Genomic DNA, 144179 nt, shown 5'->3' on the forward strand with positions numbered 1-144179 from the left:
CTCACTCCTCACTCACACCCCACCCATGCTGTCACTCATCTCCTTTCCGCCCCAGCGCGAGCCAGCCTATGGAAAACTGCCTGGGAATCTGACCAAAAGCACAGGCAGTTAAAGCGTCTGAGCCGATGAAACTCAGCTAACAGCACTTTTGAAAGAAACCCGTGTTATGTGACACCTTACTGCTGCAATTAAGACTGATCATGCACATCCAACACAAGACAAATGATGGTGAAAATTGACTACAGCATCTCCAAGGAAATTAGCTAAACGTTAAGTAGTCATAACACTTGAAAAGACAATTATGACATCTAGCCTTTACGCACAAATCACTGTTATCAAAAAAGTTTTTTTGCACAAATTTAAACAAATGAACTGACAATTAACTGACAGCAGGGTGTTTTCCTGTCTAATTTATCACAGTATGTGAAGGTTAAGATGGATGGCAGCAATTTTCTTTGGCACAAAGGGGGGGTCGGTGAAAGGATGTTCATATTCTTTACAAAACGTTCAGTTAGTTTTGTGTCTATTTGTTTTCAATAGGGTTTGCAATTATAAAATAGCAAGACAAAAAACAAAACAAAACAAAACAAAACAAAACAGCTTTCAGTTTGCAAAATGAGACTGTTCCAGACTAAATGTGACCCTGGACCACATAGCAAAAATACATTGTATGGGTCAAAATTGTAGTTTTTTCTTTTATGCCAAAAAAAAAAAAAAAAAAAAAAGTATTTTCCATTAAATATTTTGTAAATTTCCTACCATAAATATATCAAAACTTAATTTTTGATTAGTAATATGCATTGCTAAGAACTTCATTTGGACAACTTTAAAGGTGATTTTCTCAATATTTTGTTTATGCACCATCAGATTCCAGAGTTGTATCTTGGCCAAATATTTTCCTGTCCTATCAAACTATAAATCAGTGGAAAGCTTATTATTTAGCATGTAGAAATCTCAATTAAAAAAAAAAAAAAAAAAAAAAAAAAAAACTAACCCTTATGACTGGTTTTGAGGTCCAGAGACACAAATAATGGTTTGTGGTTGATATTTCCCAGAAAAGAACGAAAATGTTTTCAGGCTGATCAAAAAAATATTTTGTCATTGGATAATAGTGACCTGTGTATGTATTTTGAATGAAAGGTTGTGGTCAGTTCATTAATGGGAGATTTTCTGACTACTATTTCATTATGATTTGTATGGTAATAAAATTGAAAGAGGCAGAAATTGGCAAGCAAAACGTTATTATTGTTTTTTTTGTTGTTGTTGTTTTTTTTTTAATATTTAAAATTTTTATTATTTGTGACCCTGGACCACAAAACCACAAAATTTTGAATAATCTGAATAAATAAGCTTTCCATTGATCTATGGTTTGTTAGGACAATATCTGGCCGAGATATAACTATTTAAAAAATCTGGAATCTGAGGGTGCAAAAAAATCAAAATATTGAGAAAATCACTTTTAAAATTGTCCAAATTAAGTTCTAAACAATGAATATTCCTAATCAAAAATTAAGTTTTGATATATTTACGGTAGCAAATTTATGAAATATCTTACTTAATATCCTAATGATTTTTGGCATAAAAGAAAAATTGATAATTTTGGCAAATACAATGTATTTTTGGCTATAAATATACCCCTGCTACTTAAAACTGGTTTTGTGGTCCAAGGTCGCTTTTAGTAATGCAACATATACACTAATGATGACAAGTTTCGTGTCAATAAGATTGTCTTTCTTCTTCTTTCTTTTTTTTGAAAGAAAGAAATTAATACTTTTATTGAACAAAGACACATTAGATTGATCAAAAGTGTCAGTGAAGACATTTATAATGTTACAAAAGATTTCAAATAAATGCTTTTGGTTACATTTACAAAATTATATTTGAAAATATATTAAAATAGAAAACAGTTATTTTAAATTGTACAAATATTTTAAAACATTACTGCTTTTACGACGTAATCGCTCAAAAGTGTTTCAACCACGGAAAGACGTCATTATGTCAGCCTGTAAACAATGTCACGTGACGTCACGTTTACCTCAGAAAAAAACATATTTCGTCGGTTGATCATAAACTCGTTAAGCAGATACAAAAATGAACTCAAGAAAGGAGCATTTCACTCAATGTATGTACCATATAACATATTCATTATCATTTTTAATATTCTTCAATATTTAATTTATGTTTGAATAAATCCGTTAAGTTTTTATGACAGCCACCATTTAAACGAAAACTGGAGTACAAATATAATCTCGTCATTTAAAGTTAGCATTATAAGCTAATATTATAAATGTCTGTGTACAAATCAGCTAATTATATTAATGTAGTACAAACTGATGCTTATTTTACAGCTTTTTTTTTCCTTTACAGATTTTTTTCCTTTGAGAAAATTTGTAATGTACTGTACCTGATATGATCTAAAATAATCAATACTTAATGGTAATCAAACCGAAGCTGTGAGGCATAATTGAATCGAGTTGTGAAATTTGTGTCAAACCCCTGCCTCATCAAATACCATTATTTTTCATAACCAGCTCTTGGCTAATCAATATGAATACTTAAATCTGAATTCAGTCTGTTTTTATGATGACATCCCTTTAATATAGACTTCAGATCAAAAGTATATTTAACTGCATTTCTATTTCTTTTCATTTGTGAATTAATAAACTGCATTAATGTACTAATTGACTGAGTATTTTACGTTAATGGCACCTTTACACTTTCACTTATGCTATAATAGCAGATGTTTATATTTATTTCCCTTAATAACAACAACAATCATCCTCTATGTGCTAAACTCATGTGTCAGTTTAGCAGTAAATGTACACACCTTTCTGCACCCTATTCGTGGAACATGCCGGGCAGAGTTCAAAACACAGAAGAGATGAAGATTCACAAATTCCACTTATGACATGTTAAAAGCAGAGCACAGAGCATGAAACCGAACACAGGAAGAAGCTCCTTTCATCAGGCGGACTTCGCCGCGCTCGCTGAGAGGCTGTCAGTCCTCCAGCCGCCAGTGCGGGCATGTCCACCGATCGGCCTCTACAAAACACAGATAACCCGCTTCCTCAGACCCCAGTGTAACCAGACACCTGCACACTCACAGCCTGCCCTCATGCACTCCTCAGACAGGGATCTTTGGTGTGTGTGATTGAACAATTACCGCCACGGTTAATTTAGCCACGGCTGAGAGTGGCGTTCACCGGCATGCTGGCGCGCAGTTCTCCCTTCTCGATGAAGTCAGTGACACTGGACAAGAATAACTTGCACTTTCATGGCAAATAGACTTCCGTCACAGCATTCGCAGCGTAGCTCAGATCTGTTAGGGATAAAACGTGAAGAAAAGGGGGGCCGAAAAGCTCATGCTCACTCATTTGCAATCATGCAAAGGAAAAAGATCACAGCCTTTCCGAGTTATTTTACAAACAATACCAATCTTAAAGTGTTACAAAAAGAGAGAGGGAAGTGCAACAAAACTAAAAACAAGTTTAAGAGCATTTCTACAACTCATTGTTTTATTATTCTAAGCAGTAGACAAAAAGAATTATGACAGGCTTTACTCCCAGCAGACACAAGAATCACTGGAAACATAAAATGCTTTTCATTATTTGAGGAATAACGTCTAGAAATTGAAACGTTGAATGCTGTATCTGAGTACAGATCTGAACAGGATCAGCAGTGCATGACACTGAGTCAAAGCAAATCTCTGCGCACTAACATGTTTCAAATGGACGTCTATGTCGTTGCCTCCATGCGCAAGACTTTCATGGATTCTGCGATCATGGAGCTGGTGTCAATCTGACCGTAGATGCCTACTAAAAACGCCTTGTGGAGGAGAATATCAGCATGTTCTGTGAAAAACAAAATGAGATAATTCCTTAAAATAAAACATAAAAATGAAATCTGAAAAAGTTAAGCACCGGTAACCCAATCTGTTGCATGCAGTCCATTACCATAACAAAAACACACACCTGACTCTGGACCACAAAGTCCCGGACCAGTCGTAAGTAGCACGAGTGTATTTGCAGTATTAGCTAACAATACATTGTATGGGTCCAAATTATAGATTTTTCTTTTAGGCCAAAAATCATCAGGATATTAAGTAAAGATCATGTTCATTGTAGATCTTTTGTGAATTTCCTACTGTAAATATATCAAAACTTAATTTTTGATTAGTAATATGCATTGCTAAGAATTTCATTTGGACAACTGTAAAGGCAATTTTCTCCATAGTTGTATCTCGGCCAAATATTGTTCTATCCTAAAAAACAATACATCAATGGAAAGCTTTTTTATTCAGGTTTTAGACAATGTATAAATCTCAATTTAAAAGAAAATGGACCCTTACGGTTTTGTGGTCCAGATTCACAATAAAAACTTTTCTAAATGCCTCTTAGATTTCCAGAATTTCCATTTCCCATTGAGGGATGAGTCAACATTATGTTGAGGTAATCAACAGCATTTGACAGATACTGTCAAATTAGCTTAAAGGGATAGTAGTTCACCCAAAAATGAAATTTACCCTCATGATTTACTCACCTTCAAGCCATCCTAGGTGTTTATGAATTTGTTCTCTTTCAGATGAATACAATCAAGAGTTTATTAAAAAATGTCCTGGCTCTTCCAAGCTTTATAATGGCAATGAATGGGTGTTGAGATTTTGAAGCAAAATAAAATGCATCCAACCATCATAAAAAGTACTCCAAACAGCTACAGGGGGTTAATAAAGGCCTTCTGAATCAAATCAAAGCATTTGTGTAAGAAAAATACTAATATTTAATAGAGATGCACCGACTGCAATTTTCTTGGCCAATTCAGATTTCAGTTTTTTTTTTTTTTTTTTTGTAAGTGTGACCTGCCAATACAGATTTTTGCAGATTCAGATTTTCGTTCTATATACAAACCAAAATCTATACTTTTTGTCAATGCAAAAATAATTATTTACATCATAAAAAAAAACTGTAAAACATTAAGTACAATTACAATTGTTGACATTAAGTACAATTATTACAATTCCCCCAATCTGAACTAAGTTACAGATGTTCTCTCACTTAAACAACTCTCAAAATAAAGTACTCTGTGACTGGAAAAAGGTAGAAATAGCAATTAACTGAAAAGGAGTTGCTGTATCCACCTTATTTTTCCTGTAAGAGTGGGTGTGGCCATTTGTAAATTGAATGTTTTCCAGCTATTTTTAACTGTACAAAACAGCTGGTTTTGCTGCTTGATACTGCAAACTGATGCATCTTATCATATTATTTTAAAGGAGAAGTCCACTTCCAGAACAACAACTTACAGATAATGTACTCACCTCCTTGTCATCCAAGATGTTGGATGAAATTGTGTTTTTTGAAGAGAACATTTCAGGATGTATCTCCATGTATTGGACTGACATGGTGCGCCAAGTTTGAACTTCCAATATGCAGTTTAAATACGGTTTCAAACAATCCCAAATGTAGTTGTAAACGATCCCAGCTGAGGCAGAAGGGTCTTATTTAGCAAAATGATCGGTTATTTTCATTAAGAAAAAAAAACAATTCAAATACTTTTTAATCTCAAAAACTCATTTTGTCTTACTCTCCCTGAACTCTGTGTATTCTGACTCAAGACAGTTATGGTATGGCAAAAAACTCAGATCGTATTTTCTCCTTCAACTTCTAAAATTGTTTAAAAATCATCCTACATCACTGCAGGAGTACTGACACAGTCTTTGCAAAGTGAACATGCAAAGAAGATCAAACACAAAAGGTAAAACAGTGATATAGGACAATTTTGAAGTTGAGGGAGAACATGAGATGGGAGTTTTTCGACATACCCTAACTGTCGGAAAAAAAGGGGGCACCATATCAGTCCATTATATGGAGAAAAATCCTCAAATGTTTTCCTGAAAAAACAATTTCTTTATGACTGAATAAAGAAAGACATGAATATATTGGATGACAAGGGGGTGAGTACATTATCTGTAAACTGTTGTTCTGGAAGTGGACTTCTCGTTGTAATGTATAATGTATTATCTTAATTATGAACACAATCGTTTGTAGTGCAAACAATTTTACCGTTTATTGCACTTCGTTATTTCGTTATTATCCTCGTTATCGCCGTAAGTGTGACGTCAAAACGGACCAGCTCGTAATCGGCAGACTGTCTGTCTGGGCCGAAAATCGTCTAATTTCAGTCCCTGGCCGGTCGATCGGTGCTCTAACATTTAAAACTTTTAGACATAATCTCTATCTTGCACTAACTGTCGCACGCGTAATCACGAGAGACTGATGTTACAGTGAATGACGGAGGACACAGGCAGTGTAGTGTAAGATATAAGCCACGAAGAGACTGGTTTTCCTTTGCTGTAAACAAAACAGAAGGCCTTTATTAACCCCCTGTAGCCATGTGGAGCACCATTTATGATGGATGGATGCACTTTTTTGGACTCTCAAACACCCTTTCACTGCCATTATAAAGCTTGGAAGAGCCAGGAGATTTTTTAACACAACTCCGACTGTATTTGTCTGAAAGGAGAAAGTTTTGAACACCTAGGATGTCTTGAGGGTGAGTAAATCATGGAGTAATTTGAATTTTTTTGGGTAAACTATCCCTTTAATGATGTGTTGAAATCCATTTAACAAAGGCAAAAAAAAAAAAAAAACAATTTATACAACAGCAAAGCAAGCAAAAAACAATTATCACGGTTTTTATAATAAACTCATGATCTGTTTGTATACCTTGACAGAGCAGCACATATTCCGGCAAGTTTCTCAACGCAGTCTGCACGACATCAAAGTTCCCGCTGCCCAGACAGTACATGAACGTTGGCAGGAATTCAGCAGCCATACTAGAGTTAGTAAAGATAAAGGTGAGTGTATTTGTACATGACATTTCGAATTAATATACACTACATATTTGCCTGCAGGCACCTCACCTGGGGATGTTCTGGATGCACCGCAGGGCCAGACTGAACGCCATGTTACGGCACACTTCTTCAGGGGAACTCATCAACCTTTGAAGATCATTCTGATAATACATGACAGGTTGGTTGTACTTGTTAAATCTTGCTAATTTCTGTCTATTGTGCAATCTTGCATGCATTGTGCAATGTACTTACAACAAAATACTGAATGATTTCTGGATTTCTTTTGGATTTCTCATCCACTTCAGTCAAACCCTCAAACACATCTAGAACAAAACAAAACAAAACAAAAAAAAAAGGCAAACATACATCATCACAACATAAAAAAGTAACTCTATTGTATAGTGTTCTTGTTACACATACTGCAGTAATTACAGTAAATTACATAGAATTACATACAACTAACCCTAAACCAAACAATCCCAACCCTACAGTAATTTGTGTCAAAACCCAGCCCTATAAAATACCATTATTTTTCAGAACCAATTCTTGGCCAACTGATATGAATAATACAATCTGAATTCATAGCCTGTTATAATGACATCCCTTTAATTAGAAGCCAATTAAGAATTCAGATCTGTTGTATCAGAAGTATTTATTTTAAAGCACTGCATTTTAAACTAAACATACCCAACCCTACAGTAAGTACATGTTGTTACTTAATATTAGTCAGTACTTACATATATAATTACACTATAACAAGCACACCTTAAAGTGTAACCAAAAAGGAATAGAAAAGCATTAATAAGCATAGTAACAATAATAACAATAATAATAATAATTAAATTACAGTGAAACTATAATATAATAAAGCGATGAATACACTGCTTAATAATAAATAAAACTGATTAAATAAGAATACAAATATTTAATTTATAGTTAATAATTCAGATTTTATTGATTTTATAATAAATCCTAAAAAATTAAATAATAATAACAATAACAAGAAGAAGAAGAAGAAGAGCATATAATGCTAAAGTTATAATTGTAATAATAATAAAAAACAATTATTATAATAAATGTAATTGAATACATGGAATTTTAAATTAATTACAGAACTTTCTTTCCAACCTTATTTATATTTTATGCAATAATACACATTGATGTAGTAGTAGTAATAATAATAATAATAATAATAAAAATTAAAATAATAGTAAAACTATAATAAATGTATAAAAATATTAATACACTGTTTAATACACAATCTGTTTAACTGAAAACTTGTATTGTTAAAGGCACTATATAAATGCAGGTGAATTGACTTGACTAATAATACATAAAACTGAATAAATATGATCACAAATATTTAATTTATAATTAATTAATAAATTAATAATTCAGTTTTTATTGATTTTATTATAAATCCTAAAAAAAAAACATAAATAATATTAATAATAATAATGCTCAAGTTATAATAATAATAATAAAAATAATGTTAATTTTTAATGTAATTAAAGACATGGAATTTAAAATTACTTATTAAATTATATTTTTATTCTTATTTATATGTTTAATTTATATTTTATGTAACCACGCATACTGATGTAATAATAATAATAATTATTATTATTAGTAGTAGTAGTAGTAGTAGTAGTAGTAGAATAACAGTAAAACTATAATGAAATGTATAAAAATATTAATATACTGTCTAATATTACTGAATAAATATGATTTAAAAAATGTAATTCATAATTAATCAATATTCTGATTTTATTGATTTTATAATGAACATTGACAGTAATAATAATAACAATATAATAAATAATAATAATAATAAATAACCATTTTAAAACTACACAAAAATCTCTGGAAAAATTAGTACACTGTTTAATAATACACAAAACTGAATAAATTTTTACAAATAACAAATATTTCATTTTAATAATTAATAATTCAGACTGTATTGATTTTATAATAAATATTGACAATAATAATAACAATAACAATCATAATGAATTTGAATGCCTATAATTTATAATCTCCTACACCTCTCCTTTCTGTTAATTACTGCTTCCTTTTTTAATGTCATTTTGAAAAAAAAAAAAAAAAAAAAAAAAAGTTATTCGGCTTCCAACTATCAGCTTGCTTTTAATTCTAATGTAATCCACATTTTAATTGAATTTATTCTACGCCTTCCAATCTAAGAATTCTTCAAAAAATATGAATAACATGCAGGATTTATTATGGGCCAACAGAACATAAAGGAAACAGTCTGACAACAGTTTTATTTATCTCACCCTCAATTGCTTCTCCTTTGGAGATCTTCTTCAGGCATTTAGTCATGTCAGCCGCAGTCAGCGGCATGGAGGCTGAGATGTTGACCAGAGGGAGGGAGCCGGAGGACGAATCCTCAGCTGAAACACAAAGAGTGAGAGACAGGCTCTGGTGACGATCATCTCACTTGTAACTCCCATGTCTCTTGTGATGTGAGGTGTTGAATCCCCTACCGTCTCTGTCCTCAGCAGCGCTCTCAGAGGAACCAGACTTCACAGGCAGAGTCAGTCCAGCGAGCAAAGACTTGAGCTGCACCAAGTCCGGATTCTCAGTAGAGAGTCCCCTGAGAGAGAGAAAACACAGTGAAACTTTTTACTCAAAAAGAAATATTTTCTAAAAGAAAATAAACGTAGCACCGAGGGCATTTGATAATGCAGAAATGAGCGATGCAAGCCAAAAAAAGTCTTACTGTAGCACATCCGAGTGTTTTTGAAGGAAAGGCACAGCAGATGCTGCATCATGAGTTATGTACTTTTGGATGAACTGCACAAATTTGTTTATGATGGGCATACGGGATGATCTCTTGAAGTTCTGCAAGAACATTACATTAAAATGCTGAAAAAAACAAACAAAAAAACGTTCCAACCATTACAGTTTCATTATAACAAACACAAATATTAATTTAGCAACTGTGAGAGGACTGTAATTTTCATAATCAAAAATGACTGTAACTACGTACTAAACCCTGTGTTAAAAAATGTGAGCTAGAGGAAGTCTTTATACCTGCAGGACTTTGATGAAAGACAGAAGACAGTCCTGCAGTGCCCTCTGGTGGTCAGAGTTGAAAACCAGTGGCTGCAGCAGCTCCAGGACAACCAGAACATCGCTGAAGAAGGTCAGATGGTTCTGCTGCCTGATCTCCTGCAGGTTCAGATGGATGCGACCGTGCAACAGCGCAGCGATCATCGGCAAGTGTCTGAAAAACACAAACGGCTCTATTATGCATTCAGCACATATACTCTCAGACAACATGAAAGTTAAATGAGCCCTATTTACTTTAATAAATGTCATAATGGCATAATTCTGAAAAAAAAAAAGTCACATAATTACACGATGTGCTGATTAATCGCTAAATAAATTAGACTGTGAAAGATTATTTAGAGCTAATTTTGTGTTAAATGATAAAGTATCAAGTAGAAGTTGCAAACTGTAGCTTTAGAAAGAAATATTTTGTTTGCCTCAATATTAAATGTATTACACATAAACATTTCGGTTGCAAAAGAAGATAATTTGAGAAACATCTAAGTATTTTTTGTTTGTATAATGAAAGTCATTGGTAACCAAAACAGCTTTGTTACCAACAGTCTTTAAAATACTTTCTTTTATGTTCCACAAGAAAGAGCCATGAAACCACAGAATACATTTTTTGAGATGTGAACAGATATGTACAGACTGCATTTCAGTAAAAACAATAATAATCTTAATTGCTATCAAAAAATGCAAGATGTGACGTAGAGCTGGCCCTCGGCATGTTATAGATAAGCTGCAGGGGCGGGAGAGGGACGGTTCTGCGTCATTCTTTTCAGAGCGCTTTTCTGCATTTATTCTTGAGAAAGAGCTTGTTCAACCCAATCACTGCGCTGTAGCATGCATAAGAAATATCTGCTGTATTATGCATAAGATAGTACCGCTTCTTCTCTCAGTGTCATTCAGAGACATGCCTCGACGTAAGTGCTCTTATTGTTTGCGTTTACCTACGACGCGACCAGAGCTGAAGCTTGGGTACAAGCGGCTGGTTTTGCGATTTACATGTCCTGTGGACGTACAGATATGGTCTTGGACCACGCAATATAGACATGATTTGCAGATCGGACAGGATAAGTTTTTGTTTTTTAACATAACGACCAAGCAGCCAGCAGCAGACAGTGAGCTGCTCATAGTCCATGTTTGATCAATTTTGCCTTCTCAAATCACCACGACTTGCCTAAAATTAAATCTATAGATATAAAACAGTTCAAGCATATAACAATGCCAGTTTAAATGTTAAACCCAGCTAAATGTGCGCTATTAGGCGCATATCCAATAGTTTGTTCAGAGAGTGGAGGCTAAAGAACGCTTTGCAGGACATGGAGGCGCCACCGCGCCAGCGCGATCACTTGCATTTTTTTCTCACTGGAAAAAATTAATAATTAAATAAAACAAATCGAAAACAAAACTCTTACATTATGTAGCTAATTCGTAAAGATACATTTCTCTGTAAAGGCACCTCCAATGAGGAGATGATGAGTCACGATTGTCCGACACATCCATGGTAATTACATTTGCCGGTGCTTTGTGGCAAGCTTTAGCCTATTGTACACTTGAACTGCTGCTGCTGCTGGTGGGACACTAAACACTGTCCGAGCTGCTCTTGACAGTCTCGGTAGCCTGGTCTCGTGTTGTTCCCACCAGCGCTGCAATTTTTTTTATAACCGTAATTGATGCATATCTAAAATATAAAAATAAGGAGAAGCCTAAAACACCTGTAGCAAAAAGTAAAAAAGTCGGGCTGAAATGCAGGGCTCTATTTGCAACTGCATTACCGGTGTGTTAATTAGCTGTCTTTATGTACTTGATGACACTCCCCTTTTTATGCAAACCCTTCCTTCTTTCTACACATTATCCACACACTTTATCCCAGTAGACCACACCCCTTTTTGAAAAGAAAGAAAAAAAAAAAAACCCTTTTCAGACCAGAGGTATTAAAAAACACTGCTGAAGCAGGGTTTAAATTTTTTTGGGGGTGAACTATCCCTTTAATGTTTTTATTTTTAATTAATTTTTTTTTTTTTTTTTTATGAAATGATGCTCTAAATAAGAAACTAAATCTGCCAGCAGGTGGCGGTAAATGTCTTTATGAGTCATTCACTTATTCCATTCAATTCATTCAAATGGCTGATTCATTCAATTCATAAATGGCTCTCTTTATAAATGGGCCTTTGAATCATTGATTGACATGATTTGTTTAAAACACTGACTCATTCAGAAACTAAACACCGCTGTGTTGCTTGGAAAAATTTTAGGGCATAACTGCATTTTTGGAGTTGTTGCCCTGAATCATATTTGTCAACAGTCAACTATATGAAATATAAAATGACGTATAGGTCTGGGGGTGGGGCCAGTGCATTAACTGTGTTAAAATATTTCAATTGCGTTATTTTACTAATTAAGTAAGCTATCGTGTTAAACTGACATCCCTAATTTTTTTTTTAAATTGATCATTATATTATTACTTAATTCTGGAAAAAAATAATCTGGAAAAAAGTGTATTTATTTATTTTTTATTATTAAAATTATTTAATGCACATTGAATATAATTCTTAATATATTTAATGCACCCTACTTCAGCCATTTCAGATGCAGCTTTTGAAAACAATGTTATGGCAACACTGTAGCCTTAAATGTTTAGTGTAATAAATTCTATTTTAAGCCAAGATATTTATTTCTAAAGCTAATTTTTGTAATGTCAACCTTATGTTAATTATTATCTATATTTTAATTATTAGCTTTTTATTAAATCACAAAACACCTGGGGTTCCCTCATATACCCCCAGGTGTTTGTCAACCTCATTTTGGAAAACCCTGGACTGAAAAATGTGTTACTGATCACCCAGCCAAATTTGGGGAAAAAAAAAGGCCAGTAAATCAAATGTTCTCAAAATCTTAAAAAAATAAATACATTTAAAAAAAGCAGTATTCTGTGTTCTCAAAAGCAGGGGGCGTGCCCGCTGTCTGTGCTGAAACCACGCCCACTTGTGGCAAAACTGCCATCTCTCTCAACTGTCAAATACAATTACATTTAAATAAGAAGACAGAGCTGTTTTGTAAATTATCGCAAGCAATATTCACAATCTCTGTAACTTGTTTTCAGCAATACATTTCTAATGTGCATACACATACTTTAAACTGAATGGAAAATGCTTGTGATGTTAACCTTAGTAGAAGCACAGGATGTGATACGGCCAGTTTCCTACAGGCCAGACTGGCATCAGACGCGCGGTTCTCAGCTGATTTGGTGTCTCCTGTGTCGCCCAGCAGAGTGATGAGACGATGCACGAGGACATCCAGCTAAACGTGCACATATACACACGGACAATAAACAAGAGTATTAATCTTTCAGGTGCTGTTAACAGGAAGCGCATAGCCTGACATGTCATAAACTGCAGTGGTTACCTTGCAGGTGCTGCCATCTGCTGCCCCCTCTCCACTCAGGGTGGCCTCTGGTAGGCGGATGTGTTGGATGACCTCTGGGAAGTGCAGGTAGATCTGCAGCAGCAGTGTCTGACACCTCTTACTCATTATACTGGAAACAATACACATATGAACACAATAAATAAGAACTACTTAAACAGGCCAAAAAAAACAAAAAAAAACACAACAGCTCTGACTAAGTTGTATTGCAGATGGTTACAGGAGAGGCTGCATGAGTAATATGACAAGTACAACGAAAAGTACTTGACGCATGACCATGAACATTTTTTCCATCATCAAGAGGTTAAAATGTGTAAGATCTTGTGACTGGTTACTATTTCTTTTCTGTTTTTCAACATTTTTAGCCCTATTTTCCCCTCACTAATTTACTTTAAATGGTTCTGTGCTGTGACAAATTTATTTTTTAAAAATCAATTAATATGAAGATATAAAAAAAAAAAAATATATATATATATATAGCTATAAAAAATCTGAATAAACAATATATTACAACAATATTATTAACGTTTGACTTTGAAAATATTATTACATTTCTTAGTCTGAGAAAAGCATCTTGTAGCAGGAATCTTTCTCAATACTAGAATGATGTAATAATCTTATTGTCAGTATTTTTAATATTGTACATTAATAATAATAATAATAATAATAATAATAATAACAACAACAACAATTTCTAGCTCAACATATTAAATAAATAAGATGTATAATAATAATTAAAAAATATTAAATACTTTTTATTTGGTAATTTTAACAATTATTATTATTTATTTAAAAATAGCAATACTCTTTTTACTTTTTTAGCAATTCTTTTTTCTCATGTAATATATGTTAGAAAATATAAAAATCTAATAATCTCTTTATGCATATTTTAAAAAACATTGTCACTACCAAAACAGTCACAACCAAAAAATTTGGTGAAGTTTTTTGGGGTGTTATTCCATAAAATTGTCACTACCAAAACAGTCACTACCGAAATATTTGGTGGTGTTTTTTTGGGTGTTATCCCATAAAATTGTCACTACCAAAACAGTCATGACTGAAACATTTGGTGAAGTTTTGGTAGTGACATCTTTGTTTTTTTGGGTGTTATCCCATAAACTCTCAGTAGTGACAAATAATAAACAATAATTAGGGAAATAAACAAAATTTTAGTTTTAGTATATTGAATTATCAACTAAGTTGTTTTGATAGTGTTTGGTTCAATGTATATTCAAACTAATGAATCCTTAAGTTTGAAATCAGCATGATCAACTTTTTGCCTTTTACAAAGAAAAACTGGATTCAAAGTACAACAAATCTCATATATCAGACTTGAAATATTGTTAAAATTGTAACTGTTATTGATTTACTTCTGACTAAAACAGAAAAAAATGTATTTACAAGAAAGATGTAAGCAAAATCTTCCTAGATAAATACCACCCTTCTCATTAAATGATAAATTACTGTGTGTGGGTAGTGACAAATTCGTAGAGAGAACAAATATTCCAAAACTTTCTGAAAATACAATATGAGAATTAACTGCACAGTTACTAGAAATGTGTACCTTGGATATTATACAATTTGCGTACATACAGATTTTTTGGAAAAGCATTTTTTAAGACGTTTCCAACTAGCATGGAGCGGATCATACGCATGAATCAGATATACAGGATGCTGTATTTTACAGCGATATGGATGACACTAGGAGGAGAAACGGTTAGACAAATGGCACTAACGAGTAGAAGAGATAACACCGGTAAAATCCACCCACATAAATCACTACCTTTACACATTTCTACACATCCTCAGCATCATTATAATCACTGTTTTGCTTTAGTAACAGTTTCATATTGAATCTAAATGGGTAATCAATTAGACTGTGGCTGTCATAAATTGTCAAATGCCACTTTACCATCTGTACTGTTCTAGTTATGAAAATGTGTACATGCAAAAGTGCCAAAAACAGCAAGGACAACAGTGTCAGGCAGAGGTCAGGGTTTGGACCATGTTGCAAACACTCACCGCCATTACAAACAAAAGCACTGAACTTCCTCCTTGAAGGCCCCCTTAAAGAGGCTGATAAATGTATGTGATACCACGCCATTCCTTTGCTTACAGCAAAAACGCTCTACATCAGGCACAATAGCGGGAGGAGCTGTAATTAGTTCTTGTGGTGTGAAATGAGAAGCGGCTGAAGTCGTTCAGCGCTGTGATCTTGGAGAGAGCTCAGCGTAGTATAATGAATGCACGAGGATTAAGGCTCCGGCTCTTCCTTTGGCTTCTGTTGTGAGTCGCAGCTCAGACTGGGGCTGTCAGAGAGATCAGACCGGGGCTCTTTGTGGTGGCAGCCCCCCTTTCTTTCATGAATTTGCCTTTGGTTATTAAACCCCCTTAATGAGGGGGAAAAAACTTTGGACAAGGTCGGACAAAAAAATTACTCCCAGAAATACGATATTTCTAAGTCGAGCTAAGCTGTCTTATGGTCGAGAATGGGCGCGGGTAATGCTGGCATGTAAAGTGCGTGTTTGGTGGGATAAACGGTCGTGTGTTTGTTTGGCATTCTCTCCGTATCTGTTGCTTGTGAGCACAACAGCGGATTAGCAAGCATAAACCACAATTAAGCAACAAACTTGTCGGTAAGAAGGCCTTCGCTTGATTGGACAAGCAGACAAGACTGTGTTCTTCTGTTGGTAATATAGCCTGTTATTGATACTGGCTGGCTTTTGTAGTTAGACCATATTAATCTCTCTCTTTTTAATCTTCATAGTGTTTCTGAGTAGTTGACAAAATACTTTTTGAAAAGTGGTTTTACACAGCATATTCTTTAATAATTATTATTATTCTTTAAATGCGTAAAAATATGTAATATTCATTATTCTTTAAATTGCTCAAAATATGTAGGCATAATATTCATATTATTTTGTATTATGCTTAAAGCAATTACGACTTAATGCTTTCTGGATGGTTGACATAATTTTGGAAAGTTGTCTTTTCTGTGACATGCTATTTATTCTTGTTTCCAAACTAAAGTAGTTTAAAAAAAATGCTGAGGTAAATAATAATAATTATTATTAATATACAATATTAAAAATTTCCATAAAGAGATCATTGCATCATGATATTTTATAACATATATTACATGAGAAAAAAAGTATTGCTAAAAAGTCAAGAGTATTGCTTTTTTTAAAATAACTCTAATTATTGTTAAAATTACAAAAAAAAATCAAATATTTATAATTCTTATGTCTTATGTTAAAAATAATCATTATTATTAATATACATTTTTTAAAATATGCATAAAAAGATTATTACATTGTTATATTTTATAACATATTACGTGAGAAAAAACACTGATAAAAAAGTAAAAAGAGTATTGCTATTTTTTAATAAATAATTATAAGAATTATTAAAATCACCAAAAAGTATAATTCTTATGTATTTTTTGTTTAATATGATGGTAAATAATAATAATTTTATTAACATACAGTATAAACAAAATCATACATATATTATTAGGTCATATTTTATTACATTTAGCATATTATGCGAGGAAAAAAAAAGTACTGATAAAAAAGTAAAAAGAGTATAGCTCTTAGTATATTAGTGTATGTGTAAAAAAGTTTATATACATATATATGCATATAAATTTTTTTTTTTACTTTACTTTTTTCTAAATGCAAATTTTGTCATTGTTTTGGAGCACACTAGCTTATAGATAAACTAAAGACTAACATATTCATACTTAAAAAAACAAAAAACGTCCATTTTGTCATCATGGGGACTTATTGGCGACAAATTATATGATTTCGATTTTTTTTTTGTCATGTACAGAGTCAAATTTTTTTTACCTGTCTCCCCATTTCTTAACACAGCTGATGAGGTATTCTGAGACTTTCTTGACATTGTCCAGGTCTGAGTGGAGACAGCTATGCAGGAGGGGCAAGCGTGACTGGAGAAGAGAGCAGGAGACTTGGTCCAAAGCGCTTTTGGAGGTGCCTGAGTCACGGCAGCTCAGCTCTGACTCAGAGAGGATGAGGTCCACAAGACTTATGAGTTCCTCAGAAGACAGTTTCAACACAAACTGCTCCGTGCGCTTCTGCAGAGACACACAAAACCACATCTTATACACTCATGGCAAAATACACGATTTGTAGCTTAAAGTGTTAGACCTTTGTACAACTACATATAGTGCTTTGGTCTGGTTAACAATATAACTAGTTATAAAGGGAGCTATTCCCTATATAAAATTACAATATTCTTACACCAGTCAATTTAGCTTGAAATGACTATTGCCTACTTTTTAGTTGGTCCTTAAAGGGGTCATCGGATGCTAAATTCACTTTTTCATGTTGTTTGAACATTAATGTGTGTTGGCAGTGTATGTACAAATCTACCCTACAATGACAAAAATCCATGCAGTGGTTTTTAATTCATCTGTAAAAATAATATCCCCTTTTTCAAATCAAGCCATTCTCAGATGCCTGTCGGTGTGCCATCACACCGACAGAGGCCGCTCCCACGATAGTTGATTGACATGAGCTCTTACGTTAGACCAGCTGTCACAGTCCAGTAACTTTCCATGTTTTGATGCCAGAGCAGGGATGTAAGTTAGACAAGAATATCACAGATTGAGCGATTGAGGTGTTGTGTTGCTGGATGTAATAATGAACATAGTGGTCGTCATTTACTCCCGACATCTGAGCCGCTGAAGATGCAGTGGATTACGTTTGTTTGTGAAGGGAATGCGCCTCCCGATCTACATAAATGCGTCTATGTTCGTGCAAATCATTCATGATCCAGCTTCACTTAGAGCACAAGTGAGTATAAGCGTTTTTTATGAATCTTTGCGATTGGCCTTTCCTTATAACGTGGTAGTTAGAAAGTTTAGCGGCTAAATGTGGCTAATGTAAACAAGACCGTCTTTCAGAGGCGGGGTGAGCTGAGCTCATTTGCGTTTAAAGGAACAACCCCTTAGAATGAGATGATTTTTTGCAGAGCTGATTTTGACAAGGTAAAAAGGGTGTTGTTTTACAAAACCATTGAGAATTTTTAATCAAAGTATATTAGAGACTTTTCATTAACACCCTAAAGAATCATATCAACGTGTGGAAAATGGGCATCCGATGACCCCTTTAAAATAAACCTGTTTGTGCTACTGTACGTTTAAAGGAGAAGTTCACTTCCAGAACAACAATTTACAGATAATGTACTCACCCCCTTGTCATCCAAGACGTTCGTGTCTTTCTTTATTCAGTCGTAAAGAAATTGTGTTTTTTGAGGAAAACATTTCAGGATTTTTCTCCATATAATGGACTGATATGGTGCCCCGAGTTTGAACTTCCAAAATGCAGTTTAAATGGGGCTTCAGATGACCCCAAATGTGGTTGTAAACGATCCCAGCCAGGAAGAAGGGTCTTATCAAGTGAAACGATTGCATATCAGTCTATTATACGGAGAAAAATCTTGAAATGTTTCCTCAAAAAACAACTTCTTTACGACTGAAGAAAGAAAGAAAGACATGAACATCTTGGATGAGAATGGGGTGAGTACATAATCTGTAAATTGTTGTTCTGGAAGTGGACTTCTCCTTTAAGACACCTTTTGACCAATTAATGTCAATGACTTTTTCCATGACGCAAGTTGTTATGATTATTGCTTAAAACTGCATTTGCAAGAGCATCGTTTAGCCAATAACAAATTTTAAAGATAAACATAACCAGGAAAAATTATTTTCAAGACTGTGGGAACCTAGACCCTGTTATGACTGGATAAACTGTTTGCATGTGAAACAAGAAAATACAATCTCGGATTTCACCAAAAAACATCCTAATGCTGTTCTGAAGATGAACGAAGGTCTTGCGGGTTTGGAACGACATGAGGGTGAGTAATCAATGACAGAATTTTAATTTTTTGGGGAATGATCCCTTTAAATTGAATTACATAACCAGGATGACTGGCTAAACTATTTGCATGTGAAACAAGAAAATACAATCTAGCCAATATGCTAAATAGGTGTTGTTATGTAAATGCATTAAAAATTTGTGATGTGATATGAACTGTGACCAGACCTGAGGTGTTTTCTGATCTCGCCCTTGCCATATGCGGGGAATGTGACTGCAGGCCCACAGGAAGTCTAGAGCTGAGGTTGGGTCCAGTCTAGGGATTAGATGAAACACAGTTACACACACTGGAGAGGTGAGAACAAAAACAGGGGAATGTGTTTAATAAAGAGCGGAGCCAGTGACCTCTGATCTCTGTGTTTGTTGAGCAGGGAGCTGATGCACTGATGCAAGGTGCTCCAGTTGGACTGGTGCGTGAGGAGGGCCAACAGGTATGGCCTGTAGGAGGGGGCCACACTCACACCACTTTTAGCCTGGGACAAACAATGAGACAGACAACCACTGATGTTATATGGACTATTTTATCAATGTCTACTACCTTTCTGGGCCTTGAACATGTTAGTGTCTATGCAGGGTCAGAAAGCTGTCAGATTTCATCAAAAATATCTTAAATTGTGTTCTGAAGATGAAAGTTCTTAGAGATTTGGAACGACATGAGGGTGAAAATTAATGACAGAATTTTCATTTTTGGATGAACTATTCCTTTAAATGCAGCAACAACTCACTGATTCAGTTTTGATTTTTTTCTTTAGTCCCAAAAGTATTTCTCCCATTTTCACAACATTTGGTTTGAAACTAAATATCTTAATATTGGAAAAAGGAACAAGAGTAATATTTATGTACTTAGGAGTGAATGAATAAACCACTTGTGCCATAAACCAATAACATTATTAATGCAATTGAATTAGCCTGTATGTCATGTTTAAGAAAAACAAACATAAACAGTCCAAAAAGGGGAATATTAATCATATGCTTCATATTTTCTGGTTTCTTTTATGTGCTATGGCACCAGAAAACCCAGAGCCACACCCTCACGATCACTTGATCATGATCAGAAAATCTATTTTACCTTGTTTTGAGCAAAAAGCAGCTTCTGTTGAAGATCTGAGCAAACAGAGGTCACCTCAGGGTCAAGCAACTCCAGCCAGTCAACCAACAGACCTGAACACGAGCCAGGCTTCTTTGACTCACTGCTGCCAAGAAGTACACACACACCCAACATCAACACAGAAAATACATGGGGTTTCCAGCAAATAAATAACACACTAATTAAATCAGCGATTTCCAACAAATAAATAACATACTAATTAAATCAGTGATTTCCAACTAGTAGCACATACACCACTGTTCAAACATTTGGGGTTGGTAAGAATTTTTTGAAAGATGTCTGTTATGCTCACCAAGGCTGCATTAATTTAATCAAATTCAGTAAAAACAGCAATATTGGGAAATGTTAATACAAGTTTTCTATTTGAATATATTTTTTGATTTAGTACACTCCTGTGACGGCAAAGCTGAATTTTCAGCATCATTATTTCAGCGTTCAGTGTCACATGATCTGCAGATGTGCATTCTGATGTGCTGATTTGCGGCTCAAGAAATATTATTATTATAAACATTAAAAACAGTACTTCTTAATATATTTGTGTAAACCATGACGCATTTTTTGGAGATTCTTTGATGAATGGAAAGTTTAAAAAGCACACTGTTTATTTAAAGAATTAGTTTACTACCAGAATAAAATTTCCACTTACGTCATCCAAGATGTTCATGTCTTACTTCAATCGAAAAGAAATTAAGGTTTTTAAGGAAAACATTCCAGGCTTTTTATCCATATAGTGGACTTCAATGGGAGTCAACGGGCTGAAGGTCCAAATTGGCGTTTCAACGCAGCTTCAAAGGGCTCTACAAAATCCCAGCCAAGGAATAAGGGTCTTATCTAGCGAAACAATTGGCCAGTTTCTAAACAAATTAAAATGTAATTGAATTGATTCATGAAACCAGTAAAGATTCACACCACTACTTTTAAGATGGCAGTATTGACATACAGAGATTCCAACTATAAACAAAAAGCAAAGAAACTGCAATTTTGTTTAAAATGTAAGGTTGTAAAGATGTATTTGCACAGCAGAAGAATTAATAAGGGAAAAAATGTAGATCAAGAATCGTTTTAGGATCGGATCGTGAAGTGCCTGAAGATTCCCACACCTAGTACACAGACCAAGAACTAACCACGTGTGACCTTTCCAACATGATTACGTAATGCGTGACGTTGAGCGAGTGCAAGATGAGCATTTGTGGATAAAAAGTGTAGAAAATGTAATTTTTTTTAAGAAAATGACTAATTGTTGTTTCACTAGATAACACCCTTATTCCTCGGCTGGAATCATGTAGATCCCTTTGAAGTTGCACTGAAACGCAGTTTGGACCTTCAACCCGTCGATCCCCATTAAATTCCACTAAGTGGAGAAAAACCCTGGAATGTAATCCTCGAAATACTTATTATTTTTAAATTATCAGGATGTTTTTATTCTGGAAGTGAACTAATAATTTAAGCCAAAATCCTTTGTAACATTCTAAATGTCTTTTCTGTCACTGTTGATGAATTTAATGCATTCTTGCTGAATTAAAGTATTAATTCCTTATTAATTTGCCAGACCTAACAGTTGTGCATGTGTGTGTGTGTGTGTGTAAAAACCAAAAATATTTTTCATAGAGTCAGACTATGTATGATGTGCATGCAATCTGTGGTAACTTTGACCATCGACAAGTATCAAACAAGTGCAAACCAATTTTACAGTGTGTTCCTTCCCCACCTAGAAACAGTATCACCAGCACACAAAAGTAAGGAAATGTGTGATGAGGCAGCGAGTGACTCATTGTGCACTTACATTTTGGAATCCACCTCTATTTTCACCCCTCGCTCCTCTGTTTCCTGAAGCAGCAGGGATATCACCATAGCAACTGGGCCTGCTGTGTTTCCTGGGGTTCCGTTCTCTGTACCAATGGTCATAAGCAGGGCCAACAGCTCCTCTAGATACGGAGACTTCACCTCCATGAGGCCCTGCAACACTAAGGCACACAAGGTTTTTGTTTTACACTGACTTCACTCCTGTGAATCACACACAGGTCCAAAAAGTGAAAAACACACCATCGCAGCCAATACCGCATCGCAAAAATGAGAACTACCACACGCTTTGCTTCTGAGTAATCCTGTCTCCTAGGCCTGCAGCCCCACCACACTAACTTTCATAAAAATGTAAGTCAACCCATGCCGTCGGAGCCGTCGCTGGACGTAAACAAGACCTGCAGTGGATGTGTGTCCCTGTGTGTATGTGTGAGGTTGTTTTTTTGTTTTGGTGAGGTTTAGAGCGGAATGTTAAAATCATAAAGAGAAACACATTAAGGACAGCGGCGGTGATGCTGGTGCATGAGTCAAACGCTGCCCTCCGGAGAGACTGACTAATGCTGGCAACCACTCCAACACCAACACACAGACCTTAACTGCCTCTGGAGAGCTGACTTACACTTCCCTCCTCGCCTGTTAGCCTTACGTTTGCCACAAACATCTCACCAGTTCAAAAATATTTTTCCAAGGCATACATTGTTGTAAGAGTACACCCCACGTGGTTCCTAGAGGAGCTATAATTAAAGTTAATAACATCACACATAAATAAGTGCTATGTACTGTTGGCCACACAAAACATTCATAGGGTTACGTCATACTATTTTATTTAAATTTAGTACAGTTTTTCTAAGCCACAAACAGTCTTGATTTAGTTTCTTATAACCAGTTACCATACACCCCCTCTCTAAACCATAGCCTATTTCACACATCTTGTGTAAGCAATGTAACGGGACAGCTGTTTTACAACTTATAATAACAGTTGACAAACACCGTGTGACTGCTTAAGGGACCGTGTATATTTTAGGTGCAGAGTTGCAGGTGCTACACATTGCCAGCAACAGCACAATAGTTTGTTGATCTCTCCCACATTTAGTCTTACTGTTAGTTAGGGCTGGGCGATTTTTCCAAATCAATTGACAATATGCCAATGATAACAGTAAAGAAACAAGAACGATCCAACCGCATGTCAGCGCACATGATTAACCGTTCACGTGTGACACGCTCATATCGCCAGGCGCCATTCGCACAGAATGCGCTTTTGTGTTGACAAAGATGTGACGCGGGCAGTGGAATAGGAAAAACATGCAAGATGTGAGTGAACTTGAGCGGCACGTTTTTATAATGCCGTTTCATGCATGAGACCCTGCAAGAGACGTGAGCACAACAGAAAAAACAATGCAAAAGCAGCACAATCGAATAAAAAAAACCTGTGAGGAACTACTACTGTATGTCTGATATTTCATGTTTGCGTCATGGTGACAGGCTGAAAGCTGCTGTTCATTGTTTTTACAGAACATTTATAGTTAATAATAGTCCACTGGTGTTATACCTACAGTCATTTTGAATTTGAAACTTGACTTTTGACATTTTTTTAAAAGCATTTAATATGTATAAGACAAGTTTGTACAAGATGTAGTTGTAGTTTATGCATCTTTTATATATATATATACGTGTGTGTGTGTGTGTGTGTATGTATGTATATTTGTTTTTACAAGCTTTAAGTAAACTCCGAATGGGCTGAGGCTGAGGATTCTGTCATTCTGTCATTAATTGTTCACCCTTATGTTGTTTCAAACTCATAAGACCTTAGTTCATCTTCCGAATACAAATAAAGATTATTTTGATGAAATCCAAAAGCTTTCTGACCCTGTCACATGTCGAAGACTGGCACAAAAGAGAAGAAATTGATGAATAAAGTCGTCATTTTTTTGTTTTTTTTGCACACAAAAAGCATTCTTGTATCTTCATAAAGTTAAGGTTGAATCACTGATGTCAGTTTTACTGCCTTTCTGGGTCTTGAATGTGTCAGTTGTGATGCTGTCTATTGCAGACATCATCAGTTGCATTGCGGTCTATGCAGGGTCAGAAAGCTCTTGGATTTCATAAAAAATATCTGTGTTCTGAAGACGAACGAAGGTCTTACAGATTTGGAACGACATGAGGGTGAGCAATTAATGAAAGAATTTTCATTTTTAGGTGAACTATCCCTTTAAGAACACAGAATATGCATCTTTGACATGTAAATGTGGGCATGTGTCAAATGCTTGTGTTCATGCCTTAATGTAAAGTTTGAAAAATGCTCTTTTTTAGGGAGAAAGCTTTCAAAATTTATAGTATGTTTTCAAAATACAATGTACTCTTGTTTTAAAAGATCTAGGACAATTTGATTCCTCATGACTCTGTGCTACTTTAAATACCTTTTCGTATGAGTTCAGGTTCAGCGTTGCATTTTTCCCCAGCTCTCAGAGAGGCAATAATCCCCCTCACTGCCACTTCGGAGTCCCGTCTGTATGCCAGAGCTTCAGCCAAGTGCAGAAATCCAGTACGAACTGATGACACAGGACACAGTCAATACACCTGCAGAGCATGCTGGGACTAAAACTGCTCTACTGACTGCTGATTCAGCTAGTTCTGTTCTGTCAGTTTAAATATGTCCTTGCAAATGTCACCTGCATGGCTATGGATTAGGAGCCACTCACCATCTGTGATGCGATGTTTGTGAGAGTACTGAGCTGCCAGAGATTTCAGGAGGCTGTGGAGTGGTCCTGTCTCTACCGCTGAGTTTTCCAACCACGTCAACATCTGCACAACGGCATTGAAGAACAGTGACGAGAAGCCAACATCCTGAGACACCGACCGCTAGAGGAGAAAATTAGAGAGAATTAGACTGAGTGAGCAAGCATCAATGATGATAGTGAGTATGTAGGTATGAGTCGGTTATGTGCCTGGTAAAGATGGAGTTGGCGCAGTAGAGGGCAGGAGATCGTATGGCTGTGGTGCATTGCCATGACCAGGGCTCCAGCGTGGGCGGAGTTTAGAAGGGCTGCTAAGGCTTGTAGGAGTCGCCCGGCGGCACCACCCTGCTGGACGTGACCCTGTCGTGCCCGCAGCACCTCCTGGGCCAGGGTCTGCTGCAGAGCTAATGACAATGGCCGAACCGGGGGTGGAGGCCAGCGAGGATCCACTTTTAGAGGGAAGAGCTACATGGAGAATAAAGAATACAGCAAAAACAAAATCATATTACGTTATTACAGAAACCATTAGCTTGGCAGGCGACAGCTCTAATAAAGCAGAATAAGCATATCAAAGTGAGATCCTGCACCTGTAGTAGAATCCCAGCGAGATCATCCTCTGGGCCGATCACTGGCACCTGACTCACTGCTCTCATCTTCACAGAGCCATGGGGCGTTTCAACGGTAACCTTAGCCCTGCTCACCTCTGAGCTGTCTGAAAACACCAGATCAGCAAAAGACTCATTAGTACAGAATTTAATCACCCTGTGCAACTCAAATTAGCAGTAAAACAGCACCATTAGTCAGTGCTGACAGAACCCCTGGTGTAAGGTATTAGATGCTGACCTCTCCGTGAAGGAAGTGAAGCACTAAGTAAACTGTGAAACGTGTGTCCACCTGTGGCTCCTCTCTCATGCTGGACCTCCACTAGATGAGCCATGTAGTCTAACATGTAGAAACATACATGACGTTAGAGTTACTTTACACACATTTAATCATGGGAGAACAGAGTATAGCAAATGAAAGACAATCACTTTTGTCCATGATGTTCTGCTCCAGTGTTTGAGGATCATGGGACACTGCCTGGTCCAGATACTGCAGAAGTTTGCTCATGCTGGAGACGGGGATCCCGAAGGACTGGACGAACAACAGCAGCTGCTGGGGCTCCAGATCCTGTAGGGCTGCAAATGACAAAAAAGCATTAGCTCATCAACTACAGTACACTACAGTTATAAGTTTGAAGTCACTAAGATTTGTAATTATTTTTTAGGAGATTAACTGCATAGCGCTGAAATAGCGCCTATTGTAATTGTTAGAATGGCCAAGGACCAGCATTCTCCACCTTAAAAGGGATCGAGCAGACCAAACTGTAAGTCGTAGAGACTTGAAACTTTGGGGGATGGTAGTACTCATACTGCCAACAACGTCAACAAGGCTCACCCCAATCGGCCTGACAGTGGCGCTACAGCAATCAAAAGTAGGAAATCGTTCATAACTCCTAAAGCATTAGTGGCAGACTCATGTGCCTTATATCAAAGGAATCCTTGGCTCACGTTAGACAAAACATTCTGGATTCCATGACCTGAAAAAATTTTGGGGTATTTTGGAATTTTTGGAAAACTTTCTTTTGCAAACTAGTCCTAGACAAAATTCTCTGGAAAGTGAATATCATAGACAAGTTTAATAGAGGCCAATCGGAACAAAGCTCGTAGGCATGTTTGACTCCTAAGTCTGTAAGAAATTTGAAAGAAATTGGCCACTAGGTGGCAATAAGTTTTACGCCTCTGCAATCATGCGGTGTTTCACCACAGGAACATCCACACAAGGCTCATATTATTTGACTCAAGTCTCTATGACCACTACTGTCAATCAAATCGCTCATTACATATTCTCAATCATGTTAAAAACCTACTTTTGCAAACTAGTCCTAGGTTTTTTTGCTCAACTTCAATATAAGCACTGCAGCACGATTCTCTGGGCTCTCTAGTCTAGATCGATAATTATCAAACTAATGCCTTTGGGTAGCTATAACGGGGTTGTTTAGAAAAGGGGTGTGTCCAAACGTACCCAAAAGCCTATAAATCCTAAATGAAAACTCAAACTTCATTAAGCCAGATGAGTGTATGCAACAGGTGATTCTAAACAAGCTTCAAAGTTTAATGGCGACCATAGGTGGCACTATAACAGTAATAAACATTAAAAATCAACAAATTGCCTGGATTTGCCTTTTTTTTTTTTTTTTTTTTTTACCCAGAATGCGCTTTTGTGTTGACAAAGATGTGACAAGGGCAGTGGAATATGAAAAACATGCAAGATGATGAGAATGAACTACTTTTAACTTGAATGATGCGTGGAATGCTATTTCATCCATGAGACGCTGCAAGAGATGCGAGTGCAACAGTCAAACGTGTCAATGTTTCCATAGAAGCATTGGTGACAGGCTAAAAGCTGATGTTCATTGTTTTTACAGAACATTTATAGTTAAGAACAGTCTACTGGTGTTATTCCTTTAGTCATTTTGTATTTGAAATACCTTGACTTTTGACATTTTTTAAAAATCATTTAATATGTATAAGACAAGTCTGTACAAGATGTATTTGTAGTTCATGCATCTTTTCTGAAAATGTATTTAACAAGTGATTTGTTTAGAATTTACACCATGTTGACAACTTAATGTGTGGGTGCACTTGGAATAGAATTTTGTTTAACTGGAGGCTTAATAAAGAAAAATTTACTTGAATCATGTTGTTTAAAAAAAAAAAAAAAAAAAATCAAGATTTAAATATTTTTTGCCATTTTGCCCAGCCCTAATTTCAAATTTCAAGAGCTTTTATGTTTTTTAAAGACTTGGTGAGCATAAGATGCTTCTCACAGACAGTAAACTTTAAAATGGTAGCGTATATTTCTCCAAAATCTGGTACTGAAAATGTCAGTCAGTGCCAATAAATGTGAAATTTCAAAAATTCAAACCCCAGTCAATTTCTAAACACAAGTTATTAATACCTGCATCGACCAGTCTGGAGACTTCAGATCGGATCATTCTTAATTTCAGCCAATCGGGCAACAGAAGAGCTTCCTCAGACGTGTCAACCAGGAATGCAGTGGGAAGGGGCTTTTTATCAGGAAACCAGATATCCAGCAGTGTGTAGAACTCACTTTCCCCTAAAAAAGTAACAAACACAGTAGCTGTTACTACAGGCAAGTGCACAATTAACCACCTCAGACTGCAACAGAGATGATCCTCACCTTTAGGAGGTCCCAGTGTGAGCAGGATGACCATAGCATGGACCACCAGAATGTGCATGGTGGCTGTTTCTCCAGTGGTCCACCGCAGGAACACTTGATCCTGAGACTCCGACTGTAAGATTTAAAATTTGGTCTTTATTCATGTGCACAAGTGGTAATTACAAAATTTAGTTTTTTAATTCCAATTTAGGTGTGTGCTCCTTAGTACCCAGCTATAGAGATCCTCTCCCTCCTTTGTCTTCCTCATACGACGGATATAGGCGGAGAAGATAGTGATAAGAGCGGAAAGAACAGCATCAGACTCAGGCCTGCAAGAGTGCTTGGAAAAGAGGCAGTTCATTATAGTGGAGCGTTCCACTATCAGACGAGCCACATCCTGAGAAAACAGGAAACACAAAAAGAAAAACATTAGTCTAGAGCTTATTTTAGACAAATATAAAGCTATAGATTTTGACTAACCAAGGCCAGGTCATTGTGGTGCGACTGCTCCTCTACTGGGGCATGCTGGGAAAGGTAAATCAGGTATGCGCTGATAGTCTGAGGATCAGTTTCCACATGAATGGCCTGAAATACAAAACACAAACACACTAAGCTAAGCAAGTTACAGATATTAACAATCTTGTACTTGTGTAGGTGGACTGACCTGCTGCAATGCGCTGGACGTCAAGCCTCTCACGCTATCAAACAGAGGTAGTTTAGGGAGGTCCTGAAGGAGCCATTGATAGCCTGGCAGTAACTCGGCATCTCTGGAGTCCTCCTCCATGAGATGATCCCTCTCCTCTCCATCTTTTAATGCTCCCTCGGTCAGCACCAGAGACAAACCCTAGTACATACATCACAACGACCATCTTATTAAACTGCCTAAATGAATCAAGCACTGGTGGATGGTTAATTAACTCCGCACCTTCATGGCCAGTACTCTCGAGGCCACCTGAGAAGAACTGAGACGCCGCAGGAAGTAGTCCAAGACCTCACATGTGGTCTGTTCATCAGCTTTAGGACCCAGAAGTAGGTCCTGGAGCCGCCCAAGAAGCTGCCTCTGTTTCTGCTGTCTCTGACAGAGAAAGACGAAGAGGAAAAAAAAAAAAAAAATGTAAAAAAAAAATTTAAAAAATACAGTAATATTGTGTGCTATTATTACATTAATAAACTCAGTTTAATTTTTTAAAATTTATTTAAATGTCATTTTTAAATTTGTTTTAAAATGCAATTTATCTCTGCAATGTTAAAGCTGAATTTTCAGCATCATTGCTCCAGTCTTCAGTGCCACATATCATTCAGAAATCATTCTAATATGTTGATTTGCTGCTTAAAAAACATAAAAAGTAAGTTTGTAATATATTATGTTTATAATATTATAAATGTCTTAGGGCTGCAAAACGATTAGTCACGATTAATCGATTCAAAATAAAAGTTTCTGCTTACATGCTATGTGTGTGTACTGTGTATTTTTATTATGTATATATAAATACACACACATAAATGTATATAATAAGGAAAAATTTTAGACTTACATGTAAAATATTTATATATAATAGAAATTATGTTTAAAGTGTTTACATACAAATTCATACAATGAACAAATATTTTTGGGAAAAAAAAAATTAAATATTATAAAAAAAAATAAAAAATTAATGCATCCTTGACGCAACAAATCTTACTGACCCCAAACTTTTGAACAGTGGTGTACCTTTAATTTATTTATTATTTATCTTTATTCTCGATTATTTTTTAGGGCTGTCAAACGATTAATCGTGATTAATCTAATCCGAAATAAAACTCAGTGTTTACATAATATGTGTGCGTGTACTGTATATATTTATGTATATATAAATATACCCACATACATGTATATATAAAAATATATATATATTCATTTTATTTATTTGTATATAATCTGCACTTTGGACCACCTGGACAAATCAATGTGTAATTTGCTACAGTAATTATTGGAATTATTGGTTTTGGATTCCTTGATTAACATTACAAGATGACTTCAGGAAGTAAAAAAACAACACCAGCAATGTGCAGTCAATTCTGAGCCTTACCTGTCTTTTCTTCGCTCTCTGCTCTTTACTTTCTCCTTCCTCCTCATCATCAACAGAGGAGGCGTCATCAGCAGCATCATGGAGGAGGAATTCACACAGGCACTGAACGGGCAGCACATCCAAGGACCCTTCACTGGACTGGACAAGATCAGCCAACCACGGCATAGATTGAGAAGAGGCCTGGATGGGGAAAAAATTTGACATTTAGAAAATCCCTTAAACATGGCTCTTTAAAGAACAGCTCTGCAAATTTAAAAAAAAGGGTGTGTACTTGTCTCTGGATAATGTTGAGTAGGAAGTCAGGGTTGCGGCTGCGGCAGAGCAGATGGCCCAGTCGTAAAGACTGGTTCAGGCTCTTTACTTGATCCAGGACATGAGGCGGTGGCCTACGAGGAGGTCCCCTGAGCATAGAATAAAAGACTGTGTCATTGGTTCTTAGTCAATTTGCTTTGCTTCCATATTGCAAGTCACTATGTGTGTACTATGTAAATGCTGGATTATCAGTACAGTTACAAACAATCAAAGTCATACTTTGGATCTAGGCTGGTGAGCTGGGACAGCAGGAGGCTGTTGTTCTCTGTTATTGTCTGTTTGGTGGAGGCGGCTGCCAGGTGGCTCTCAAAAGCCAAGATCTCCTGCCTCTCCTTCTGAGAGATCTGCAGCTCTCGGTTGATCATCTCAGTTTTGGTCTCCTCGTCGGCCACAGTGCATGGAGGGTAGGAGTAGTTACTGCAAAGAGAGCAAAAGAAAGTGTCAGGTGCTGAAATATCCATAAAACCATATTTTGAAACAGTACGCAGAACACTTACTTTGTCATAACCATCTCCATAAGCATTTTCAGAGTGGGGTAACCATCCCAAGCTGCCAAACCTGAAACCATCAATAACAGCGATATAATAGCGTTCTAATGAGATGTTATTATGAAATGCAAGTATTGCGTCATATCTGGCCTCACCGATTTTCTGTGGGTTGAACGCTGCCACCACAAGCAGCAGCAGCCAGGCCTTCCAGTAAAGAGTTGATATGGCCAGATTTGGAGGTTGATAGCTAGAACAGAACATTTAATAAATCATTTCACCTCTCTTGAGGAATAAACAGCCCACAAATAGACCACCGGATGCCAGGAATGGACAGACCACAATGTAGCTTAAACTTTCAATGCAAATAGTCCATGACACCCAGTAATTATTTGGTAATATAAAGCTTATGAATCACTGCATTATAAGAAAGAAGTAAAAAGCAGCAGGGAATAAACTCTGTGAAATGTAAAGGCCATACCCTGTAGGCAACTGGATGTTCTCTGGGTGATGGTAAGTGCAAAGGTTCAGCACTGCATCAATGAGCTGGATCCTTTCAACTCGCAACACTTCCAAGTCTGCAGTTGAAGACAAACATCACCAAACAACAAGTTTTAGAAACAGACCACTTCTAAAAAGGTAGTTTTTAATTATTAAAGGGTAAGTTTACCCCAAAATGAAAATTCTGTCATTCTCCATAGACAGCAATGCAACTACCACATTCATGGCCCAGAAACGTAGCAAGGGCATTGACAGTCAAATCAGTGGTTCGACTGTAATATTATGAAGCTACGAAAATACTTTTTGTGCGCAAAGAAAACAAAAATAACGACTTCAACGATTCAACAATTTCTTCTACCCCACCCAGAAACTCTCGAATTTCATCAAAAATATCTTAAAGGAGAACTTTGGTGGGGCACCAATGAAGTCCATTATATGGAGAAAAATCCTGAAATGTTTTCCTCAAAAAAACAATTTCTTTACGACTGAAGACAGAAAGAAATGAACATCTTGGATGACAAGGGGGTGAGAAAATTATTTGTAAATTGTTGTTGTGGAAGTGGAGTTCTCCTTTAATTTGTGTTCTGAAAACAAATAAAGGTCTTACGGGTTTGGAACGACATGAGGATGAGTAATGACAGAATTTTCATTTTTGGCTAAACTATCTCTTTAAAATATGTAGGTCCTGTATAAATAGACCAATTATAGGTTTGTAAACTTTCATGCATCATGGTTGCAGAAAACCCTGCAGAGATAGCCTTTAGTTACATTTAAAAAGATTACAGATTATACTGATTAGACGTCATTTTCAAAATGTTCTCCGCATATTACAAGAGCTTGTCACCCAGCGATAAGCACTGTTATTCAAAGAAATTGACTTTAGCTAGTGGGATAGTCTTACAGATCCGAAACAGGGATGATGTTTTTGTGGTCGGAGCCTATCTGGTGACAGAAAATGACGGTTTTCAAGTGGCAGTCCATGGAGCCATTGAATAAAAGTATTAAAAAAAGGTAAATTTGATTTTATATTTTAAAATTCTGACTTTACTCTTGCAATTCCGAGATTATATCTCACAATTCTAATAGAGAAAAACAACTCGTCAGTCTCTCTTTTTTATATCCCACACTTCTGGCTTTTTCCCCTCAGAATTGACAAACTCACTATTTTTGAGTTAAATCGAGTTATAAAGTCTGAATTAGCAGATATAAACCAGAATTGTGAGATAAAATAAATAAATGTTAATAGTAATAAGTTTAAATAATATTTCATGCTGTAACTGTAGGGCTTATACAATATGTTCCCTATGTCCACTATATAATATGTCCCTTTCAATATGTGAACAGCATACGTGAATATTATGTAGACCTATTGTTTAAATCAAATGTATGCTCTAAAAGTAGAGTAATCATATCAGTTTTAATCCATGGTATGTACATTTAAATGTCTGCGTTTAGCTTCAAATGGTGTCTTTGATGACAGTGTTCTGTTGTATTCCGATTTTGACAACAAAAGGCACAAAATTAGTTTTTTTTCTCTTATTCTATGGATTTTACCCATTTGCCTCTACTTGTTACCAGTGTTTTTCCTGCATGTGCGCACAGCTTCAAGTAACGTAACTGTGACCTCTACTCCAAATTGGCCTATACCCCTTTAACCGGGAATGCTGTCTTACCATCAGACTGAACTCCTGCTGCTCTCTTCACCAGGTGATCAGCCAGCTCCATGGCATCAGCTGGGCCCAGGGGCAGATCACGAGAGAGACCGATCACCAAGATGCGCATCAGCGTGTCCTCCAGCAGGGGAACCTCAGAGCACAGCCGGAGAAAGAAACTAACAAACAAGAGAGAAGCTTTAGCATCTATTAAATGCATGTACTAACAACCATTCATATTTCAGAGATTGATATCTTACTTTCTGTCACTCTCAGGTGGCCAGTTGTCCCATTTGTAATACGTCTCAGGCTGCTCTGTGAAAAGCACTTTGTGGAGACTGTTGAAACACAATGAAACAATAATAAAACAACAACCTGACGTAAATTCATTTGCATAATCTTATAAGCAGTTAAAGTGAACCCCGGGTATAAAGACTTGTATGGCTTAACATAACATTAATGATGCCTCTTACTGAAATATGTAGTTAAAAAAAAAAAAAACATCAAAGATTTAAGTTATTTATAAAATCCACATCGTTTCATACATATTTTGGACGATGGCGGGCACCCAATATGTCAACGATGTGAAATGGTTGCACTCTGGAACAACCTGTTGCTATTTTTACCGCAACACATCTCTGAAATTAAAATACTGATACGATGACCACAGCTACTGAAAGAGCCTACAGGTGGCGATGGATATAAGTGTAGGCTTAAACCAAATGCAGCACCATCGATTTTTCCCCACAAGGAGTCTAAACACCCTGGGTATCGACTGAAATCCAACTAAAACTCCTTCAGTTGCTGTGGCGTCATGACAAGTGCCAGCATGTTTACATCCTGCCAGGATGGCATCTAGCGTTTCTTGTCTCTGCCGCTTGTAAGCTCTTTTAGTAGCTGTGGTCGACTAAAAGCGTCAAAGGCATCAGGGCTAAAGTGAAGAGAACAAAGACGCGGGTCTTCGGGACGTTTTTTTCACCCACAGGCATCTTCCCATTTTTTTCTCCTCTTCCTATTGCGAGGAAAGCAATGAAGACTTACATCTCTTTTCTCGTTGCCCTTTGACTGAAAATTACAACCAAAAGCTGCACAATGTGGCATCGTATCAGTGTTTTATTTTTCAAGTTGTGTTGCGATTAAAAATAGCAACTGGTAGCACCAGTAGCTCACTAAGTACAACCATTTCACATCATCAAAATAAAGGTGCCCCCCCATAGTCCAAAATATACATTAAATACATGGATTTTTTTAAATTATGTAAATCTTTTATGGGTTTTCTTCTACATATTTCACTAAGAAACATCGTCATGATATTAAGCCATACAAGTCTTAATACCCGGGATTCCCTTTAAAATGTGAAAATTTCCAACAAAAGGGTTAAATGGTCAGAAAATGCTAAATGTTAAACTTGGCTCACGTTTAAAATAATACATTTTAATAAATATGACCCCTTTCAGTTAGTTTTACAGTATTATTTTAGTAATTTTAGCTTAATAAGTTTCCCAATTTTCCCCCAAGTTTTTAAAATTTACATTTTTTCATTGAATATTCATTTTAATTATTCTTTAAAATAATTTTTAGTGGTGTCAATCGATTAAAAAAAATTAACTAATTAATCACACATTTTTCTGAAATTAATCGTGATTAATCCCACCTGATGTTAAAGTTTTTAATTATACTTTTATATTGCAATAATTTTACATAAAATCTTCAAATTAATGTAGAAACAACAAAGTATATTTTTAATATTTGTTTAATGCCATCTTTTTTTTTATGACTGAAGGCAAGTATCACTGATACCAACTGATATCACTGATATTTAACCATTGACTATAGCCACTGAACATTTCAGCATAATTGAGAGCTATCACTTTAACATTTATTAGACTTTAAAAAATAACTTCTAATTTAAGTAAACTTAAAACAATCTTCACATAAACCCATTATAATAGATGTCATATAGTTGTGCCCTTCAGCAAGAAAATAGAGTCTAATTTAATAAAGTTATCAAACACTAACTTCTGAATTCATTTTTCTAATTTAGAAACACTATTCTTTAGCAGTTGTGAGTGGGGTGGCCAAACCTAGCCCCGCCCCTGCGTTAATTATTTTTAACGTGTTAAAATGAAAAAATTAATCACCTGCGTTAACGCGCTAATTTTGACATCATTAATAATTTTATTTCACAATAACAACACTGGTCCTGATACATACCAGTGCACGTAGTCTTTAGGTCCCACTTTACTGATGGTGGGAACCACAGAGTGCAGCCACCACACAGCATCTCTCTGGATGGCAGCGATCTGGTTCTGAAAAGACCTCAGTACCTCCAGATCTGAAATGCATATGAAGCCTCATTACCATAAACACAGTTTGGATTTTTTGATATATGGTGCACTGAGAGAATAAAACATCTTACTCTTCTTCTCTCCTTTGTCCCAGGCGATGCCGGCCTCTTTGACCTGAGCCGTGATCCCCAGCATCATTGACACTGTTAAAAGATCTGTCACTTGGATGACAAAACGCTCCTGAGATGGAAAAAAAAAAAAAAAAAAAAAAGATGTATAGGCAATACATCAAAACAGATTTTAATAAGTATACATAATATGCTCCTCACTTTAAACTCCATGTCTACATAAGTGGCCTCTTTCCTCTCCTGCATGAGGCCTAAACAGAAGGACTGGAAGTTGATCTCGTGTTTGGTCTGTTTAATGATTTCCCTGAGCAAGGCGCGTGAGGCCCGCAGGTAGTCGTCTTTATTGGTCAGCAGGTCCTGGAACACCATGGCCAGAAACTAGAGACCAAACAAAACATGGCGCAAAAGAAATGTTATTCAACTTACTGGGTCCCTACTTCATGTCCATTCCATAAGTGATGCAAGTTAAGGTTTTTGAAAGCATGTTTTAGCAGTAGTTACAGTGATATCTGTCTTAAAAGCAACAATAGTTTATAAAAGTGCATGAAGCCAACAAGGTTGGTTGAAAAGTCACCTTGGGTGCCTGCTCTGGGCTATGTTGCAGAACTGTATGGAGCACTTGCATGTTATTGGGATTTCTGGCATTTGACAGCTCATTAAAGATCACAAACTTCACCATGGTGCCTAGATTATCTCGATGAGCATTCAAAAGCTCCCTGCAGAACATGAGAAACATGAAACAATACATAAAATCTAAAACAAAGCATTTAGGCTTTACAGTAATGACTTAATTAATTATATATAGAGTATAAACTGAGAGTTCAGATCTGAAAGTGTAATACAGACCTGACACACAGCATGTAGTGGTTGAGGAGAACTTTAGGTTTGAGGCGGATCTTGATGAGGTTCGAGATGACCTCCATATCGTCTGAGCCATGTGTATTACAGTTCATGCACAAAGACATCAGAAGATCCTGCGCTGGCCGAGTCAACTGGAAGATCATCAAAGAAACACAAACCTTTAGATATGTGGTTTCATACTTTCAGACAATGATGCTTCCTCTCTTTTGTCCATTTTTTTATACCTTAGGATTCTGTAACCACATCTCAAGTCTCTGTACAGCCATCAGTCGGACTTCTTTATAACCACAGGTGGCCGTGAGAAGGCGCAAAAGGTTCCTGGACACGTTATCCATGGGCTGGCGACGGTTTAGCTGGTCCCTCAAAACATCCAAGACATACTCCTCAACACTTTCAGCCAGCTCGTCATACCTGAAGCCCAGAGAAGATAAAGGTTACACAAAGCAAAAGCTTTGTAATACGTTTGTAAAATGATTTTGATAAATACCTGAGCATGTTGTACCAAAACTATTATGATCAAATAATTCTCAACACAAAATTAAATTCCACAACTAAAAACTATTTTTTGAATGTTTTTGAGAGGCCTCTCTTATGCTCACTAAGGGTTTTATTGAATTAAACACACAGCAAAACAGTAGTATTGTAAAATATTATAATTCAAAATGACTTGAGTATTACAATACATTTTAAAACGCAATATAATCCTGTGATAGCAAAGCTGAATTTTCAGCAGCCATTATTCCAGTCTTTAGTGTCACATGATGCTTCAGATGCTGATTTGCTCCTAAAGAAACATTTTTTTTATTACTATCAATATTGAAAACATTTGTGCTTCTTAAAATATTTGTGGAAACCATGATACAGTGTTTTTCAGGATTCTTTGATGAATACAAAGTTGAAAAGAACAGCATTTATTAGAAATAGAAATTTTTTGTAATAATGTTAGTTTTTATCAATTTAAGGCATTACAGTTGGACAATGCAAATGTATAAACATATTAAGTAAAAGTAATGTAGCATGAAAGTATTTCTCAGTTTCTAACATATTACATCAAGTTTTCATTGTAACAACTGCATGTAATTTCATATAATTAAAGACAGGCACATTTTCTCCAATATATGTACTTCCCTACCTGGGCATGACCTGTCCATCATCCTCTGGACTCAGTTTCTCTTCAGCAATTAAAAGCTCAGTCTGACCTTCATCCTCATCTGGAGTGGAAGGATGAGGGCTGTTCCCTAAAATACAGTATTTTGAATCAAAATACAGATGCTCCAAAAGGAAACACAATGCATTAAGAGCCAGGAGTGAAAACTTTTGAACAGATTGAAAATGTGTACATTTTTCTTACTTTGCCTAAATATGATATATCTTTTCATTTAGTACTGCGCTTCATAAGCTACAGAAGATACTTGCATGTTTTGCAAAAAACTAAATAAGTTAAATTTACCCTGATCTTCACATTCTAAAAGTTTTCACCCCCTGGCTCTTAATGCATCATTTTTCCTTCTGGAGCATCAGTGAGTGTTTGAACCTTCTGTAATAGTTGCATATGAGTCCCTCAGTTGTCCTCAGTGTGAAAAGATGAATCTCAAAATCATACAGTTAATGTTGAAAAGGGTTCAAATACACAAAAATGCTGAAAAACTAAAGAATTTGTGTGACCTGAAGGATTTTTCTAAAGAACAGTGGCCAGTTTAAGTGTTCAGGACAAACAAGGGACTCATGGACAACTATCACTAAACAAAAAAAACACGCTGTGGATCATTCAGATAACAACACAGAATCACTTTTGAATGGGGCCGTTTTTATAAATTCAGCTATTATTTTCTTTTGTGGACTATATGTAAATGTCTTATTTCTGACCATGACTAAAAATAGTCTTGGACCACCAACCTGCACTTAGGTCGCCCCCTGATCGTCCTGTTTCCGTCTGGAGCAGCATACTCTTGGGTGGCATCTTGGTTGTGAAGGCAGTCTGGATATTATCGACAAAGGTTTTACAGTGCGAGCTGTCCACCCAGATACGCTCACCGAGAGAGTCCTCAATGTAGACCTGGGAAAACACCACAACAACAGTGTATCAGTACCATGATTCATATGAGAGAAAAAAGCTGGACAGCTTGATCGCTTACTTTGACAAATATCTCAGGCCAGTTTTCATCCTCCTCGTAAGCAGCCATCAACAGGTTACAGGCGAGCACAGACACCAGGTTGTTTCCCTTTGCCTTAAAGTTGATTGAGGCATCACGGCGGAGCAAACTGCAGAGAGCCTGAATAAAGACATTTAACATAAGCTACATCACCAGCAGCAACAGTTAAAGGGATAGCGCACCCAAAAATGAAAATTCTGTCATTAATTATTCATCCTCATGTCATTCCAAACCTGTAAGAGCTTCATTTATTTAGAAAACACAAATTAAGATATTTTTGATGAAATCTAAGAGCTTTCTGACCCTGCATACACAGCAATACAACTATCATATTCAAGGCAAAGAGAGGTAGTAAGGACATCGTTAAAATAGTCCAGTAATATTATGAAGCTACGAGAATAATGTGCGCAAATCAAAAATATCTTAATTTGTGTTCTGAAGATGAACAAGGGTCTTAAAGGTTTTGAACAACCTGAGGGTGGGTAAATAATGACAGAATTTTCATTTTTGGATGAACTATCCCTTTAACTACAGTATTACAGCACAGGTGATTCTTTTTACCTCTATCACACCCTCTGTGGCAAACACATTGGGCTTGATTTTGGCGAGAAACATGAGGCTGAGGTAAAGCGTCATGTCAGGCTTGGCTCGGTTCATCTTGAGTTGTTTGACAGCCCCGCACAGCACACCCTCAATGCGGTCATCGTTACCCTCTGCCTCCGCTGCCTCAATCTCATCCAGAAGCACAGCAGGAGACACTGAAAACAATCAATCAAGTTATGTGAATGTAAACTATGTGTAAAAACAAGGTCTATGAAAATATGAACATTGGATTGGACTACTACATAAATGCTACATGCCACTGTTTAAATTTGGTAATATTTACACAATTGTTTTTGCTGTGGTATCAAAGTTGCTATCAGTAATTATGCCATCGGCTTACACTACCAGTCCAAAGTTTTTGAACAGGAAGATTTCTAATGTGTTTTACAAAATTATCTTCTGCTTACCAAGCCTGCATTTATTTGATTCAAAATACAGCAAAAGCAGTAATATTGTAAAATATTTTAACTATTAAAAAAAAATTCTATTTCTATTTGAATACATTTTAAAATGTAATTAATTACTGTGATCAAAGCTAAATTTTCAGCATCATTACTCACATAAACAAACTTATTATTATTACTATCAATATTTAAAACAGTTGAGTACATCTTTTTCTCATGATTTTATAATGAATAAAATGGGTTATAGAAATTATTTTATTTAGCAAGGATCAAAGTGATGATAAATAAATATTACAAAGATTTCTGTTTCGGATAAATGCTGTTCTTCTGAATTTTCTATTCATGAAAGAAACCCGAAAAAATTCTACTTCGCTGTTTTCAGTATAATAATATTTTTTTTGAGTAGCAAATCAGATTTATTAAAATGATTTCTGAAGGATCATGTGACTGGAGTAATGATGCTAAAAATTCAGCTTTGAAATCACAGGAATAAATTACATTTAAAAAATATTCGAATAGAAAATTATTTTAAATAGTACAAATATTTCAACATTTTACTGTTTTTGCTGTACTTTTGATCAAATAAATGCAGACTTGGTAAACAGAAGAGACTTCTTTAAAAACAAAAAATCTTACTACTCAACAACTTTTGACTGGTAGTGTAAATTATTCACTAAATAAAACACTAAATTAGATGGATGAAAGTTTTCTGTAATTCAAAAAAATTACAAAATTGCTAATCTCACCTTCTATAGGAACTACAGATGGCTCTTTGATGGAGGGGGATATTGAACGTTTGTCAACAGCAGCAACCTCAGCAAGGCGTGAGAGAGCGCTGGGTGGAGTTGTAGAGTGCTTAGGCCGTTTGGAAAGACTGGAGAGGCTGGAGGAAGAGGGAAGAGAAGACGATGCCTCTCTCTTGCGGTCTGGGGGCAAACCGGTGGACGCTGGCTTCAAGAGAGCTGGGTTTGCTTTCGGCTCACTGCTCTGACTCTTCGCTCCAAGAGCAATGAAATCTCCTGGAGGTGGGTGACCTGAGCAACGTCACAGGATGATTAAAACGTGTTTGAGAAGTATACAAAGTTAAAAAAAAATCTATTTCTGTGCCATAATCACAGCTAAAATAAGCTTACCTGACGGTTTGGTGTTACTTGGTCGCCTAATGCTTGTTGGCTTTGGTCGATTCATTTTGACAGTTTACACAAGTTCCAACTGTAACTGTAAAAGACGTAACATTACATAAAAGGAATTAAAAATCATCAAACCATATAAAAACTACATTCAAGTGAACTATACAAGCTGCATCGTTTGTTGATATGGCCTGTCTGGAGCTGATAGCGTTGATATTGTAAAACTAAGTACTGACTGATTAATCCATCATGTTATTAAAACGATATTTATTGCCTTGTATTACCTTTAAGAGTCCTTATTTCAATATCTTATGTACTGTTTACAAGCTGTAACGTTAGCCTATCTGGTCTTTAAGTCTTTAAACATTTTGGCAGGAAATGAATTAGCACATAAACATCGAACATTAAACGAAATGTAAAATATATTTAATATACTGACATATTAAGTACACAATATGAAGAGAATATTTATAAACTACCTCAGTTTATCAAAGGCGCTGCTACATGATTCGCCGTGTACTGTTTGTGCTTCTGCTGCAGTTGGGAGCGTTTCCAGAAAGTGCGACAGCGCCATCTACAGCACTGGAGTCTGAGTCAGCGGGATAACCAAAACAAAATGTAAAATCATGATATCAGAAAAACTAATTATTATCTAATTGATTTGTATGGTGGGGAACAAAATTGTCTTAAAACACAATTAAACCTCTTTTAAACTCTATTAGAAAACAGAATTAGCTTGAGCTGTTAAACATACATACATGTGTGTGCTGAAGTTTGGGTAGCTAATATGACAAAGTTAACAGAGCTCTCACGAAAGCTATAAAAAGCTAAAAGTCTAAGGCTATTGAAGATTTCCAAGACATTAAAAGTTCCTAGAGACACAGCTGCCAGCCTTATTCCTTAGCTTAAAATGTGTTGTACCAGAAAACCTTTGAGGGTGTTGAACAAAAAAGCACAATATCATAAAATGTTCGATCAGAGCAACTGAGGAAAAACCTGCAATGTACAGCCAAAGACTTGCAAGATGAAAAGGAGGAGAAACATATCAGTGAAGTGAATAAGATGAACACAAGACAAAGCATGGCCTTCATGTTGAGTCATCTTGCCGAATACCACTCTTGACCATGATGCTAAAATTAATTTGAATAGACATGTGGTGTTCTGGATGAATGTTTTATGGGGTGATGTGACCAAACTGGAACTTATTGGACTTATGAATCAGCAGTAGGTCTGGTGCACAAAAAGGCAAAGCCTATAAGCAGAAGAACACCATCTCCTCAAACATGGAGGTGGGCCAGTCCTGTCATGGGGTTGTTTTACTGTAGCAGGAAATGGAACTTATGACCAGATGAAGGACATCATGGATTCTTTGAAGTATCAGGCCATTTTGGAAAGAATTGTGATGGCTTTGGTGCAAAGACTGAAGCTGATGATGGACTTTCCTGCAGGACAATCATCCCAAAGTATACATCCAAAATTATGCTTGGTTCAGGGATCAGTCATCGAATGTTCTAGAGTGACCTGTTCGGTCTCCAGATTTAAAGGAGAAGTCCACTTCCAAAACAAAGATTTACATACAATGTACTCACCCCCTTGTTATCTAAGATGTTTATGTCTTTCTTTCTTCAGTCGTAAAGAAATAATGTTTTTTTTTTAAATACAATTTAAATACTTTTTTAACTCAAATGCTTGTCTTGCCTTGCTCTGTGTATTCTGGCTCAAGACAGTTAGGGTATATCTAAAAACAATGGTATTTTCTCCCTGAACTTCAAAAATCATTTCAAAATCATCCTACATCACTGCAGAAGTACCGACCCAGTCTTTGCAAAGTGAACATGCAGCACCCTTAACAAAAAAGGTAAAACAGCGATACAGGGCGATTTTGAAGTTGAGGGAGAACATGAGATGGAAGTTTTTCGACATACCCTAACTGTCATGAACAGGAAAAAAACAGTCCAGGCAGAGTAAGACAAGATGAGCGTTTGACATTAAAGAGTATAGAAATTGTATTATTTTTCTAAAAATAACCGATCGTTACGCTAGATTAGAACCTTCTTTCTCGTGTGGGATCGTTTACAACTGCATTTGGGATCGTTTAGAGCCGCATTTAAACTGCATTTTGGAAGTTCAAAATCGGGGCACCATATCAGTCCACTATATAAAGAGAAAAATGGCATTGAAAAATGCTGAAATGTTTTCCTCAAAAAAACATAATTTCTTTACAGCTGAAGAAAGAAAGACATGAACATCTTGGATGACAAGAGGGTGAGTAAATTATATTCTTTGATTCTCCTTTAATTCTCATTGAAAATATTTGGTTGATTTAAAGGTGCAAAATAAATGACTGTCAGTGACCCAAAAGCTTTTTTAGGCGAGGAATGGGCCAAGGTTGCAGTAGAGAGGTGACAGAAGCTTTTAAGCTCTTCCAAGCAGCGTTTATTGATGGTTTTAAAGAATAAAAGATTCTGCACAAAATTTGGGGTTGAATGCTTTCGAAAATGAATGTTTGGAGACCATTTGAATTTGATCATGATTCATCATTGTTACATTCTCAGAATCACTCAAATGTGTATTAATAAACTTTCTCTAGTAGTTTACTGATGCCTTTGTTGAACTGGTTTTATGAAATTTTGTTCTCCGCAGCTGAATGTCTTGCAGGTCAAGGGGGTTGAATCATTTTGATTGCAACTGTATCTGTGTGTGTGAGAGAGAGGAACCGTAATCATTCGTAACTTAGCTTAGATCATGTGATTTTTGTTATAACACCGTGGTCATCTGTGTGTTAATGACTGTTTATCTTGAGGGTGTCAGTAAATACGTGCATGCTGTGTATTTATATATTTAATTTTAGGGCGATATCATTGACCCATACGATCTTTCAAAACATGTAAACAAGTACCATAATATCTTTAATCATATTACACTCAGGGTGATTAGATGTCTCTGGGTGGCACTGTTGCTATGAAGCGTTTGGGGACTGCAAGGAATAATGTTTCCAAGAATCCTCACTTTGAAAATGATGTCAGACATGGAAAAAGACATTACTGTGCCTGCCAGACAAAAGAAAACAGAACTTTCACCCAGAAAGGAACACCACAGAGAACACACACTGTAAGGTACTCAGCAAAAACAACATGTGCTTGTAATCGGACCTCTACGGAGAAAATACACATGTGTGCCTGGTTACAGTTGCTGTAAGTATTGTTGAAAACATACTTCTCTGACAAGAACAATGAATGACCACGTCTGAAAGCCTTCCAGATATAAAATATGCATGCCACTTCTAAAAATGTTGCAAGTGGAACTAAATATCCCATGTGTTTCCCTAAACTACAAGGCAGATTTGCTGAGTATTTCAGATGGACTTTTAATAGAATATTCCCTAAATAAGTCAATATACGAGTCTTACTACTTACCCGTTTGCCACACCAAACTGCCCACTTGTTATATAAAGTGTTTTTCATATTAACCATATTTTCATGATGTCATTGGCACACTAGTCACTACTCCAAATATAAATCCCGTGTCACAAGGAAAATTTAAATCCCGCAAAAAGAATAACTTTTTTCTGTATTTTTTAAAAACGTTTTAGAATTAAAGCAATGATCAGGATAAACTGCCATTCTTATAAACATAGCTTAAACATATTTTTAGTCTCGGAAGATTAACGCAGGTCTGTCTAATGTTTGGCTTAAGCCGGCATGATCTTAAGAACTTGAGGATGTGTTTCCACTTAAAGATTTCTCTTCTTTTTTTTTTTTTACATCCACATGGTGGTTTCCCACAAGTCCCACAGGAATCCTACGGGAAGCAGAATGGCAGTCCATCACTTCTTTTATGTTATTTGAGCTACATTTGTCTTTGGAGGTGTGTATATAGATGCTTTGCTGCCATAAGAATGCTTCAAAGATCAGGTGTGGGGATTTTGGTAAAGTGATATTCTTCACCTGTCAGTGACTATTTGTAATGGACAGAACAAACTTTAATTATTCGTTTTTATAAATTACTTGAATTTTTAGGATATTTTACTTTATTTTGAAGATTTCTTTTTTGTTGTGAGAATAGACACAGATTCGCACTCACGCAAATATTTTATGCAAACAAAAAACAGGTTTTCAGCTGCTTTACGGTAATGCTCAATACTGATGATACAGATCATACAATTTATTAAATGCCACCCAGTATTCTGGGCATGAAAGATTAAAGACGTCAGAAGCCCAAACATTTATATCAAACCCATATGCTTTCTCAGAGAGCGAATGTGTTTGTGTTGAGTCACTCGCTGCTAGAGAAAGTGAGAGAATGACTGAGCCATATGGAGAATTAAACCTGCTATAAACAGTTAAGTCCACACAATTCAAGCAGAAATAAATGGAATAATACAAACTATCAATTAAATATGAATAAATCATTTCTGAATTTACAGAATTATTTTATTCTGGAGTATCTTTTTATTCACTGTAAATAAGTAAAATGCTTTATTACATTATATTATATTATATTATATACTTTGCGTTTACTCCACAGCAGTGCTATTAGTGAACTCAAACTAAAACCACAAAATATTTTTGTTACTTGAAATAATGTAAAATTTCATTTAAATAACAAAGTATTTTACTTTATCTTCATTTTAAATATTTGTATTAAAACTAAAACTTAAATAAAATAAATGAAAACTTCAAATATATAAAAACTAATTAAAATAACAAAATCACACAACAAAATTACTAAAACTCTAAAATTAACATTAAAACAGAAAATATAAAAAATAACTAAAAAAACAAAACAAAAAAAACTATAATAGTAACAATGCTAAAACAATGCCCCCCAGACAAAACCAATGTTGTGCACACATGATCTACACTACCAGTCAAAAGTTTTTGAACAGTAAGATTTGTAATGTTATTTATTTGATTTAAAGCAGAGCAAAAACAGTAAAATTTCGAAATATTTTACTATTTGATATATTTAAAATGTAATTTATTCCTGTGATTTCAAAGCTGAATTTTTTACTCCAGTCACATGATCTTTTAGAAATCATTATAATATTCTGATTTGCTGCTCAAAAAACAGTTATTATTACCATTATGTTGAAAATAGTTGAGTAGAGTTTTTTCAGGTTTCTTTGATAAATAATTCAGAAGAACAGCATTTATCTGAAACAGAAATCTTCTGTAACATTCTAAATGTCTTTGTCATCACTTTTGATAAATTTAAAGCATCCTTGCGGAAAAAAAACTTAATTTCTATCATATATATGTATATATATATATATATATATATATATACACACACACACACACACACACACACACACACACACATATATATATATATATATATATATATATGTGTGTGTGTGTGTGTGTGTGTTACAAAGGCTTTTTATTTTAAATAAATGCTTATCTTTGGATCTTTCTATTCATCAAAGAATCCAGGAAAAAATTTACTCAACTGTTTTAAATATTAATAATGATAATAAATGTTTCTTGAACAGCAAATCAGCATATTAGAATGATTTCTGAAGGATCATGAGACACTGAAGACTGGAGTAATCATGCTGAAAAATTAGCTTTAATCACAGGAATAAATTACATTTTAAAATATATTCAAAAAGAAAACATTTTTTTAAATGGTAAAAATATTTCACAGTATTACTATTGCTGTATTTTGCATCAAATAAATGCAGGCTTGGTGAATAGAAGAGACTGTTCAAAAACTTTTGACAAGTGTACATTGTTTTACCTCTTCAAGATGTATGCATATGCAAAAGTATGCAAGATGTGCATATAATTCGTCAAATCATCTAGAATGACTATCTTACTGTCACGTTGACACAGCAGTTCCCTTCCATGTGGAAGCAAATGAGGTGTGAGCACAGAAATAGTTTGCAACTGCTTCGTGTGCTTATTTTTTAACAACAGTCTTTAATGACAGACAGAGGGCGCTTTGGATTTCCTTCACTGACGTGCAATACCGAATTTTTTGATAAACACTGACGTTCCAGAAAGACCAAAAAATATGCAAACGGGTGAAAGCGTTCTCATAACAGTCACGTCACACCACAGATATGTTTTAGGACACCGACACACAAATTCGACCTTCTGCCAAAGTCTAGCTCAAAATCATTCACGAAGTGCTGAAATGACTTTTGCTTTCCTGTATACATAATCTGACTTCGAAACGCTCGATTCTGGCGATAAATACAACAAACCTTCCCAAAGTATTCAGTTGCGTCTATTTCTGGCCTCCCCTGGTTTCCCGCCTGACTGACGTCAGCATAAAGTTATTTTCATGAATGGAGGGGGCGGTCACGAGGAATCGGTGACGTCAGTGCTTGCGGAAGCACAGAGTGGAATGTTGATACATTGTTGTTGTTTTGTAGTTAATTTAGTTCAGGGAAACATTTCGCTTCGGTTGCAGGACGCGAGACAAGGCTCGACCTGTTGATTCCAGGACACTTCTCAGAGATTCTGCGCATCCCCGACAGAGATTCCGCGTTCACAAGGTAAAGTGTGCGAGCTTTTCTGGGAGATGTTTTGAAATTCCTTTCGAAATTGCTGATGTTCTCACGATGACGGATAAGAATTCAGCCTATCCGTAATATTCCTCTAGTCGACCGTTGCGTAGCTTAATATATTCTTCTTTTAAATTATACATTTCAATAAGCAGTTACAGATATTACAAAGTTGAAACATAAGTAGTTATGTAATAGCTGAAATATTTTATTATTAAAACAAAAATGTATCGGTCTGGTATGGACACGTGTTAAAGCTTGCAACTTGGAATTTAGCCTACAAATACTTTTTGGGCTTTTTTGGCTTTCATACAAACGATCGCTTTAATAAAAACAACACTCTCACTGACACTCTTTAATGTTGCGTAAATTGAAAGTTTGTTTTACTTACGTCTTTTAAAAAGCAAACCGTAAGTCTATCGCAGGCGGTGCATCTTTAACTAAGTAAACAACGGCGTCCTGTAACTTTTAAAGCAATTTGCCGACACGTTTCCAACTTTTTGTCGCTTTCGAAAGCGGGCATGTTTCAAAAGAATTAATATTACGACACAAGGAAATAACACGTGGTGGGCATTTAGGAATTCTGGGACAAAGGGCACATTTGTGCGGCGAGCGCTACTGGAAGTTTTAACGCGACTGAACGACTGTTGTAACGATCCCGAGTCATTCGAGACGCGCGGAAAGATTCGGTTTTCTCTCGCTCTCGAATCAACACGAGGGTTCAAGAATAGAGTGACGTTATGTCAGATTCTCAGTGAACGGCGGCGTGAACGTGAAGAATGCAATGTGCCTTGCGTAAAAGACTCACTTGCCCTTTTTTTCGTTGCGCAGTGCAAAAACAAGTGCTAGTTTAAAATATAAATTATTATAATAAAGGAGCATGTGTCACCGTCAACGTGTCTACTGAAACCCAGGACACTTTATAGGACGTAATATCAAGTCAGTGATTGAACAATCTCACAGTTTTATATGAAAAGCACGCATGGAATGGAATGTATATGAGTTTGTGATGTGTAGGTGATCGGAAATATCTATGAACACACTGTTAAGAATGATTGTGTCCACTATTCTGGCAGGTTAGCATTAGAGCAACGCCCTCACAGGAAAAATGAGTCATAACTGGATAATGTGATTCATTTCCACAATGGATGATAAAATAGCAGTTCTGAATCAATTTAATGTGATAAAACCACATTACAGTCAAGTCCATTCACTGTAATTAGAAGAATGCATGTCCTGTGCTCAAACACAGTACAATTTGGTATGTAATGTGACAATTTAAGGAAAGCCAGGGTGGGAAATGAACTTTTTTTGCCACAGTGGATCACTGAATAAGTAAAATAACTGCATATGTTTGACATTAAATAAGCAAAGACCAAAATATATTTACGTTATTCCACTTCAGTTGGGGTTTTTGTAACTCACCTTTAACCTCAAAGGTGTTACGTTGCTTTAGCCTTCTGCAGAACTTTGTACAGCCACAAATATTTGGAATTACGAAATGTTTCACGTCAATTTCGAAAGCTTTAAATGTACAGGGATAGCAGTTTACTTTAGTTACAGTGCTTTTCATACTACACATTGTTTTACAGAGTTTCATAATGTTAATAGGCTACCTAATTGTCCAACTAGATGACAGGATAGTTTACATTTGATGATGATATAAACAATCAAGCAGTTGAGATTTGTTTTTGTGACCCTGGACCACAAAACCAGTCATAAAAGTCAATTTTTGAAATTTAGATTTACACATCATCTGAAATCAGAATAAATAAGATTTCCATTGATGTATGGTTTGTTAGGATAGGACAATGTTTGGCTGAGAAACTGTTTGAAAATCTGGAATCTGAGGGTGCAAAAAATCTAAATATTGAGAAAGTCCCATTTAAAATAGTCCACATGAAGTTCTTAGCAATGCATGTAAATAATCAAAAATGAAGTTTTGATACATTTATGGTTGGAAATTTACAAAATATCTTCATGATCTTTACTTAATATCCTACTGATTTTTGGTATTAAAGTTTGCTACAAAAATACCAGTGCGACTTATGACTGGTTTTGTGGCCCATGGTCACATATCAGTTTATATATTGTAGCATAAAGTGTGAGTGTACATATTGGATATACTTATCCACCTTATTCTTCAATGCATAAGTAAGCCTATGGATGAGACCTCCGGTACATTATCCGCTATAGGAAAATAACAAGAATAACAACGTGCAGTAAACGGTAAAACTGTTGCACTACAAACCAGTGTATTCATAATTAAGATGATACATTAAAATAATATTGTAAGACATACTAATTTGCAATATCAAGCAGCAAAATTAGCTGTTTTGTACAGTTAAAAATAACTGGATGCAGATGAGACCGGAAGCCTGACCCATAAAATTTACAAATGGCCGTGCCCGCTCTTATGAGAAGAATAAGGTGGGTAGTAGTTGTAAGTTAGGGCTATTAATTTGTTATGCTGTGATATGAAGGATTATGAATCTCTGAGGCTTTCTTTTTTTTTTTCAATTTAAAGTGAATCGTACCAAAAGCATCTCTTCAGATTGTTCATTTACAGTGTTTACATGCAGGGCAAAATCTTTCAGTTGGTGTGGAAATTCATGTGGGGTGTATGGAAAGCCTTCACACAGCATGCATGACGAACAACAAATCGGGCATGCACATTGAAAGCATGTCTGTCATCTGTTCCCCCAAAATAAATCGAACGCGTGCATCGTTGTTTTTTATGTAACGGTGTTCAGAGACGTTCTACACGTCGGCCGCCACAGCGACTGGTATATGAGCAAAAATATCCACCGGTGTGTTAAACAGTATCCGCATTTGGCTGGTGACGGGTGTTGATTTCACACCCTGGAGAATATAAAAAGGCCACCATCCATTTGCGAGGGGCTGCTGTGTTCTAATCTGATAGTTTGGCTTTGTTTTTCCAGAGTCAGCAGAAGATCAGTTGTTGAAGCTGCTAGATCAGCACCAGTCATTGCCCAGGAAGAGTCCTGAAAGCAAAGCGGGGAAACTATTGAGTGCCTGTCATTGCACCGAAACAGTTGCCGGGGTCAGATTACGTTTGTGTTTCCATTGGTTTAAAAGCGAATTGTGGAAGATGGCACAGAGAGCAAATATTGGGTTCTGTCATGACCTTTATCCCATCTTGATCGATATGGAAAACCATGGAGGAGGGCAACCTTGTCATGTCTCCTTATTCATACTGTATGCGGGGTTGTTTGACCTCGTCTGAGAGGTAGTCTGACTCAGAGTTGCTGAGGTATCTGTGGTGATGGCCTCCCACGTCATGTACGTTGTCTGCTCGCTGCTTTTAGAAACCCAGGGGAAGTGAAGTGCACACACTGACTGCACTGTCATGAGACACACACGTGGGATCACTTGAAGGGGGCAGGGGCTTGTGTCTTGTCACTAAGCAGTGCTCTATGAGTAAACAGTATTATGTTAATCACATGATGTCAATTTTAGTTCACGATTATTGTTGTAGCATTGAGTGTCTTGCACCTTTAAAGATAGTGTGGTCCATAATCGCTGGAGAAATAAATCCTGTGGTTTAGATGGTGCATTTGGAGAACAGGAACTCTTACAGTACTCTTTGTGGTTAAGACAGTGGGTTTTGAAAGTGAATGAGACAGTGGTAGTCGGTGAGTTAATGACTCAAAATGAAACACAGGGGAACTCCAAACCCGATTCTCACGTCAAGCGCACCCGCTGCTTTCACTGTGAGCCACATCTTGACCTAGGCTGCAACATACTATCACCAGTCATCATGAATCAAAGTCTTATTGATTTGAATGAGTCTCTACAACAAGAATGCAAGGTCACCATGTTGTCACTTGAAATATTGTAGTTAAATAATGAGACTCTATTTGATCTGGCCAATACCAGAATTGGGAAATAAGTGATGTGGTCCAAATGTGGGTTTCATGTGCTTTTGACTGTTTTTAGATTATATTTAACAAAAGCTAAATTAATGATTAAATGCATTTAATTTTAAACAAATGTACCTGTCCTGTTATACTGTAAGACACGTGCTTCAAATCCACATGTAAATGTCACATGGTTGTTTTAAAGTGTCCTAATATTGTGTTGGAGTCCTGTAATGTCTGTAAACCCCCGTTCCATAATCCTACTCTGCTCTGATTGGTCAGCTGGCCAAACCTGTTGTGATTGGCACAGAGAGGAGTACTTGAGCAAGTTAGCAAGCGCTGCCATCTGGTAGCCAAGTTCGTGGTTGTTTTTGATGTCGTGGTTCGAAGCGACCCCAATAACATCATATTTAGCACCTGGAATGCAAATTTACCAGGGGAACCCCGACAAAAAGCGTGTGTTTCACACGCCAGAATGCGATTTTTAACAGGGGACCCCCCTCGGAATGCGACTGGGCTTGTTCTGACCTGGCAACCCTGATACATAAAACAATAATGAAGTGCTCCAATCCCTTCTTAAAATGACAAAAACATTTTGTTTAACACTTACGCAAGTGAATCGTGCCCACAGATAAAGTTTAGCTGTTAGCTGTGAACAAATAACATGTTAGCTGAGTGTTAACGTGACTAACCGATGAAACAACAGTTTGAAAATATGTCTAAGTTACATTCTTTATTATTAAACAAAGTAATTAGAACAATGACAGTCTACATTAATCAACAATTAATCAAGCTGCACTAGGTAACATTATACACCACATATTAGCGCAAAAGACTAGATATTTTGAGCACTCACTTGAAAATGTACACGTAGCATATCAATCGTACTTACAGGTTGTGGCTCAGAGATGCTTGCTTTCACAGCGCAGAAAACAGCATCTTCTCAACATGTTCTAACTAGCGGAAGTGTTTGTGGGCAGGTCAGACTGTTTGTGGGCAGGTGGCAATTATGATAATGTCTTACTCAGTGACGTAAATCGTTAACAGGCAGAAGATTCGAAAATATGAAAACTCGTTAAGTCGATTTTTTTTTTTTTTTTTTTTTTTTTTTCTTTTGAGAGTGAAGTTTAATAAACGTTAAAATTGATGAATCAGTGGTTAAATATTAGGAAAAAAAGAACAATTTCCTAGAGACATCAGTAATATCGGTAACAGTGATACTCACCTGCAGTCATAAAAAAAAAAATATTTAAAGAATATTAAAAATGAGTGCTGTCAAACAATTAATCGCATCCAAAATAAAGGTTTTTGTTTACATAATATAAATGTGTGTACTGTGCATATTAATTATGTATATATACAAATACACACACAATACAGTATATATTTTGTAAATATTTCCATGTATTTATATGTATATATTCATATTCATATAATTGATATTATATATAAATATTTTTATATATGAAGGTGACCTACTTTTGTTAAATATATACATGCATCTGTGCGTATTATATATATATATATATATATATGTGTGTGTGTGTGTATACATAATAAATATACACATATATTATGTAAACAAACTTTTATTTTGGATTAATGTACTGTCTTTGTTTTTTACCTTTAATTTGAAGATTCAATGTGAAATTACTGCAATATAAAATATTTATTTATTTTCTTTATGAATTTAGTATTTGTAATGTTTAAATGTCATATAGTTCATAAATGTCAAAGTTTTGGGGGTGTTTGTACTACGTGATTTCTTTTTTTAAAATAGTGTATCATTAAAAGGTCAACGTTCTGACATTTTAAGAGACTTGTTGACCTTGTGACTGAGTCATGAGGGGTCCTCTCTATGATATCACTTCCTGTTTTCTTTTTCTTGCATGTTTTAACATCCAACTAGAAATTTAATTAGAAATCAATAATTTCAGCCTTTTAAATAAGGCCATCCTGATATTTTTCATCAGGTTTTTTTGCCACCCAAAACAACATATTATTATTTTAAAAGCCACTGTATGTATGAATTGCCTTTTAATGTTTTTTGGTTAAGTTGTATGCATAAGACAGTAGGAGGAGAAACAAGAAACAGTGGCTCCCCACAAGGCTACAACATTTTTCACGTATTGTTGAATAAACGAACAGATGTAGACAAAAGAAAAATTAGGGTCACGTTATTGATCTGCGTTTTACAGAATCAGCCTTTATTGGCCTAAGGGGTGTCTAGACCACAAAGCAACACCCTGCCCTATTCTTGTTGCCCTTTTCCAGTTTCTGGATCGGACAGGACTGACCTCACCACACTGTGGTCAGGTCTGTGGAAGAGCTGTCTGGGACTTATTTCTCAAGAGCTTGGGTAACTGGATGTTTATAAGTCTATGATGTGTTGATGCTGCATTGCGCAATCCTCCAGCTTGTCTTGTTTGCCGAAGACCATTAGTTAAAGACGTTTAATGGCATGAGGGTGGAGAACTAAATTAATGTTACGTCAGATACGAGTAAAGATGACTGTCGTCGGTTAAATCGAGGCTGGTCATGGTTTTCCAGTGTTGTTCTTCACTTATTAACCACGTTGCACTGGCTTCCCTGTCGTACATACTGGGCGGGTTTGTCTTTGGTTAGCACATACTTGACATTCCTTTGAATCCCTGCGTCCCCAGTTGGAAAGGAGCTTTGCTCTCGCTACCTCTCCTCCCAATCCGCAGAAAGTTCCGCCGGCCCCGCCAACCGTTCCCAAGGTTCCACGTACTTTTCCTTCCGCCCCTGCGAAACAACAGGATTTTCCAGGAAACGTCAGTTCGGGAGGGTGTGATTCCCTGCCGATCGTCCTCGCTCTTACCAGTAAACAGCGTGACTCACGGCTCCGCTATGCTCTCCATTTCCTTTACATAATATCCCTGCGAATGCGCCGCTGTGGAAAAGAGTGGGCCGGGACCAAAGGAGACGGAGCTCTCCACCTCCCTGCGAAAAACAGAACCTCAGAGCAAAGCCTCGTAGCAGCTGGCCGCCAAGCGGAGCGGCGTATCTGTAACTAGCGGAGCAAAAGAGGACAAACAAACAGTGAAGATGAGCCAGGCCTCCGTTTATCATGGGAACACAAGCGCACACGGCTTTGAAGTGGGTGCTTGGTTTCGCCCAAGGCCTCGTCTCGATTCTCTACCTTTCATAAGTGGTCAAAACAAGAGAATCTCACATTCTCACATGTGTTAACATGGCAACGCTGGCGTCAAATTCCATAAGAGGGGAGGTCCTTTGCAGGCTGTTTCTGAGAAAGTTCACAATCTCAAGACTCAAATATGCAGTTACCCAGCCATATTGCTCAGGGAGCCTAGAAAGAACGTCATCCCTGTATCAGCCAAAGCATGCAACACTTTAGCAGACGTTATCCGTGCGGGCCAAAGGTTTAGTCAGTAATAATCCGCCTCGTTTGGTTTATTGGGATCAGATGTCATGTAGTAATTACTCCAAACGTAAGTTATGTGACGCCGAAGTAGTTTACATCATGGTTTGTAGTTCGTGGAAAAATATTGCATTTGGTGTTTGGCGAAGCACCTTGACGCAGGCAGTCCTTTCCATTGTAACTCAGGGGCCGCCAAATCATGAGTTCACGCTAATGTACAATAGAGCCTGACCCTTGAAGTGTGACAGAAACGTTGTTGTCCACATGATGCCAGTGACATGTCTGAACAGCTTCACCTTGTGATTACTGAATAGTTTCAGTTCTGCATGCGCCCACATATGACAGCAACGCAAATCAAGCATGCTGTTGTGTAAGCACAACCGTTTTAATTTGATAAACCAGTATAGGGTTGACGTGAAATAATAAGGCAGCTCAACCAGAGTAATATGCCTCTCCATTAGAGAGGTCTGCAGGTTTGTTATTGTTGACTCAGAAAAGGATGTGGAAGTTGGGGCTTCCAGTTCTGTCCCTTACGTCCGTCGGATGATGTAATCGTAGCTTTACCACAGTGATGCAAAAACAAGCAATTTTACCAATACGGTCTTCTAAACCAAAATGATGTGCTTGCACAAATAATGTAAACTTGCTCTAACAAGTATTTAGTAGACAAATTTAGTCATAAGCTACATGAACAGACTTGTTTTACACATTAAAATGCACTCTTGGGGGCTTGCTGCTGGGATATTACATAGAAAAGATCGTTCTACATTATATACCACTAGAAGATTCATAGTAGTGTTGCTTAAGAGTACAGATTAGTACTTTAAGGTACTAATATAAAGTCATTTTTAACTTTTTTTTTTTTTTTTCCCAAATAAGTGTTTTACATTTACATGATGGGTTAATTTATTTATTTTATTTGTGACCCTGGACCACAAAACCAGATATAAGGGTACATTTCTCGAGAATTATCTATGCATCATCTGAAAACTGAATAAATAAGCATTCCATTGATGTATTGTTTGTTAGGATAGGACAATATTGCTGGGATACAACTATTTGAAGATCTGAAATCTGAAAAAAAAAAAAAAAAAATCTAAATATTTAGAAAATTGCCTTTAAATTTGTCCAAATGAAATTCTTAGCAATGGATATTACTAATTAAAAATTATGTTTAAATTATGTTTGATACATTATTAAATGTACAAAATATCTTCATTGAACACGATATTTACTTAATATAACTTTAAAGTGATTTTCACTCTTTTTAATGTTATATTTTGTAATATTGGCATTGTTTAATTTTTGTACTACTATTTTTAGGAGGCACTGCCTCCCTTGCCCTTTTAGAGGAAACACCCCTGCTGAGTTTATGCATACAGCTCGATGACTGTAAACTAATCACATGCATTTATATGCCATTTCCATTGCATACTGAAGTGTTGTTCTGGTAGTGCACTACAACAAGTGACACTAAATATAACATGGAGTAAATCTGGTTATATTTAGATGATTGTAGACATGTAGTAAGATCATTATGCACAGTATTAAGTATGCAGTTCTGTGAATGGAAAGTGGGGCCCCTGCTCAATGTCAGTGCGTGTGGAATGTCTCTCAGCTATCCACACTTTACACACTCTTTGTGGCTTCCTTCACAGCGCCTTGTGCTGTACCATGAATTCATACTTTTTTTTTTTTTTTTTTTGTTTCCTGGCCTTAGAATCCATGATAAGAAGACTAGTGTTCATACGAGCTATCAAATGTTCAGCATCAAAGGCGGCGTTCAGTCCTATAATTTATGTCCAGGAAACCATGAAACCTTGGCCTTGGGACATTTGGGCTTTTCCTCTCTGTGAGGGCTGAGCAGGAAAGTGGGGCCCCCCCTGTCAGTTCACCCCAGTTCTCAGCACAAATGGAAAGGGGGACCATGTGCTGAAGGAATTTCAAGGAAGTGCGTGTGTGAGAAAGACCTGAAAAGCTTGGAGGCCCCACGAATAGAGAGGGAAGCATTTTTTTAAAAATGTGATTCCATGGTCCTCTTTGGAAAGAAAAGCATGGTGTCCCCTGTCACAGCCATTTTAAAATCAACCATGCTGAGCCAACTTGCTGTATAGGAAAACTCTTCTTGTCAGAGCTTGTTTTTTTGCGCAGTTTTAGATAATTATTCATGGCCCAGTGCAGATTTGAGATTTAATTAATTATGAGGGAATTAATTATTTCAAAGAGTGATTGCCATTGGAGTTTCACTTAATATAAAGCAATATTGCATAGTTTTCTGGTTGCCAGTTTGATTGTAGCCAAATGAGATGAGGGGCTCTTAATGTAGCCCTCACATCAAGGGGCCAGATGGTATGAATCAAGCCTTAAGTGATTTTCTTTTTTTTTTCATGGTGGTATTTGGTTTCAACTGCTCAGTTCGTACCCAATCTAAATTCTGTCCCGTCATAATTGAAACATTTAAACCAGCAACTGATGCACATCCGGTGTGGTTTACTAAGACTGAATCAAAAGAATGACTCAGAGTTTACCAAACATGCCAAAAGCGGTGAATCTGCTCACTGGTCAGAGACACTTAATGTAACCATTACTAAAGAATTCTCACCAAGACAAAGCAATCACTTAAAATGGTTGAGGTATGCAGAGGGTTGAGGGGCCAGATGACTGGACCGGAGAAACAGACTGCAGAAATTGGAACATGGGCTATCTGTGTTCCAAAGAAATGCATTCTAAATAGATGTATGTTTTAAATGTATGCCCAAATTGTGAAATAGTTGCAGGTGAAAATGTGCGATCCACAAGTACTTAATTTCTTAATGAGTTGCTTATAATATTTCACTCAAAAATTGTGTCACTGGCAACTGGAGTTTTGTGTCAGCATGCTGAGCTAAATATAACGAGCACAGTTAAATAAGGACATGAAACGAGCCAGGAAAGCCTAGTGTAACAGGATCCAGTCTTTCAGCTGCAGTTCTAAACCTGATAAAGAACATTGTCTAAAAGCACAAATATAACAGTGACTGTATAAGGGAAACTATTCCCATGTGACTGACAGCCTCCTGGAATGTTCCATTTACTGAACAGCAAAGGACAGACTTGACTTAATTAAAACTTGACATTACATTCAAACAGGTTTCCATGTGTGGTCTATATCACTTTTTATGTTTAAAAGGAGTCATAATTTGATAGATAGACAGGTATAAAAAGACAGATCAATAAATAGACAGACAGACAGTCAGACGATCAATAGATGGATGGATGGATAAATAGATTGTTAGCTAGATTGATTGCTGGTTAGATAGATACACTGTAAAAAAAAAGTTCTGAAACATTCTAATTAAATTAAAATAAATTAAAGATTATTGAAGTATGTTTTAAAAGAAAATGCTATTTCAGTCTTTCTACTAAAAAAAAACATGTTCAATTCAATGTGTTGGTTGCCCTTTCCTTGTACTTCATAATGACATTTACTAGCAATTTCTGAGTGAACTGTTTTGACACCATTTCTTTTCATACATATGATGACATATGATGTATGCTCAAGTTAACATGCTGATGAGCAAATTTAGTATGTGCTCAGAATCTGTTAAGATTGCACTTTTTAGAGCATTTTGTACCCCTATGTATACTGCCCATTTGTGGCAGTTTTATAGAAAGAGTAGCATGCAGAAACTTTGTGTAGCATATAATGTCGGATTGAGGCTGTTGCTTAAGGTTCCATGATGGAGCAGTGCAAGCTACATATTTGTTCGGTCGGGTGTGCCAACTTGCTCTGCTGTGTTGCGTAATTTGATGTACAGATGTATGTGTAGGTTATCAGACCCTGCAAACAGTAGAATTTTAACACTGATGAACCCGGCACTTAGTTCTGTCAGATATTTTTCCAGTTTGTGGAACCATTGGCGTTTTAGTCTATATGTAAATATGTGATGTTGTGGATTCTGTCTGTTTTTTTTTTTAATTAGTTGTTTTATTGTTGTTTATCTAGTCTATTGTATTGTCTGTGTTACTGGATAAAAAAAAAAGTTTTCAAGGATAGATAGATGGATAGATCTAAAGTGACATCCTAAATGCATTGATATGCAAAATAAAATGAAATAATTCTATAGGTATCCTATAGGTATTGTTATGCTAGATGGATGGATGGTAGATGGATGGATCTAAAGTGACATCACATAGGTATTGATCTGCCAGATGGATAGATGGCTAGATAGATGAATAGATGGATAAACAGATGGATGGATAGATATCTAAAGTGACATCCAATAGGTATTGATATGCAAAATAGATAGATGGATGGTAGATGGAAGGATAGATGGATAGATAGATGATATCTAAAGTGACATCCTATAGGTATTGATATGCAAGATAGATAGATAGATGATAGATGGATGGATGGATGGATGGATGGATATCTAGTGACATGGCTAGATAGGATGGATATGCAGATGAATGGAAGATGGATAAATAGATGGATGATATCTAGATGACATCCTATAGTGACATTATATGCAAGATAGATAGATAGATAGATGGATGGATGGATGGATGGATGGCTAGACAGATGGCTAGATAGATGGATAAATAGATAATGAATAGATGGATAAATAGATGGATGGATAGATGATATCTAAAGTGACATCCTATAGGTATTGATATGCAAGATAGATAGATGGATAGATGGCTAGATAGATGAATAGATGGATAAACAGATGGATGGATAGATGGATAAAAGATGACAAGGATAGATGATATGATATGCAAAATAGATGGATGGATGGATGGATGGATGGATAAATGGATGGATGACTAGATAGATGGATAAATAGATAATGAATAGATGGATAAATAGATGGAAGGATAGATGATATCTAAAGTGACATCCTATAGGTATTGATATGCAAAATAGATGGATGGATGGATGGATGGATGGACAGATGGCTAGATAGATGGATAAATGGATAATGAATAGATGGATAAATAGATGGATGGATAGATGATATCTAAAGTGACATCCTATAGGTATTGATATGCAAGATAGATAGATAGATAGATAGATAGATAGATGGATGGATGGATGGACTAGACAGATGGCTAGATAGATGGATAAATAGATAATGAATAGATGGATAAATAGATGGATGGATAGATATCTAAAGTGATATTCTATAGGTATCCTCTAGGTATTGTTATGGTAGATGGATGGATGGATAGATGGCTAGATAGATGAATAGATGGATAAACAGATGAATGGATAGGTATCTAAAGCGACATCCTATAGACTAATATGCAAAAAAGAAAAGAAAAAAATAATATAGACTAGAGTAGCTTATTTCACTCTACATTGTTTGTCACTCTCTACATTGTTTGAACAGTTATCTAATTTTGTAGAAGGTCATCTTGAGTTTTTGTTACTTTTGAGAGTGGTCCTCCTGTGTGGCGAGCTTATGAATGAAGCTTGTTTACCATTTTTCTGGTCACGTGTTATACACTCCCACACCCATTTGCAGCGTCTCCATGGCAGCAATCTTGAATAGAGTTTACGCATTCTGACGCTCCTGAAATGGAACCCGCGGAGCGCGTGTCTCACGCCGTGTTTTTTTTTCTAATTTGGTTGTGGCGGGCGTCTCGAGGCCGTGAGCTCGAACGCACAGAGTGGCCTTTTTAAAAATAGCGCAGTGTCCAAAATAGCCTTGCATGAACGGCTAAGCAGAGAGATCAGACAAAGCCTCATGCCGAGAGCTGACCTGCTTCTATTATTGCACTCTTGTAACGGTCTAGTGAGCTACATCGTGAGAACGCGAGATCAGCAAGTAAACAGGGTAACCCTTGTCTCACCGATACTGTGCAGAGTTGTACTGACCTCTGCTGGTCGCTCTAGGTAACTTTACTTAACTCAGCGGTTTTAATACAATGTACCTGACACGGATTCTCTGAGACATGCAACAATAATGTTTCTTAATAGTAAAATCTACCTTTTATACCTTTATGAAATGTACATTTATTCCTTTCTGTTGTTTTCTTTAGACAGATTTTTGAGGAGTTCTGACTAGCTGCTTGTATGCAGGGCATGACGACTCATTTTAAAGCGGGCAAAGCTTTAAAGGTAAAAAAAAAAAATTCTCCTTGTCATTCATAATTTCATATAATATGTATCTATTATTTAAACTACTATCATGTGGAATGTTTATTATCTAAACCTTTAAGAGGTAAGAAAAGCTCCATCTAAATGGATGGTATGTATTACACATATTTTGCACCATATTCTTTGATTAGTCTCTTTAATAATCTTAATAATTTCTAATTGTCTAGTATATTTATATTTCACACACACACTGCCATTCAAAAGTTTGGGATCAGTAAGATTTTTAAAGTCTTATGCCTAAAGTTTTATTTATTTGATCAAAAATAAAGAAAAAAGTGAAATATTATTGCAATTTAAAATAACATTTTCTATTTAAATATACTTTAAAATATAATTTATTTCTGTGATCCAAAGCTGAATTTTTATCAGCCATTATTCCAGTCTTCAGTGTCACATGATCTTTCAGAAATCATTCTAATATGCTGATTTATTATTAACGTTGTGCTGCATAATATTTTGTTGGAAGCTGTGATACTTTTGATGGATTTGTTGATGAATAAAACGTTAAAAAAGAACAACATTTATTCAGAACAGAATTTTTTTTTATCAATGTAACACATCCTTGCTGAATAAAAGTATTAATTTCTTTCAAAGAAAGAAAGAAAAAAATCAACCTCAAACTTTGAATGGTAGTATATATTGCTACAAAAGATTTATATTTTAAATAAATTCTGTTCCTTTTAATGTTTTATTCATCAAAGAATCCTGATGATCCTGAAGTATTTACATAAAAATATTAAGGAGCACAACTGTTTTCAACGTTATAATGAGAAATATTGAGAAATCAGCATATTAGAATGATTTCTGAAGGATCATGTGACACTGAAGACTGGAGTAATGATGCTGAAAATGCAGCATTGGATCACAGAAATAAATTTATTTTAAAGTATATTAAAATAGAAAACCACTATTTTAAATTGCAATAATATTTCACAATATTACTTGTTTTTTTCTGTATTTTTAATCAAATAACCACAGCCTTGATGAGCAGAAAAGACTTAAAAACATTTAAAAGCTTACTGATATATTTATTTCTTTGTTTTTAATTGTGTATGTTGTTAATTGTAAGTTTGGGGTTTGTAAGATTTCTTTAATATTTTTGAAAGTCTCCTTTAATAATTTTATGGTAAAACTGTTTTCTGTTGTAATATATTTTAAAATGCAATTTATACCTTGCTGAATTTTCAGCATTATTACTCCAGTCTTCAGTGTCACATGATCCTTCAGAAATCTTTCTAATATGCTGATTTCTCAATATTTCTTATTATTTTCAGTGTTGAAGACAGTTGTGCTCTTTAATATTTTTGTATAAACTTTTCAAGATTCTTTGATTAATAGTAAGCTCTAAAGTACAGAATGGAAATCTAAATCTTTTGTAATGATTATAGTGACCTTTGTCACTTTTGATCAATTTAATACCTCCTTCTTGAACAAAAGTATGAATAAGTATTCATAAGTAAACTTTTGAACTGTACACTGTAAAAAATAAAAAACACAATTTGTTGAGTCAGCTTAAAATAATTTGTTACCCTGCTGCCTTAATTTTAAGTTCAGTCAACTAAAAAAGTTTATTCAACTTGAAATGTTAAGTTGTACTAAGTAACAACTTAGATATTTGTGTTTGCTAAACTTAACAGATGGGTAAGTTGTCACTTAGTGTAATTTAACATTTCAAGTTGAATAAACTTTTTTTTGAGTTGACTGAATTTAAAATTTTAAGGCAGCCAGGTTACAAATTATTTTAAGTTGACTCAACAAATTGTTTTTTACAGTGTAGTATCTGTATCTCTATTAAATTGCAAGGTAAAAATGATGGTAATTTTGACAAACACTTTGTTGTGTGCTTCAGGTCAAGAAGGAGGTGGGTGAGAATGCCCCGGCGCTCAGCGATGACGAGCTGGTGGCCATGTCGGTGCGGGAGCTCAACCAGCACCTGCGCGGGTTGACGAAGGAAGACGTGGTCCGGCTGAAGCAGCGTCGACGCACGCTAAAAAACCGCGGCTACGCTGCCAGTTGCCGCATCAAACGCGTCACGCAGAAAGAAGAGCTTGAACGGCAAAAAACGGAGCTGCAACAAGAAGTGGACAAACTGGCTCGTGAAAACGCCAGTATGCGACTGGAGCTGGACGCGCTTCGTGCTAAGTATGAGGCCCTGCAGTGCTTCGCCCGGACTGTCACCCGCGGGCCTCCCGGGAAGGTGGCAACCACCAGTGTCATCACTATTGTCAAGTCCGCCAATCACAGCCCCAGCTCCGCCCCGTTTTCGGCACCCTCGTAGTGCTGAATGACAGTGCCTGCCCAGCTCCTTCTGGTCCAATCCGGCTCTGAACCTAGACTGGCCCACGGGCCGCCGCTCAACCCACACTGAGAGAAAACTCAGTGGTCAGACTGAGGGGAGGGTGGAGGCCTTAATCTGCGTGACTACAACAGGCTGCATCTATTGTTTTTTATTTTTTTTTGTTTTGTAAATTTCTCTCTTTTACACACTCACAAAAACACATGCATACGAGAACACATCTATATTGTCTGTGCACTGTGCTATAACCTCCGGCACCGGCAGGGCACATTGACCGCTCTTTCAACTTCATCACAGGCTGAGACTTAGCAGAGATGAGCACTTGTTAAAGTGTGAGATAGTACTTGACCTAACCTGCCATTGGAGCACTGGTTTGACAGCTATGATGCCCGTGACATATTGCATAATTATCATTAATGTGACCATGGACCACAAAACCAGTCATAATTAGCACGGGTGTATTTGTAGCAATAGCCAACAATACATTGTATGGATCAAAATTATTAGGATATTAAGTAGATATTAGATATTTTGTCAATTTCCTACCATAAATATATCAAAATGTTAATTTTTGATTAGTAATATGCATTGCTAAGAACTTAATTTGGGCAAATTTAAAGGTGATTTTCTCAATATTTAAATTTTTTTGCACCCTCAGATTCCAGATTTTCAAATAGTTGTATTTCGGCCAAATATTGTCCTATCCTAACAAACCATATATCAATGGAAAGCTTATTTATTCAGTTTTTCAGATATATAAATTTAAAAAAATGAACCCTTATGACTGGTTTTGTGGTCCAGTGTCACCTATTAATATTGTAAACATACACTTCCGTTCAAAAGTTTGGGGTCAGTACTTTTTTTATTTATTTATTTATTTTGAATACTTTTATTAATCAAGAGCACATTAAATTGATCATAACTAACAGTAAAGACATAAAAAAATCTTGAAAATCTTTGTTTTCACAAAAATATTAATCAGCACAACTGTTTTTTAACACTGATAATTGTGAGAAATGTTTCTTGAGCAGCAAATCAGCATATTAGAATGATTTGTGAAGGATCATGTGACACTAAAGACTGGAGTAATGATGCTAAATATTAAGCTTTGCATCACAAGTATAATAAAGTACATTAAAATAGCAAACACATATTTTAAATTGTAATGAAATTCCACAGTATTAATGTTTTTACTGTATTTTTGATCAAACAGATGTAGCCTCAGTGAGCAAAAAGCCCTAAAAGTTTTTACCGACCCCAAACATTTGAACAGGAACCGGTTTTGACATAGTTTATGTAATGATGTCATTTTGCATCATGAAATACGTTGGCATAAACTCATGAAATGATACCAGCGAAAAGACCAGCGATTCAGATCCTGGTCAAAAATCAGGTGTGACCAACACAGTCCAAAGTTGAAAAATGATGTTATCGACATCAAGGGCAAATCCTTATCCTGAAGCGTTACATTACCGATAAACAGAGCAAATTATCTAATGGGAAATGAGCCAAACCTCTCTTAGTCAGCAGTTTAAACATAGGAATCCCAATGGGAAAACAGCACTTATTTTAACTGTTGAATTACAGTATAATACTATGAAGCACTTGCAAAGACTGACGTATGTGAATATTCAAGACTGAAATTACAGAGTAACTGAGTTTCTAGAAAAAGTTTTTTAATCGTTATATTTGTTTTATGAGAGGTTAGTTAGTATAAAGTTAATTATCCTCATGTTGATGATAACATCCGAGCGGCACAACTGTGTTGTCAGTTATCTCAAAGATATATACCGTTTTTCCTGACCTGTCTCTATACGACACCATAAAATGGTAGGTAATCCATATTGGATATTGATAACAGGAGCTGTCTTGGCAAAAAAAAAAAATACAGTTCAGTTATAAACTGTATATTACAGAACAGCCTTAAGCTTAATAAAAAAAACTAACGTCAGAGTTAAGCTCCCGACTTCGTATAGAAAATTCCGTCCGCTCAGAAAGCATTCCTATTGCTAAGTCACAAAAGGTGCCACTGCCGGTGTTGGTAACCCTGATTAAGATGTATATAGAATGCAAATATTTCGACACAGACACTTTGGGTAAGGAGAATCCTGGTGTACTGAAACCAGTTCAAAAATCAAAACATTAACATACCGTCTACATTTGATCAAACGAATCTGAAAAGGCTGAAATCAGGATTGTCTCTTACCTAAGTGGCTATGACTGTTTGTTTGAGCCCTTTCACCACTGCGGGAAGCATTTAGAGGGGTGTTGTGCTGCTGGGAAGCCCACTGTTTTCCCCACATCTCTGGGGTCCTGTTGTGCTCTTAGCATTTTTATATCTCCACAAGTGTTTTATGTGTCTCTTCATCCCAAAACATAATCTAAATCTGATATTTCCCATTGTTTCTATAGTTTGTGATGGTTGTACTTCTTTTTAATCACAGTGGTTATTTAACTTATTTTACTTCAGATGTCTAATAGAAGAAAGACATGCTAGCCTTAAACTCCCAAACTCAACTGACCCTTCGCTAGGAGTTTGACTGACAGGTGATTTGACTAAGCATAGCAGATAATCTTCCATTTTTGTTTGACAAACAATAAACAACAATTTAAACTTATCCACCTTACTCTTAAACGCGAAAGTAAGCATAAGACTTTCGGTTCATTAGTCGCTACTGGAAGACAAGAATAACAACGTGCAGTAAACCGTAAAACTGTTTGTTCATAATTGATATAATATATTCAGATAAAAACTGGTAAGACACCAGTTTGCAATATCAAGCAGCAAAAGGAGCTGTTTTGTACAGCTAAAAATAGCTGGACGCAGATGAGACCAGAGGTCAGACCTATTAAATTTACAAATGGAAACTTTAGTGGTAAAAAAAAAAAATAGTGTGTATAGACGTTTTTCTGAGGTTGAAACAAGCTGTCTGATGTTCATTCATGCTTATTTCATGCTATAGGCTAACTAACATTAGTAAAGCTAAAGAGAAGATCGACTGACGTCCCGCTTTAACTGAGGCGCTACAACGATCTGCCACCACACATTATAGAGCCACAAAACGGTAGTTTTCGTTTGAATTTCTTTAAAACATTAAACATATGCAAAGTTAAACTTTGTTTCATACCTAAAGTAACCTGCTCTGTCTTGTCTGTCGACACGTCGTCCGTTTCCTCTTTGCTCCACGATATATTTGGCATGTCTGACGTTTCGAAGGGGGGGAGTCTTTGCAAAGGGCCAATTCCCATATGTCAGTACATAAACTCTACAACTATTAGTTTTATGGTGAATGGTGGTGTTCAGAATTTATTTTAAGAACATGTAATTTCAGTATTCATCATTTATTTGCAATCGCTGTTGGGCCTACAGTCAGCATTTCAAACCATGTCAAGACCTCTGTTTGTGAAACGCGTCCTGTGCAGTTCTTTTTAAATGTGACCACAGCTCTGGTTGGCAGATCCTCTTTTTTTGGATTATGGGTTTTAAATAGTTGTATCCACTTTCCCTTTAGGCCACAACGGCCTTTTAGAAAGTGAAAAAACCCAGGAATTTTCCATTCGTCATGATGTGGCCAATTTGTTTTGTTCCTCTAAGACCTAATGCGTTACGTAACATTAGAATTTATCAGAATTTACTTCCCTCGATAGGAAGCGCTACGTGTCACTTCAGTCTTTTATGAAACTGTACAGTGACAGTATGCAAGTATGCAATTGTCATTTTTTTTTTTTTGACAAAACAGCTCTTTCTGTGCTTTACACCGACATCCGGTGGTGATTTGTGTTTCTCTATTTTTCAAAATGCTGTGATCGAATGCTGATGACACCAAGAGCTTTCATTTCTTGGACTATTGAGGCATTGCTGTTTTGCTTTATCGTGTTCAGTTAAGCTGCCACCAAAGCCATAACCCATCTGTGCGCTTTCTTTAAAGTTCACTTCATTTGTATTCTTTTATTCTTTTATTATTTAAACAAAACTACACCCTCCAGTAACTGGATCGTAATGCCCGAATTCTGACTAAAAAGAACCGAAAATGCCGTCTCAGAACTATTGTGTCATTTTACAGGGATGCCAGTGTTTTTGGCCAGTTGTTTGTGTAGATTTAATTAGATTGTAAAACAAAATCAGTACTGACAGAGGCATTACGGGTCATCTTGTGACTGAGGCCTGTAGACATTTCTCTCTTTGGAAGCAGTTTTGTGCAGTAAACGTTCCTCCTAACACGGTTAGATGGTAAAGATGGTCTTTAAAATTTAAAGTGGGTACTTCTTCTGTCTTTTTGTTTTTAATTCTATGTATGCTGTATGTGGCCTTTTGGGCTGAATAGGATAAATTATTCTATATTTTACATATGAATATATCTATTTTTCAAAGTATATAATATGTGCTCAGTCAGTCCTTAAAAGCTATTTACCATGAACGCACATAGGAAATTTTAACCAATGCTCTTTAAAAACACACTTGCCTATAAAAATCTTAGAGAAACTCCATGACATATAAAGTATGCTGCTCCAAATTATTACTTTATATTTGTCAATGTTAAGATGAAACTGTAAGGTATTGGGGGACGTAGTCATGTTATTTGTAGTTAAAATAGTGCCTTTAACATTGAGCTTGTCATCATTTAAGTACTGTATGAATGGGTGTGGTTGTTTTGTAAAATCTTATTTCCATATGCAACCACGTTGAACAGATTTGCCTGTTTGATAGGTCTCGTAGGCGTCATTGTTGTGCTATGATATAAAATAGCAATTGTAAATACGGACACCATGAAAGGCAGCAACAAAATAGGCTTAGATTAATCACATTCATGATTCTCATCATTAATCTGCTTGTATCACGTTGATCTTTGATATTTATTTTGTTTTCCTTTTTTGTTTTCAACATCTAAATTATTTTATTTACATTCTTTTGTTTTCTTGTTAATGAACTACCCTCATGTACAAATGAAATCATTCGTTTTTTCCATTCTGGCTAAATTTGAGGTGGTAAATTATTCCTGTACAAAGTCTGCAGTGTTTGTTTTGTACTTTTAAATAAAGCTTTTCTCATGTAATCCTGTCTGATTCACAAGTCCACTCCCTTTTATCATTTATTTCCTATGAGAAGAGATTTTGTCAACAAAATCAACTGTACAGGTTGCTAAAATATTACATCAGCGGTCTACATATACTCAAATTCACTTACTTCATCCACAGCTGTAAGGCAGCAATCATTGGCACAAGTCATACTCACATAATGCTGCCTCTTAACATATATGGCAACCTTAAAGACAAAACAATCCAACTTATTTTGTCTGTAAAGTGACGAGAACTTTAAAAATCACAAAAACAGTCCGTTTCATTTTGAAGTCCATATCTTTGATGATAGTATTCGCAAAACATGATCAAATGAACTATTTGAGTTTTAATTAGATTAACAAATACATCAACAAACATCTTAAAAACAATTCTGTATTCTCAGAAACTTCAAAAGGGTTTTAAAGACTTCTGTTTACAAAGTAATGACTTACTTTAAAGGACTTTATAGTAAATAAACATTTCAATAGCTTTGTATGATAATTGACTAAATGGATTTCATCTTCGACTGTTTATAAACAATTTAGGCAAGCCGCCTTTGAGCGGCAAACCATGGAGAACTAAAAACATAATTTAAAGTTAACAAATTAACATGCCCCCGTAACACCTGCGCCATTATACACTTGTCACAGGTTAAAGCTTTAACCAACCGAATAATGGCTGAATACAAACGATTTGCAATTAAAATACGCCATGATGGCTGAGGCTTGCGTTTTTGCATCAGATCTAATGCTCTTTGAAGGCCTGGTGTGAAAATTAATGAACCTCCAAATCAGTGCTCAGTCCCCCACTTCGTCCACGTGGCATGATTGATATGAAGGTTTCAAAGAGCAGCAGACAACAGTTTGAAGTGCGATCTCCAAAGCCAGGGCCTCTCTGAGAGCCAGTTCAATTCATCCAGAGACCCAGCAGAGGGCTGCTGAGCAAATACTTCAAACGAGCAGATGCAAGAATGGCTCCCTCAAGTGTCAGTCCTTGATTCATTCCATCTGAACAGCTCCCCGTGACTCGAGTTTATCGGCCATGCCTCAGAACGGGTTGGAGAGGAAAAAGGGGACTCTCCATTACAAGGCCGGATCATCAGAGGATCAGGAAAGAATGAGCTCCAGGACTACGACGAGGAAAACAAAACAACTTCTCGTCTGCTTTCAATGCTGTCCCAGAGCTCTCTTTTTTAAAAGAATCATGAGGTGATTTACATGATTAGCATCCTCATTAAAGTTATAAACAGGCAAATTCGTTTCGGATTAAATAAATAGACAGATCAGGAGAGACGGGGCACTAGAACTCATCATCTGTGTCGATCAGCATGACTTTGTCAGATTTCTTTGAACTCTTCGAGGTGCTTATCCCCGGTTTGCCGTTCACGTTGGGTTGCACCACTTCCTGGGTGGACTGCTGGGTGTACTGTTGGTAAGCTGGTGAGAAGTTGTGAATTGCATCCTGAACCATGTCTCCAGGGTTAATGGTCTCCTTCAGGCCACTGGATATGCTGTGCATAGGTGCTACATTTTCTGCAAAAACAAAATGAAACAATAGATTAAAGCATCAAATATCACATGAGATATTTCCAATGACATCCGAGACTTAAAATGAGCAAATCCGAATGTTTTTTGTACTGCCAGAACTTAGCAGGGCATGAAACTTGAGCAACATGTAACCAAAACACAAAGGAAATAAGAGGCAGTTTCAAACACAGCCTTATTATTAAAACCCATGACATCAGAATTATATAATGAGGTCAACATTTGAGCCTGAAAAAGAAAAAGAAATCACTTGTGGGACTCCCACAATATACATATATCTCCTTTAGTCAAATGTATTTGTTTTTAATAATATAGTTCTTCCAAAAATGAAAATTCTGTCATTAATTACTAACCCTCATGTCGTTCCAAACCTGTAAGACCTTAGAAGATATTTTTGATGAAATCCAAGAGCTTTCTGACCGATTAATAATGGTGGCAGGGTGACGGGGGGAGAACAAATTGTTGAATAAAGTCATTATTTTTGTTTTCTCTGCAGTTGAACCACTGATGTCACATGGACTATTTTACTGATGTCCTTATTACCTTTCTGGGCCTTAAACATGTCAGTTACATTGTTGTCTATGCAGCCTGTCGGATTTCATCAAAAATATCTTAATTTGTGTTCTGAAGATGAACGAAAGTCTTACCGATTTGGAACGACATGAGGATGAGTAAATCATGACAGAACGTTCATTTTTGGGTGAACTGTCCCTTCAAGGCAAAAAATCTTGTGTTCATCATCTATTCAGCAACAAAAATAAACAGTTATTGGATATTTTCAATGTTGTGTGTGGGAAGGAATTGGAAAAATACCCTATGGTGTCAGAACGAGACAGAATCTTATGAGAGAGGGGCTAAAAATCCACGTAGGCCTCTAACTGAAAGCTTTTGTGGGCGAGAGTGAAACTTTTATTTGTAGGAGAGCAATAGAATCTTATAGGAAAGGGACTGAAAATCTGCACAGACCTCTACCTGTGAGCTTTTGTGGAAGGGAGCAGCACAAAATATGAAAGGTGTGGGTGGGAGTGGGACAAAGTATAATTTGAAACGGGATTTGTAAAATCCACCCTACGCAGACCTCTAGTATGATCCATCCCACCAATAAAGAACTGAAGTACTTAAAGGAATAGTTTACCCAAAAATGAAAGTTCTGTCATTAATTACTCAACCTCATTTTGTTCCAAACCCGTAAGACCTTCGGTCATCTTCAAAACACACTTTAGGATATTTTTGATGAAATCCAAGAGCTTTCTGACCCTGCATAGACAGCAACGCAACTACCATGTTCAGAAAGGTAGTAAGGACATCGATAAAATAGTCCATGTGACATCAGTGGTTCAACCATAATTTTATGTAGCTACTAGTATTCTCATAGCTTCATAAAGCACATAGTAGGGATGGGCGATAAAAAAAAAAAGCCAAAAATCTCTTTTTGTTTTCAGAACATTTGACTAATCAACTAATCAACTTGAACATGTAACTACAACATGAATCAAGTAACTTTTTCTTTATTAACCCTCTAGTTAAAGAAAATTCTATTCCAAGTGCACCACACATGAAGTTGTCAACATGATCTTTGCAGAAAAGATGCATGAACTACAACAACATCTTGTACAAACTTGTCTTATAAATATTATATGTTCAGAAATAATATGAGGAAAATGCTTTAAAAACAAACAAACTCAAAAGTCAAGCTAATTTAATTCAAAATGGCTTAAGGTATAACACCAGTAGACTATTATTAACTATAAATGTTCTGTAAAAACAATGAACAGCAGCTTTCAGCCTGTCACCATGATGCAAACATGAAATATCAGACATACAGTAGTAGTTCTTCACAGGTTTTTTTATTCGATTGCGCTGCTTTTCCATTGTTTTTTCTATGTAAACACTGACGTGTCTCTTGCAGTGTCTCATGCATGGACGGCATTCTAAAAATGCGGCGCTCAAGTTAAAAGTAGTTCACTTCACCCCCCATCTTCACCCCCATGTTCTTCCTATTCCACTGCCCCCGCGTTGCATCTTTGTCAACACAAAAGCACATTCTGTGTGAATGGTGCCAAGCGATATGAGCGAGTCACACCTGAGCGGTTCATAACGTGCGCCGACATGCGGGTGGATCAGTCTTTTCTCTTGGCATATTGTCAAAGTGTCTAATTCTAACGTTTGGTAATATTTCTATTAAAAAAAAAAAAAAAAAAAAAAAAAAAAAGCGCGATTTCTCGGTTTCTAAAACATAAAATTGTGGCAAAACATTAAATTCGAATTATACGATCAAATTTGAAAAATTGCCCAGCCGTAGCCCAAAGTATACTTCACTTTTTATGCGTACGTGAGGGACAGCGTACAATGCCTGTGATGCAAATTCCATCATTATAATAGTACGTGCATACAACATCAAATAGAGTATACTTTGTACCTACTACATTTCTGAACCTTGAACGTGTCAGTTGCATTGCTGTCTATGCAGGGTCAGAAAGCTCTTGATTTCATCAAAAATATCCTAAATTGTGTTCTAAAGATGAAGGTCTTACAGGTTTGGAACGATGTGAGACGAGTAATTAATGACAAAAATGTAATTTTTGGGTGAACTAACCCTTTACCAGAAAGACTTAATGCACCTAATGTAAATAAATAGATTTCAAGAGAACATTAACTTTGATGAACAATGCCCAGTGTGACTTAAAGCATAACAGTCATATTTCACATTTCTGAGCTATTTTGTTTGTCTGGATTACACAATCTTTTAACAGCCGGTGACATTTCAACACAATGCAATCTTGCTATTATCCTCACTCTTGTGAGCATATCACCACGGGCATCGCCAAGGTCCAACCCAGCTGTTCGCAAAATAGAAACCAGGATGAAAACACTAGCAATGCGGTGCTCCGCTCCACTGATGTGGTTGCCAAATCACTCTTCTGCTTCATTTCTCTACTACAGGCTGGAAAGGCCAGGAAAGAAATTCACAAACCCACAGTTTACGGATTCGTCTCAGCTGTGGATGCATTAAATGAGGTTACAGAGTACAGCCTGATACACTGCAAAATGATGAGTTCCAGCTAACTGCATCTTGCCTTGTGGCTGATGGATGAGAACTTGGATAAAGGTGACGGCAGGCTACCACGAGGGGTGCAAGTTTCTGACCTACTGTTCAAGAAATACTTCAATGGTGCTTGTAGTTCATCAGCTGCCGGTCTGAGAACTGTACTGTGTGTGAACGGAAGGACGTTCTGGGACCTGCCCCCATGGGTGGAGGTTGAAAACTCAGGATCAGCAAACTGTCCTGAGCTTCTTCACAGCTGCTCCACTTGGGAGAAAAGGCCAACCTGGAAGGTTGGTCTACCTAACAGGTTTCACGACAGTCGTGACCTTTTATCAACAGTGAAAGGTTATGAAACCAGCAGTGAATTCACCCTTTAAGCTTGGTGTTAAGCTATGGAAAATACCACTGTGCTTTCATATGCCAGTAAGGTGAAGGGTTCTTAACACATCTGTAGGTTTTCCCTCACACATACATGCCAACAACTGTTACGCAGTGTGCTGCAATTCGCTTTCTGTGAAAAAGAAGACCTCATGCTTGGAATATTAACATTCAAACTGACACAAGGCTTGAAACATGCATATCTGACTGACAGTCGAGTTATATTTCATGAAGGCCTCTTGAAGTCAGAAGACAAATCTAATGCAGCTTTTAACATTCAGCAGCTGAACTGACATTACAGCTTAAATTGGTGGAAATTGAAACAGAACTATTCTTCACCACCTTGAAAAGCACAAGCGGCAGAATATGACTAATCCGTTAAGTGTGGAGAGGCTTTTGTAACCCTAAGGATATGATCAGAATGATATACTACTAGCACACTGCTTTCTGCACAGTGCACTGCTATTAGTAGTATTTAAAAGTGTATGACATGCAGTAATAAATGTTTCTGTAATGTTAATGGAACAGTTCATCAAAAATAAGAATTCTGTCATAATTTACTCAATGACGTGTGTTTGTTCTAAACCTGCGTGACTTTATTACTTCATTACACACATGCGAAGTCCTACCCATCATTTAGAGAAATTTTAGCAAATAACAACTTATATTTTAGTTGGTTTGTGTGCTTTGACATGACTTAGAAAATAGTAGGGCTGCCCCCTATTAGTCGACGAGAAGAGCCTTGGCCGACCAAAATTTTATTAGGCTGCAGGAAAACAAAAATCCACAGGAAGTGGCTAAGTCACACAGTCCATGACGAATCGTTAACGACTGGTCTATGTGGTAATACAATACATCGGGCAGGACATCCAAAAGCTCACCTTTCATTCATCAACCTCAAATATGGCTTTTCATCTGAAAGATGTATGTAGTAGCAACTTTACATGGAAGCTCAATCTAATGTTAACCTAGAAAAATGTGCACTATTCAAGTGTCTGTGCAGAGTGTGGAAGTTGAATGGTAGCGCTCTCACTGCATGACAGATGGAGGCACCGGTGTGGTCACTTGCACTTAAAATACTCCCTCATTTTGGTTATACAGTTAAAAGTAATTCATCTTTCGATTCAGTAAAGACTCTACGTTTATTTGTGTACACTCACGATAACAACAAAATGTTGAGCTTTTGTTAAATAATGAAAGCAAACATTTATGTGTCTTCTGCCGTCTCGGTCTCTGTGAACTTGAGCGCAAAACTTCGAATCTCATGTATACTTGCCTTACAGACATGATATACATGAGGCATGAAAATATATCTATAGAGAGTGAAATATCTACTTTCAAATGAACCAATTCAAATGGAAAACAAATATTCTCAGATTATGTAATCCGTATGAAACATGCATACAGGCGTATCACTACTGCGGAGATGACGAGTCAGTGTCGCTGACTTCATCTCTTAAGCCAAAAACAAAGAAAGCACTCGTTTATCAATAGATTATTAAAACGGTAATGCAGCCTCCTTGCCGTTTTTCCCTGATACATTAATAATTATTATATCTGCCCATGCACTGCGGCAACCTTTTTTTTGTGTGCGCTTATTAGGCTATATAGGCAATTAAAGGCTCATTATTATGATTTATATGGTTTATTAATAAACATGCAACTAATAGTCAACTAATGCTTAAAATTAACGACTACTAGTCGACCAGAAAAATCTTTTGTCAAGGGCAGCCCTAGAAAATAACGCACTAGCCATATGGACTACTTTTATGTTTTTGGTCCCTTTTTTGAGTTTTACTGATAATGTCCCTTGTGCTTATAATGTATTATAAAGAGCTACGAAAACATTCTTCAAAATTTCTCCTTTTATGTTCTGTGCACTAGGGGTGTCTTAATATACAGTCTGGTTGGCATTCCAGCATACTTGGTGTTGGTATTGTACCTTAAAGGGATAGTTCACCCAAAAATGAAAATTCTATCATTAATTACTCACCCTCATGTTGTTCCAAACCTGTAAGACCTTTGTTCATCTTTGTAACACAAATTAAGATATTTTTAATGATTTCCAAGAGCTTTCTGACTCTAAATAGAATGCAACGCAGCTGACACGTTCAGTTAGACCAGGAGTGTCAAACTCAGTTCCTGGAGGACTGCAGCTCTGCAGAGTTTTGTTCCAACCTTGCTCCAACACACATACTATGCAGTTTTCAATTAAGCTTGAAGGACTTGATTAGTTGGATCAGGTGTGTTTAATTAGGGTTGCAACTCTGCAGAGTGCGGCCCTCCAGGACCGGAGTTTGACACCCCTGAGTTAGACTGACATCAAAAAGAAGAAATTGTCGAATAAAGTCGTTATCTTTGTTTTCTTTGTGCACAAATAGTATTCTCGTAGCTTCATAACATTACGGTTGAACCACTGATGTCACATGGACTATTTTAACAATGTCTTTATGGCCTTTCTGGGCCTTGAATGTTTTAGTTGCATTGCTGTCCATGCAGGGTCAGAAAGCTTTCGGATTTCATCAAAAATACCTTAATTTGTGTTCTGAAAATGAACGAAGGTCTTACGGGTTTGCACTGAAATGAGGGTGATTTTTGGGTGAACTATCCCTTTAACACTGGCTGTCACTGACAATAAATGTACAAGTAGTTAATGAACACACTGTGTAGCTATTACTGCCACACAAAATCATGTCAGAGGAGGTTACAAACTCTGTTGAGTGTGATTCTCTCAAAATCAAGTCTTTTGAGTGCGATTTTGACGGGAAAAGAAAGAAAACAATAAAATAAACCATGAATTTGACTGATAGCATTACTTTTAGCCAAAATTTGTTCAGATATTGCGATAATACTGTTATCATGAATTCTTTAAGGCACAATAATTGTGTAGTGGAAATCTGACATAACACCCCTATTGCAAATAAACAACATAATGGCGCAATTTTTAGGTAAACTATTCCTTGTCATTGTCATCATGTGACCTCATTATGTTGCAACTGAAATTCCCGAAACAACATTTTTTGGCAAGAAAACACCTACTGAAGATTTTATTTCTAATTTTTCATGTGAAATGCCATCATTTGACCTGCCACAGGTCTGAGTTTCTCAGTACACACGAGTTGTTTTGATGATCTGTGTCTATGAGTGGAGCTTTCAAGCAGTCTTCTGAACTGTGAGTCATAACCCTCCTGAGGAAGAAAACTTCCAGTTTCCTCATAAAAGCTTGCTGTGGCATGTTTCTAAGATCCTCTAAACTTTCCTCTAAACAACAAGTTAAAAAGTTCTGCTTTGTTTTTTCAAGTGTCAGATTTATGAGCATCTAACCTGGTGCTTCACTTTTCTTCTCGCGGTACACGCTTGAGGTGAAGGCGTAGCGGAGGGCGATGGCGGCGAAGAACATTTCGATGCAGATGATGAAGTTCTGCCAACCTGCTGCCACCGTACCAGCCCCAACCTCATGGCCATCGATGACCAGTGCTTCTGGGATCACACCACATCGCTCTCCAGAATGGCCAATACCATACCTAAGAGAAAGACAAATCAAAAAAAAAATTGCAGTGAAAAACATTTTGAGTCGAGATGAACGCTAAACATATAACGCATTGTAACCAACCTTGCCAGAAGGAGAGGAAGATGACGGATTTGATGGTGAGGAATTTGAGCACAGGCTCAAAAGGTCTCAGAAGGTCACTGGTGGCAAAGTAGAAGAGGAAGAGGGCATAAAGAGCCAAACTGACAGAGATGTTGTAGATGATGGTGATGTAAAGGTAACCTCCCGTTACACTGTGAAGAGGAGTAAAACACAGTTCAGTTAAAAAGGTGATATATGTGGGTAGAAGATGAAAAAGAAATGAATGACAGGATGGCTCACTTAAAATCTCCGTCGTGATATTTGCCAAAAGCCTGCAGAAGGATGGTGATGACAGCCATGATGGGCTTCACAACACAGAACTGAAGTGTGGCCTAGAAGATATGAGTAACAGAAGCAGATGAGTAATGAAGATGGTTCCATTTAGTCAACATGGGCTTGAAATATAGTTTGAGTGATCGAGAACTTCCAGTCCTCCCTATTTTCAAAGGCATGGTAATGTTGCATGCTTATTTTTGACAGGAAGTGCTTATTTCTTACATAATCGACACAAAGTTTGACATGACTGACAAATCCACTCACTGAGAATGACACAAAGGAGAATTTTCCCCAGTCTCGCTACACGCAAGTCGGAATCGACTGCTTGAATCATCAACGGGGAATTTAAATCGAAGCTGTCTTTGTGAAAATAATCAAAGCGCACTTTGTCTCCGCTACAGTCTGGTGTATCGCAAGGTGACGCTTTGAAAAATCCCACATGTAGGCATCCGGTCAGAAAGATTTATGTTTTGAAATTCCACTTCCTATTAAAAAAAAAAGTTCAATTCACATTCTTTTCAGTCTTTTTGGGAACGGGGCTCTCAAATCCAATTTCCATCAGTATTACTCTCAAAGTGCGAGCGAGATCCTCAGCTGCTGTGCAGACAGCATCAGGCTGGCGGCAATAGCTATTTTTTGCGTTTATTATCGAGTGACTTGCACCTGCTTCCTACTGTTTTTAATCCTACTTTAACCACTGGAGCTCCTCAGGAAAGACAATGGTAGTACAAAGATAACAGCTGCCACTTCATGACAATTCAGGTAGAAAGGGTAGGTAAAGACTGAGGAGACAGAAAGTCAAAGATATTCAGACCCTCTTATGAACAAATTTTAAGCATAGCCATTCATACTCAAAAATGAATGGGATATTAGACGTACTAAAATTCAATTTGGTCTCACTTTTGGACTCCACTGGAAATAGGCTGAATATTTAAGGATTTTAAAAAACATAAAACTGAAAAATGTTGCTGTGAAAAAAAAAGGAACAAACCTGCTTGCAGAATCTTAGGAAGCCAATGGAGTAACTCATTCCTACCAAACAGCACGTCCCATATAGACAACTAGACCTGTTAAAGGCAAATGAAAAGGAAATGAAAACTATGCTGAGGATAGTTTGATGAAATGATCTCATAAAACAGCCGGACGCAAGTTATTTTGCACAAAAAAAATGCTGTCAGAGTCTTTTGCTTTTGCATTTTTCCAGCACTGTCCAACATTCACTATGCATTTTGTGGGACTTCGTTCTTCATGCTGGATATACACTACCAGTCAAAAGTTTTTGCACAGTACGATTTTTTTTATGTTTTTTAAAAGAATTATCTGCTCACGAAGCCTGCTTTGATCCAAAATACAGCAATATTTACTATTTAAAATAACTGATTTCTATTTGAATGTATTTTAAAATGTAATTTATTCCTGTGATCAAAGCTAAATTTTCAGCATCATTACTTCAGTCTTCAGTGTCACATGATCCTTCAGAAATCATTCTAATATACTGATTTGTTATTCAAGAAACATTATTATTATTGTCAATATTTAAAACAGCTGAGTTCATATTTTTCAGGATTCTTTGATGAATAGAAAGATCCAAAGATCAGCATTTATCTGAAAAAAAAAGCTTTTGTAACATCATACACTACCATTCAAAAGCTTGGAGTCAGTATAATTTTTATTCATTTTTTTTTTACACATTTTTTTTAAGAAAATACTGAAATTAATACTTTTATTTAGCAAGGATACTTTAAATTAATCAAAGGTGATGATAAAGACATTTATAATGTTACAAAAGATTTCTATTTCAGATAAATGCTGTTCTGAACCTGAAAAAAAAAAAAAAAAAAAATTCTACTCAGCCATTTTCAACATCGTAATAATAGAATATGTTTTTAAGCAGCAAATCAGAATATTAGAATGATTTCTGAAGGATCATGTGACCGGAGTAATGATACTAAAAATTCAGCTTTGCAATCACAGGAATAAATTACATTTTAAAATATATTCAAATAAAAAACAGTTATTTTAAATAGTAAAAATATTTCACAGTTGTACTGTTTTTGCTGTACTTTGGATAAAAAAAGGTAGGTTTGGTGAGCAGAAGAGATCAAAAACCTTACTGTCCAAAAACATTTTACTGGTAGTGTATGCCACCTTAAAATTTTGCCAAAAGAAGAAATAGACTGGCAACCTATACTAGGAGGCAGCATAATTTAAATGGTTTACATTTTGGGACAGTCTTTATATAGGAAGCACACTTAGCATGCCTGAAAATGCTGCCCAGTAGGTTTATTAACCTAGCAATTGTAAAATAAAATAAATAAATAAATAAATAAATAAAATAAAATAAAATAAAATAAAAAATAAAATAAAATAAAATAAAATAAAATAAAATAAAATATGAAGATACTTACTGAATAGGCTTTCCTCTTATTTCAGACATGATGGCACTTTCTCCTCCGAGGTACTCAAAAGACAGACTCAGGAAGTTGTATATCACAAATGCTACAATGATTAAAAAAAGAGAAAAAGCCAACATAAGTCAATCATACATGAGAGCCTACCATAAATAATTTGCTGAATTTACAGTGAGTTTTAAATTAGCAGACAGAACATCTTTGACATGACTAATAAATAAATTAACAACTACATTAATAAAATATCCTGTGACTCTGTGCAACACAGTTCAAGATTGAGGAGTTGTTTGTGTCTAGGAAATCCATCTTAACCTGAGAGGTCTATTTAAAGACAGATTAGATGGTTAGATCTCATTGTCTCACAGTGTGTACAACTATTACTTGTGGTAAGATTTCACTGATAGTCTCTATGACTAAGACTTAACATCTTTCATTCAGGCTTTTATTCAGTAAAGATGCATTAAACTGATCAAAAGTGACACTAAAGACTTTTACAATGATTTGTATTTCAAATGAATGCTGTTCTTTTGAAGTTTATATATCAAAGAACCCTGAAAATGTATAGTGTTTTCCACAAAATATTATGCAACAGTTTTTAACATAATAAGATAATAAGAAATACTTCTTAAGCAGCAAATCAGCAAATCACGTGAAACAACAAATCCCCACTCTGGAATGTTCCCATGTAACTTATATATCACAGGAAAAACTGTGTTCCAAATCGTCATTGTCTTAAAGTAGTGGGAAAGGTCTGAAAAGATGATAACAGAGACATTTGGCCGTCCTCCTTTCTGGCTGCCACATGACAAACTGGTTTGTTCAGTTACAATGAACATGTATCCGTTTCCCCTCTATGAAACCTTCCACCCCACGTCTGTAAAGCAGGCTCTCCTCCCTCACTGCAGGCCAGACTTCCAAACAACAGCACATGTCATTGTACCAGTGTGATATTTGGACTGAATAATATTATGCCTAGGGGCACAGGAAGAAATGTAAGGGCAGAGAGCAGCTCAGATTTACTGTACCTTCATAACAGTCACGAACAGAGTCGAAATACACATAATACTGGTCATTACTGATGAACAGCAGGCTGAGCCAGGAGTCGAAGGCATAGATTGGGACGATGAAAAGGATGCGGATGATGTAGCGCTGCTCGTTTGGCACCGTGTATGACCTTAGGTGCAGGTATATCTACAAAGACAAAGATTTTGTTAAGCAAGACAAAAATAAGCTTGACTACAAAATAAATCAAAAAGTCAGACATTCACAAACAGTGAAATGCAAAAATAAAGTGTGCAGTGGAGCAACATGCTGCAGAGAAAATCAAAAGGGGGCAAGAACAAAAGTATCATTTGTTGATTAGCAGACGCTAGTAATGAGGAAAATTTAGGTGGGCAAACAGGAACTTGTATGCAGTACTACCAGTGATCTTAAATTACAGTAGATGGATACAGTTGAGGTCAAAAGTTTATATCACCTTTCAGTCTCATTAAAAATGTTAATTATCTTACAAAAATAAGAGGGATTGTACAAAATGCATGTTATTTTTTTTTTATTTAGTACTGACCTGAATAACATATTTCACATAAAAGATTTTAACAGAGTCCACAAAAGAAAATAATAGCTGATTTTTTTTTTTTTTTAGTGATAGTTGTTCATGAGTCCCTCGTTTGTTCTGAACAGTTACACTGCCTGCTGTTCATCAGAAAAATCCTTTAGGTCACACAAATTCTTTGGTTTTTCAGCATTTTGTATATTTCAACCCTTTTCAACAATGACTACATGATTTTAAGAGCCATCTTTTCACACTGAGGACAACTGAGGGACTCATATGCAACTATTACAGAAGGTTCAAATGCTCACTGATGTTCCAGGAAAAAAAAAAAAAAAGATGATGTATTAAGAGCGGGTGGTGTAAACTTTTGAACAGAATAAAGATGTGTACATTTTTCTTATTTTGCCTAAATAACATTTTTTTCTCATTTATTTCTGCCCTTCAAAAGCTACAGAAGATAACTACATGTTTCCCAGAAGACAAAATAAGTTAAATTTACCCTGATCTTCAAATTCACAAAGTTTTCACCCCCCGGCTCTTAATGCATCGTGTTCCTTTTGTAGCATCAGTGACCATTTGAACCTTCTGTAATAGTCGCATGAGAGTCCCTCAGTGTGGAAAGATGGATCTCAAAATCATACAGTCACTGTCGGAAAGGGTTCAAATACTACAAAAATGCTGAAAACCAAAGAATTTGTGTGACCTGAAGGATTTTTCTAAAGAACAGCCGGTAGTTTAACTGTTCAGGACAAACAAGGGACTCATGTACAACTATCACTAAACAAAAACACAGCTGTGGATCATTCAGGTAACAACGCAGAACTACGAAGCAAGTGAATGTAAACTTTGAAACGGTGTCATTTTTATAAAATCAACTATTATCTTCTCTTGTGGACTATTTGTAAACATCTTTGATGTGAAATATCTTATTCAGGTCAGTGCTAAATAAAAAAATAACATGCATTTTGTATGAACCCTCTTATTTTGGTAAAATAGTTAACATTTTTAATGATTGTGAAAGAGGGATGTAAACTTTTGCCCTCAGCTGTAACTGTAAAAGTCTATAGGAGTTAACGGACAACTAACAGAACAAATCAAACAAAGCCATGTTTAACTAAACAAACGCTGACAGGATATTAACAATTACATAACTTGTAACATCACTAGCCGTTAAAGGGATAGTTCACTTAAAAATGAAAATTCTGTCATTAATTACTCACCCTCATGTCATTCCAAATCCATAAAACCTTTGTTCATCTTCAGAACACAAATCAAAATATTTCTGATGAAATCCGAAAGCTTTCTGAAAGTATTCTCATAGCTTCATAAAATCACAGTTGAATCACTGATGTCACATGGACTATTTTATAGACGTCCTTACTACCTTTCTAGACCTTGAATGTGTCAGTTGCTTGCCGCCTATGCAGGATCAGAAAACTCTTGGATTTTCTCAAAAAATATCTTAATTTGTGTTCTGAAGATAAACGAAGGTCTTACGGGTTTGGAACAAAATGAGGGTGAGTATGACAGAATTTTAATTTTTGGGTGAACTAAGACACAATCTCAGTTTATGGTGGGTGTTAATCAGTGTTATAGTTCAATACCACCACCTAATGTGATTTTGGAGTGTTTATGTGAGCATTTTCTCTCTTTTTGTCCATTTATCCAGTGCATTTGTGACGTCAGGCAATTATGTTGGACGATAAGGCCTGTCTCGCAATCTCCGTTCCAGTTCATCCCATAGATATTTAATGAACTGAGGTCAAGACTCTGTGTGGGCCAAGTCAAGTTCTTCCACACCAAACTCATCTAACAGTGCTTTATGCACTGGGGAACAGTCATGCTAGAATAGAAAAGGGCCTTCTTTCTCAAATTGTTCCCACAAAGTTGAAAGCATAGCATTGTCCAAAATGTCTTGGTATGCTAAAGCATTACAATTTCACTTCACTAGAAGTAAGCAGTCTAGCCCAATTCCTTAAAAATGGCCCCATACCATTATCCCTCCTCCACCAAACTGTGCAGTTGGCATAAAACAGGTAATGTTCTCCTACCATCTGCCAAACGCATCACACCACAGGTTTGCACTGCTCCAGAGTCCATATTTCTTTACAAAGACAACTATAAACTTGTTTTTAGAAGTTGGTCATTAATAAACTGGAAAGTTTTAGAGTCTTGAAAGTTCGTTAACATGGGAATTCGCATGTAAATGGTGAACAACGAAAACGATTATGTAGTTTCAGTCAAACTTCAATATAGAACATGGAAACCACTCTATGAAGCTCTCAGTTGTTGTGCTGATATTCAAATGATACCACTTACAGTTGATTGTGGAATATCAGCTGGATGGAACATTGAAATTTCACAAACTGCCTCGCAAAGGAGGCATCCCATCATAGTACCATGCTTGAATTCATAAGAACTTCAGAATGACACCTTTTTTCCCCACAAATGTTTGTAAATGCAGACTGGCTAGGTGCTTGATTTTAAAAACCTGTGACAATTATTTTAGTTCAGTTTCACCAAACTATAAGAGTCTTGAACATTTTAGGGCTGAAAAAGGTACAAAGTTGTCCAGTTAAGTGTTCTATCTCAGTGTCAAGGTTTGTATCCCTAAAGCAAGAACGTTTCCTTTGAGGAGGCAAGGGAGGCAGTGTCTCCTCAAAATATTGGATGAGCAAAAAATTTGTAGTACGAAAATAAAACAACACCAATATTACCAAATACAACATTAAAAAAATGTTCAAAATAGGGATGCACGATAAATCGCATATGATTATCACACGCATCTCATCAGTAACCACAATAATCGAATGCGATTCATCTGCGATTATGAACGTGATATTGCGCAGCTTCTCAGTGATCTATGGCTCTGTGTATTAAATGCCACTCCATCTGAAAGCATGTGATAGAGATTTACTTCTAATAGAACCGGCTTTACTGTGCAGCCCTAGTTTAAACTCATTTTTCTATAGAAACCCTGTCCACCAGCAACACCAGCAGGTAAAGTTACAGCGGGAGTTCGCGTTTCTCTCACCTCCATGGAGCCAATTGAGTTTTAAAAGACCCCCTAAAGCAGAGGTCACCAGACCCGGTCCTGGAGGGCTGGTGTCCCTGGAGAATTTAGCTCCAACCATAATCAAACACACCTGAACCAGCTAATTAAGGTCTTACTAGGTACACTTACAACTTCCAGGCAGGTGTGTTGAAGAAAGTTGGAGGTAAACGCTGCAAAACACCGGCCCTCCAGGAACAAGTTTGGTGACCCCTGCTCTAAAGCATGCAGTGAGTTTGGTGGGGGTAATTGAGAATGAATGGGGGAAAGTCACACGAGAGGAGGCAATGCCTCCATTGCGATATGATTGGATATGACTGGTTATGATCGGCTGTGATTGGTTTGTGTGATAAATCTTGTGTGAATCAGTCTGAATAAACAATATAAAGGTGTTAATGGGAAGACTAATTTTAAAAAAAGTAAGTAAACAACTCACACACTTAGATATAACAACTTTCTTACATCAAAATAAGACTTGTTTTTAGTGGATAATTAGCTTGATGAAATTGAAAGTAAATCTCTGTGTCTGTGACCAATATTTACAGGGCTTTAAAAAATTCAAAAATAGTTAAAAGTTAACTATTAAAAGGAATAAATGAACATAACTTCAAAAATAAAATATATAGTTTAAATTGTTACTGCCTTGAGTTATTATTTTGTAAATAAATGTAAAATGCCTAAAAACACAAACTTGATGAGATTCATACTTGGCTTAATAAACAGAATACTGACTACACTGTTAATGTAAAAATATAAAAATAGATTTTTTTTTTCCGATAGTAATGTTTATTTAACCAAGAAAATGTTATTGGGACATGAATTTACATTTGATTAAAAAAAAAAAAAAAACTTTGAAGACTTTATCACGTGTGCATATACTGGCTCTATAGTTTCAAAGTTTGCCACTACTGGTTTTATCATCTATCTTCTGAAAAATACCATGGAGTTTGTGAGCCATGTGCATGTCCTTACAGTCCCTTTGAACTTCACATTATTACTGAGGGGGCTCAATATTCGCTGGGTTCTTTAAACTCTTGGTCACTCAATCATTTGAAATCAGATTATTTGAGTCCTTCATTTCACGAGTGGAGGCTTGATGTATTTGTGGGCTCTCAAAAGGCAAGGGGAGTTGCTCTCTGAACTGATGTCCTCCATTTCACCTAGCCTGCAGGGGAAATAAGTTCATAGTCTCCCAGACTCCATAATGCAGAGCTGACAGTAAGAGAAAGAGCTGCGTTCACAATAATGGCTCTGGCCATTGACTGTCTGCTGGCTGTCGCAGAAATGCAGTCAAAGCTAATTACAACCTGTCTGAAGCAGAGAGGAACTGCCGGCGGAGCTGCGAGGCACCCAAAAACAAGGGCCGGTGAATCACAAAGTGCAGAACCAACTTTAAGACCGTAAAGCTTGTAAAAACCAGAGAGCTGAGAAAAGGCCGACCCAAGAGTGCTGTTGGCGCCTTGTCGGTGCAATATATAACAATTCACTTAAGAAGGTTTGGCCCAGAAGGTGCTTATGTTCTAAATAACTGGTCTTCAAAGACTCCTTTGATATCCCTGGCACTGATGGGAAAGTTTTGCAGGCAAATCAGGAACTTCAGAACAGGGTGTTTTAGGAACGCAATCTCAATTTCTGCCTTTAGTATGCGGGGCGCAAAAGAAAAGCTCCGCCGGGAGAATCTTTTGTAGCGAAAGCGAGAAAGGCAGTGAAATACTAAAACAATCCTGAGGGCTCCTTTAATCTCCTCAGGATTTACATATGTTGCCTCACGCAGCTCTCCTCAGGCGGCTGTTTGCGAAGCCGCGGATGAGGTGGCGGTAGATGAGACGTTCTGCTGCTAGGCTGAGGGACGGAAACCAGACTGTTTTGACTTGATTATGACTTGAAGAGGAAAACCACTACACAGGGACTCATTTCCAGGCTCCATGTAGCATCCCGACGTTGTTTGGCCGCTTCAAAACTGTCAGCTTCTCTGAGGTATTGGCTTTTGTATGGCACACAAGACGCTTTGGAGGCAATCAAATCATAGTCCTCCGGGCACACTGCGGGCGCTGCAATTCAGAGCTGAAGAAATACCTTTCCTGACCTCTGCTCTCCATCAGTACGATCCCAGTAGTCCAATTACATAACAGATGCTTGAGAAACATATTCTATATTAAATTTCTTCATGGGTCATATAGGCTGCAATGAAAAGGGATTCAGAATATACCAGCAAGAGCAGGGAAATTAGATTTCGGCCCTTTCTGAAACCGAACAATGTGGGCAAATATAATTGGTAATTCGACACACAAGATGGGTATATTCATACAGTGCGGGCACTTCACCTGACAATTACTTTTACACAAAACTCATCCACCACCAACCGATTTCATCTTGCTGTAGGCAACACGGTGAACTCAATCATATGCCACAGAAATGGATATTCAAGTATGATGTGAGCTTTTAGCTGTAATGAACGGCGAAATATAAAGGACAGGGAAATACCAGAGCAAATTACAACTGCTCAGCATGTTTATATCTATAAAGAAACGACCGAACCTTTGCAAGAAGACTTATTAACAGTCCAGTGTCTAATAAGCTCTCCTTATCTCGCTTTTTTATTGATACAGCTGGTGTAAAGGTTAGTGACTGATGGTCTTTCATCAAGCACAAAGGAACTTCCTCTATAAACAAAGGTTGGGCACACAAATATTGCTCACGCTGTAGTTTCTGCTTCAAACCTGTGAGCGTACACTACCAGTCAACAGTTTGGACACACTTACTCAATTTAATTGGACTGTTTTCCACATTTTAGCATAATAGCAAAGTCATCAAAACTATGACTATCAAATAAATAACACAAACGCGAGTATGGGAGTTATGTAGTGACCTTCGTTCATCTTCAGAATTTAAATGAAGACATTTTTAATGAAATCCGAGTGCTTTCTGATCCTGCATAGACAGCAATGTAACTGACATGTTCAAGGCCCAGAAAGGTAGAAGGACATCGTTCAAGTAGTCCTTGTAATGCTATGAAGATATGAGAATACTTTTTGTGCACAAAGAAAACAAAAATAACAACTTTAACAACTAAATTGTTTCTTCTTTTCTGTGTCAGTCTTCGACGTGTGTTCAAGCAGAGGAAGATGCACACTTGCATCATGGTACTCTTGTGAACACGCGTTGAAGAAATTGTTCAATTGTTGTTGTTATTTTTGTTTTCTTCGTGCACAAAAAGTATTCTTGTATCTTCATAAAATTAAGGTTGAACCACTGATGTGACAAACTATTTTGACGATGTCCTTACTACCTTTCTGGGCCTTGAACATTAGGGCTGCACGATTAATCGCACGATATTGTGAGGCGCACTTAGTCAATGAAGCCGGTACTTTGATTAGTAGTAAAGCTCCATCACGTGCGTTCAGCTGGAGCGGCAATTGATACACAGAGCCGTAAATCACTGACAAGCTACGCCAAATCGCGCTTATCGAATGCGATAATACAATACGTCCCCTATGAACAGCATATGTGAATATTATGTAGACCTATTGTTTAAATCAAATTTATGCTTTAAAAGTAGAGTAATCATAGTTTACATAGTTTAGTTTAAAAGTATCAGCAGTTTTCATCCATAGTATGTACGTTTAAACATCTGCTTTTAGCTTCAAATGCCGTCTTTGATGACAGTATTCTATAAAAATTATTTGCATTCTGATTTTGACATCAAAAGGCACAAAAGGTCAGGAACTCTCAAAATGCATTAGAATAATTTAACTTTAAAATGTTCAAAATTTTAATTTTTTCCAATTCTTTATGTCTTTTTTATTTAAATATCACAATAAATATCGTATCGTGGACTTCACATCGCCATATTGTCGTACCGTGAGATTTTGATATAGTTACGTTCCTACTAATTTCAATAAAAATCAATCCAAATCTTGCAGTGTTAGTATATGAGACACTACCAACAGATTTATATCTAAACTATAATGGCAGGCAAACATTAAAACACCAACAACTACTTGAAATACTTCCAAACACTACATACACAAAGAAACAGTTAAACAGATGCTTTGTCACAGAGACATCTTGTCATAGAGACAATAATTTCCTTTAAAAAGGTTCCTGTAGTGCACATTGCACATGGCACATCAGGGCACACATATTATTGGTTACGTATCCTCGCATTAGATCATCAGAGTACACTAAAGTCATATTGTGTGTTTACACAGGACTCTTATCAGCGTTGGAAACAGGTACCACTCTGCTCTGTAGCTAAGTCTGATTGGTCAAGGACGGTAACAGCGCACTAAATGAATCATTTAAAGCACAGAAAACACAGATGACGGTCCAGAACAAACATGCAGGTATTTATTGATCCCTGATGATCGATAACCAGTGGAGGCAGGGAGTCGAGGATTACTTATTACCACATTTAATTACTATGTGGCATAGAGTAACCTTCTAAAATTACACAGTATTATCAAGATCTGCAGATGATAATGAGCCTGTGGTCAGGTATGGGGGAGGAGACACCATGGTACTCTTGTATTCTCTGCCTAGGTAATTTGCTTTTATTTGCCTATGCTCTGAATGAACCACAGCTATTAGAGCCTCCAGCTTTCCCCAAGCTGCAAAACCAGTCCTTTTAAAAGCTGAGATTTGTTTCTCACCTCATGGCGTATACTTAATATACCTCATACTTGTTTACAAAGCAGCAGTGATGGTCTAGGAATTGTGCTAAATGTGTGAATGACAGGTTGTAAAAGGTTTACTATGAATTACTTGTCCTCAAACACATTAGTGACATTTAGTTCCTCTAAAGTAGCCTACCTGATGACAGGTCATGAGGAGCGCAGACCAAACGAAAATCCCTGACAAGGCTTGGGCCGTGGGGGTGTTGAGGAAGATCTTGTCGTCCCCCACTTCTTCAGTCCCATTACCTGATCTGATCACGGTCATGTTAGACATGTCAGTTATATTTGACAGCATTGAGAATGACGACAAAGGGACTGAATTATCCAGGTTTTTATCTGAATTCGCTGACATTGTACTGAAATTTGTCAAAGTAGTCCCGGACTCATTCATCTGCAGAAAAAAAAAAAGATCTTTCATTATATTATATTATATTATATTATATTATATGTGACCCAGAACCAAAAAAAAAAAAAAAAAACCTTGTAAGTAGCACAAGCATATTTGTAGCAATAGCCAACAAGTCAGAATCAAAATGATAAATTTTACTTTTATGCCAAAAATCATTAGGATACTAAATAAACATCATGTTCCATGAAGATACTATATAAATTTCCTACCGTAAATATAACAAAATTTAATTTTTGATTAGTAATATGCATTGCTAAGAACTTTAAATCTTTTAAAACTTTTAAAATATTATATTACATTACATTACATTACATTACATTATATTATATTATACGATATTATCTTTCACTTACACCTTTGTTTACACACTATCATTCAATCCTTCAGAATTAATGCTCCTTCAGAAATCATTCTATGCTAATATAGTGCTTAAAAAAACTTTTAAAAAAATTATTATTAATGATAAAAAACATCTGCTGCTCGGTACTTTTTGTGGAAACTGATGCATTTTTACTTCAGATTTCAAAAGAGCAGCATTTATTTGAAATATAAATCTTTCATAGCATAACATTTTTTTGGTGTAACTTTTAATCAATTCAATGCTTTTTTATTAAAAAAACAAAACCTTACTGAAACCTTGAACCGTATATAATATACCATACTATAATATACTGTAATATAATATAATATACTTAAAAGGTATATAAATGTATATGTATATATTTTATATGTATATAATTATGTTTATTCTATAAAAAACAACAACCAATCTTTATTTATCAACTGTACTGTTTATGTTCCAATGACAACAAAGACTCATGTGTGTATATAGTTTATATTTAACAAAACGAGTTTAACATGGCAACCATAGTTAATAGCCATTTCGTATTAAAATAAAACGGTGTTTCCTTTGTAAGTAGGTCTAGTCTTTTTATACTGTTTAAAGGACAGCTCAAGTCAATTTATTATAGTTTTATACTTATCAAAACAGCTTTCACTATAATATTTCGCCGGAAACTATGACATGTTGAATTACTGTAAAAATAAACGCAGCGTCAGAATACATCATTTACAACATATGTTAGTGTAGTATTTTTCAGTTAAATATGCTCTTTTTACACTGAAAGATTAAGCAAAAGCTGCCCAGCAATAATTCCAATCAAACCTATTAATAGAAACAGAAGGCAAAACCTGTTTATAGATATTTCATGAAACACTTACCCTGATGAAGTGCCAACACCTGTAGGAGTTTACTGCGATCAAACTCGAATTACTTTAACATAAACTTCACTTTGCTCTATTCATCCCACTGTGACTAAAAGAATAAATACATTACATACGTGAGTGACTAAAGAAAGATCAATATACGACATGTAGCCATAGGTAGACACGGCCCGTGCGACGACACCGATGAGGGCAGCGCTCACTTCCTCGTTTAACTATTGACAGGTCTGACAGACGTCAGTCAGCTCGGCGGAAACAGCCCGGAATCTATTTAATCGTTATAAAATATCCTGAAGCGAAGTAAACTATACACGACTATTTTCCTAAAGCCTTTTCCAAATACCACACCAACAAGCTCGTCCTTCCGTCTCACATTAGGGCAGGTGTATTTACTTCGCTACACAACAGCACACCCTGGTCATGTGACCTTGCGACTTTAGTCTTTGGTCACGTGACGTGACATGCAGGGACGCGCACCTGTTGATGAAAGTTACATTAATGCTGCACACGTGCAGTCTCCATTAATACTTAAATTGATTATAGATCTCAGAAAATACATTTGTAACAGAACTGTGCATACTGATATAAACAGTATAGGACAAATTCAGGTCACACTGAGACAAAAGGGAGCCATAAAGAGAAAAATGAAAATTCTGTCATTAATTACTCACCCTCATGTCGTTCCAAACCCGTAAGACCTTCGTTCATCTTCGTAACACAAATTAAGATATTTCTGATGAAATTAGAAAGCTTTCTGGCCTTGCATAGTAATGCAACTGGCACATTCAAGGTCCAGAAAGGTAGTAAAGACATCATTAAAATAGTTCATGTGACATCAGTGGTGGAATACTTGCAAATAAAACAAAAGCAACGACTTTATTCATCAATTCTTCTCCTTCGCCATTATCAAGGGACTATTTTAACAATGTCCTTACTACCTTTTTGGGCCTTTTATTAAAAATATCTTAATTTGTGTTCCGAAGATGAACGAAGGTCTTATGGGTTTGGAATGACAAGGGTGAGTAATTAATGATTTGAGTGAGCTATCCCTTTAACGCACATTATATACATTAGAATTAGTTGTAGAAATAATATCTTCTTTAACAGTAATAATGCATCAGGTTCAGAAAGTAAATAATTCCATTTATTTTGTCCTAGACCAAGAGGAATTGATTTTAAAGCATAACTTATAAACCTTTAGACTGTGAGCTGCGAAGTCAATGGTGCTTTATAATCTATGGTATACACCTATGTTAAAGCCATCAACCTGATTTATTTAAAATATTTTAAATAATTATGTTTAACGAAATAATTTTTTGTAGAACTTTACATTACCCACAATTCTGCAAAGAAATCTCCACCAATCAGAAAATCATCACAAATTGCGCCAAAAGAACGCTTTAGAACCCACCCTCTCCAATGTCTCTCTTTGCATATTCCATTAAACATTAAATATGTTTTTCCTATATCTCAGGGGTGGCAAACTCCAGTCCTGGAGAGCCGCAGCCCTGCAGAGTTCAGCTCCAACCCAAATAAAAACTCACCTGCTTGCAGCTACCTAGTAACCCTTCAGATCTTGATTAGCTTTTTCAGGTGTGTTTGATTAGGGTTAAAGCAAAACTCTGCAGGACTGAGGCTCTCCAGGACTGACGTTTGCCACCCCTGCTATATCTTTTAGCAACATCTTTAAAATATTTTTTGTCTGATTTTCAAATGCATCTTTGCTTCAGGGTTCTTTATTAATATTATTTATTTGTCACATACATAATATTATGTGATATACTGTAATGAAATTTCCCTTAGTTCCTTATCCCACAATTTAACAGTATCAACAGAATCAACAATGAATGAACAAAATACACATACAAAATTAAATAAAAAATCAGGATATAAATTACATTAAATATGACATGAATAAAACAAAGATGGTATAAATGAAAGATACATTTAATATAAAATTAAATCCAAAAATACACAAAAAAAAAATGTATCCACCATTTTCTTCCAGTAAGAATGGGCACTCTTTTGTAAATTTTATAGGTCTGGCTTTAGGTCTCATTCATGTAGAGCTATTCTTCTTATTATTTCCCTATAAAGGATAATAAACCAGAATTTTCATCCATAGGCTTACTTCCATTTTGAAGAATAAGATGGATTAAGAAGAAGCTGTATAGCTCTCACGCAGACTTTCAATTCAAAGTTTGTAGTGTTGTGACCTTGTAGCCGTTTGGGGTGGTTCAAAATCTCTACAAGAAAAATTAATGGAAAAAAATATATATATTCTGGAACCAATTCTACTGAAAAAGAGGGCAGACACTTTTGCAAAGTTTTGGTTAATGAAGCAGGTTTTGAGCCAGGCGCTCCTCCAAAGGCCTTGGGATTGGTGTGAGATATTTAAATAAGCACCACAAATTGAAGGTAAGAAAATATAACTTTAATCTTAGGGCATCTGAAAGACATTCATTATACAGAGGCAAAAAGAAGCGACCTTCAACAGTACCCTTAATTTTAACATTAAATTTCAAGCAGTGTGCAATAGTGCTCAGGATATTTCTCAGCACAAGTGTCTTGGGTACGTCGACATTCGTAAAAGACAACTCAAGATTTACGTTGTACAATTCTCACAGACACATAATTTGTCCTCATCCAGAAATAGTGCGTTTGACCTCCTGTTTACCAAACTTGGCAGGCTTTGATCATATCTTTAACAGTTTTCACAGTTTCAGCACTGTTATCTTTAAGTGAAAGGCCCAACAGGACCGGTCGGTTGCCTGATTCCTGTGAGACGAACGCTGCAACATTCTTGGCGTAGACGTGTGTAAGAGGCTGCAGAGGAGACAAAAAAGGACAAGGTGAAATACAAACTTGATTTTATCTGCCATATGGACTATCCAACAAAAATGAACTTGATTACCTCATCCTTTCCCAGCAGTACTCTGGTGGTGAACATGGGTAGGCTGATATCACCAGACCTCGTGTCAGGTGTTATGGATACAAGTGTCCCAATTTTACCATACTGTGTCAAAACTACAAAAATGTAGTTGCTGAATTCCGTGCAGACAACTTGAGTTGGGATTCCGTTTATTGTTTTTTCCGTCTGTCTTGATCGGATCCCGGGTTGAGGAGCCATTATTTACTTTCACCTGAAAATAAACTGAAGTTAGAAACATGCAGACTAATAATAATCGGTGGTAAAATAATCACAGCTGAAGCTCAATTAAAAGCGAGAAAAACTGAGTAATAAATAAATTACATTAAATACTATGCTAACGGAGACGATAAGAAAGTAAGTTCAGCAGCTCTGTGCACCAGAAGCACAAAGCTACAGCGAGAGTAGGCCGCGTGGGATCGCTGAAGACTAGCTTGTCAAAACCGGACATACGACTCAGGAAACATCGAGGCTTCAGCGTCTCATGCGGAGCACTAAATATAACAAAGGTGCTATAAGCAACAGCTTTATGTTATGCAACTATAACCGGTTAAAACATAACACAGATGTAATAAACATTTCTCACCGTTAGTTTAAAGTCGTAAATTATCCTCTTAGGTCGAATGTGAATCCGTTTGCAAACATCCCTCAGCGGAGGCGGAACAGTGGATGCGTTTCTACTACGTAATGACAAGGAAAAAGATGCGAGCTGTGGAGGAGACTTGGGACAGTCTATTGAATGTGTTTTGGATAACATTTTGTGTAACTTTTATTTAAAACTATATATAATTAACATAAAAAAACTTAAATAGCATATGACTTAATTTGTACTTTTATTATTGTCAGGATATTCTACATTTAGTAGGTTTGTTTATTTTACTTATGAAAATGAATAAGCCTATCTTTACTGAGAAAGGGTGCAATAAGTTGATCAGAAATATCAGTAAATACATTTAAAATTATACAGATTTCTATTTCAGATAAATGCTGTTCTTTTCTATTCTTCAAAGAATGCTAAAAACAAACTGTAGGCATATCACGGTTTCCACAAAAATATTAAGTAGAACACCTGATTTTAACATTAATCATGAGATCAAGTAGATAATCAGTATACTAGAATGATTTCTGAAGAATTATGTGGCACTGAATACTGGAGTATGATGAAAAATCAGCTTTGCTGTCACAGGAATAATTTACATTTCAAAATATATTCAAATAGAAAAGGTTTTTATTTTTTATAATATTTTACAGTATTACTGTTTTTACTGTATTTTATTCTAATAGATGCAGTCATGGTAAGCATAAGATACACTTATACCAGTCAAAAGTTTTGAACAGTAAGATTTTTAATGTTTCTTCTGCTCACTAAGCCTGCATTTATTTGAAAAAGCAGTAAAATTTTGAAATATTTTTTTACTATTTAAAATAACTGTTTTCTATTGTATTATAATTAAAAATGTAATTTATTCCTCTGATCAAAGCTAAATTTTAGCATCATTACTCCAGTCTTCAGTGTCACATGATCCTTCAGAAATCTTTCTAATATTTTAAAAAAACATCTATTATTATTATTATTATTATTATTATTATTATTATTATTAGCAATATTTAAAACTAGTATTTTACTTTAGTATTTTTTCAGGATTCTTTGATGTGTAGAAAGATCCAAAGATCAGCATTTATCTGAAATAAAAAGCTTTTGTAACATTATACACTACACCATTCAAAAGCTTGGAGTCAGTATAATTTTTTTTTTTTTTTTTTTTTTTTTTTTTGGGAAAAAAAAAATAAATAAATAAATCAATTTATTTAGCAAGGATTCTTTAAATTGATCAAAAGACATTTAATGTTTACATAAATGTTACAAAAGATTTCTATTTCAGATAAATGCTTCTGAACTTTCTATTCATCAAAGAAACCTGAAAAAAATTATAATCAACTGGTTTCAACATAATATTAATAATAATAATAATAATAATTAATGTTTTTTGAGCAGCAAATCAGCATATTAGAATGATTTTTTAAGGATCATGTGACACTAAAGACTGGAGTAAAGATGCTGAAAATGTAGCTTTGATCACAGGATTAAATTACATTTTAAAATATATTTAAATAGAAAACAGTTATTTTAAATAGTAAAATATTTCAAAATATTATTGTTTTTGCTGTACTTTGGATTAAATAAATGCAGGCTTGGTGAACTTACTTTTTGAACTTACTGTTCAAAAACTTTTGACTGGTTCTGTACTTTTTCAAAAACAAAACAAAAAGGCTGTTTATCATATTCATAATTTTCCATTATCATATATGAATTAACAGCAGTGTATTTATAAGTGTGTGTGTGTGTGTGTGTGTGTGTTTCTGTATCTGTATACACTAAAACAATATGCAGAGGAGTCAGGCTTGTTCCAAGTCTAAATATTTTGATTAAGAAACGGAAGTTTGAAACGGTGCCCACGGAATTTTATCAGACAAACAAACAGACGTGTAAATCTATTTCAGAATGTTTTATCCTCTCTATCCACCTGGAACAGCCTGATTGCGTGTGGTTTGTCTGGATGACTTTATCTCCTGGCTGCCTCGCCCCTGTCAGTGGATCTAGTGTGGATGTGTCATACTTTTGCTGAGTCTAGTCCATTTGACAGTGTGTGCCATGTTCACTGAGGCTGCTCTTTGTGTTCCAGACTGTAGCTGCTCTGGCAGACTTATCCTGGAGCCTTTGAGCCTTACATCTGCCTGAAAGAAGTTGCCATCTTTGCACTTTCGTCACAAGGTTGACTAGAAGTGCCAAGGCTCTCTCTCTCTCTCTCTCTCTCTCTCTCTCTCTCTCTCTCTCTCTCTCTCTCTCTCTCTCTCTCAGGTGAATGGAAGATTACTTCTGCGAAATGTCATTTAAAATGTCACTAATTCACATCAACACACTTGCTTGTTTTAGAATTATATGTACATTACAGTGTCAGATATGTTATTATAGACCATTTTTAGTTGTTTTTATTCTAGTTTTACATCTGTTATTAGAACAAGAACTAAGAGTAAAGACACATTTACACCAAGGACAATAATGATGATGATAATGATATAGATGTAGTTTTAAAATCGTGAAAATGACAAGAATAGCAGAGTCCATACCAGAACTATAACAATAATGTCATAGAAAACATTTTTTTTTCCAAAAAATGAACGCTAAAAACATTGTCAGCCAATCAGAATCCTACTTTAAAGAGCTCAAAGATTTAAAGTGGCAGACGACATAATTGTAGCGAATGCTTATCGTAAACAGAACATTGTTGTGACCTTCGTTCATCTTCAGAACACGAATTAAGATATTTTTGATGAAATCGGAGAGCTTTCTGACCCTGCGTAGACAGCAGCAAAACATTATCCCTGTAAGAGTTTTATGATTATTTGTGATTGTTGCTTGTCAGATTGTACAAAAAAATAAATAAAAATAAATAAATCCAGTGAGATCTTAGGTAAAGGCCAGACTGTGTAACATCAGTGTTCTTTTACATCAGACTGTACAATACACATTGTAGCCTAGACTTTGATCTCTGTGATCACATTTACAACCTGTTGCACGATTCCAATGCAGACGTCATTTTAGGACAGTATCATGTGAAAGCAATTAATAAGCCATCACTGAATGTGTCATACTAAGCAATCAAGAAAGCTGGTGAAAAGGCATTTTGAAACCTTCAACATTTAATTTGACTTTCTTTTAACTAATGGATATAAGAAGTAGATCCTCAATTGTTCTGTCATAACACCAGAAGTCTTGAGCGATGATGGTTCTGTGATATTTTGCTATCATGTAAAGTGAAACTCGTTTGCCAAAACAAATCTCAAATGTGGCATTTTTCCTCTAAAGCACCATTAAGCAATCATTCTCAGCTGTTAGCATTAGGTAAAATGGGCACGCGTGCTATAAACATGCTGTGAAGTGATTTGCTCTTCAAAGTGCTATAAAGAGGCACCAATCAGAAGCTTTATGGGTTTTGTGCGCTCCGGAGGCAGAGGGAGAAACGAGGAAGAAGCAAGCGAAATGCCTATCATGGCCGATAAAAAGAAGGAACAAGCGCATTCATTGTTCATGAACACCTCCCACAGAAGACGACTATCATTTTAATATCTCTTTAATGTTCTGCTGGAAATATGCATGTCGTTTGGGTTCTTTCTGTTCCCGCAGCAGGAAGATAAGTCTGATTGGCTGGCGGGATTTAATTAGTGGTACATTTTATCCTCGGTGTAAGTCCCACGTTTTGCCACATACCTACACTCTTTTGTTCAGGCTCCCTTTCATTTTAGTTCTGGTTTCTAATGAGGACAGGATTATATAAACGTGATGGACATCCATTATTCGGGCTGGGAGACGTGACTTAAAATGTGATAATTAAGGTTTTTGTTTCATTCATGTCATGAGTAATTACTCACACTGGTTTGACACAAACGAGAATATGGGAAATATTAAGCACCAAATATGAACTCCTTATAGAATGAGCATATGGAATTCAAAGGAATGGTTCTATCTACACATACATACTGCATATACAGTTGAGGTTAAAAGTTTACAAACACCTTGCAGAATCTCCAAAATGTGAATTATTTTACCAAAATAAGAGGAATCATACAAAATGCATGTTATTTTTTAATTTATTTAATACTTACCTGAATAAGATTTTATTCATAATACAGTGTAGATAGCTTCACTTATAACGCAAGTGATTTTTAAAATGCATAAACGTGCACTAGAATAGGCTAGGCTAATCAGTGATTATGTTCTTTGATAATGTTAGGCTGCTTTTAGCCTTATGCTAGAGCTGGTTTCGGGCAATGAAACTAAGTATGTAAATAATTAAATACATTAGCACGATAATATCATGTATTGGTGATCTCGCAGGCTGATGATAGGATCCAACACTACTGTAGCTATTATTATTTACTTATTTACTGTATACTTTATTTATTTACTGTAGCTATTATTATTTACTTACTATTATTTACTCACCATTCATGCATCCTAGGTATATATGACTTCCTTCTTTCAGACGAATGCAATCGGAGTTATATTAAAATTTATCCTGACACTCCCAGGCTTTAGAATGCCATAGACGGGTGTTTCTCCTCAGCAGTCCGAAACAAGTCCAATAATATGCATCCATCCATAATAAAAAGTGCCTCACACGGCTCTGGGGGCTTAATAAAGGACTCCTGCAGCGAATCGATGCGTTTTTGTAAGAAAAATATCCATATTTAAAATGTAAGAATCACTTTAATTTAGCTTGCGCTAACAGTTGTACACGGAACTTGCTTCTTTGACAAGGGGTGTGGCAGTACTGAAACACCGTCTAAGCTGTTTGCCAATCGCAACGCAGTGGGACAGCTAACCAATCACAAAACATTTCATTTTTTGGAAGGCAGGCCTTCATTAAACCCGGAACTAATCGAGCCTTATGTGCCAGGCTGGGAGAAATGTATTGTAATAATGTAAATTATGTTAAAAATAATGCGTTTTTCAAACCACCAAGCATGAGAGCTTGTTCTAGTACACCCCCAAAACAAAATCAAGACGTTGTAAAACAGCATAATAGGACCCCTTTAACAATCAAGCATGTGTAAACTTTTGACCTCAACTGTATATTGGAATACATACATACATGTACATTTACATCCACGTATAATAACCAAAACAACCATAAATGCGCCATAAAAGTAGTTTATACATTTTTTAAAAACGTCGACATGCAGCGCCATTGTGTCCCTGCTCGCAGACAAAAAAACTTGAGGGTGAATAAATAATGACAGATATTTTTTTATACATCCAAAAATATACAAAAATTGGTGCTTTTTGGATGCAAGATTCTATTTACTTACTCAAAAAAGCGAATCAGTCCAAGGCACTCGAAAGTATTGTGAAAAATAAAAAGCCTTTATTCACATGGTTTTAACATTAAAAACAACACAAAAGTGCATCTCATAGCTTCATAATATTATGGTTAAACCACTGATGTCACATGGACTATTTTAACAATGTCCTTACTACCTTTCTGGGCCTTGAACGTGTCAGTTACATTGCTGTCTAGGCAAGATCAGAAAGCTCTCGAATTTCATCAAAAATATCTTAATTTGTGTTCCGAAGATGAACAAAGGTCTTACGGGTTTGGAACGACATGACAGAATTTTAATTTTTGAGTGAACTATCACTTTAATTTTAATTTTAGAAAACTAATGTGGATGAAGAAGGAACATCTGTAGGTTCTGGACATCTTGATATGTCTTTTACATGTGTGGAGTGCTGCTTGCTGTCAGAATGGTGTTGTCAGATTTAGAGGGTCTGGTTTAGGGCTTGGGGCGCAATGCAGACCCACATAGCCCTGAAAGAGTGCACTCACCAGGGGTTAATGAGAGCTGCCATGGGTCGGTTACCTCACAGAATACTTTCTGCTCCATTGATATGACAACCCACCCCTGGCAACAGTCAGCTCTGTCTGTCCTACATACACACCGACACGCATAGAACATGCAGTAGTGAAATGGCGAATATATAGGCTGATGTTGAAACCAGCACTTTCACAGTCAGTTTTGCTTTTTGTGATTTTTTTTTTGTTTTGAGTTAAAGAGGATATACAATAAGGGTTGGACTTGATTGTATCTACTGAGAATTGGATTGTGAATTGTGAATCTTATTCTGAGCAACTTCAGTTTTTACAAAATGCTAAAACGAATGATTTCAGTGATATTTGTTTCCTTAAAAGTACTAAGCAAATTGCTAATGGAATTAAGGAACTGGAAACATTTAGTTGAAACAGAATTAAAACACACTTCTTATTCCATGCGATTCCCATCCCTATTAGTGACGTCAGCCGGAAAAAGCAATGTTTGTTTCAAGACAAATGATGATTTATTTTCTTTGGAATGACACACAGCGAATTTTTCACAATAAGACCAGGGATGTGCATTAATAAAGTAAATAGAGTTGATTTTGATGTCATGTTGACTTAAATATCCAACAATTATCAGAGTTACTTCCTTCCTCTTCCTTTCAGTGTTATCGTAAATGGCCTTATGCATATTCATGGGCATCTACGTCACATGAAATACATCATCAGCACTCTTTGAGAGAGGCTGAATGCACCAGTTCATCCACGGCATCGGCGTCTCAGTCGCTTAGCATCTGATTCATGTTGATCTGTAAGGCTAGATTCATGATGTGAGTGGAAGTCAACAATACATGTAATGAAAATTGCTCTTCTACCATCTGGAGCCTTATGTCAGGGGCTCATTCATGAAATAAGTGTACCAACAAAGGCACACACACACACATACACACATTCTAGAAAGAAATGCATACGTTCCCCAAGTGACCACTAGAGTGCTGTGCAACATTACAGATAGCATTCCCATAACATTTGAAGACTTAAACACACTATATTAGTAATGTGGCCTTTTAAAAGCAGGCTTCACATTATGGATTTCCCATAATGCTTAATAGTGTCCTGTAAGTATTGAATCAATCTTAAATGAATGCTTGACATTTAAAGAAGTGTTTTTTCTCCAGATTTTCTGTGATATTTTATGATACATAATGTAAAGAAACATGCTTTAAATAATTGTTACAGAAATTTTTTTTTTTTTTTTTTTTTTACATTTAAATGACTCACAGTCTCTTTATAGAAATAATGCTGTAGGCAAACCACAGACATTAACTAATTGAGGTTCATGTCAACATAAAAGCAGGAAAGTTGTATTTTTTATATAAGCCTAATTTATAATTAAAGATAGTTGGAGAAACCAGTTCAGATGAATAGAATGAAGACCATATCTTAAAATGCAAGTCATAGAATAGCCTAGGGTATTAATTGAACATATTTAAAACAAAGAGTAGATTCATATTTTCTTAAAAGCCTGCCAGTTCAGCTTTGAATTAATATTCTTAGAAATAATCTGTAAATTAAACAGAGACAGAAAAAAATCCATGGAAAAGATCAAACAGCATCACAAAATATTAATATTACATGCTGACACTCCAAAAGAATAAACATATCCACTCATCCATCCATCCATCCACCCATCTATCCATCCATGCATCCATCCACCCACCCATCCATCCATCCATCCATCCATCCATCCATCCACCCACCCACCCATCCACCCATTCATCATCCACCCACCCACCCATCCATCCATCCACCCACCCACCCATCCACCCATTCATCATCCACCCACCCACCCATCCATCCATCCACCCACCCATCCACCCACACATCCATCATCATCCATCCATCCATCCATCCATCCATCATCCATTCATCATCCATAAAGAAAATATCCACCCATCCATCATCCACCCACCCATACACCCACACATCCATCATCCATCCTTCCATCCACCCACCCATCCATTATCCATCCACCCACCCACCCATCCACATCCATCCATCCATAAAGAAAATATCCACCCATCCATCATCCACCCACCCATCAATCCATCCATCCATCCATCCACCCATCCACCCATTCATCATCCACCCACCCATCCATCCATCCATCCATCCATCCATCCATCCATCCACCCACCCATCCACCCACACATCCATCATCATCCATCCATCCATCCATCATCCATTCATCATCCATAAAGAAAATATCCACCCATCCATCATCCACCCACCCATACACCCACACATCCATCATCCATCCTTCCATCCACCCACCCATCCATCATCCATCCACCCACCCATCCACATCCATCCATCCATTCATCCATCCATAAAGAAAATATCCACCCATCCATCATCCACCCACCCATCCACCCACCCATCCATCATCCATCCACCCACCCATCCACATCCATCCATCCATTCATCCATCCATCCATAAAGAAAATATCCACCCATCCATCATCCACCCACCCATCCACCCACACATCCATTCATCCATCCTTCCATCCACCCACCCACCCATCCATCATCCATCCACCCACCCATCCACATCCATCCACCCACCCATCCACCCACCCATCCATCATCCATCCACCCACCCATCCACATCCATCTATCCATTCATCCATCCATCCATAAAGAAAATATCCACCCATCCATCATCCACCCACCCATCCATCCACCCACACATCCATTCATCCATCCTTCCATCCACCCACCCACCCATCCATCATCCATCCACCCACCCATCCACATCCATCCATCCATTCATCCATCCATAAAGAAAATATCCACCCATCCATCATCCACCCACCTATCCACCCACACATCCATCATCCATCCAACCACACATCCATTCATCCATCCTTCCATCCACCCACCCATCCACATCCATCCATCCATCCATCCATCATCCATTCATCCATCCATAAAGAAAATATCCACCCATCCATCATCCACCCACCCACACATCCATCCATCCATCCATCCTTCCATCCACCCACCCATCCATCCACATCCATCCATCAATTCATCCATCCATAAAGAAAATATCCACCCATCCATCATCCACCCACCCACACATCTATCATCCATCCATCCATCCATCCATCCATCCATCCATCCATCCATCTAACCGTCCATCCATCTATCCACCCACACATCCATCATCCATCAATCCGTCCATCCATCATCCATTTATACATCCATCCATCCACCCACCCATCCATCATCCATCCATCCATCCGTCCATCCATCATCCATCCATCATCCATCCATCCATCCATCATCCATCCATCCGTCCATCATCCATCATCCATCCATCCATCCATCCATCCATCCATCCATCCATCATCCGTCCATCCGTCCATCCATCATCCATCCATCCATCCATCATCCATCCATCCATCCATCCATCCATCCATCCATCCATCCATGATCCATCCATCCATCCATATTCTATGCTACTTGTAATATTTCACAATAATACTGTTTTTACAGTATTTTTATCAAATAAATGCAGTCTTGTTGAGCATGTGCAACTTAAAAAAACACTAAAAATCTTATTCTAAACTTGTTTTTTTTTATATATCTTTTTATATTACTTTATTGTCTTGGCAGTAAATGCAATGAGGGTGAAACACTGCATCACTGCTCCTCCTTTAACCCTCAGATCGAATGCAGTGAGTGTGTTCAGCGGTGTGAGGTGACTGTAACTCTGGTTCAGTGGCGCGCAGGCCAGGACTAGTGGAGGTGGATGTAGACACACAGAGGGGAGAGGCTGATTAAGAACCACCGCAGTGAGAGAGCAGGGCAGCCTACTCCCATGCTACTGGCTGACCTTGCACAATTCAGCTTCATGAAGCCAAGTCACAGCCATCCCTCTGCAAGAAAAGCTTGCTGACCATATGGGTCATGCCTAAAAACACTGTTTTCCTTCCTGTCATACAAAGTGCCCCCACCTACAAAACTGCACACGCAGCATTTAATGCACAAGCCCATAAATGCCCTGAGCCTTAGGGAGAACAGTATGACATCATTATTACAGAATGTTTGTTTGGATTCTATAGCCTTAGGAAAAAGAAAATTCTGTTGTGATTTACTTAACCTTCATGTTGTCAGAAAACCCATGCCCATATAAAATGTTTTGCTCTTTACAATGGGTGGATGGATGGGTAAAATTCTGTCATTAATTACTCACCCTCATGTCGTTCCAAACCTGTAAGACCTTTGCTTATCTTCAGAACACAAATTAAGATATTTTTGATGAAATCCGAGAGCTTTCTGACCCTGCATTGACAGCAATGCAACCACCACGTTTAAGGCCCAGAAAGGAAGTGAAGACATTGCTAAAATAATCCATGTGATATCAGTGGTTCAACCATAATGTTGAAGCTACAGAAATACTTTTTGTGTGTGCGTGTACAAAGAAAACAAAAATAACGATTTATTCAACCATGTCTTCTGTTCTTTGTAAGTTTTTGATAATTTTAATTTGTGTTCCGAACTTGAACAAAGGTCTTACGGGTTTGGAACAATATGAGGGTGAGTAATGACAGAATTTTCATTGTTGGGTGAACTATCCCTTCTTTGTTGTTTTGGTTTGTGTGTTTTTGCGACTTTGGTGCCCCCTACAGTTAAGTGAGTGGAATTCACTGTCATAAATATATTATTGTGGTAACCACAGTGGATTATTATAAAGCATATGCTGTTTTTTTCACCAGTGAATGACTGAAACTGATCTTTCAAGGTGAAAAAAGAATAAACTATGAAGTTGCTTTAATGCACTGTTTAACCAACATGAATAAATAATGAAATGCAATTTAATCATCCAACACTGTTTTTCACATTCTTAGTTTGTTAGCTAATGCATTATATACTGTTAACAAATGAGAATGTATTTTAAAGTGGTAATTAAGATTTAAGTCATTTATGGTTATTTTATGCATTAGCTATAATAAGCTATGAAACAACTGTTTACAGCATTTATTAACCCATGTTAATGTAAGGCTAATACTTAGACCTATGTTATTGTTCATTAATTTATTCGTGATAAATTGTAAATTCAAATTGAAACGTTTACATGCATTAATATACATAAATTAACATTAGGATTAATAAATGCTGTAAAAGTACTTGTCAACAAATTAAACTGTAATGTTGATCCAGACTGAACATTTTGTTCACATCCATCCATACATCATCCATTCATCCATCCATAAAGAAAATATCCACCCATCCATCATCCACCCACCCATACACCCATACATCCATCATCCATCCTTCCATCCACCCACCCATCCATCATCCATCCACCCACCCATCCACATCCATCCACCCACCCATCCACATCCATCCATCCATCCATCCATCCATCCATCCATCCATCCATCCATCCATCCATCCACCTATCCATCCATCCATCCATCCATGCATCCATCCATCCACCCACACATCCATCAATCCATCCATCCATCATTCATTCATACATCCTTCCATCCACCCCCCATCCATCCATCCATCCATCCATCCATCCATCCATCCATTCATTCATCCATCCATAAAGAAAATATCCACCCATCCATCATCCACCCACCCATCCATCCACCCATCATGTTAATGTAAGGCTAATACTTAGATAGACCTATATTATTGTTCATTAATTTATTCGTGATAAATTGTAAATTCAAATTGAAAAGTTTACATGCATTAATATACATAAATTAACATTAGGATTAATAAATGCTGTAAAAGTACTTGTCAACAAAATGTAATGTTGATCCAGACTGAACATTTTGTTCACAAATCAGACTGTGCTCACCGTAATCCTTTCCAGAATTTTTGAATACGATTCTTTTAAGGCCAAAAAATATCTTTTTCGCTTCGGAATAACTTTTTGGAAAGTCTATCCTCGCAGCATGAATGTTCAGGGTGAATATAAATAGATGTATTGATTTGTGCACGGGGGTGTATTAGTGTGGATGGTAACAGCAGACACAACATCTTGGCTGATTAGTTTGTTGGTCAGAGTACGAGAGGAAACCAGTGGAGGTCTGAATAATCAAAGCCTGCGTGCCTGTGTGCCGTCTGCCAATAGACCCCCTCATTACTGGGATGTTGACAATCAGCTGCACCAACGCTGACACTATTTCCTAGTCCTCCGGGGCCGGATCCTTTGAGTGTCATGGGGGGGATGGCATCGCAAAACACTTGTAAGATAGAGAGAGATGCTTTGTATAACAACAACAGCTTGTTTCTTCCATCTCTTTCACATGTATGAGTTTGCTGGCATATTCTGTGGACTGTCCTGCAATGTTCTTTCCTGTTCTCTTTCTCTCGTGGCACTAATTACATGGTTACACTAAGCTATTATTAGACATCCTCTTTGTTTACTTAATACTGTTTTTGTGTGCGTGTGTGTTTTATGTAGCCTTGGTTTCCAGACGAGTACGCAATCAAACACATTTGTACAATCGCTATACTTATGCAAGACTGAAAATAACTTGGAGATATACTATCACTGCTTAGAAGCGTAATGAAATTCTGAATCAATAGAATTCTACGGCGTTCCGGAGTTCCGTGTGATTTGACGGAATCAATGAGTCATTATGAGATCATAATGACTTCAATCAAAATAACTTATTTCTAAAGCCAGTGATTTGGACTTTTGTACACACTCTTTATTATGAACAATAATGTAACTTCAGAGATGAAGCTGTTACATAATGTTTTGACAGGTATGGAGAACTGAAAGAGATTTTGGTCTGTATAAATAAAGCTCTCATTTGGTCACATCATTCCTTCGGCATTCAAATCGGACTTTGTTTGATTAACATGTGACAGCCGCTGTCAGCGTGCCCATCTCATTAAATTCAAATGATCCCTTCAATGCTTTTGTTTTTCAGTATTCAATTGAATTATCATTAATCATTTAATGGGATTCACATGGACCCTGAAGTAACCTGCCATGGTTTTGTTCTATTATTGATCAATTAGACAGTAATTTAATCAGGGCATTTATTTATTTATGTTTATAATGGGAAGATTTATCCGGGTGCTTTGCAAGATGCTGAGAAAGTGGCATGATTTAATGGAACCATTTCCACATCCATTATGACCAGTGCTTTGCTCTAATTTAAAATAGAGACATGAGACTTTTAAATTTAATTTCATTATTATTACCTGCGCCGTTAGGGGACTTTACCATTATGAGCATATTTGCACCGAGGGAACTAAAGCATGACGACATTCTGCACACTATAAGCTGTCGGGGTGTCACGCGGTGTATTCATACAGAAAATGACATCATTAAAATTGATCAAGTGTAAGAGAGAATATCAGGAGCCGTAGGGTGAACCCCTCTTTCAAACAAAACCTTTATATGCAGTCTATCATACCTCCATCAAACCCCTGTTGTCATCTGACTCCTGTGTGCTAGCCATACATAAATGAGCAGCTATAAATGAAACGGGTTGCGCTGATGAGATTTGGGGAATATGAGAACTTTATGTGAACTTCAGTGCAGATTAGGCTATAATGTATGGAGCTATGGCTTCCAACAATGTCAATGGGATGAAGTAGGCCTAAATTGTGGAAGAGTTTGTTTAGCCATGCCTATGTCTATTTAATAAGGGCTTCTTGTTTTATCCGTGCTCAGTTGTTGTGAGAAAGCAGCCTCATGAAGTATTTAACCTGCTACATTTGTTTCTCCACTGTGTAGAGTGTGCAACTACTTTTTTCAACCTAGGCTATGGTATGTACCTTGCATACTCCAAAAAATGTATCTAATCATGCAATTCACTGCCATTTCCAAGTTAAATGAACAATTGTCGCAGCAAAATATAAATTAATTTTATTCATTTTCATACAAATTATGATTACAGAGGCTTATACTACGGGGCTGTTGAATGATTGAATCTGATTGGCTGATGAACATTCTAAGGTGTGCAATTATTTTCAGGGAAATGCACGGCGAACGTAGTTCTAGGCAGATAGAAACAACACAGCCTAAAACAACACAATAACCAAAACCCACAACTACACTGGCCAAATAAATAAATACAGTAAGTAACAGGATAAAACGGCATATTATTTCCATGGTTTTGCCACAAAATTACGTTTTATTATGTACGGAAAGCAAATACTCTATTTCTCCCACTCTCTCTCTCCATTACAGAGGCATGCACAGTTTGCACTCACTTTAGCATCCCTGGTGAAAAAACCAGCATATGCTGGTAGGTATGTTTTGATGCTGGTTTAAGCTGGTCCTTTGCTGGTTTATGCTGGTCCTTAAAGCCGGGCTCACACTACAGGATTTTAAAAACCCTAAACGATTATGAAATCTGTTTACATCGCACAGATTTCTTTGCAGATTATCTTCCTTGAAATTTTAAACATACACACACTACAAGATTTGAAAATTGTGGCGCATCACACACTACAAGATGGAGGGAACTCCTCACGTGATCTTATGCAACAGATCGTCATTTTAGCAGCTAATGTTTACAAAGCGGTCGGGAATTGGGTGTTGTGACAGTACTGACGTAAATCAAATTTAAAATTTAAATTTAAAATCGATTTAAAATACTGAATATCAAACATGTTTGATATGATCGGGGTGGCCCCGATTTGTGTGAGAGCAGATCGGGAGGTGCAAGATTCGATCTCTGAACGTCTCACATTACCAGATAATCCGTGCCAAACATCAGGGCCGATCGAGATGCTCAACAAGATTTTTGTTTCGATTCTCGGAAGGGGGAAAATTGGGGCAAAATCGTGCTAAAATCCTGTAGTGTGAGCCCGGCTTTAGTCTGCTATCAACAGCTCAAATGTTGTTACTAGGTCTAAAACGAGGAATTCAACAGTCCTTACATATTACTGATTAACCCTTGCGGTGTCCTAATCAGATGCAACGCGACAAACAATTTGGCTGTCCACACCAAAGGAGACATGACACAAAACATTTTTACCATAATGCATAATTTGTAATATTCAGTTAAACTCAGTTCACCTTCATTTTATGGCGACTTTCACGATACATTTTGAAGCTTCACAGAAGATGTTTCTACATTACATTTTAGAGTAATTTGTTTTCAGAGTAGACAAAGTAATGTCCATAATATTACAGAAATGTACGTTTCTAATACAAATCATACAGTTAGTTAATGACATGTATTTAAACAGAAATGATGAACATGATTAAGGAAATGATTACATGTTGTAATCATAATGATTACAATGTGGGGACAATTTGGCAGTTTTGTATGTTTATTCAGAGTTGGCGTCATCTGAGGCCTTCGTAGAGGTTTGGCATCATCTTTTCACAGGTGTTGGGTCATTTGAAGTCTTCGCAAGAGGAATCTAGAGGTGCTTGCGCAATCTCTAGAAACAGAAAGGCAAACAGAGAATAATTAGCATAGCAGCTGTTCATAACATTTTAAACAAAGAACAATCAGGTTTAACTGAAGTACAAGGAAGGCTATTCTAGACTTTGGGAACCAAACGCAAAAATGTTCTACCTCTTTTAGTGGACTCTAGTGACTACGCTGTGGCGTCTACATCACATACAGCTGAGGTCAAAAGTTTACATACGCCTTGCAGAATCTGCAAAATGTTAATTACTTTACCAGAATAAGAGGAATCATACAAAATGCATGTTATTTTTTATTTAGTACTCACCTGAAAATGATATTTCACATAAAAGACATTTACATGTAGTCCACAAAAGAAAATAATGCAACTATTACAGAAGGTTCAAACACTCACTGATGCTTCAGAAGGAAACAATATATTAAAGGGTTACTCCACCTCAAAATGAAAATGTTGTCATTAATCACCCTCCCCCTATGTCGTTCCAAGCCGTATAAGCTTTGAAGCTTTGTTCGTCTTCAGAACACAATTTAAGATATTTTGGATGAAAACCGGGAGTTTTGTGACTGTCCCATTGACTGCCAAGTAAATATCACTGTCAAGGCCCAAAAAGTATGAAAGACATCGTCAAAATAGTCCATCTGCCATCAGTGGTTCAAGCATAATTTTACGAAGCTACGAGAATACATTTTGTGTGCAAAGAAAACAAAAATAACGACTTTATTCAACAATTCGTCTCCTCCACGTCACCATAGTGCTATTTTGGAGAGTATCCGCTGGGCGCAAACTGCGTACGATGTCTTTCATACTTTTCTGGGCCTTGACAGTGGTATTTACTCGGCAGTCAATGGGACAGTCACAAACCTCCCGGTTTTTATCCAAAATATCTTAAATTGTGTTCCGAAGACGAACAAAGCTTTTACGGGCGATTAATGACAAAACTTTAAGGAGGGGTGAAAACTTTTTGAATGTGACGATCAAGGTACATTTAACTTATTTTGTCTTCTGGGAAACATGTAAGTATCTTCTGTAGCTTCTGAATGGCAGTACTAAATAAATAAAAAACAAAAAAAACAAAACAAAAAAAAAAAAACAGGATATATAGGCAGAATAAGAAAAATGTACACATCTTCATTCTTATCAAAAGTTTTCACCCCTGGCTCTTAATGCATCATTTTTTCTTCTGGAGCATCAGTGAGTGTTTGAACCTTCTGTAATAGTTGCATATGAGTCCCTCAGTTGTCCTCAGTGTGAAAAGATGAATCTCAAAATCATACAGTCATTGTTGGAAAGAGTTCAAATACACAAAAATGCAGAAAAACCAAAGAATTTGTGGGACCTGAAGGATTTTTCTGAAAAAAAGCGAGCAATTTAACTGTTCACGACAAACAAGGGACTCGCAAAAAACTATCACTAAACAAAAAAAAAACAACAAAGTATTAAGAATCAAGCGTATGTAAACTTTTTTTAACAGGGTCATTTTTATGAATTCAACCATTATTTTCTCTTGTGGACTATATGTAAACATCTTTTTTGTGAAATATTGTATTCAGGTGAGTACTAAATAAAAAATAACATGCATTTTGTATGATCCCTCTTAGTTTGGTAAAATAATTAACATTTTGCAGATTCTGCAAGGTGTATGTAAACTTTTGACCTAAACTGTAATCATATGTATGGCTTTTCTGATGTAGTAAACCTGCTTGTAAGCTCACCTTCAGAGTGCTTAGATAAAAGATCAAAGACTAAAATAATGTAGCTGCTTCAGCAAAAATGTTTTTGCCTCACATTTGCTTTTGCTAACACTTCTGGTTAGGTTTAGGGTAGGGTTTAGTGTTAATTTTAAGCGCATTAACGTTTTAGCAGAACTCATGAATGTTTAATTTCAAACTGCTGTAATACATGCAATAACCAATGTAATAAATGTGCCAGATTCATGTACATCTGTTTCCGATAAAGCTAAATGTGCTTTTAGCACCACTCATTTAACTTTGACAGTGTTGTGAAACGCGCAAGAAGCATTGTAATATCATTTCTCAAAAACGTTGCCACAGGCACGTTTTTCCAATGAGTCTGGTTTGACTTTTTTGACTGATAATTTCACAAGGAGACAATTAAAGCTTTATCTTTGTCTCCAAGAGCAATCCGAAACGCAGGAGGAATCCAATGTAACTCGCTGTTCGGCAGTCTCAAGGTGACTACACTTTGAATGACTTCTGATTTTTAATTGAACACGGCGAGACATTCACAAGGCCCAGGAGAATCCACGGTCGAGGTGAGCGTGAATACGTAGCGCTATGCAAATGGCTTCATTCCCCCTCTCACGATAAATAGGATGGGTTCCCTAATTCCACAGAAGTTGTTACTGACTTCCTCTCTAATGCAAATGCAGCTACCAAATTCGAGCCAGCTCATGCGAGACCAGAGATCAAAACACGTATGGACCACGCCATGCATACTTTATAGGGCGTATCCTACCAAAATCTTGTTCTTCTATTAAGAGGAGAGAGAGCTTTTGGATTGCATCCCATGAAGAATGCATTTCCTCAGGATCCCATTATGGAAGCTACAGTGCGCTCAGAGATTTTAATGGCAGGGTAAGCTCAGCCAACAAAAGTGAAGCTCTAAATCAATCAATGATTAAAACAACACTGCTGGCTTCTTGGTGGCTGGCTGCTTCTAATTTCTAGCCTAGACCAGCCTCCGTGCTCTATTCAATTTTTTAGCGATCCCTCAAAGTTGCCACTTCGCCAACGTGTCTCCAGAGGACTGCTGCTGTTGTCTCGCTCGTCCCGCCGCCCGTCGAGAAAGTGGCTGGAGGGGCTTCTCCTGATGATGCCAGTGGAAAAAAGGCCCCTATTAATTACTGATGTGGTCTCAGAGCAGGGACATGACAGCAGGTAAATGAGATTCAGGAAGAACAGCTGCAGCTCCTCATCTCCTGTGTCGGCTATTCTTAGAAGATAAAGAGCAGGCCGGATGGGCACTTGCCGAACGAGCCAAAGAAATTAACGGTTTCGAAATGTCCTCAGATAATGGACCTTTCCGCACATTAAGTAGCATGATTCAGTGGTTATGTTTTTATTTTTTTGCACGTTGCGGAGAAGCAGCTGACTGGAGACAAGGACAGAGAAATTTGAGACGAATTCGAGGAAACGTCCAAACGCAGAAATATAGCACATTCCATTTGATCATTTCAACACCTGAGAGCACATCTGATGATTCCCGAGTTTTGAGTTCCCACGCAGAGGTCGCATCAAATATTCATCAGATTTCTTTGGTCTTTACTGAGGGATGAGTCAAAAGATGGATTTGTTCTATAAGCAAATTCATCTTCTTGCCGCTCGGAAAAAAAGATCAAGTCTCAAAGTGTGACACGGGTCAAACCCCTTAAACTGATAACTGATTTATGCATATCTTGAAATGTGGCTCATTGGCTTGTCAAGTTTCTTTCCTAAACCATCCTCTGACCGTTCATCAGTATTCTCGCAGCATAACGTATTCGCATTCACGCTCCTGTCATTCCTCATAGCACCTGATGAATTCGCTGCAATATCTGTTTATTTTGGGGAAAAAATAATGGGTTCTGCATTTTGCAGCAACAGTGATGTTTTTGTGGGCGGACTGGGCTGAATTTGGGCATCAATCTTTCCCTCTCTCTGCTGATGATGGGAGGTGCAAGGCGGATGCTGAGCACAGGTTAGCTGAAAGGTCCCAGATTCCAGCACGGCATTATTTACCGTGGTGGGAGACACACACATACATTACAGACATCTGAGGAAAGGTCATAGAGAAAGATGGAGAGCCGCGGTAAATTGCCTCTCCATCACATTATTGGGCTTTCATATTGCCAAGTCAGTCATGCTGGCACACGAAGGGCCCTGACCTGACTGGTTATTCTGTACACCAGTAACATTAGCCTGAATGTCTGATACGTGAAAACCAAAAGCCTAATAGTAAGAGATGAGTCTTCACGGGAGAAGATTTTTCGCTCTAGTATTTCCCTACTATAGTTTTGTATTTCTTTCTGTTAAACACAGGATTGAATGTTGGTTTTGCATATTAAAGATGACCTATCATGCCCCTTTTTACATTATATAATATCAGTCTCAGGTGTCCCCAGAATGTGTCTGTGAAGTTTCAGCTCAGAATACCCCACAGATTATATCATTTTGAAAAAGCCTATTTTAGGTGTAAGCAGAAACACGCTGTTTTTGTGTATGTCTTTTTAAATGCAGATGAGCTGCTGCTCCAGAATAGGACTGTGCCTTTACAGCTTGTACCTCAGATACTCTGCCAAAAAACATCTGTTTGGTTTTGATTATCATGTGTGTCATGCTGAAATCATGTGTTTTAAAGCAATAGCAGTTTAAACTGCTGATATACAGTTTTCTGAGCACACACATCTGAAGTACACCCATGGAAAGTGTCACACAGCTTATGAGTATTAAGTTCTCTTTCATGTCTTATTGTGATTAAATGGTCAGATACACACAACTTAATGTTAAAAACACACGTAAGTTACAAAAACACAGTCGGTTATGTCTGTGAAGGTGAACAGCTGGGAAAGAAATAGCATGTTTATATTAGATCTGTGTATTAAGTGACAGCAGGATAATATACAGTACCTAACTGCTGTCTACACTGTTAATATGAGCCAACCAGCAGACACCAGACATCAATATAATGTCAGGTTGATGTTGGACAGATGTTCTATAATGGTTGAGAATGAAAATTGGGTCAATGTCAGTATTTGATGTCAATTGACTTCACGTTGGATTTTGGTTACACAACCTAAAAAAAACAAAATTTCAACATCAGTTGACGTCGGTATTGGATATTAAATTAACACTGACATTAGACGTTGAATTTTGGTCACCTGATGTCATTCACTGCTTTGGACTGAATAACATCTATAGCTTTAATAAGAAAACATTTCTTACTTGAATGCTGCTTTTAAATGCTCTAGCTCAGGGGTGCTCAACCCTGTTCCTGGAGATCTACCTTCCTGCAGAGTTTAGTTCCAACCCTGATCAAACACACCTGTATGTGCTCCTTCAGATCCTAATTAGTTGGTTCAGGTGTGTTTGACCAGGGTTGGAGCTGAACTCTGCAGGAAGGTAGATCTCCAGCAACAAGGTTGAGCACCCCTGTTCTAGCTTGAAGATAAGCGTGACAAATTGTGTGCGGCTCACTTAGGCTGCTGTCTCGGCTAATACGGCAGTGTCTGTCAACAGTAGTGGGTGGGGCCTGTAAAATGTGATGTCACTTTTTACAGAGTTTGCAAACGGCTTGTTCTTAGACACGGCTTATGATTTATGGGGATTAAAAAAGGAGCTGGTGGATTTTAATCATTATAGGGTGGATGTGTACACACACTGCCAACACACATGTATGTTCAAACAACATGCAAAAAGGAATTTTGCATAATCAGTGAAATTAATACAATTTTTCAGAATCCACATTTTAATTTGAATTAATGTCTTTAAAGGAGAAGTTCACTTCCAGAACAAAAATTGACAGATAATTTACTTACCCCCTTGTCATCCAAGATATGCATGTCTTTTTTTTAATTCAGTTGTTAAGAAATTATGTTTTTTTGAGGAAAACATTTCAGGATTTTTCTCCATATAGTGGACTTCAGTGGTGCCCTGAGTTTGAACTTCCAAAATGCAGTTTAAATGTAGCTTCAAAGGGCTCCAGTCGAGCAAGAAGGGTCTTATCTAGCAAAACAATCGGTTATTTTCTAAAAAAGAATTACAATTTATATACTTTTTAACCTCAAATGCTTGTCTTGTCTAGCTTTGCATGAACTCTGTGTATTCCGGTTTCTAACGTTAGTTAAATTCCCATTTCATTTTCTTCTCCAACTTTAAAATCATCCTATATCGCTGTTTTACAATAATTACTTTTTTTGTAAAGGGCGTCTGATCTTCTTTGCATGTTCACTTTGTAAACAGGGGGTCGGTACTTCTGCAGTGATGTAGGATGATTTTGAAGTTGGAGGAAAAAATTATATGGGAGTTTTTTGAGATACCCTATAGCTAGACAAGACAAGTGCTTAAGGTTAAAAAGTATATAAATGTAATTTTTTATTTTTAGAAAATAACCAATCGTTTTGCTAGATAAGATCCTTATTCCTTGGCTGGGATTGTTTAAAGCCCTTTGGAGCTGCATTTAAACAGCATTTTGGACATTCAAACTCGGGGGCACCATAGAAGTCCACTATATGAAGAAAAATCCTGAAATGTTTTCCTCAAAAACATAATTTCTTACCGACTGAGAAAATTATGTTATAGACATGAATATCTTGGATGACAAGGGGGTGAGTAAATTATCTGTAAATGTTTGTTCTGGAAGTGAACTTCTTTAATGCTCTCCTGTTACAATAATGTAATGTCTTAAATAATCTTTTTTTGCATTGTTGATACTGGTATATACAATTCTATTAATTAATAACATTAAAGAGTGTCTTTAAAAATCAGTATTGTTTCATTTATCATGTCCATGAACTAATATCTTTAAGTTATCTTAATTTGTAATTTATTTTTTAAATATTTGTATTTATAAAATAATCTAATGTCATATTTATCATCTTAATTCGGTATCTAAAAAAAAAAAGAAATTCTATGAATTTTAAAAAATATATAACATTTTATAAAAAGTTATTTAATTTATAAAACATATTTGTTTATCATATGTGACCCTGGACCACAAAACCAGTCTTAAGTCGCTGGGGTTTATTTGTAGCAATAGCCAAAAATACATTGTATGGGTCAAAATTATTGATTTTTCTTTTATGGCAAAAATCATTAGGAAATTAAGTAAAGATCATGTTCCATGAAGATATTTTGTAAAATTCCTACTGTAAATGTATGAAAACGTAATTTTTGATTAGTCATATACATTGTTAAGAACATTATTTGAAGAACTTTAAAGGCAATTTTCTCAATATTTTGATTTTTTTGCATCCTCAGATTCCTGATTTTTAAATAGTTGTATCTTGGCCAAATATTGCCCTATTCTAACAAACTATACATCAATGAAAAGCTTATTTATTCAGCTTTCATATGATGTATAAATCTCAATTTTTAAAAAATGACTCTTATGACTGGTTTTGTGATCCATGGTCACATATAGTATTTAATATAAAAAATGTAATGTCTTTTATTATCTTTATATAATATTAATTTGGTGGCTTTTCTTATTAAAGATTGATATATGTAATTAATTTTGGTAATGAATCTTCATATCATATGATTATTACAACCCATCTGGATCCATTCCCGAATTACATCACCTGAAATACTCCCATACAACAGAATGGGTACAGATGACAGGATCAATTGAAAATTTGATAGAGTAAGTCCCTAAAAGGGCCTGGAGTCACATGTAACTGAACAGAGCGATTTATCACCGCTGGCTTTTATGTCCATTGTTTACAATCCTTGGGTCCTGATTGAAATAAAGTACAGGGAATGTTTTCCCAGGACATGTAATTTCAGAGATGAATGACCCGTCCTCATTTGCTCCCACAGATCAAGATCCATAGCGCATCTAAGTTCTAAGTGACCATTACAGAGAAATATTCGGAAACATTGGAGATGTCGGAAACGGTGGGATTTCACCTCGGGCAGCGTCTGACAAAAGACTGCGGCTAACTTTAAATCCAACTCCGTGTGAGCCTTAATGACTTGACAGAAATTAATTTCACCGACCACACCGTGCACCGTTGATGAATCTGCTAATGGAACGCCACAGCTCCATTCTCATTTATTCCTTTATCCAAATTGACTCAGTCAAATGCTGATTCAGTAACTTCCATATATATATATCCGTAAAATCTTATGAGCGAATGTCGAAATAAAGGCTCGCTATTTATCATCCTCCATAAAGACATTTCACAGATGTCATGCTCTACCAAAAGCCACAGTCTAATCACACATGTTCAGACGTCATCTATGAAGATGTAGGAGACGGGTTTTTGGATGTTAAACAGCGTTTTGGATTTGCTTGGTAAATTATTTACAGCCCAGTGCCCTGAAATCCCATATTCCAGATGTAGCCGTGTAAGATTTCCATATATGAACTCATTGAAAGAGCACAATCTTTCCATTGGGACGGTGTAAATTTACGTTACTCAGCAAATCAGCCTCTCTCCATCCGGCAGCTGGAGTAAATGAACAACATAACATCGGTTCAGAGCGGGAGTGAAAAGGCTTGTCGTCGAGCACAAAAGGATCGGGACATCTGTACGTGAGCGTGTTTGATGGGCCGCCGGGGTCCGTGCGGCAGACCTGTGCCGTGTTTGCTTTAGTCAGGGGTCTGTTTTGGAAAGATTCTCTGCTAAGCTGAACACAGCGAGCTGTGGTTTTCTCAAGTGTACTTAGTGTCCAAGGCATGTCTGACAGAAGGAGGATAAATCTGTCAATTTAATGTGCCCACTGAGCAGGAACATTATGTTTGACTTCACCTGTTCTTATCTGGCCCACAGAGCCATCACGATTTTTCAGGCTCTAATTTACTTCCTCTCTAAGGTGGCTTGAACGTAGCCACGTTGCACGAACGAACAAAACCGCGAACGGCGGTTTATCGTTACGCGCCACTTTAGGCCGACGTGTAAAAACTGAATGAATTCCGGGTGCGTCCTTTATGACGTTTTTTAAAATGCAATAAATCCTTTCGCAGGCCACAGAGGTTTCACTATAAATGCTCCACCTTCACTATCTGTCTTCCATTATTTCTGTTTACTGGATTCTCTCCCTGCTGGGAACCCCTGTGGCCCCTGGCTAAAGAATCAAGTTTGGCTGCCGACAACACCCACAGAAAGGCAAGGCTGTTGTTTTCCAGCTTGAAATTCTGTCAGTGCGCTGCTGTTGTATGACTTGCTGTCTCAATCTCTTTCTTTTTGTTAAACCATGTACAGATACGTCCATCTTTATCAAGAATTAGCAGCGTTCATCTTTTTTCTTCTTAGAGAAGAAGAATATGCAGTGTGATTCTGTCAGTGTGCACATGTACATGGATGTTTCTCAAACTACGCGGCACATTTAGCATATGACCTTTTTAAAAAATAAATCATGTCCAACAGTGGACATATATGCATTACTGAAAAACTGTTTTTTGTCCCTTTTATATTTCTGGAAGTCAAGAATTGTTTCATTTTCAGCACATTGTGTTTAATACCATTTCGTGATAAATTCGCTGCTAGTATTTTGTGTCATAAATGTAAATACATTTTACTCACTTTTTGCACAGTTTGACAAAACTAAAGCTTAATTGGAAAATACACAAATATTTTTGTTCATATTCATGTTGATTTTGTTAAAAATTGTTACTTTATTCACACGTCGTATTTCATCTTATGTGTGATCTTTATAAGGATTTTTTTTTTGGTATTGAAACAAACTTTTTGTAGAAGTAAAAAAAATGGTGTAAAAATTATGACTGTTACATATATTAGTGCTGTCAAACGATTATTTCGCAATTAATTATTTTATTAAGTTTTTGTTTACATAATATATGTGTGTGCATATACATAAATACACACACATGTATGTATATATTTCAGAGAAATTTTGTTTATATTTTAGATATATTTATATGTAATATAAATTATATGAATTTAAATATATAAATGTGAAAATATTAAAAATATATGTTTGTATGTGTATATATACATATATATATTCCATTAAATATGTACTGATAATACTGATAACATTATTACTGATATTATTACATTATATATATATATATATATATAATATTAAAAATATAGGGTACTCAGAATTTATGTAAAAAAATCACCAAATTTGTATTGATATTATGATATTGTATATATATATATATATATATATATATATAAAATTACAAATATAGGGTAGTCAGAATTTATGTAAAAAACATATATGTAAATCATTTTCACAAAATATGTATTGATATTATTTATCGCATAATTTGTTTGTGTGTTTGTGTGTGTTTGTGTGTGTCATTAATTAAAAAAGTATTTGTTGAAAATTTGTTAATTATTGTATTTAGATATTTATTTTCTTTATGACTTTATTTCGAACATGTAAAATCTATGCAATTAAAATGATTAAACAAAACAAAACATCTATCTATCTATCTATCTATCTATCTGTCCGTAGATCAATCTATTTGTCTATCTATCTATCTACTTAAATCTGAATTTGGTGTAATTGATACAAAATGATGTATACATAAAACATTTTCAGGAAAAATAGAAGTTAGGTTTTAAACTTTCCGAGATTATTTTAATGTGGCATTCAAAAACAGAGAGAGAAAAAAGAAATCTGTTAGTCTGTTAGTTTGAATAAAAAATCAACCCCTGGGACATTAAAATGCCTGCAGTTGAAGAAACTCCCACATATTGTTGTATGACTAACTCTAGTAAACCTCAGCTGCAAATCCCTCATGTTCATTTGTGTATGTATATGTGTGTGATAAATTATAGGATGACATAGCGCAGACTTGCATCTCTCATGTTTCGTTCATCATGTGTTCTCATGAGTCCTCAATCTCTGAGCCAATAACTGTTTTGTCATAATCACAGAATTACATTTCACTCATATGACGAGAATACATCGAAAATTGTATTTGACTCATAGATACAACAATAGCTCTAAATCCTGCCATTACCATCACTGTGCCCATAAACAATCCAATTTCATGAAAGATTTTATAAATAAAGGCCTAAATGTATCAGTTTTGAGGTAGCAAAAAATAAGTGATATTAGCTATTAGTATAAAAGCATATACAAAGTCAATAAAAAAAGTCTCCACCATGATAGAAAATGTGTGTTTTTCTCCAAGTCCAGCAAAATACAGTAGCACCACATGTTAGGGGATGCATACTAGAAGTGGAGGCACATTTTATTTTGGGATTTGAAAAATTTGATCTGATCTGTACAGTGCTAATATCATCCCTCCTACATTTTTGGCTTCTAACAGGTAAGATACTGTTTTTCATGAGCCGACCGTTTATCCTATTTCTATGGTGCAGACAGATAGCAGCCGAAGTGAGAGGGGGCGGAAAAGTAAAGCACAGGGAACTGCTCTGAGAAAGTTGCTTGATAGGTCACAATTCATTTTCTGTGAGAGGGCCGAGTGAAACAGAGAGCGGCCGCAATCCTGTGAAACTGTCCCGATTATGAAGCTTGTTTCTGATGTGTGCGGAGGCAGTGCACAATAGCCTATGCCAGGATCTGCTACTGCTCAGAGCAAGTAGCTTCAGATGTTTTTACAGTATTTATCCATTTTGTATTGCTTTCGAAAATCATGTCTGTTTGTAAAATCTAGTATGTTATTACATTATTAAAAATATTAGATTTTACTAACAACCATGATATTTGTACAGATTACTACTACCTAGAAATAGCAGATAGTATGCCAATAATAATAATTATTATAATAATAGAATAAAATGAATAAATGTTATTATTATGAAATAAATGGTATTGTTATTTTTATCACATATAATAATAATAATAATAAATGTTATTGTTATTATTATTTCACGAGTTCACGCTTACATATAATTAGCCGGAGTATAGTAATGCATATTTGGCGTGCTGTCCGGGGAAGGGCTCCGAGCTCGGGAATGGCCCGAACCCAGAGAACCCCCCTAGGTGTAGCGAGAACTCGTGTGAGGAGTGAGGAGATGGGGTGGTGGTGGGATGCTGATAAACCATCAAATGGATAGAGGCAAGTTCAGCTGTATTTAAATTGTAGCGTTGATTAACTTGAGTGAGCTCCTCTTGTGGTAATTAGGCTAGGTATCTGACGTGCTCCTCCCGAACTTTGTTAATAAAACATCATTTCACGAGTTCACGCTTACATATAATTAGCCGGAGTATAGTAATGCATATTTGGCGTGCTGTCCGGGGAAGGGCTCCGAGCTCGGGAATGGCCCGAACCCAGAGAACCCCCCCAAGAAGCAATAGAGTGGAGGACAGCCGCCGGACTGAAGACCCCCCCAAAATAGGCGCTAAGATCTGGCAGAGGCTGACGATCGAGAAGTCGCCTGGTTGGCAGGCCGGAGGAGCCTACATACTCCCGTTTTGAGGCTACGAATGGGTAGGCCCTGCCGCCCGCTGATGTTGGAATGCGTGGTTTGGGGCGCCCAGTCAGGAGGACTCTCGAGACATCCAATGGGAGATCAAGACTCATGGCATTGGATGGGTGAGCCTCGCTTGTGGGCAGCAAGTATGGAGGCCTGACCGGGAGGGCTCTCACCGGGCAGGCTAGAAGGAAGGAACACCCGCCTGGGAGGGCTCTCACGGCAACTGCTGGGAGATCAAGACTCCAGGCATTGCACCAGGCGGGGGAAAGAGAAGTGGAGTTTGCCCCATCAGGCGAGGAGGGAGAAAGGCAAACCCGCCTGGGAGGGCTCTTGCGGCAACTGCTAGGAGATCAAGACTCCAGGCGTTGCACCAGGCAGGGGGAAGAGACGTGGAGTTTGGCCTGCCAGGCAAGGACGGACAAAGGCAAACCCGCCTGGGAGGGCTCTCGCGGCAACTGCTGAGGGATCAAGACTCCGGACATTGCACCAGGCGGGGGGGAAGAGACGAGGAGTTTGGCCTGCCGGGCAGGGAGGGAGAAAGGCAAACCCGCCTGGGAGGGCTCTCGCAGCGACTGATGGGAGATCAAGACTCAGGGCGTCGCAACAGGCAGGGGAAAAGATGTGGAGTTTGGCCCACCGAGCAGGGAGGGAGAAAGGCAAACCCGCCTGGGAGGGCTCTCGTGGCAACTGATGGGAGATCAAGACTCCGGGCGTTGCACCAGGCGGGGGGGAAGAGACGTGGGAAGATTACTTTACATGGTTTGTCGGCCAATGAGGGTTTGGTGAGCTTCTTTTTATGTGGGACTGGTTAGTTCTGAATTAGCTTTGGAAGGCTTCAGATGACCATCTTCCTAGGGTTTGGATGTGCTGTTTGGAGAGGCCGTTCTGGGCTGCTGATGTTGCTGCCCCAATGCGAAAAGCGTGGCTGGAGAATTTTCCTGCTGGAATACCTGACAATTGCAGAACGGATTTGAGGAGTTTTTGGAACCAGAAGCGAATGACAGGTTTTTGGTTTCGAGGACAGACTGATAGGGTTGGTCTGGAGAAGGGAGGTTGAAGACGTAGATGAGATGGCCTCTTTTGGCTTGTCTGTCTTGCTTGTTTGGTTAAAAAGAAATTGTTTCGTTATTGAGTACTGTTAAACCTGAGACGGTGGGGTTGGTATTTGGATCAAATTTAAAAACCTAGTCCGCCTCTGGAGCCAGCATCTTGAATTTGAGAAGCGTGAGGGTAGGAGAATGAAAATGGCCTTTATTAGTGCACTGCACGGCTGCTGCATTGTCGCAACACACTAAGATGCTTTTAGAAGCCCATTCGCTTCCCCACAGGTATGCTGCTACCATGAGGGGGAGGGCTGAGGACTGGGGGAGCCCTGCAGATAGGGGAGCCATTGAGACGTGGACCAGCGACCTTGGTAAAACCCCTCGAAGCCAGCTGCATCTGTAAATAGTTGGACATCGACGGGAGACGAAACGAGGTTGTTATAAAAGAGTGATTTCAGGGTTTAAGGAACGTTGTACACAAATGAGGGGGTGCGAGATGAAGGGGCAGCCTTACGTAATGATGCACATGGCGAAATTTAGGTGCCCGAGCCGAGAGAGGAGTTCGTGTTGGAACAGCTTGGGCTGGCGAGGGGGGTGGAGGAGACGAGGATTATTCTATCGATCTTTTCTTTAGGCAGGGATACCTGAATTTTTTTATTTTTTTTTATTTTTATTTTTTTTTGTGGAGCGATGGGGATCCCAAGCTTTGCTTTGTGAGGATATGGGCAGCTAGGATTGCGTTGGGAGGTGAAATGACGAGGAAATTGTCTAGGAGTTGAATAAGGTAATTGTTTGATAGGATCCAGCAAATGGCTTCTGATAGCATGTCGAAAATTTTGGGGCTGCTTTGCAACCGCAAATTAGATGGACGGCAAGGTAGAATTTCTCGAGCCATCGTATCCCAAATCCCACTTAGTGGCTTGTACTGCACGTTTGCAAATAAAGGTTTGCGGTATGCATAGAAATGCAGCTTGCGTCACCTATGGGGAAGGCTGAACGGATGATTTCGGTGGGATGACTGAATGCGATGGAAAACCAAAGTCCATTTACGGCAAGTCATTTCGCTTGCCGGCCATCTTTGAAATGCCTCTCGGGCAGGCAAGTGCAGCTCCTATATCTTTGAATGGGGAAACGTCACATTTTCAAAAACTGTTCATCAAGCTTACAATAAAATTTCATGTTTAAAATCACCAATGAAATCTGATGAGAACTGCCTCATAAATATTGTTCCTTATGCTCCAATAGCGTTAATTTTTTTTTTTGTTTGTTTTTTTTTCCAGGCTAGATGAACCAGTGCACATGCGCAGTACTGAGCGCAGGGCTCAGAACGCTGACTGTTTCTATAGCAACCGGGACTTCTAACTGCAGCTGCAGTGATGCGTTGACTTTAGTAATCAACGAATGGCTCTTTCGTTGAGAAGGCCATGATGCGTTGCATTTTTCCCAATTTAAAACTGTACGAGTGACAAGTCTTTGGTATACTATAGGAGAACTCAGAAACGAAGCAGACGTGATGAAACTTTGAAGGAAGCTGGCGGCGGGGCTGTATTTGGCAGCGTTAGCTCGCTTGGGCTGCGAGCCCTGAGCTAACGGGAGTGGAGGCGGGGCTGTGTGTGACGGCCGGTGCGGCTGACCACTCGCTTAGGCTGTGAGCTCCGAGTTGGACGTGGCAGGTAGCGGAGCGGAGTCTAGTAGACGTTGTGACCAAGCGCTTACTTGGGCTGAAAGCTTCGAGCTAAAAGAGACTGGCGGCAGGGCTGGGATTGGCAGAGGAAGCGGCCAATCGCTCACTTGGGCTGCAGGCGGAGCCGCTGTGGAGGGTTGAGCTGTGGCTGATATTTGCCCTAAACAGGAGCAAAACAGTGGCGTCGGCGCGAACGAAGGTTTGTTTTTCCTTTTGGTCGCCTTTGAGTCTTAAGAGGGCTCGGGGGAGCGGTAAGTTGGTTGCAGATTTTTGTACGATTCATGAAGCTCTGTTTGTTTAACTTGCGTTAAGGCTGAACGTCGGATTTGGCCAGCGCTAGATTCTGACTCGCCATAGTCTTTTTCTCTATGGGCGGAATTGTTGGTCTGACCGATCGATAGGAGGATGCTGTGGAGTCGGCTGGGGTTCTCGCCGGAGGAGGCGAGGGTAGGCCGAGGCGTCTTGGGCGACGCGTGGCCGTTCGGACCGAGCTGCGGCCGCGAGATGGGGCCTGGGGCTCGCTTGGGGCGAAATACGGGAAAGGCACGGTCCTGGGGCCGGCCGGAGGAGAGTCGAAATTGTCTTCAGACGGGGAAGTTTGTCTTTGCGTCATGGTAGCAGACGGGCGAACGAGATGCTGATAAACCATCAAATGGATAGAGGCAAGTTCAGCTGTATTTAAATTGTAGCGTTGATTAACTTGAGTGAGCTCCTCTTGTGGTAATTAGGCTAGGTATCTGACGCGCTCCTCCCGAACCTTGTTAATAAAACATCATTAAATAATAATAATAATACTAATAAATATTATATATATTAATGATAATAATAATAACAAATACATTTTATTGTTATTATTATTATTATTATTATTATTATTACCATTCTATAATAATAACAATAACAACATTATCACATATAACAACAACAACAACAAAATTATCACATGTAATAATAAATAATAATAACAAGCTAATACATAAATACAATTTAATAATAATAATATTAATAATAATAATAATAAATGAATAAATACATGCTATTTTTTGCTTTATTATTAATAATAAATATTATTATCATATATAATAATGATAATAAAAACAAATTCATTTTATTATTATTAATTTTAATAGCATTCTATAATGATAATAATATGATAATAAATAATAACTAATACATGAATACATTTTAATAATAATAATAATAAATTAATAAATACATGTTATTTTTTGCTCTGTTATTAATAAATATTACTATCATATATAATAATGATAATAATAAAAAACAAATACTTTTAATTATTAATTTAAATTGCATTCTATAATAATAATAATAATAAATATTATTAAATATTATTTTGACAAGAATAATAATAATAATAATAATAATAATAATAATAACAATAATAATAACATCATTATTACATATAATAATATATTAGTATTATTATTGTTGTTGGCATTCTATAATAATAATAATAAATTAAATACATATTATTATTATTATTAATACTAGTAATACATTTTATTATTTATTATTATAGTAGTAGTATTAGTATTATTAATATTACTGGCATACTGTCTGCTGTTTCTAGCTTGTAGCTTTCTGTTTAAATATCATGGCTGTTAGTAAAATCCAATATGTTTAATATTAATAATAATAATGTTTATTATTAATATTATTATTATAAATGTTTATTATACATATTATATTACATATAATAATAATAATAATAATAATAATAAATGTTTATTATAAATGTTTATTATACAACATTATATAATAATAATAATAATAATAATAATAATAATAATAACATCACATATAATAATACATTTATTATTATTATTATTATTATTATTATTATTATTATTAGCATACTGTCTGGAATTTCTAGCTAGTAGTCATATGTTAAAAAAAAACAAATTTTTTTGAAGCTTAAATAACAAATTATCTTTTTGAGTGAGTACTTAAAGGGACAGCAGAATGTCTGATATTGTGATCACTGTCTGAACTTTTTTAGTAACTTTTAATGCTAGTGAGCATGGATGTTATTGTCATGAATAATTCTTCAGCTGCAGTCCTCATCTGTAACAGAAAAGACAACATCGCCGAGAGGAATCCATCAGTAATGTTTATTATATTTCGCAACGTCTGCACATCACCTACTGCTCTCCACCTTCTAATAAAACTTGCCCACTGGTAATAGATGAATTTTTTCTTTCTTTCTTGCTTTTCGAGGGCTCAGGAGACGGATGTGTTAGCATGAGGTAACTTGTCACTACAAATAAGGGAGACAAGTTGGAGCCTGTGCATTGAAGCATCTCCTTCCCACCCTCCCTCCCTCCTTAGAAATCATGGCATGCCATAATCTCTCAGTTTTTCAGCTCGTATTCTGAATGCCAGATTCCAGATGCTAGGATGTGGGGGTACAAATCCGAATTCATCAAATAAATCAATGCTTTCATTCGTTGGTGGAAAGGATTTCATGTTACAGTCAAAATCCTGTAAATCAAAATCAGATGAGATGGAAAATGTAATGCCAGGTTGAAAGGAGCAAGGCAAATTAATAGTTGCATTTATAACTTCACTCGAACATTGTCAGGATTGACTTAACACATTTCCATTAGCCAATTGCTTAGTGCTTCAGCACTAAAAGCCTACGCATGTAAACATCTTTCAGGGATTGAAATTCCTCTCATGATATGATCATTGTGTTGTATGGAAGCACCTTCCATTTACTAATCAAACAAAGATGGCTTCTCTACACGAACAAACACGGCACCTGCCTTAGAGTCAGCATTAAACCAGATATTTCACCTTCAACTAGCATATTTCTGAACGAATTATTCCCCAGATAAGCTTTAGTTATGCAATAATCATCTGAAGCTTCATTTGAAAACCCTTCAATCATGCAGCTCAGCCAAAATATCAAACGTCTGAAATATGTATTGCATTATTTACGATTCTGTGTGGGAATTATGCATCAGGTTGAACCTACCTTGATGCTTTATTAATCACTTGATTAGTTTGTATGTCAAAAAGATGATAATTATGACCATGGAAGTGTTTGTCACATACCATTTCATGAGGTGAGTGCTGAGTGGTTTGCAATTGTAGCTCCTTATAGCTTACTATCACTCTCTGTTGTTTTTAACTGCAAAAATATAACATGATAATTAACATATTTCTGATATCATCTATCATCTAATGTAAACTGCATTCCGTTAGCCTGTTAGCTTGTCATTCGCGTTTACTGACGTTTCCTTGTCTGTGGTAAGTCGGAATCATTCAAAAATCACGGTAGACTGGTGAGGGATTCACATGTAATAAATGCAGGGATAATTAGGCTGACGGAAGATTTCATAAGTAGAGACACTCACTGTTTTCCTGTTTAATACTGTAAAGCTGCTTTGACGCGATCTGTATTGTAAAACGCGCTATATAAATATGGTTGACTTGAATGAATTTCATCCAGTGTTGGAAAAGCATGTTGTATGGAGTTTTGCTCAACAGCTGACTCATAGGACAACAGAATTCTGTTTAAACCATGCAGGGTGTTTTTGTTGTTTCAGACATCTGTTAAAGCATCTCTTTATGATTTATTCTGTGCTTTATTATTATTATTTTTAATGATAACCACACATTTATTCACAAACCATGTGGATAGAGTCAAAAGCACAGGATTATGCGACGTAGGGAGAAGGCGATTTCTGATCAGCCCACACAAATGGAGGCCTGCTGTTTAACACTCTCCGTGGCACTTGTAACATATCTAAAGACAACATGCATTATTCAGGGCTATAATCTGTATGCAACATTAATCAATGTGCGTTTTGACAGGAAGTGTCAGTTTCTGGGTGCCGGGTTTGACAGATTGAATGGGATTGTTATTGTCTGTGGATGTTAAGATGCTTTAACAGTCTTGCTCGTTGACATTTCTCTTTCAGATACCAAGAGGAGCCAGGACTGTCGACGAGTGACATATGTTCACACATGGTGAGTCTAATTAAGGAAATAATTCACCTAAAAATGAAAATGAGCTGAACATTGACTGCCAGGCCATCCAAGATGTAGATGTGTTTGTTTCTTCATCAGAACAGATTTGGAGAAGTTTAGCATTACATCACTTTCTCACCAATGAATCCTCTGCAGTGAATGGGTGCCGTCAGAATGCGAGTCCAAACATCTGATAAAATTAAACAATACTCCACAAGTATATAATAATCCACACAACTCCAGTCCATCAATTAAAGGAGAAGTTCACTTCCAGAACCAAAATTTACAGATAATGAACTGAGCCCCTTGTCATCCAAGATGTTGATGTCTTTCTTTCTTCAGTAATAAAGAAAAAGTTTTTTGAGGAAAACATTTCAGTGCCCTTGATTTTGAAAGTCCAAAATGCAGTTTAAATGCAGCTTCAAAGGGCTCCAAACGATCCCAGCCGAGGAAGAAGGGTCTTATCTAGTGAAATGATCGGTTACTTAAAAAAAATACAATATATATACTTTTTAACTTCAAATGCTCATCTTGACTCATCTGCCTGAACTGTTTTTTCCGGTTCATGACAGTTAGGGTATGTCGAAAAACTCCCATCTCATTTTCTCCTTTAACTTCAAATTTGCCCTACATCGCTGTTTTAACTTTTTTTGTAAAGGTGTTTAATCTTCTTTGCATGTACACAGCGATGTAGGATCATTTTAAAGTTGGAGGAGAAAATAAAAAAAAAAACTACCATTTTTAAAGCCTAGAAAGGTGGTAACATCAATAAAATAGTCCATATGACATCGGTGGTTCAATGTTATTTTATAAAGCTACAAGACTACTTTTTGTGTGCAAAAAAAACAAAAATAGTCTGCGCCGATAGCCTTGCAGCGCGCTGACTTACAGCACTGTTGCGCCCCGGGCATCCCGAGTGTGACTCCCGGCTTGTGTACTTGCTCAATCCCATCCCCCTTTCTCTCCCACTTCGCTTCCTCTTATTACTCTATCAAAATAAAGGCAAAACCACCAAAAAATTAATCTTTAAAAAAAAATCTTTATTCAACAATTTCTTCTGGTACTCCTGTGAATAGTGCCAGAGGTTGACATGAAAGAGGAGAAGTTGTTGAATAAAGTTGTTATTTTTGTTTTTGCACACAAAAAGTGTTCTTGTAGGTTCATAACATTACAGTTGAACCACTGATGTCACATGGACTATTTGTCCATGTCCTTACTACTTTTCTAGGCCTTGAACGTGTCAGTTGCGTTGCTGTCTATGCACGGTCAGATAGCTCTTGGATTTCTTTAAAAATATCTTAATTTGTGTTCAGAAGATGAATGAAGGTCTTACGGGTTTGGAACAACACGAGGATGAGTTGACAAAATTTTTGGGTTAACTATCCTTTTAAGGCAGTTTTGGACAAAATACCAGTCCATAATCCAAAATAACGCTTCCTCCAGTGAAATAGTCCATCCCTTGTCGTCCACTCACATGAAAAGCCACTTACGTATTTGTTTTGAACAATTTTAGACTATTTTCATTGTAAACAGTGCTTGATCTGTGCATATTTCTTTCCTGATTCAGACAAGATGACTTCTTCACTGGAGAAAGCAATAAAAAGGATAGACACTCATATTTTAGCCAGACGCAGCGGTTTGAAGTTAATGCCTTGATGGATTTGTTTCTTACAAACACACTCATTCTGACGACACCCATTTACTGCAGAGAATCCATTGGTGGGAAAATGATGTAATACTAAATTCTCCAAATCTGTTCTCATGAAGAAACAAATTCATCTTGGCGGTCTTTAGGTTGACTATTTTTAGCAAATTTAAATTTTTGGCTGAATCATTCCTTTAAAAGCACCAGAAGAAACATATACATTGTCTCATGACCCTTAGTGGACATTTCTTTGTTCTTTGGTTATTTCAGGAAAGAAAACATCCAACATAACCTCCACCCCCAGCACTTAGAATGATTAGCTGTTGCATAATCTTTAACAGTGCCAAAGGGTTAAAGCCCAGTTTTAATGTAATACGTACATTAATGAGCCTCGGCGGGTTTCTTGGGCTGTAATCCAAAAGAACAATTTAGGAGAATTATGGGAAGCACATTAAGTTGTCAACATCACTGTTCACTCTGTGAAAAGCCGAAGCAACGTGTTATTAAAATGAGCAGAAAATCAGTGCTTCACCTGTGTGTAGCATGAAGAGATAAGACACAATAGACCTGTCATTACATTTTCTATTGGTGTCCATTTCTTATGTGAGCTTGAGTAGATCTTTTCACTGTGTTCGTCTTTGCCATGCGCTGATGGTTTTAAACATGTTGGTGACATGTGGATTCATTGTACTGACACCCAATATATTATGAAATGATGAGTAGGCTATTGAAACACTCTAGGAGCAGCAGTATTGACCCTCATGGCTGATAACAATAAAAAGAGATTCCAAATTAACATTCACTGCATAATTCTGATGCATCCTGGTAATGATCCCATTCCTGTACTCAGGGTAATGAACGACTCAAAACGCACTGACATGAGACCACATACCAAACATCAGTGCCAAAGAAATGAAACCAATACATGTGCGTGCTTTGAATATATAATAAAAGGTTTATGGGGTTAGATTTTTTTTTCAGCTTTGTTTTTATATATGAAATAAACCACTTACATATGTAATATGCCACTTGAAAGCTGAGTGCTCACAATACCCAGCATACATTCTATGCATTTTTTACATATTTTAAAAAATGCATCGAATGTTGAAAATGTAGACTTGAAGAACAATACAAGACCACATTCCTTCAGCGTAAATATTCTTTATTTAGAAAGGAAAACTAGCATACAAATTACTGCTTATTATACAGTATATATTGAAATTAAGCGAGTCGCAGCGCTGTTTTGACAGGGTCATGCAGAGCAGGGAGAAATAATGCTAAATGCAAATAATAATACACATTTTAAAACTAGTTACTGTTTAGTAATATTAATCATAAAGCCTACTGTATCATATTTGAAACATACATTTCTATAGCCTGTAAATTATCAACATGATCAACATGATTATCATACTTCTTACCTATGTTTGCCCACTTTTTTAGTATAATTAATTGTGGCATGTGTCTTTTTGATTCTTATAACATAAACAGAATATTGTTAGCAATATCAATATCAAAATATCAAGCTGTTGAGGAATGTTTAACGGTACATCCCTCAGTTATAATTACATTATAATTACATATAATATTACATTGCATGACATGTTTGTGCCCCACAATTCAAACTTGAAATTCAAACTAGTTTTGATCACAAAACTAAGCATTTAAATGTCATCTTTTAAAGACATATGTGACCCTGTACGACAAAACCAGTCGCTGGGGTATATTTGTAGCAATAGCCAAAAATACATTGTATGGGTCAAAATGATAGATTTTTCTTTTATGCCAAAAATCATTAGGAAATTAAGTAAAGATCATCCATGAAGATATTTTGTAAACGTCCTACTGTAAATATATGAAAAACTTAATTTTTGATTAGTAATATGCATGGCAAAGAACTTAATTTGGAAAACTTTAAAGGTGATTTTCTCAATATTTAGATTTTTTTGCACCCTCAGATTCCATATACTGAAATAGTTGTATCTAGGCCAAATATTGTTCTATCCTAACAAACCATGCATCGATGGAAAGCTTATTTATTCAGCTTTCAGATGATGTATAAAGCTCAATTTCTAAAAATTGACACTAATGACTGGTTTTGTGGTCCAGGGTCAAATATTATAGCAAAATGTAGACAAGTGACATGTATATGCATTTTATGCAAGTACAGTGGAGATCAAAATTACAGAACAACCTATCCACCTTTTTCTTCAAAGTGGTGTAAGACTATAGGTGAGAATGGCACTGTGCGGTAAACGGTAAAACTGTCTGCATTACAAACGAGTGTGTTCATAATTAGGATAACACAATAAAGTAATATTGTAAAACACACCAATTTGCAATATCAAGCAACAAAGCAAGCTGTTTTGTACAGCTAAGAATAGCTAGACACGGATAAGACCGGAAGCCAGACCCATAAAATTTACAAATGGCCACTCTTATGGGAAAGAAAAAAGTGGATCATTTCCTAAATTTCAAGGTCACTGCTTAGTCCTGTTTGAAGTTATCCTAACAGCAGCAGAAGGGCAGTTTTTCAAGCATTTTTCATAAATGAATTGTATTCTGAAACACAGTATAAAAAACTTAAAAATGAGATATTTAAAAAAAAAAAAACCCTGATCAAAATTAGAGAACACTTACAGGTGCTATACCTCTATGTTGTTAGTGTTAATCTGGCTCCTGGTGCTAATTTCCTTAATTATATGACAAACCCTATTTAAGTGGCAGCATTCCTCCAATTTTCACTGAGATTGCAATATGGCAGGGCACTCTACCCTGTTTACAAAAGCAGCATATGCTGGTTAGGTATGTTTTGAAGGCTGCTGGTTTAAGATGGTTAAAGCTGGTCCTTACCTGGTCATAAGATGGTCATGTGCTGGTCCTAAGCAACTAGCTCCTGCTCAGGACCAGCTTAGGACCAGTACATGACTAGCGTAAATCAGCTCAAACCCGTAGCCATGCTTCAAAACATACCTAACCAGCATATGCTGTTTTTTTCAACAGGGTAAGGTGACTGAAACACTGCGATAGAAGGTTGTCCAGATGAGGGCCAAAGGGATGACCCGTTCAACCATTGCAAGAGAAGTTGCTTAATCCAAATCTGTGATTTCTCAAATATTGTAGGTTTACATTGACAGTAATTCATTCAAGTCCCCCAAAATGGGTGGTCAGCCATGTAGGACAAATATACTAGAAGACAGGATAATGCACAAACTCTCAATGGAGAATCGGTTCAGCACCGCAGCTGGAATTGACCCTTTGCAAAAACCCTCCCTTCTTAGTTACTGTTGCTATGTCAGACAAACAGTGCCACTCTCACACTACACACTCTAAAGAAAATCTGTATAAATAGGGCACAATATACTGTATAATAACAGTATTTTAAATTTTACACTTTATTGCATTGTGTTTTAGAGTTAACAGAAATGTCCGTAAAAATTAATGGATAATGTGTGTGTAATGAATTTACGGATACATTTTTTTACAGTGCACATCATGTTCTCACATATTGAAAAATACAAAGTGGAACAAAAAGGAAACTAACAACATGCCAGAGCAGTATACTTCTGATATGCACATGGTCTCAGCTTTAAACTGTTGTAATTTTTAAAGAAATTCAAACAATAAATACGATTTTGTCTCCATTTAATGTGTCGTGATAGATCACTGCATTGCCTTACTCGATCAATCGACACGTGAACCAATCATCTTTTCTTCTTTACTTTTAAGAAAAAAAAACATGAATGCACAAAAGAACATTTTATTTCAACCACGGAAAAACGTCAATACACACAATCTTTCAAGTTTAAGTCCACTAAATTTAATCTACTCTCCTGTCTGATTTGTTTTTCAGATGTCAGAATGGCGTTATGATTGGTAAGATCGTCTGTCAATCAAGCTGTTTGCGAAGGGTCAACTGGGCCTCTTATACAGCTACATGGCAAGGTGAATGCAAATGTTTATCAGAACCTTCGTCAGCAACATGCAGTTCCTTCCCTGCAAGCGTCTCCCAATCAACTCACAATTTTCATGCAAGACAATGCCTCCATCACACTGCAAAACACACATAGCAGTTCCTTAAAACTAAGAACATTGAAATAATGAAATGACCAGGTCAGAGTCCTGATCTAAACCTGAGTGAAAGTCTCTGGAAAATCCTTGGCGACAAACTTATGGCTAAGAAACCCTCTACAGTTATCAGATTATGAAAGAGAATGAAAGAAGATCACACCAGCGCAGTGTGATAAACTAGTGATGTCTAGCAGCCGCAGATGTGCTGAAATCATTCAAATCAAGGGCCTCTACACTTCCTACTAATTGTTGACAGCTGTAACCCTCCAAAAATTTAGTTGTAATCTTTTTTTTGTGCTACAGTGGTTACTGTTCTCTAATTTTGATCACTGTGTTTTAAACAAAATTAAAGTTTTTGTTGAAATGCCTTGAATATTTTGTCAAAACATGTTAGTACAACAGTGGTATACCTTCAGCTAATATTCCTTTAAGTTTTGAGTGATTTTTTTGGCCATATAAATACAATCTGCATAAATAACATGCAAAAAACAACATCTAACTAAATTACAAAATTTTCAGTTTTGGCCTCTGAATAAAATAGATTTTTTTTTCTTTCTCGAATATGAGCTCCATATTATCACTGTATCATACTATATGGCCCGTTAAAGCCTGATGTATCAATTATGATACAAAACATAAAGCACGTGGATTTTTTGTTTGGTTTAGATTAAAATAATTAGATCAGATAAAAAAAAGTCTAAACGTTCAACTTTTCCATTTAAAAACAAATAGATTTTTATAGTTTCTATTTTTTCTACTGTTATTTCATGTCACAATGCATGAGTGAATTGCATTGTGGGATGTCTTTCAGTGTTTGTTTGTGTGTTTAGCCAACATGCCAGTGACCTTGTACCTTGCAGCCTGCAGACCACATTTTTGTTTGGTTTTCATTCTTTTCAATATCTTTTATTGCTTTTTGTGAAGAATATAAAACATTAAATCATTGATAATAACTTGCTCATCACCTGAGAATACGTCTGGCACTTTAGAGCTACTTTCCGTTATTCGTCGTTCATGATCCAGGCTTGCTCAAAGTTTCTCTCTATCAAAATGCGGGGCTGAAAAGTTGAAAACTCATGTTGAAAGGAGAAATGTGGTGGAGGTTTCCTTTAATAGATCCCCCTCCCCCCGCTCCCCTCATGATTATTATTTTCTCCCACGCACCTGCTAGTAACGCAGCATCTATGCAAATGCACTGCACATTCTTTTCAACAAATCAGTGTTGGATTGAGGCATCTCTGCCTTTGAAGTGACTGAGGAAGCGGCAGGCGGTTCCCCTGGTGATGCAGCCGCTGGTAGTGAGGGACGCTAAGGAAAATTGTCCTTGTAGGACAATCTGATCTAAACACAAAGTGTCACCAGTGCAGCTCTTCGGTTTAGCTGAGAGAATGAGATGAGCTGGCCGTACTCATGAGGGAGACCCCGGGTAGAATGGCTACTTAAAAAACATGAAAGTACCCCCAGAGGAACTGGACATGTCAGAGCTGGACATCTTCAGTGAAGTACCACCAAACAACTAATCCTCCAGGCTCTTGATCATTCTTGCAAACCGTTCTCTGCTACTCTAACCTTATGCGATCGGTAAGGTTAGCGAAGATGACTCCTACGTAGAATGGGTACATGGAGCATTGAAAAGTCTGTCATCATTTATTCACCCTCATGTTGTTTTAAACCTGCATGACTCACTTTCTTCTGTGAAAAATAAAAGAAGATATTTTGAAAATTGTATTTCTGTGTGTGTTTTTGTTTGTTTGTCCAAACAAAGAAAATCAGTTTGGGTTGAGTGTTGTGTGGACAGTGTTTTCCACAGAAGAAATAAAGTCATACAGGTTGATGAGTAGAAGAAAGTGGAGTAAGATGAGCCATTTTTTACTTATGTGGTCCTCAAGATAAGGGAAAACAAGGCAGAAGTACAATGGAAGTATCTAAAGTAATTTCAGGACATTTCCTATTATTTTAAATTATCAGAATGCATCTATGACAAAAGGTTCTAAAAATGACTTCTTGTAAAAAAAAAAAAAAAAGTGTTCCCGTGGCTCACTTTGCTCCATGGGGGTAAGCTGACCTGAGACAGTGGGTAAGATACATCATTTGGGTTTAAAATTGACCTAACTGAATCTGATTCAATTCCGTGTGAAATTTTAAAGATAATTTACCTCTTTTTAAACTAATCTAAGAACCAAATTTCCTTTTACAAAGTCATATTTCTTATAAGCTAACCTAACGTATAACCAACCATAAGAGGTGATTGTTTGCATTTCTGAAACAATGTTGAACACCATATTTGTTGGGTAAAATTAAATAAAACCTCAATTAGAAAGAATTAATAAATGTTGATGATACTGATACTAATAAATATTTTAGTCAAAAGATTATTGGCATGGTAGCTTTTCTGCAATGTTGAACAGGTCATTAGGGACTACAGGTGGAAGGATATACAGTTGAGGTCAAAAGTTTACATACACATTGCAGAATCGGCAAAATGTTAATTATTTTACCAAAATAAGAGGGATCATACAAAATGCATGTTATTATTATTTAGCACTGACTAGAATAAGATATTTCACATAAAAGATGTTTACATGTAGTTCACAAGAGAAAATAATAGCTGAATTCATAAAAATGACCCTGTTCAAAAGTTTACATACACTTGATTCGTAATACTTTGTTACCTGAATGATCCACAGCTGTGTTTTTTAAGAATCCCTTATTTGTCCTTTGTCCAGAATGAACAGATCCCACAAATTCTTTTCTTTTTCTTTTTTTTTAGCATTTTTGTGTATTTTAACCCTTTCCAACAATGACTATGATTTTGAGATCCATCTTTTTACACTGAGAACAACTGAAAAACACATATACCACCATTACAAAAAGTTCAAACAATCACTGTTTCTTCTGAAGGAAAAATGATGCATTAAGAGCTGGGGGGTGAAAACTTTTTGAATTTGAAGGTCAGGGTAAATTGAACTTATTTTGTCTTCTGGGAAACATGTAAGTATCTTCTGTAGCTTCTGAAGGTCAGTGCTAAATAAAAATCTATGCTATTTAGGCAAAAAAAAAAAGAAAAATGTACATTCTATTCAAAAGTTTACATCCCTGGCTCCGAATGCATTGTTTTTCTTTCTGAAGCATCAGTGAGCTTTTGAACCTTCTATAGTAGTTGCAAATGAGTCCCTCAGTTGTCCTCAGTGTGAAAAGATGGATCTCAAAATCATACAGTCATTGTTGGAAAGGGTTCAAATACACAAAAAAAGCGGAAAAACCAAATAATTTGTGGGACCTGAAGGATTTTTCTGAAGAGCAGCAGGCAGTTTAACTATTCAGGACAAACAAGGGACTCATGAACAACTATCATAAAATAAAAAAAACAGTTTTGGATCATTCAGGTAACAACGCAGTATTAAGAATTAAGCGTATGTATACTTTTGAGTCATTTTTATAAATTCAACTATTATTTTCTCTTGTAGACTATATGGAAATGTCTTTTATGTAAGATATCTTATTCAGGTCAGTACTAAATAAAAAACAACATGCATTTTGTACGATCACTCTTATTTTGGTAAAATACTTAACATTTTGCAGATTCTGCAAGGTGTATGTAAACGTTTGACCTCAACTATATGATTGTAATATGATGAAAAGCATCTTCTGGTTTCTATTAAAGAAGGGTATGGTGTACTTGTATACTGTTATTATCAAATAAACTGCAAATATAATTTATATATATGATCAACTAAAACTGTTGTGTAATATTACATTAAAAAAACACTTCATGCTTCAGAGATTTAAATTAATCTTAGTTCCTTATGGTGGGGTAAGTTAAAATGCTGGCTCAATTTACACCATAGCATTAGGCTCACTTTGCCCCATAGCAGAAAAATAGCTAGCCTGCCAATTTAGGCTAATATTTAGCTAAACGATTTGCATGGTTTTATACAATGCTAAATCATCTATATGCATCATAAATATTTTTAAACCTGGATGAATTTACATCTGTTATGTTAAAATTGGACTTTGACAAGCCAAAAACAGTTTTTAAAGTAAGTGGGTGCCATTCTCTCCTCCTGCGTGTTTCTCCTTTTCACAGTCTGGCAGAAATGATGGGTGGTTCTAAAATACATGGTCACATGGCTGTGAAAGTGTACAGTTGCCAAGATACAGGGGGTGGGTCAACTTACTCATTGGCTCAACTTAACCCACTTACCCCTAAATGATGACGCAATTTTCATTTTTGGGTTACTATTCTATTAAAAGGGTCATGAAATGAGAAACCAAAATTCCCTTGATCTTTTGACATATAAGAGGTCATTGTACTATAAAAACATCCTGTAAGTTTCAGAACTCAAAACTTTGTCATTAGTCTAAAAACAGCTTATATTAAAGGCAGTCTTGCCAAAATGACAACTTTTAAAATGTTCTACTCTATGATGTAATAGTGTGGATAAGCACCACCTCTGTAGAAGAAGATCGACATCACTGCCTATTTAACCCCACCCACCGCTTTGCGCATAGTGTTTACCAGAGAGCAAGCAGGTCTATGCAGAAACCAAACAATAAAGATGGCTCTGAAGACAACAAAACAGTCTTTGCATTGCCTTCCTTCTGATCCCAATGTTAGGAAAGAGTGGATGAAGTATTTTTAATGAAGTTCCAGACCGCGTCAGTAAGAGCTCAGTCCTTTGTTCACTTCATGTTACTGTAGATGTGTTTACAATTACTCATAGCTTAATTGACGCAACGCTTGTTCCCTTATCTCAGGGAGCTGAGTTTACGTTAATAACTGGAGGGACACAATTCGGCACTGGATTTTCAAAAAGATTGAAACGGTGCCGACTATATTGGATATGACAGTGATGTCACAACAAAAGTGTTTTCACTACGTTGTCGCTATTGCTTTGATATGTATTGAGTTATTTATGTATTTTAAACCTAAATCACAGCGGCGTCCATCTGTGAGGAATGAATGTATGGTGTTAGCCAATCATAGCAGTGGGGGTTTACTTTCGAGTGTACAATCCACCACATCAAACAGAGCATTATGCTGAGAGGGGTTAAAAACAGGACAGAGAATAGTCTATTACTTCTAAATGATGATGTTTTTCGATGTGAAAATCTTGATAACATTATAAGTGGACCTCAGTACAGAATAAAAAACAAAGACAGTTCATGACCCCTTTAAGTAATATCACATGTGCAATTTTGCTTCTGCACTCCTGCTCAACTCATATTCAGAAAGACACATTTCAAAACAAGTATAGAAAAAAAAAACATTTTTTTTCATTAAAAGCTAAAACCATGATAAACCATTTGAAAACCATAGTAAAATAACCATGATGAACAAAAAATAAATAAATACAATTTTATATGCTTTAGAATGGTAATGTGCATCTTAAAATAGGCTTATCCAGCTTGTCCAAAACCCACCCATAGACAGTTGTATCCAAAATATATAAAGAGATCATTTTGTCATTGCAACAGATACATAAATTGATAAGGCTTGCTTTACAGTTGTATCTCACATACTGTATTCTGGCCTGGAAGATAACAAGCAAGAAAACATCCCAGTGCTGTTACATTTTATATGCTCTCTTTAGAATGTTGCACAGCCAAGCAAATTCGAGGACCGGAACTTACTGTTGTATAATAAGATATATAACTTGGACATCAACTTATATCTTCTGTAAATTCCATAATCATTGCTTGCAGTCAGATCTTAATCACAGGCCTGTAAGTAAATAATTACAGATGTGGGCAATGATGACATTTTGTTTTCTCTGTGCTATACACTGTGGAGCACAATCTAATTGTACACAGTATCATTCCACCATTTCACTGCTCTTCTCATCTGCCAACGAGATGTTTAGTTCAGAAGAACCCTGAAGCAGTTGCCTTTCCAAGACAGTGAACATAAATCTTAAAAATGCCCCTCAAAGCATCAGATATATACAGTAGTCAACATTTGAAACAGATCAAAACCTTTCATCAAAGTTGTCCTAAAACCAAAACAATACCTGTTCTTGTCTTAGAACAACTTTGATGAACTGTTCTTTGACTGACTACTATATAAACTACTATGAACCATTTTGTCTGCGTCCAACTTTTCGATTAATGCACAGACTATTGTGCCATGATTGAATGAGCTTACAAATTATGATCAACAAGATGTTTTTTTCTGCTATTGTTTTTGATTAATTATTTAAAGCGCACAAATTGGCCCGACTGCAACTCGATTGAAACTTCACATCAAATTCTCTGGTACTAAGTTTTAAATGATCACAAACAGTCAAAACAGCCGAAACAGTAAAACATCCCTCTCGTCTAGAGGATTGTACATTACCACCAATTAGCATCTGTAAGAAAATGCATTACATCTCAAACAAACATTTCATTCATTACGACCGAGTAAATATTGACAGTTTGAACAGTCTGAATCCATTATGTGGGACACTCTCAAGAACAGAAGTGAAAGCTTAATGCATCTTAAAAACGCTGAAGGATCCCGTGGCCGTAGACGCTGCCGCTGCTGCTGATGTATATGGTTTACACGCCACACTGTGTTCCTCAGTCTCTCCTTAATTGGGATTGATGCTGCACCAAATCAAGGGGAACATTATAGATCTGCCAAAGAACTAGAGATGACAAGATTTACTGAGAGGCAATCTTGCATTTCCTCAGTAGATATCTTTTACACAGATGAGCGCTTCACCGAATCGTGCAGCGGAAAGGAGGAACATGCAAAGCAACATCACTGGAAGTTTTTATTTGGACAATCAAGCATTTAGCGGGTAACAGAGCGAGTTTATACATTTTTCAGGGGTCTGCAGTGACTGTCCTTATTGGCTATAGGACAGCCTTATTGGTATAGAACGGTTAAAGGGGTCATCGGATGCAAAATTCACTTTCACATGTTGTTTGAACATAAATGTGTGTTGGCAGTGTGTGTATACATCCACCCTATAATGATAAAAATCCACCCAGTGGTTTTTATTTAATCCTTAAAAACAATATCCCCTTTTTAAATCAAGCCATTCTCAACTTCTTGGTTGTGTAACGTCACACAGACCAAGGCCGCTCCCATGATAGTTGATTGAAATGGCCGTCTTACCTTAGACCTGCCCTGAGTAAGCTGTGAGCAGTCCGCCATTGCATCGACTTCGGTGGCGATTGATGTGTTTTGTTGTTGGATGTCAAATGAATGGTTGTGAAGGGAATGCACCCCCCGATGTACCTAAATGCGCCTATGTTCGCGCAAGTCATTGGTGATCCAGCTTCACCTACGAAAGAAGTGAGTATAAGGGTTTTTTTATGAATCTTTGCAAATGGCCTTTCCTAATAACGTGCTAGTCAGCAAGTTTCGTGGCTAAATACAGCTAAAGTAAACTGCTGCATGAGAATGGCCCTTCACCCCACCGAAGAGAGGGGTGGAGTGAGCAGGGCTCATTAGTGTTTAAAGGTACATGCAACAAAATGGGTAGCTCTGAGCTGATTTGACAAGGTAAAAGAGTTTTTTTGGGACTACTATTGAGAATTTTTAACCAAAGCGTGTTATAGATTTTTCATATCAACTTGTGGAAAATGGCCATCCGATGACCCCTTTAAAGGATTAGTTCACTTCCGGAATAAAGATTTCTGATAATTTACCCACCCTCATCAGGGTTGCCAGGTTTTCACAACAAAACCCGCTCAATTGCTACTCAAAACTAGCCCAAATCTAGCCCAATTACGTTTCGAGGGGGGGTCTATCATTAAAAATTACGTTCTGGGGGATAAAATAAATTGTCGGGGTACCCCTGGTAAATTCGTATTTCAGGGTCTGAATATGACGTTACTGGGGTCGCTTCAAAACCAAAAATAATCAAAAACAACCTGCAGCAACAGTATTAAAGTAGCCCAATTCCGTGGGAAAACGACAGACTTTGCAACACTGACCCTCATGTCATCCAAGATGTTCATATCTTTTTTTTTCTTCATTAAAAAATAAATACATTTTTTTGAGGAAAACTTTCTAGGATTTTTCTCCATGTAATGGACTTCAACGGTGATCAACGGGTTGAAGGTCCAAATTGCAGTTACACTGCAACTTCAAATGATCATCTTGCACTAGCTCTGCGATGCACATCCACAACTTCTGCATTATGTAAACATGTTGGAAAGGTCACATGTGGTTAGTTTTTCGCCTGTGTACTTTGGTTCAAAAAGGTAGGGTAGGGTGAAAAAGATCTAATTTTTCCTCCACTTCAAAGTCATCCAACATCGTTGTTTTACCTTTTTTGTAAACTTTGTAAACAAAGAAAATTTTGTAAATTCTCAAGAAATTTTTATTCTGGAAGTGAACTCATGTTGTGACATGAAATCCAGTTTTCAGAATGGTTACACTACTAGCTGAACTCTTCAATGGATGGTCATTGAACATAATCTGAGGTGAAAGTTCAAAGCTTTTTTTATGGCAGCCTCTTGCACATGAAATACGAAAACATGGCTCTAATCTCAAAGCAGCATATGGTTCAAAGTGAGGATTTAATGTTTACCAGTTGAAATTAAATTAACTCATGTACAAGCCCAAATCAAAGGCCCAAAATGTCTCTTGCATGTCTGTTTAATTTTCAAATGTACACTATTATGTTTGTGATGTGTTTTATGTGTGTAGAGGGGAAAACTAAGACTTTGCGCATTTCATTTAACTTCATTGCTTTTATATTCACTTCAGACAGGAGCATTGAAAGGAGCTTGTCAAATGCATTACTTGTTCAGAACTACTGTATATTGGTCAAACCGTTTACGTGTTAATTTTCTGAGGCCGTGCCACAGTGTGGTCAAGAAATTGACTTGTGGGACATACTGTATAAATATAACTATAAATCCACTGCTTGCTGTTTGGTGAATCATGATATGCTCTTTGAAGGTAATTTTAATGATTTTCTGGAGGAAAAATTTACTTACTCTGAGTACTTTTCCTGGTTATGCGAAAAGCACATAAGCTTATCGTCTTCATTTATTCAAGTCCATATTTTGCTCATAAAATTACCATTCAGAATGCTTCATATTCACCGACACATTCACCTTATGACCCTCTCAAAGAGCGTAAATGTCCATAGAATTTTAAAGTGGCAGTAATAAGATCTTTTTGTGGCGAGGTTAGAAGGTCCTTTTCTTAATTTAACCATTATGGCAGCAATCAATTGCTGATCTGTCATGATATTGCAATCTCACTTTATGGTGACATATAATCAAAGTACAAATGGGATTTATATGAGAAATGTGCCCAAAACCATGAGTCAGCTTCCAAGATTGACAAGGTTTCTGCTATGAGCTGTTATTTAGATATAAAATTAATTAGTGATGAAAGATGTATGATCCTTTTTGTGGCGTCATTCATAGCAGGAGTTTATTAAAAATGTATTTTGATGATATTTATATAATATTGATGAAAGCACATGAGAAATATCTTGCAACACTTGTGAATGATTGTGGAATCAATTCTTCTCTTTTGTATTTTCAGAACGACTGACTGTATCAGGAGAATCATTTTCATCCTCAGCAATCGGAAGAAGCAAACTACTGTTCTTTTCTTTGATCATTTTTTTTCTGTTTCTTTTTGTAGTCCAGTTGTGTAACACATTTTAGACTTTCACATAACACAGCCTTAAAAATAGCCAACGTCATGATGACAGGCGCAATTTATTTACTTTCAGAGATTTCATAAGTCTGCTTCTGTGGTGATGTCAGTTGCTAGATGAATACAGAGTTGAATTCATTGCTGCTCGAGTATGAATCTTAGATGAAAAATCTAGACGTGTTCACCCACAGCTATGAAACTTTATTAGCCCCCAAAGTCATAGATAAAAGAGATGATTCAGCTAAAATGACACCAGAATGAGACTTGTATATCAAACTGATCTTCGGCTCACTATCTTTGTAGGAAAACGTTTGAACTTTTGATGTACTGACTGGTAAACAGCAATGGCTTCAGTGGTATTTTTTATGTTAGCTAGCATGATTTTTTCACTTTTAACTTGGCTAGAAATTCTTCAAAATAATGAACCTTTTATTTGTAACTTTCTTTTTGTAAGAGTGTTTTAATGCATGACTCACATTTGTTAAACTTACATTACGTTGAGACACCCTGGCATTGCCTTTTTAAAATGTACTGGTGCAGTGCCGATTTTATTACAACCATAATGAAGCTTACAATCCTAAAAAACTGTTTTGTAACCTTTGAGCAACAACAATTCATTATCTTTAGTCTCTAGAAATCACTTTTTAAAGATTCACCTTTAAAACTTGTCATAAAGAGTATACTTTAAAATTTAATTTTTTAAACATATTTTTAAACATTTTTCTTTATATTTAAAGAAAAAAAATGCTTTTTAAAAGAAGCTCATCAAATGTTTGTTCAAAGCAGATTTTTTCAACAGACATCTTGGAGACATGTTTACTAATTCTGACTTCTGATTGGTCATGCAGACCAATCCAATGCTTAGCTTGCTTTCAAAAGTCTTTGAGCTCTTTTATCTTAACTTGTGTTTCACACGACTTGAGCGCTATGCAAATACAGCGTTGTACCGGGTGAGCTACAGAGCAAGTTTACTACATCAAAAAAGCCATAGATATGGAGCTGGTTATGTGATGCCAACATTAAAAAAAAGCATTTTAAAAAGCATTCCATCTCATGAACACTTCACAATAAACATGGAACACACAACACTATTATACATTCACTTA

General features: G+C 36.6%; 4 protein-coding genes across 7 annotated transcripts; 1 reads left to right on the forward strand and 3 right to left on the reverse strand.

The window, feature by feature from the left end:
• Positions 1 to 3493: 3493 nt before the first annotated feature.
• On the reverse strand, positions 3494 to 41288 carry ints1 (integrator complex subunit 1). 3 transcript variants are annotated; one of them, XM_051105561.1, is made up of 48 exons: positions 41179 to 41288; positions 40703 to 40787; positions 40316 to 40603; positions 39124 to 39320; positions 38545 to 38682; positions 38306 to 38465; positions 37542 to 37647; positions 36634 to 36820; positions 36395 to 36540; positions 36123 to 36264; positions 35750 to 35926; positions 35552 to 35660; positions 35347 to 35467; positions 33393 to 33470; positions 33154 to 33311; positions 31461 to 31557; positions 31138 to 31229; positions 30992 to 31052; positions 30714 to 30911; positions 30454 to 30583; positions 30183 to 30362; positions 29039 to 29188; positions 28778 to 28957; positions 28594 to 28698; positions 28343 to 28510; positions 28135 to 28246; positions 27892 to 28050; positions 25923 to 26069; positions 25735 to 25833; positions 25479 to 25603; positions 25102 to 25356; positions 24856 to 25015; positions 24574 to 24705; positions 22140 to 22320; positions 20318 to 20438; positions 19594 to 19721; positions 19417 to 19504; positions 17197 to 17444; positions 13331 to 13460; positions 13092 to 13225; positions 9902 to 10094; positions 9588 to 9733; positions 9352 to 9461; positions 9142 to 9258; positions 7100 to 7170; positions 6917 to 7008; positions 6720 to 6829; positions 3494 to 3851 (listed from the first exon to the last, which is right to left on the reverse strand). In XM_051105561.1, exons 2-48 carry the CDS (start codon positions 40755 to 40757, stop codon positions 3736 to 3738), a joined length of 6597 nt encoding a protein of 2198 aa, XP_050961518.1. In that variant the 5' UTR covers positions 40758 to 40787; positions 41179 to 41288; the 3' UTR covers positions 3494 to 3735. The 3 variants fall into 3 exon arrangements, with proteins under 3 accessions (XP_050961518.1, XP_050961519.1, XP_050961517.1); XM_051105562.1 differs by having other exon boundaries at positions 9588 to 9709; positions 20318 to 20441; XM_051105560.1 differs by having other exon boundaries at positions 20318 to 20441.
• A 5750-nt stretch (positions 41289 to 47038) lies between these two features.
• On the forward strand, positions 47039 to 65078 carry mafk (v-maf avian musculoaponeurotic fibrosarcoma oncogene homolog K). Of its 2 annotated transcripts, none has more exons than XM_051105582.1 (3): positions 47039 to 47207; positions 60529 to 60603; positions 62492 to 65078. In XM_051105582.1, exons 2-3 carry the CDS (start codon positions 60559 to 60561, stop codon positions 62918 to 62920), a joined length of 474 nt encoding a protein of 157 aa, XP_050961539.1. In that variant the 5' UTR covers positions 47039 to 47207; positions 60529 to 60558; the 3' UTR covers positions 62921 to 65078. The 2 variants fall into 2 exon arrangements, with proteins under 2 accessions (XP_050961539.1, XP_050961537.1); XM_051105580.1 differs by having other exon boundaries at positions 47040 to 47207; positions 60525 to 60603.
• Positions 65079 to 68010: 2932 nt separating this feature from the next.
• On the reverse strand, positions 68011 to 91720 carry tmem184a (transmembrane protein 184a). The gene is given in 10 exon segments (XM_051105573.1): positions 68011 to 69528; positions 76289 to 76466; positions 76469 to 76488; positions 76578 to 76747; positions 76836 to 76927; positions 77863 to 77938; positions 79280 to 79370; positions 80308 to 80473; positions 88702 to 88956; positions 91610 to 91720. Coding segments are annotated over 10 exon segments (1305 nt in total). The 5' UTR covers positions 91634 to 91720; the 3' UTR covers positions 68011 to 69295.
• Positions 91721 to 92610: 890 nt separating this feature from the next.
• psmg3 (proteasome (prosome, macropain) assembly chaperone 3) lies at positions 92611 to 93851 on the reverse strand. Its single transcript, XM_051100727.1, has 3 exons — positions 93714 to 93851; positions 93113 to 93341; positions 92611 to 93024 (listed from the first exon to the last, which is right to left on the reverse strand). Exons 2-3 carry the CDS (start codon positions 93326 to 93328, stop codon positions 92872 to 92874), a joined length of 369 nt encoding a protein of 122 aa, XP_050956684.1. The 5' UTR covers positions 93329 to 93341; positions 93714 to 93851; the 3' UTR covers positions 92611 to 92871.
• Positions 93852 to 144179: the final 50328 nt, after the last annotated feature.

The sequence above is a fragment of the Labeo rohita genome, chromosome 3 (genome assembly GCF_022985175.1).
Source record: "Labeo rohita strain BAU-BD-2019 chromosome 3, IGBB_LRoh.1.0, whole genome shotgun sequence".
Lineage (NCBI taxonomy): Eukaryota > Metazoa > Chordata > Actinopteri > Cypriniformes > Cyprinidae > Labeo > Labeo rohita.

Coding starts and splice junctions, on each gene's coding strand:
- ints1 (XM_051105560.1), bottom strand. CDS start 40,757: ATGAATCGACCAAAGCCAACAAGCATTAGGCGACCAAGTAACACCAAA. Junction 33,312..33,392: donor CCACCTGAGAGTGACAGAAA/GTAAGATATCAA, acceptor CTTGTTTGTTAG/TTTCTTTCTCCGGCTGTGCT. Junction 25,016..25,101: donor GCCAACTCCATCTTTACCAG/GCACATAACCGA, acceptor TTTCTCCTCTAG/CGGTCGGTGTCTCAGGATGT.
- mafk (XM_051105582.1), top strand. CDS start 60,559: ATGCAGGGCATGACGACTCATTTTAAAGCGGGCAAAGCTTTAAAG. Junction 60,604..62,491: donor AAGCGGGCAAAGCTTTAAAG/GTAAAAAAAAAA, acceptor TGTGTGCTTCAG/GTCAAGAAGGAGGTGGGTGA.
- psmg3 (XM_051100727.1), bottom strand. CDS start 93,328: ATGGCTCCTCAACCCGGGATCCGATCAAGACAGACGGAAAAAACAATA. Junction 93,025..93,112: donor TACTGCTGGGAAAGGATGAG/GTAATCAAGTTC, acceptor TCTCCTCTGCAG/CCTCTTACACACGTCTACGC.